This window comes from Dermacentor albipictus, chromosome 1, assembly GCF_038994185.2.
Source record: "Dermacentor albipictus isolate Rhodes 1998 colony chromosome 1, USDA_Dalb.pri_finalv2, whole genome shotgun sequence".
Lineage (NCBI taxonomy): Eukaryota > Metazoa > Arthropoda > Arachnida > Ixodida > Ixodidae > Dermacentor > Dermacentor albipictus.
In genome coordinates, this window is record NC_091821.1 from 340,580,334 (window position 1) to 340,724,512 (window position 144,179).

The following is a 144,179-nucleotide window of genomic DNA, read 5'->3' on the forward strand; positions in this document are numbered from 1 at the left end:
GCCTATCGGAGCAATACTGGGGCCACATTCACAAAAATGATTTTACGTTTAAACTGTTCGTAAGACAACGCGGCAGCCGATCGTGATGTCGAGCATACTACTAGAGAAGCGGCTGACCAATAGCAAAGAACACTTATAAAAGAAAAGCTTTGTGAATTCGGAGCTTGAAGCTTTTGCACAGCACAAACAAATTATAAGGATCGACACATGAAGAGAAATTACAAATCGCTCTAGATTACCGTCAACAGTCTTTCAATAGCATGAAGAAATAGACGGGCACCAAAGAGTGCTACTGAATCTATCGCGGATTCATGGTTCAATAATATTTTAGAAGCAAAAACTAATTACAAAGATGCTAAATACAGTACTGATTACGTCCAGACTAATGCATTCCATTCTGGAATGAGGACGCCTCTCCAAAGTTGCATTCACCCAATAAAAATGTTTATTCTCTCTCTCTTCCGGTTTCAACACTCTTTCTGTATTTATGCGCCAGAGAAAGTTTGTTTACGAGAACAGAAGACAAAAACCAAGCTTTCCTTCTAGAATTTTGAGACACCATCGCAGCCCCGATGGTGCCAGTGTGACGGCACGTATTGCACAGCTTTCTGCGTATTTCTGCGCTTTTAGAGCATACAGAAGCCCACTGCAGATCTCAGCTTTTCATTATTTAGTGAGAATTCAGTGTAACCTGAAGTATTTTATCAGATAATCGCTAGATAACCCCGTCCAACAGTTGCTAAATTAAACCAAGACTCTATAAGCGCGTTGTGGAAATTTCGAGCATACGCGGCTGACGTCGCCACCTGTCAGTTGTTTCATTTTGTTTTTGCTTTACTGCGACAGCAGTTAAGCGCCCGAGATCGGATTTCCCTTGTCCATTCCGCCCGTCTGTCTATATCCCATCGGTCCATTCCGTTCCGCTGACGACAACCGCTGTCGCCGTCGACAACACACAAAGGCGACTTCAGTCATCGTTAGGCCATCTCCTCATCAACGGCTCCGCCATTCACCCAGCCTTCTCCACAAAGGCCTCCACTGGGATTCGGACTCATGCCAGTGAAGTAACGTCGGAGCTGAGTGTGACAACCACTGACCCAACGGGCATCTTCTTTATTTCATAAATGGGATTTACTGTAACGAGTTATGGAAACCATCGCGCAACAGTTGTATAGGCGTTGCATAGCCCACGGCTTTGCGCTCTTCACAAACTCTGAGTCTCTGTGCTTGCACTTGAGAGGCCACAGAGATTGAGAGAGAGAGAAACGAAGAGGGAAAGGTAAGGAGGTTAACAAAGGACGTCCCCACTTGGTTGCCCTACGCATGGGGAGGGTAAAGGGGAAGAATAGGTAAGGAGAGATAAATAATCAGGAATACTGGGGTGGACGAGGATTACGTTGTGTCGCATCGCATAAAAAATTGTATTGACGAGATGGTGGTCTGTATGCCGGCAATTCTTCGTTGCCATGCTCGTGAAGACAGCGTCGGTGGCACATAGAAGGCGTACGTCACAACAATGATGATAAGCCTCAAACACGGCACCTATCCATAATAATGAATGCGCCGAAAATAAGGTAGTTGGTGGGTAACATCGTCGATGCCAACAGCAACGTCCCAGAGCCAATGCTAGGAAGATCTTAATTACACAACAGCGCACATAATTTAGAGCCGTCAAGTGCCCTCTGTATCAGCACTGCAAATGTACAGAAAAAAAAATGACATCGCTCAAATTTTGTACTCAAATCAGCATGTAAACCACGTCAGTTGTGGCAGAAATTTCGGCTTAGGAGTTCATTAATCCCCAGGCTGGTCCCTATACATGACTCATTGTCTCTGGAAGTCAAGAAGCCTTCAACTCAGCAACTGCCTTCTCACCTACGGCCGCAGATATTGATTTACACAGAAATTGAATTTAAAAAATTGTACTACGAGACTTTAAATGTGAAACTCATTTTAAATGTCAAGCTGCTGTTCCATCCGATAGGTATGTGCTTGGACGTTGTTCGATTGAATATCGGCAAAAAAATTCGACTGTTTTACACAAGTTCTCGAAGATCGTTACACTGGCCACAACGCCACCTCACATTGATAACGGACAACTTTTTTTAATTTAACAGAATGCATCAATGTTATCTGGACCAAATTTATTCGAGTATTAAAATGTTGAACCACCTTGAAAAAAAAAAGATTAGTATAAGGCTTGGGTCAAATAGCTGCCAATCAAATGTTCCATAAAACCAAATGTTTTTTGTTACAACTAAATTGATCTACTTCATACTTAGGCAGCGAAAGTCTGAAAGCCTGTGAGCAATCCACCACACGATGCCTGCTCGGTTCACCCATCCCCGCGACACAACGGCCCGAGTCTGCTAAACGTTACCGATCGCAATTTAAAACCGCCACACTTAGGCACTTCAGTGGAAGCCGGAACACTAGGCGCCTGAATAGCCAGTGTCAGCACGGATACAACCTGTCCTCTGCGTTAGCATGCGCGGCACCTAGAAGCTGAAGAATCACATTAAAAAGGGTCGATACGCCATTGTTTGAATCTTGTGGAACTACAGAAACGATTGAACACATCTTTTGGCTCTGTCCCCAGGACGACGTCGAGCGTGAAGCTCTTCGGACCGCATTGAACCGGCTGGGCAATAGACTATTTTCGGAAATGAAGATCCTTGGACCATGGCCGTACGCGTCGATGGCACAAAAAGCCACGAAGGCGTTGTTGCAGTAGCGCAAGTCGACACGTTTTGGCGACCCTCGCGAACCTTCAAAGGTGCGCGAAACTGTGGCCTCTCTATCTCCTTTCTCGCTCTCTCTTTTCATCCTTGTGCCCCTTGCCCCAGTGCATGGTAGCAAAACGGACATGCGTTTGGTTAACCTCTCTGCCTTTGCTCTCTCTCACTCTCTCTCTCTTTCTTTTTCTTTCTCGCGCGCTCTCTCTCTCACTCACTCTCTCTCTTTCTTTTTCTTTCTCTCTCTCTATCTCTCTATCTCTCTCTCTCTGTCGATGCTGTAGCGCTCCAAACAAGGAATTGCGTTCTGTAGTGAACCTAAGATATTGAAACGTGAACATTCATTTGAATATTGCATGCAGCAATTGCTTTTTAGCATTTTTTAAATGCTGGTGCGTCACCATTCTTGGCCAGCATCCTGTTGGGAAGAAGCGTATAGTGGCTCACCGGCATCGTATTTTCATCGTGCTTGTAATTGCGAGACGGCTTTTTTAAATATATGCAGTCAGCGTCAATAATTTCTGTTAGCACTGCATCGTATTACATGTTCCATAGAGACCTGCGATCCACATGCGACTGGAGTTTCTTAACCTTTTCAAACCACGTAGGTGAACGTGCTACGCTTGCGTAGCCTACCTACACAATGTTGGTAAAGAAGCCGACCGGGCACCTGAACGTCTACAGAAGCAGATATCTTTACCCTTCGTCAGCCCAGAAAAAGTCCTGCGTTACTGACGCTGCTAGAGGCAGCGTACCTGCGTGGCGAGGCGCACATGCCATATGCTAATTCAGTCTGTAGTGAGAGAGAGAGAGAGAGAAAAGTTTAATGATACGAAATGCCGAGAGGTGGGCCTGAGGTATATTCCTCTAGCCAGCTACCCGGCATTGGGGGAAGCGGAAGAGGGAAAGAAAGAGGGAAGAAAGAGGTGCATGATGGGAGTTATAATAGATCTCAGATATAGAGAGGTTTAAGAACATTCACTGCCGTCATGAACGCTGCTGACGTTCCCATTACACTTTTTGCGATTACCATTCGGCAGCCTCTGGTCATCCCGTAGCCTCACGCGCTGACACGTATTTGGTTTTTGAATATAGCATGCGTTGAATAATCCACAATTTCTCGCTACTTATAGAGCTACTGGCTGCGAAAATGGCGGAATACCTCCTTCCAATATTCTAAACGGCTTTTCTGAGCTATTACTTGGAGAAGTCGCCCGTTAATTGTGCGTATAAGCGGTGCGAAACCTGTCGAGTGCAGCGCGACCGGCCAGGCTAAATCGGCCGGCCAGCGCTGTACGCGGTGCAGGAATGCGTAATCACGGCGCCGCGCCGGTGGGCTGCGCGTTCTAGAAGCTACTGCGGCCCAATGCAGGCAGCGCTCACGCTGGCCGAGCCCCGGGTTCGCCAAATAGGGCCGGGAGACGGCGACACCAGCCACTAGCGCGCACAGCCGCCAGCAACGCTTTGTCGAAATTCCCCGGGCGGCCAGAATTCCTCGTGAGTGGGACTGCAATCTCTTCTCTTAAGCCTTTCCAACCTTCCTCATTGTATTCCTCCGTCTTTCTTTCTTTCTTTCTTTCTTTCTTTCTTTCTTTCTTTCTTTCTTTCTTCCTTCCTTTCTTTCTTTCTTTCTTTCTTTCCTTCTTTCTTTCTTTCTTTCCTTCTTTCCTTCTTTCTTTCTTTCCTTATTCGCTTATTTGTCACCCGCCTACGTCAGCGTGTCGTCTTTCTCCACAGAGCAGCCAGACGTGTGCGCACACCATGCCTTTTTGTTTCCTTTTTGTTTTCTTTTTCTTTAATTTCTTTTTTCTTGATTACTTCTTTCTTGCGTTTAGCTCTCTCTCTCTCTCTCTCTCCTTTTCCTCGCAGCACTCGAGCATAAGTGGGCAGGATTGCTGCAGAGGGCACATGGGATCTCATCCTCGCCTGTCACTCGCAAGGCACCCATTGAGCCCGTTTGTGAAAGGCTTCCCTTTCTTCAGAGAAGACAACGGCTAGGGGTCAAGACACGCTTTGCCTCTACATCTCGTTCTTTTGGTGTTTTTGAGAAAGCAAATGCGTACTCGCAGATAAGCACGCAAAGCGATCGCTTCAACGAAGTCCCCTGTGGTAAAGACGGGCACGACTGCAGGATTAGGCGCTGAATTGCTTAAGAATAATTCTTTCTCGTGTGGCTTCGAGTTCGCAATTGAGCAACCTATAGCTCTGGTCGGGGAGGGCGATTGGACTGAGTCGCGCCGTAGGCGACACGCAGAGCCTGGTGTTCATTATCGAAGAGGAGAGTTAGCTTCCGTACGAAAGCGAAAGACTTCATCAGATTCTGTTCGTGCTACGTTCGGCGGAAAGGCCTCGGGAAAGAGAATGCCGTCTAAAGCCCTACGACAGAATACGGCTGCGCAGATGGTACGACGGAGACGGCTGGGGTTTTAAGCAATGTTAGGCAGCTTCATCAAGCGACATCAGCTTCGGAGCTTGCGAGAATGAAGATCACAGAAGGAGAATTAGGGCGATTACTGTGAACGCGAGCACAGCAAGTTAAATGAAGGGCGGAGGTGCAATTGGAGCACCATAAAGTGGACATTCTGTAAGGTTGGCTCTCGTAGAGAGAGAGAGAAAATTATAAATGAAAGGTAGGGAGGTTAACCAGGACTGAGCCCGGTTGGCTACCCTAAACTGGGGAAAGGGTAGAAGTCCCGTGAATGTCTGGCTGCTTAAAACACGGGGAGGGGGGAGAGAGAAATACTAAAGAGAAACACTCAACTAGTTAAACTTATAAAGTATTATTTGAAAACTATATTTCATTTAACTTTGCAGTAGAAGCTAAGTACTAGAAGAAAGAATAAAAGCGAAACTTCAATATTTTTTTTTTTTCGTTTCACACCGAATCCGCAGCGCCAGTATATCGGCGTGACATCATGAATTTCACAACATTTTGTTGTGTTTGGGTCGTCGCCGCGCAGTGACAGTTCTCGCAAGTTAATAAATTCAGTCTTTTTCTCCTTTAGAATACAATGCAGTCCATCTTCACCAATGAATAATTTATAGAAAAATTTACCGTTAATACCTATGACGTCATGGTGAGCTGACGCGACAACTTAAAAACTACGCCACCTCCCGTCTTTCGTTTCTGCGTTTCTCTGGCTAATCTTCCTCTCATGCGCTACGGCATAAGTGGCTTTATTGGTATTGCGGAAGCGTAATTTTCTAACAAAGAGATCAACTTAAGTTTTCCCCTTCTATGTCCGCTTAAAGCGAGTAAAGAATTTTGCAGGAAGGTCATCGGCAGTGATACTCGGCGCGGGGATTAGAAAAGGCACCCGCCTCGATGGAGGCGAAATGCGAAAACACTCGTGGTCCTTATAGATTTACATGCACGTTAAAGAACCCCAGGTGGTCAAAATATCCGGAGTTCTCCACTACGGCGTGCCTCATAATCAGAAAGTGGTTTTGGCACGTGAAACCCCATAACTTAGAAAGGGGAGATTTGATGAACCCGTGTACGGTGCAATAACCAGAAACCGGTGATAAAGTGGGGGATGTGGCGCTGTTTAAAAGCGAGCGCTCTTCTTACACCCGAAACTTCCCGTCTCTTGACTCACGCCAGAGTCCTGACGGGCCTCAATAATTTGAAAGACATACCACAGCCAGCTTGTCGGTTTACGTAAATTGAATACCCGCATTGTGGGCCACATCAGGGCGGCTTCATCAGACGTTATATCTTCTCTAGCTTTCGCTAAAGGAGAGATTGTTTCTTCTTTCGGATTCGCTGCCTAGACGTTCGCCTATGCGCGTGAGGCTCCCGAGCTAAGCAGAAAACTAAGCAGGGTTTCCTAAGTGGTCTCTAAAAACTTGCTCGGCGCGGAGTTCGGCAGCTAAAACTCCTTTCCCCGTACTCTTAAACGAATTGCTCATTTCTGTCCGGCACGCAGTGCCCTTGCCTTTTACCGTGTCCGCTTTTGTTCAATCTTCCAAACTTCAAGATCATCGAAATGTGTTGTCACAAATTCCGCTTGTTTAATTTGTACCTTCAGTCCGTTCGGTGGTGGTCAGCGAAAAACAGGCAGTGGGTTCATAAAGAAGACAGCGAGGAAGTAATCCCTTTACCAAGCGCCTAAATTTCTGTTTATTTATTTCGCGCGCTAAGCAGAATGAATGCTGGAGTTAAGCAAGTTGTCGCTTATTGGGTTTTGGCAAGGCCAGACCCCTTGAGATTTGCGCAATAACTTTAAAGTGGCAAACAGGTCAACCTTTCTAATTATACCTCCCCCCCCCCCCTTACGAAAGAATGCACGTTTGAAATCTTGGTGAATATAAGCAAAATGGGGGAAATCCTGGCAGATCCTGCCATGCTGCTCCCACAGGACCATGTTATTTCATAACTCTGTTAGAATTATTTCTGTGGTTTTACGGGCCAAAACCACGATTTGATCATGAGGCACACCATAGTGCGAGACCACAGAATAGTTTTGACCACCTGGGCTTCTTAAATGTGCACCCGATGCACGGTACACGGGCGTTTTTGCATTTCACCCCCACCGAAATGCGGCCGCCGCTTCCGGGATTTGATCCGACGCATAACACAGTTGCGCGCACCGGTAAATATACAGGTCCACCTACGTCATATTCTGGTTTGCCCTTTACAACTGTCTGTACGAGCTTTGGCAAGTAATCGGTGCTTGCAGACTATCGCTTCTCTAACGGATTCTCATCCGGTATGCTTTTAACGACGTGCCTGGAAAGTGTAGGCAAATATTCGTCTCGTGAAAAGTACCATCAACGCTATAACTGCAGCAGAAATATGAACCCGTGAAAAGCCCTATTTCACATAGTGTGAATGTAGAGGAACTCCGCTCAACATATTACGTTTTAAGTACGCGAGTAGATGCGTCACGAAAAACTCGCAAGAATAGCTGTTTTAATACCGAAACTCAAAAAGAAATGAAAGGGAGAAAAGAACGTCCACCATTGCCGTTCGTCGGAAGTGACGCACGACGCCACCACCTCCACCACCAGGTACACGCGTGGCCTGATTGGGTGCCATTTAAATAAAATTGGCCATTTACCAGCCATGTCGTTTTGCCAAGATTATTTCGTTAGTACACATACTACTCATTTATAACTAACTTAACCAAACTGAACGAATCGAGCCAAGCCTTACGGCTGGCCGCTTTACTCTGTCGCTTTGACTGATTCCGTCCGAGTAAGAAAGCCGGCTCTTCCAGACCAGTAGGAAAACAACAACAGGAAGCACAAACAAGCGAATGAAGAAGCGAGAAAAGAAAGCACGCCCTCTCCTTTATTGCTCGGCGGCACATACGCGCAAGAGGGAAAACACGCGGCGACCAAGGTTATTGTGAGCGCCGCATCGACTGCCATTGTGGCCAGCTCGCTTTTGTGGCCATTCAGGGAAGCCCGCAGAAGAATGAAACTCGACTCGCACGAGGTCGGCACGCAATTTGCGGCCGCCGGACATGCGCGCCGTTGCGTGCTTCTTTAATGCGCACGCCTCCTGCGGGCGGGGAGCCACGTTTGATTGCTCGCGTGGCGAGAGAGAAATAAATGCTTTATACGAGAGGTACCGGCACGACATTTTCAACTTTCCTTCATTTGTTATTTCTTTAATTTTTCTTTTCTTTGCATTATATGAATGACTGTCTAAATCTTCTAAACCCCCCTCCCGCCCCCATAATGTACTGGCCATCGTCAGAGTGTCCTGATAAATTATTTGAGCGCCCTTCTAAAATAGTTCGATTTACTATAACACCTAATTGTGTGTGTGTGTGTGTGTGTGTGTGTGTGTGTGTGTGTGTGTGTGTGTGTGTGTGTGTGTGTGTGTGTGTGTGTGTGTGTGTGTGTGTGTGTGTGTGTGTGTGCGTGTGTGTGTGTGCGTGTGTGTGTGTGCGCGTGTTTGTTTGTTTGTGTGTGTGTGTTTGTGTGTGTGCCAGGATTAAAGCCTTTTCCGACGCTAATGACTATTCGCGCTTCGTCAGTAGACAGAGGGATGCTCTGCCCACGTTATCAACGGGACCAGCCGGCAGTAGCAATGGATGATAAGACTGGCGTTGAATCGCTACAATACAGCACCTGAGGAGATGCAGGCGTCATGACACCACAGTACACTGCATGGTGCCGTTCCAGCGATAGCTGCAGTTTCCACTGGTGAGCAAAGCCAGAAGAAAGGCGCGCAGTACTACTGTGCATATTTTATTATTGCGACAGCATTACAATGAGCTCTCACTTGAGTGAACTTCAAGAGACCCCAGGAAATAGTTCAATAACTGAAAGTTCACTAAGCTTCATTGATTCAGATATGCAACAGCATTGGGCCCAACAGACATCGATTCAAAACAAGGAAGTTCAATTTGTGGAGTTACGTACATTAATACACGTATACGAAGCGCAGAAGAGATACCTTGCTGCCTATCTCATCTTGAAAAAGCAAGATCTGTAATTTTCATTTGCACTGGTGCTCTTAAAGCGTAATTAACAAAGCTGTCCAAAGAGTCTATATTTTTGTGCACTTCCCTTGGCACAGCTTGTTGCTGGGACACGAAATCTCGCAAGGAGGAGGAAGGAAGGGAAAAGGAGAGAAGGAAAGGCAGGAAAATTAACCAGTTTAGCTTAACCGGTTTGCTACCCTACACATGGGAGCGAGATTGGGAGGATGAAAGATGGGGAGGAGAGAGAGAGAGCACATAACACAGCACACACATCGTGAGTTACAGTCCATCACTTTTGCGTGGTACGGGACATCACTGTCACAGCCGCTTGTCCAAGCCCGTCTCTTTCAAAAACCGAAGTAGTCCCTTCGTCGCCTACAGCTGCGATGTGTTCTGTCGGTGATATGTGAAAATAGTTGCAACTGGCAATAGTCTGTTGTCAAGGGGCGCTAGAACGGACGCCAGGGACTGTCTCTGAACATTATATTTAGGACAGTCGCACAGAATGTGTTCTAGCGTCTCCTCGCAAAGACAGGCATTGCAGAGAGCGTTGTCGGCCATTCCATTGCCTCGCCTAGAATCACAGGATTTGAATCTGCCTCTGCCATTGCATCTTCTCCGTCGCACTCTTGTTCTTCGGGACGAACACTGGAAACAACAATTTCAAGATCTGATTATTCAGCACAAGTAACCATCTCGCTGTCACACTGCATGTAGACGCCGCCAGAGGAGCGATTTGGGGCGGCATGCATCGGCTACGCCAGTGCCGCAGAGCGCAAAACTTCGTTGAACTGATTTAAAAAATGGGACCGGGTCCACTAATCAAGTTCGCTCAACTGAAATATCCGCTATTCATAAATTCGTTTAACTGAAAGTATATTGCATAGAATGCATAGAAAAACTGCTGAAGATATTTTAAAAGTTCGTTATTCTGAAATATTCGTTAAATCAACTTTCGTACAACTGAGAGTTTACTGAATGTGGGTCACGAGGCGGAGAATCCGTCGTTGGCGTGACGAAAGGATGGTCCAAAAGGCTACTAACCATCTACCTTTGGTGGGAGTCAAACCTACCACCTTCAGTGTTAGTGAAACCTACGACCTTCGTTGGAAGTTGAACCCCCGACCTTGGGTGTTAATTAGGGTAAGTTAATTAAGGCACCGTTAATTATGATATGGTTAATTAAGGCACTCGAACCCAGGATCTTTGTTGGGAGTGAAACCCTCGACCTTTGGTGGGAGTCGAGCCCACAAGTTATGGTATTAATTAAGGCGAAACTAAATTAAGACTACTGAAAGAGCATAGGCATCGCGAGGTGGTCGCAAAGCTTTCGCATTCATTCCACGTAGAGATAACTAAGTGGTGCTTCAATTCTTTGTTGTTTGTTTACGAGAAACACCGTCTTTAGTGCTACGCGACGTCAGCAAATTTTCCTGTTTGTCTGGACATCGCTATAATATTGATGACGCCAGGTCCTGCGTCTCATGACCAACCTTTTCATCCAATTAACATATCTCCCAAGTATTTCGCAGCCTTCATACTTGCTTTTTTTTTCTTGCGTGCAACAGCAGTGCGGGAGAGCTTCTACGAAGTCGAGAGTATGTCTCTATGCTCCATTGAAATCGAGAATGGAGTCCGTGGAGGCCCTCAGTGCATGGCGCCTCACAGGTCCAGTTCAATGAAGCGTCGACCAACTCCACCAGGCAGTTGTCTAACAGCAAAGAAGTATCTGTCAGCTACGGAGCTGACCGAGTGATGGAAAAGAGGAGTAAAGAAGTGAAAGGGGGATGAACACGTGGGGGTCTGTGCCACAGAATGTGTTGGGAGATGAGGCACCTTCACAGGGAGGACACGCAGGTGGATGTCCACATGCGAAAGGGCTGAGAAGATAGAGACGGGTTGGAAATATTAAAGGGGTCGAGTTATGTTTACTTTCATTGTTAATCATTGTGGTTGTAGAAGAGGTTGGCATCATGAGGTCTGCCCGCTATTCGTATACTCGCTTAGGTTTCAGAGCACCTTGCACACCTGAGCTTGCATCTGTAATGGCCGCGAGATGGGCTTAGAGGGAGCATCACCGTCGCAGTGTGATGGTGGTTGACGGCGCGCGCGGTGTTGTCAACGGAGTTTAGTACTGTACCCACCTACCCACCTGCTCTTTTTCGTTTCTTTTCTTTCCGATACTTTAGGCTGTGTGCTACTGTAGATACTTGACTTAGTGATTTAGGTGTGCATGCAGGCTAGCTGGCATTTATCTACAGAATGCATGTTGCCAACAGCGTCGAAAAGGGCACAAACGACGCGAAAAATCAGTCGAGAATATGAGCTGTCGCCTCCTGTTCTTGTTTGTCCCTTGAGTCCTCTTTAGCGCTGTTGCCGTCACGCACTGGCTTGGTGCCATACACCAAGCACAGTCGACGTCCCGGAGGAAGCGATAGAAATAGCGGCGAGATAGAAAAGAGCCAATAGGTGCAAACACTTTACGTACGCTACAGACATGGAACAGGGGCCCGTTGTATTATTTCAGCATAGCATTACCATCGCATAACGTTTCAGCTTTAACCAAACTGCGCAGGCATTGTAAGATCCGCGTATGCGTCATTGGCGACATATCGTATCGGTAATGGTCCAACAGTAACGCTGTGATGCTCCACAGATTGCTGAATCACCTGCAGCTCGAAGTGCATTTAACAATCTCTTAACCCTTCCGCAGTAGCCCGAGTGATACGCCTGCGAATGACTATTGAGGATGCCATGCCGGCCATCGAGCCCCAGCTTTGTCCCTTTGTCCTTGTCGCGACGTTCAGTGCGTGTATCCGCGGGCAGCGTTACAACGGATGATTTCCAGAACGTTTCCAAAGGCAAAAATTTTGCGTTCGTGAAAACGTTGCTCGCTAGCACGAAACGCAGTTCTAGTTACGTTGCAGTTCTTGAAATCTATGCCGGCCGGTAGTGAGGCCCGTGTACTCTTTAGTAAGCTTGTACACGTTGCTGATGAGACCGATTACAATTACTTCATTCAAAAATGTAATTGGTTACAAAGGCCAATTACTGCCCCGCAAAAGTAATTCAGCAGTCTCTAAAAATGAAGTCGATTACCTTTACCTCACTTCGCGCGCAACTTTCATTACCATTGAACAAATGTTTTAATGCCGCGAATAGAACAAGCTAGCCTGGCACCGAGTACTACGTATAGCGCTTCGCTCATTGTTAATCTTCACTAACAATTGCCTTCAAAATTTTGTTGATCATTTAGTCTCGTTTTCTTGTGAAGAGGTAAACAGCGACCCAGAAAACTCGTACGAAGTGCGGGCTTGGAAGTGTGGCCCTGCAAATTACGAACACCTTCCACACAAAATTGTGGTTACCAAATGCAGCAATGCTCCCGTCTGGGTCCTCTACGAAGCACAGCGCTTTATTGTTGCTGGGTATTGGAGAAGGCGCTCTCATCAAAGCCAGTGAGAAGCCGAAAATATTCTGTTTAGATGTTTTCCTGGACCCAACGTTCAAAGTGACCATCGCTATCGCGCCAATTAGTAGACCAACACTTGGTGGAGCGTTAAGTCGAGAAAACAAGTACTGGCGCCTTTGTTTGCTAAGTTCCTGTCAAATTCAAGTGCTCAAAGCCATGTCGTCTGTTACGTACAGCTTGTCTCGTCAATAAAGTAACTGTTTACATGCAATTGATTACTGAAATAATGGAATGGAATTACAGTGAGCCTTATACGGAGTAAAGAAAGATGCAGTCGACCAATTACAAGAGCACCAAACATGCAATTTACTTCAGGTAATTAGTTGCCTGTACTTCGTTACGTACAAGTCTGTTCTGTAGTCATGGGTATGCGTCATTTCGAACACGCTCATCGAAATAATTATGATGGTTTCTTCGTTTTCAGCCGTGCTCCTGAAATTACCCGGCATGAGAGGTCTACGAAGATGCCTAGGATGCTAACGTCCCGCGTAACACGGCCCACGTCCGTCCAATTTCGGCCGTCGCACGGGACCTTCTATAGCGTCGCAATCTCGCGGGTGTTGCGACTCCACGCAGAGATCTTAATCCCAGCCAGCTAATGGTGACCCGAATTCGCGAACCGAAAGCAAAAAAAAGAAAGAAAAACAAACCGGAACGTAGGATCACCTGTTGTCTCGAACCGAGTACCTCGCTCCCTAGCGCCTTCTGCAAACTAGCCTCAAGAGACAGGAGACGCTGGCATTAGCGCGAACGTATAAAGCCCGTCGCAACGAAGTTGCGTACGCCAAAACCAAGGAAACGTGCCGAGCCAAATACATGTCTATGGCGCAGCGTCAGAGGCTCAAGTATAAAACAAAGCAACGTCGAGCCAAAGCCAAGCCAAGTATACACATAGGGGCAGGAGGTTACGGAAAATGAAGCGGTGTCATTTGGCGGTTAGTGAGCGCAGAAACGGGGCAAGTAGGGGACGGTCGGGGCTTAAGCACGCGCGCGCGCGAGCGCACACACTTGCCTCCGAGTGAGAGAGAGAGCTTCGCGAGCCCGAACTTCGGGTCGCGTATCGGAGGCGCATAGCGTGACTGGCGGCGTGCGCGGGCTGTCCCCGAGGACCCACGCCTGCTGTAGATCCAAATTAGGCGCGCGAAAGGCCGCTGCTCTGACAAGAGCGACCGACCTGGGAGGATGCCTCCTGCGACGCCGCGTTGCCAACCGCCTGCGTGCGCTCTCTTTGTTGCCTCGGGATGGGAAGACGGCGGCAAGAAAGGGACGATGAGCTGCTACTGCATTGCAAAGGAAGGGCGAAAGCCGCGGTAAACGTTAGGCTATAGGAAATATAGATTACCAGAGCCGGATGTGCTTTAGCTAGACATACGACGATGTACTTAGATGTGAGGCGAAGAACTAAAGGTGCTACGTGTATTCAAAATTGTTGGTAGATTTTCTTTGACGTGTGTCGGAAGTTAAGCAGATACACGCGCACACGTTGTTGTGCGCGTGCGTGTGCGAATATAGAACTTGTTCGTTTCGCAAGCGGCAAAGTCAACGTTGCCCCATTTATGCGACGGTGCTGTTATCGCGCTCGCACCAGATCACATGCATACACTAAGCGCTCGTAATAGAGAATTATACGGACAAAATGTCCTTAAAACATAGCGGAACGCGTGTGTATTTCATCCCATCTGCTTAAGCATGAAGCTCCACGCACCCGAAGACGTTGTGCACGCACCCATGAGGAACTCGGTATGTAGCGGATATCGACGTTCAGTCGAGCAGGGTATACTGCTGCTGAGTACGCCGCAATGAATGTTACCTACAAACAAGGCCAGAACTTCTCCGGCAAGAACACAGTTCCGGAAAGCTGTATATATCGGTGAGGTTAAAGCTGCTGCATTGAAAAAGAAAGCAGAAAAATAAAGAAGGAAGGGAAAGTACTCTAAACAGCGAAATCCATGGACAAGTCCCTCCCTCCAGCAAGTAAGACGGGATTCTTGTACATGCGGGGGCGACAAAAGCAGCGTATGCAGCGGCTAGCCTAAATGTGTGCACGATAAGCTTCAGCACCCACGCACACCCCTATATGCATAGATTGCTATCGAGCGCTAAACTTTTCGCTAAACAAAGGGGGGTTCGTCCGGCAGTGGCGGCACTTCCGGCGGAAGAAAACCGGAAGTTAGGAAGCGCGAAGAAAACGGACCACGCCGGCGTGATCATGGTCGTCTTCCTCGGCGTCCCTCTTAAAAACCCACGGGAAATATCTGCACCACTTTTCAGCGTCTCCCTCATATGAGAGACAAAAAAAAAAAGGGCTCCGCAGCTGAAGCCAAGTTAGAAACGAAGGAGGGGGCGAGGTGGGAAGGGGTTGATGCGCCCAGGTGATTGCCGAGAGCCGGCCCTCTTGCTCATTATTATGCGCTGTGTCACTAGATTTATGTAAGTTGGCAGCCTGGGCGAAGACGAGGAAGTCAGTAAGGAAAGGCAAAAAAAAAACAAGAACATACAGAAAAAGAGAAACGCGGTAACGTGGGAGCGAACCAGAGAAGGTTAAAAAGAACAAGAAAGGACAGACAGATGCTTGCACAACTTGAGCCGTACGACTCGCTCGCCGCTACAATCCATCTTTTGATGCGAAAGAGCAGACGGAGAGAAAATGCCGAGATAAAAAAAATGGTAGCAAACTTCCTCCGAGAGCTTGAAGTAAGAAATCGAAGAGAAGCAAACGATTGAGAACGACAAACCGGCGTATGCGCTTTCCCACGCGTCTGTGTGCATAGCCAGGTGCGTGGCGCATTTTTATTTGGCTCGAGAACAAACGCGACCGCAGGTTCAAAGCTCCAGCATAACACAAGTGCACAAACGCGCCAGCAGGCAAAGCTTCGAGCTCCCTCGGGGTCCACCCATCCGCTAAGCCCCGCACAAGCCGCCTTGCCTGCTACTCGCGAGGGGTTTACTCAGAACGCCAACTGTTTTGCAATAAAACGGAATAAAACTTTTATCCCGCTTTGGCCTCTTTCGTTGTATTTCTTCCGCCTCTTCTTTCGCCTTTTTATATTCTTTCTTCGGGCTCGATTATTAGCCAGTTGCAGGCTTGATTGTTCTCGGACGAGGAACATGAAATGCTCCGAAATGCGCACGATGTTAGGTGGATGACTATATGTCCCTGCATTGCAGTGCTTTCAAGCGGAATAATCCGGGGCCAAGTTCGCAAAGCTTTTCGTTCGTAAGTGCTGTTTGCTATTGGCCGACCGCCTTCGCCAATAACAAGTCCACCATTGTGATTGGCTTGCATCCACTCTTAAAAACAGTTCTAGTGTAAGAACTTTTTTTGTGTGTGTGAATACGGGCCCTGAAGGAAAGGGCTGGGTATGTCCTTGCTGAAGCAGATCAGGCACATACGTACACCATCCCTATACGAAGACACATTATATATATATATATATATATATATATATATATATATATATATATATATATATATATATATATATATATATATATATATATATATATATATATATATATATATATATATATATGTATATGTGTGTGTGTGTGTGTGTGTGTGTGTGTGTGTGTGTGCGCGCGTGTGTGTGTGTGTGTGTGTGTTTGTGTTTTGAAAGAAATAATAATAATATATAGCACGCAGCATTCCTCGAGAACAATGATCCCAAGAAAAAAAGAAAAAGATAACGGCAGGCCTTAAATATCAGACTTCCGAAGATATACGCATCGCGCTCACGATCATTACATAATGCAGCCCGGGCCGCGAGCCAGTGCAGCGGCACCCGTTGTGTGTAGCGCGAAACGCGAAGGTCCGTGCGGCGTTCACGCTCGCACAAACAGCGAAATCTAATATACGCGCTTCCCGCTGACGCCTTCCGGGCAAATTGGTGCAGCGCGTGCGCATAATGCATGCTATGCGGCGGCGCATACTTCGCGCGGTTTGCGAACGAAAATTTCTCTGCCGTCTGTCCGTTCGAATCAGCGAGCCGCGTTGCGCGGCTGCATTTTGTTAAACACTCTTCCCGAAGTGTCTCCTGGCCCACACGGAAACGAAACGGAATTCAATACGACGCGGCGAAGGCAGGTGCTTGTCGGACAAGCGTTATAACGCGGGCGCGTGCGAACGAGCGTCCCTGTCTCCGCTGTGACAAGACGGCGCGTGGAGGCGAGTTGGATAGCGTCACGTACGCAGAATGTGAGACAGAGGCGGAAGAACGAAGGGAAGGGGAGTGCGTGCGGAGACAAAGAGCGTTAGTAACTCAATTCTCCAACGCTATACGGAAGCGCCACCGGAGCCCGGAAGCGGACGCGATACGCCCGAAGAGCCCAGGTACGTAGGCCGCTCTCTATGCCCCTCGAAAGATACAAGCTGTCGGCTTCCTCTCACATTCTCTACAAGCGGTCTCAGTAAAAAGAGCCTGCAACGTTGTGAAGGTTGAGCGGGAGTGGGCCCGACCCAACAGAGTCGTACTTTGGCGGTGTGTTCCTCCGCGGCTATCCACGCCACAACATTCCTGTAGCAGGCGTTGGCGTATATATGGCATCGTAAACGGAAAGCAGACGACGGAGCAAGGCGCGCAGCGTTACGTTCTATAAATGCCTCCGAGAGCAAGTGCCCGTTTGAAACGGTTAGTTTCAAACGGTTACAGCGAGAGAGAACGCAAGGAGAGGAAAGGCTGCCAGGTCAACCAGAAACGGGTAGAAATGTGTATTTACCTCAAGCGTTGTTGATAAACGCGTTAGTTTCTTTCACGCACTGCAAGGTGTTCGCCTCGGCATGCATCGAAAACAGCTTTCACGATCGTCTGCAGCAAAGCTGTCGTCCGTTATCCAGAGCGGCAAGCAGACGACGATGCAAGACGCATGGCTCGACAGTGTAAGCGCACCTTGATCCTATATTATGCTTCCAACGCTCAGAAATATTCAGTAAATGTAACTTCCAAACGGGGCAATAATTTCTTCGGCACATTATACAGGGTGTCCCACGTAACTTTTGCCAAACCTTAAAGATATGCGAACGGCACGTAGCTGGACAAAACCAGTGTAATGGTGCTTGCCGTCGCTTAGAGATACTCAAATTATTGTTTCATTCCGCCTAATTAGATAATTATTCTTAAATAATTAATCAACTTCTCAAATATTATTATTATTTTTTTAATGAAAAGTGCCAATGATAATATATTATCATAGCATTATTAATAATATTGGTATATTATTGGTGTTAATATTGTTATTATATTATTTAATATTATTAGAGGAAAAGTGTCAATGAGAAAATTGTAGAGCAACATGAAAAACTCCCGATGCAGCTTTCTGTTGCTCAATACGCGCTACATAAACGCGTTTTTCCGAGCGTGAAAGAAGCCCGCGAATACACGCAACAGTGCCTCGAACGGCTTGTCGCTCGACAATTTTTTGCTAACATTTGGGGGCTATACTTTCACGCTCGGAAGAACACGCTTATGTAGCGCGTATTGAGCAACAGCAAGCTGTATCGGGAGTTTCTTCTGTTTTTTTTTTATGTCGCTCTACAATTTTCTCATTGAGACTTTTCATAGAATTAAAGTAATTGAGAAGGTGATTATTTAATTAGGACTAATTACCTAATTAGGAGGAATGAAAAGTAATTTGAGCATTCTCAAAGCGACGGCAAACAACATTACCTTTGTTCTGTCCAGCTACGTGGCATATCGCATATTTTTAAACTGTGGCTAAGGTTAGCTGGGACGGCCTGTATGTAGCGACACTTGCAGCATACCCCGCAGCTTCCACGGCACAGCCCGGCTTTAGTGAGGTGGAATGTACGTGACATCTCTTCCAGTTGCCAACACGAGGAAGCGCCGCGGACAAAAACAAAGTAGGCGCTTTATTTTGATGGCTTTTTTCTTTCTGTCGTCGCTTCTGCGTATATAACTCTTTCCTTTACGAACGCCACGAGGGGCGACGAGGAAAATGGTTGTCAAAATTCGGACAGCGGCACCGCTACGACACTTTTCTTCGGGCGGCATTCGCGCACGCTTCGTACGCGCCTCCATTCGCTTCTGATGTCGCTGGTGTTTTTTCAGCGACGGCGGCGCCCGGAGCGGCGCGTGCGATGTGTACAAAGCGTACACACATCTCTCCCGACGCGCGGCGCTTCCTACGTCGCGCGCGCAGCATAGCACCTCGCTTTCCGGCGTAATCGGGAGTGGAGGCCGCCAGCGTGTCGGCATTCCTTATGCATAGAAGGACGCGGGACTCCTCTTTCGTCGCCTCCTGTTAGGTTCACACACACTAGCGATTCGCTGTGTGTGGCGTACGAAAACGCGCACGGTGACGGGCACGAGAGCCTCCACCGCGAAAAGTGCAACAGGGAGCGACGGCTATGCGGTGCTGCCGTTCGTTCTCGTGCGGAGAGTGCGGCCGAGGTTTCCCTACCGAAGTCAGTGTGTCCATCCTCTTGAAAAAAAAAAGAAATAAAAGACTGGCTCCAAATGCCGCTTACGCGGAAAGATGCAAAAGCTCTGCCCCCCAGCTGGGCAGGCTGAGTGACCTGCTGTATATTGCTTTTCTGTTGGTCTAGGGCGCGCGTTTGTGTGCTTGCGGGTGTGCGATGCTACAAGTGTCGTTTTTTCCTTTTTCTTTCCCTCTCTTCTGTGTCTTGTGTATACTTGTACCTTTCACAGCCCGTCCTTAGAGGCGGCCCCCCGCATACCGACGTGGTGAAAGCGTTCGAAAGCGCAGATAGCGTACCCGAACTGCACCCCTTACCTTAAGAGAGTAATAAAGAGCAACTCTAATGGAAAGTGAACAAGTCGTTTTTGCGCACGCAAAAAAGAAAATAGAAAACTTGACCGAAGGCAAGACACAGAAGACCGAAGCTGCAACCCTTGCGAATAAGTCAGCTCTTCTACTGCGAGCACTCGCTACTGCGAATGCTCGAAATGTCACCGAATCAAGAGCAAGAGATGCGTAGGAAAGCAGAATTGAAGTCGAAAACATTTGAAGAGTGCCCAATAGGCCGGGTATTAGGAAGCAGCAGGGATTCACGGGAGCGTGTTGTGCTGTCCATCGTTCAATAAAGAAACTGTAGGGTCTGAAATCCCGTAGCCAGCTATTGGGCAAATATCGGCGCCATACAGAAGAAATAAAATATTACGAGAGAGGCGTATTCATAAAAGCTAAAAACGTCCGTAAGATAAATAAGCTAACGACGCCTGCCGTTATATAAGAGAACACTATAGTCAACAACAGACGCGTATAGTATTATGGTACCACACAGAAATTTGCAACGCCGTAATATTTGTGCCCCGTGGTTCGTTTGTTCGGTTCTTAACGGAACTGGGATATGCATGGGCATACGGGCAGGTCGCAATTCTCTCTGATTCGAAACAAAACTTCGCTGTGTTGACACATGAAAAACGAAAAGGCGAATAAAATCACGTACACTTCGTATCGCTCTCATGTAGATTGTTGGAACGCACAGAACGCTCCAGTAGAACAAACCTCTTGAACGAAACAAAGCAATGATTGCGTAAATCACCCCGCAGCCAATCGTTTCCATAAAGGGTTTATTAAAGGCTAAAACTGACATCCACTCGTTTTGTAGCATGGAGTCACATGACAAACCTAAACGGGCTTTCTAGAGAGAAAGCTTCGCGATTGGATAAAAATGGGGAAGATCCCGGAACAGGCCGAATTTTTCTACAATTTGCCACAATTTGGTACAGGATGGGTGGATGTCAATTTTTCCCTGTCATAAGCATTCCCCCACGTCGCGGACTTCCGCAGTAGTGACTTGCCATACGGCGAACTTATATTCTTGTGTGTAATTCTTGTGTTGTTGCGTGTAAATAGCAAATTTGGAGTGGACAACACTTATCGGGCTAATTTATGCCAATTGATACTCCCATACGGAGGGATTATTTTTAAATTTTACGAAATTTATTACAAATCACCTGTGGCAGATAGCACAATTCTTGTCCCTGAGCTAGGAATATTCGAAGAGGCGGATATTACTAGCACTGTAATTCAAAACAAATTAATACCAATAATTAACACCAATACTACAATATTAACACCAATACCCATTAGTGCCAATATAAAACAATTAATTAAGAAAAACTCACAAATAATTCTTAATTAATAAGTTTACGGCACATATTGCAATTTACCAACTATAGCCAGCGAGTTTGCAAGACGTGTGCACCTGAAATTAATATCGAGGATGACACCAGCTTCGACATATTATTGCCCAATATGTAGGACAAAATACATGGGCGTCCCAGTTAATTTTATGCTTCAATAGATAAAAGATCGCTTGGTTAAAGCAAGTAAGGGAAACAACACTGCATCTTTATGGCAAGTTTGACGGCGCATATCTCCAGACTGGTGTCATTCTAGAGAGCGAGAGAGATATATAAGACATCTTTATTGAGAAGTCCCTGCTGGGTTCAAGAGGCGAGCGGAGAGGCCGGGAGGCTACAAAGCTCCCCCTTTCCGTCAGACGAAGGCCTGGCCTTAAACCGTAGCGGCGTCCCCGCCAGCCGGACAGCCCAAAGCTGGTCTTCTGGGCATTCGCTAAACAGCATAGCCTCCCAGTGCTCAGGGGTTTTTATTTTAGCATTGTGGTTCATGCAGTGTCTGATATTGTTTGGAACTGATAGACGTGCTCATATAATGTGATGGAGGTGTAGACGTGGTGTATTGCATGTCTTACAGTGTGGTGAGTATTCTTGTGTGTGTATTCGGTGCATGATTAGTGGTGAAGGGAAGGTGTTTGTTTGCAGAAGTCTCCACGTAGTTGCTTGGTGTTTGTTTAATGATTTGTCAGGAGGAAGGTACTTGTAGCGAGCATTTCGATTGTATTCCATGATTTCTCCGTAAGTAGTCATTCGATCTTGCATTTGTTTGTATTTGGAAACTGTTCCTTCTTGATCCGGTTCTGATTCTCGGGGGCGTAGTTCTGTTTGGGTCTCTTCGGGGATTTGTTGTCCACTTTGATCAGTAGGAGCTCAGATTTATTCGGCGAACAAGAGAGTGCCCTCGGCTCTATACGTATGCCGTGACTGTATTTATTGCTGCCTGCAGGGGTCTTCTGGATTTCACCATCGCTGCCACTCGTCACCCATCTGCGTATAAGCTGTGGTGTAGGCGCGGGATGTTCTAGAAGTTTATTTCATGTGGATCAAATCAAATCAAATCAAAACTTTGTTCCTTCCGAAAATTCGTTCTTTTTGTGAAGACAATCGAGGGCTCGAAATAAAGTGGATCTATCCACTTGAGAAGCTTCGCGCCCCCGTTTACGTGGCATACAGTAAGAGCGTGGAAATACAAAAATATTTGTGCACATTGTATAATAATAAATCCCTCACGTATAGATCACAGTAAATTCATCATTCCTTTATACGCCTTGCAAGCTCACCGGCTACAGTTCGTAAATTGCACTCTGTGCCCTAATGTAATTAGTTAAGAATGTGATAAGTGACTTTTTAATTTTCTGAATATATGTTTCGATGTCTTGTGCAAGTAATGGCCGCCTCTCTGATTAACCTAGCTCAATGACTAGAATTACGTTATCTGCAGCAGGCGATTCACAAACATTCCGGAAAAACTAAATATAATTACCCCGATAGAGAGGACAAATCTGGAAGCCATCGCAATCTGGGGTTCAACGGTAAGCTGGGTTTCATCACAAAGCAATCTATCGGTTCTAATGGAGAGAGCATACGTGATCTGGCACGGAATGTTCAGCGGCCCTAACTTTTATGATATGCGCTTAATCCTTCAGTGATTAAAAAACAAAAAAAAACAAAGGTGCATTTACTTGGGTAGGGCATCGGCAATAGGGCATCCGGTGGTCTATGGTTTTCCTCCACTCGATGCTCGCCGTTTATTTCATATTCAATGTAGTGCACTGTTACATGAACCAACAAAATATGGATGCGTATCGACAAACAAAAGTGACCTGGGCCCAACAGAGCAGGGAAGTAGCCCGGCAGCCTACACATTCCCGCGAACTTTGTTCTAAATTACCTCATACTAAAGGTCTCGACTTCTGTCTCATATTGTCCTGCTGGAGCAACGTGTGTTTTATCATGGAACTACATCTTAATTTAAACTTGTCGTTAAACAACAGTGATCACGTGTCGCATTCCAATTCCAGGCGATCGCACTTCTGTATTCAGCAGTTAAGCGATCTGTAAAAAAAAATATACACTTGTTGCAGTTGCGGCAAATTTTAAGGCACTGGACTTAATACCACACGTTTCCACTGAGCGTGCGGTTATTTCTACTCACAAACATTGAAATTAAAACCAAGCAGAAGTGCAAGCAAGAAATGCCGCGGATTATATACGAATTGATTAACACGGAAGTTGCTCGTCTGCACAAAAATAAAAGCAAAATGGAGTATAACATCTGGCCTTTGAGACAAGCCATTTTCGGCTCCTTCTACCTCCGCTGGTTCTCGGAAGGCGAAAAGAACGCAGGTAAGACATAATATTATTCTTACTGCCTGCGTGCATACATCAGTTCGTCTTCCTTAACGCTGTATAACCATTTTTCATAATGCACTGCGTAGTCATCACTCTTCTAAACACTCCGCTTGGTTTTCATGTTGTTTAGGCAATGGGGAAGATCAGCGATAGGAATAGCAGACAATGCAAGAAGAGAAAGCAGACTATGGCGAACAACGTCTCTTAAGCGGCTTAAGACATGCGATGTGAGGCTTACATGAGGGGTAATTAAAATGATGTCACTTACGTTTTTCACCTTGTCCATTCTGTGTTCCTTTCATCTTTTCCTCCTCTAGATTAGAAAGCACTAGCTAGCAGGCCTTTGTGAGCATGGCGCAAAAAAAATTTTTTTAGGCAGCGAAAATTGCACCATACTTGCGGCTTCAGTACTTCAAGTTATCACGACTTGAGTTGTGGTTGGCCTCTCTTACTGACCTGGGGTAACTGCGAAAATTTAACGAGCTTTAAGTCTATTTTCACGTTGTGAAGCGCATAAGATGCTGAGCGTACTAAGGTGACAGCAAGGCGGAAGCATTTGTGTTGCTTGAAATGTGCTCTTCCGACAGGGCAATGTCGCATCGCTTCCTCCCATGCATGTGGAACAAGCTGCGACATTTGTGTATTTAGCGGAGCTAGGGCAGGCCGTATGGCTTGGGCTGAACAAAGCTTATACAAAAGCCGCGTAGCGGGCAGCGTTCAGAGGGCGACCCGAAGAGTTGTTTGCTCGATTTTCTTGGACTGTCATGGTTACGGTCGACTGCGAGGCTGACTACGAGTAGTCAAGCTCGTTCCTACGGTTGTTGCTGTTGTTTTCTTTTATTTTATTTTTCTTTATTTCCACCCGGCTTCTATGTTTTCAAGCCAGTTTTGCAGACGGGCGCGATGTCAGCAAACCGTGCATTGTTCTTTTCTGCATTCTCTATGGCAGTGATATTTGCCTACCTGACTTCGAATGGCAGTCTTTAGTTTAAAGAAAAAAGAAAAGGCAGCAGACTTCAGCGATTCCTTCGTCTCTAAGGTCACTGTGAGGACTTCGTCTCTAAGGCCTCTGTGAGGACCATCATTTTATTTTTGTTTGCCTGCTTTTATTGCAAATATTTTCGCTCACTCGTTACGGGTAACCTGACAAGAACACATTGGTTATATATAGTGGTTGGCTGTGTGCGGGAAAGGGTGCGGCCTTATAGATACGTATTAATTTGAATTAAGAATAAAAAATGCAAATGATGTGTCATATTTAAGCAACATAAAGTATATGATATTAGATAAAGCAAAGTGAGTGTTAGAAAAATAAATAGCGACTTTATGTTCTTTTCGGTGCACGCAACTTCCTATCTACGGCTTAGTAGAGCAAGTTGTGGAGTTCGGAATGCGTACATTTGCCCTGTCGAACTCCCCTTATCTAAGTAGGCTAGATTAATTAAATCGAAATCTACACCTTAGTATGGAACATTTCATTCGCGGCTGCTTGGTCGGAGGCGTGTGCCGTTCAACGTATTACTATTTGAATATAGTTGATTCACTCAATCTTTCTGCATCGTGTGTATTTTCGTTTCTTTTGTGTGTTATTACAGTGAGGTTGCATTGGGCTTAGTGCAATAAGTTTGTGGAATTTGTGTGAAACCATCGTTTCTTTTTAGTCAGCGCACCGTCTTGTGCCTTCTTGCGTGGTCCCATATTTAGTGCTGTTTGTTTTTCAAGTCACGTACAAACTAGCTTACCAACGTGTGTTATCGCGGACATGATTTTTTGTTTCCGTAATTCAGGGGGACAACGTCGCACCTACCTGACCGAAGCATCAGCATCGTGTCATTTGAGGACCTTTGAATGTAAAGCTTCCATACAGTATTTCTTGAATTGTTAAGAACAATAAGATCAAACACTTGGGAGAAGCTCAAACTTCGTCTTTCAACAGTTAGAACGCGATAGCATTAAAGGGTCCCTGACGTCTTCTCACGCTTCCCGCCAACTGCTGCTTACGCAACCGTAACCTTTACCCGGAAACGCTTGCGGTGAACGATATGCCAGAAGGCGAGCTATCTGGTTCTTTTTTTTATTCGCCCCCTTTAATGAAGGAAGATCGCTTTAATGAAGGAAGATGACTTTAATGAAGGTAGATCAAATTTAGACGTCCGTACTATAAAATCAATTGCCTTCCATTTCCCGCAAGGAGTGTGTAGATTACCAAATACTTTGCAATCGTGTTGCTGAGCATATCTTTAGCTAAGGTGGCCGGCCAGTGGGAAATGGTATCAAAGGTCAACTCAGGCGTTTTCTTTCTTTAAGCATTTCAGGATAGTGTGATTTTCAGATGGCATTGACAGTCCTGTCACCGGTAACGTGGCTCAATTTGCTGAGACATTCGTCATTACTTTAACATAACCAATAAACGAAATACCGAAACCGAAACGGGTAGCTGCTTCATGTGACATGTAGATGACATCAGACCCTACACAACCATAGTGTAAACACGCAGTACACATGACGCTAACGCCAAGGAAGCGAAGCTGACGATGTCTTCTGACGACGCAGGGAGCTTTTGCAGATTTTCCGAACTAGACAGCGGCGATTTCAGCGACGATTTCAGCGACAGTGACGGTGTAAATTCTGACGTCACAAACACGCGGTGGCAAGTATAAATTCAGGAGTCGGGAACGCAACCAATCTTTAAAATTCATTTTCAGGAAAGCTAAATGACTTGCAGCCATATTGTTTGGCACAGACAATCAGAGTGCAAAAGAGAACGTATATTCAAAATTTTATTAAGTTCAGTGGACACTGAAAAATCGCCGGAGTTGTCCTTTAAGGAACGAAACCCTTTTGTGAATTCTTCCCTTGGCAATTTGCATCTCGACCGTTCGATTTCTATTTCTTTCTTTTCGACCATCGTTCACGGCCAGCCGATTCCGGCGATAAGGTAGGCGGAGCGACAATCAGACCTCTGATGATTCACAGAAATCAGCGGAACTGGAACCGAATCATCGCATCATCCCCGTCTAATCTGCGCGGTCGTGAGCAGAAACTGTTCAGCGTACACACCATATTATACGCGAAGTCACAGTCGACGAATAACGCCTAGAAATAGTTGCTGAAGAGCGACTGTTAAGAATTCCGGAGGTACAGCAAGTGGGGCCTTGCGCTGTGTGCTAGGCGTAGGCACCATATACGGTTGGCGTCAAGCGCGGAGTTCCTGTGACGGCTGGCGGACGTGGGGGTTCGTCTGGATACATCGGACATCCTAGTCGATCTTGGGCCAAACAGCGCGAAAAGCGGTAACGATCTCGGGAGGGACCCCAAGGGGACCTCGTCGCCTTCTCCTATATACACCGATCGAAGAGCCTTTCAGCATCACGGCCGGAGTGCAGTGCCACGACCTCTCAATCATGGCGTTTCCATCGAGCGGACGCGTAGTATAGCGCGACAGCCGAGGGCGCAGTCCAGAGTATGCCGGGAAAGCGGCATTCCAGTCAGTGCGCACAGCAAGAAGTTACGCTCTTAAATGGACGATATAAGAGAAACGCTAAATCAGTTGAGGTAAGCGAAGTATTCCTTCCGAAAGTTCCATTGGCGTTTTTATAACGTAAAGGCGTTGGGTGCGCTAGCGCAGGAAAAAAAAGACCAAGCTTCCCTGTCTCAAACTTTGGGCTAAAATGCAACGGCCGCGCTAAAAATGTGATGTCAAAGTGATTTCTCGCATTTTTTTGTCATTTTAGGGCTGAAGGACTTATCGATACTTGCTATTTTGAGTCCTTGATTATTTTGGAATGCGTTGTTATTGTATTTTGCCGATGAACATGTATCTGTCCTAATTGGTTCACTGATCCTTAGTTGTTAAATAATTTACTCCGCAAGAAAGTCAACAGTTGAACAATACACCCCGCATGACATTAGGAAAGCTCTGCTATCGAGAATTCAAATGCAGTGTGTTGTGCCATTACCAGAAGCCCTGATTCCGAATCTGAAAGATGCAGAATTTATCCTGCGAGCGCCCAAATTCTCCCTTGAAAAGTCAAGATGCTGAGCCGTCAGGCAGCGGTGTCCTGCGGGAGAAGCATCAGCAGGCAACGTGTTCAGACGTGTCCGCAAGTGCCAGACAGCCCGGCGCCGCACCTCCCTTTTCCTGGGGGTCACCGCGCGCGCGAACTTTGAACCGGGTGACCAGCGCGGTCGTTGGTTGGACCTCTCGGACGACCGCCGAGTGCTGACTTTGTATTGGGCCGTTTGAGTGACAATGGTTCCTCGGGGATTATAAAAGACGCGACACGCCGCCTGAAAAACAGGATCCGCCGACCCACCGGGAGACAGTGTCGTTCCGGAGTGGGGTGAGATGTGTCACGCGTTTTCGCCGGACGTCGCCGTGCGGGAACAGTCGCGTTTGTGTGAGCTCTCGGCCCCAGTGCCGATCCGATCTTGTCCTGTACAATGACCTGTATATAATGTATAAAATCCCTTTCGTTATTCTCATCGACGCCTGGCTCGGAGTCTTCGCTACCAACGCTCTGTCACGAAACGGGTGACGAGCGCTACGGGACCCCAAAGTCGTAATAGTGGTGCAGCGGTGCAAAGTCGTAACAAGTGTTGGTCTCGGGTGCTGTAACTTTTTTTTTAGGTTGTAGTTTGCGTATTGCAGTTCACGAATACTATGACTTGCGCTGTGTGAAACCACTTCATGTGCACTTTGCTTTGTTGTACATTTTTTGAAGTATCGTTATATACTATTCATATCTTGCTGAATTAATTTCAATATTCACAATGTCCGGTTAACTTGCCCTCTGTTTTTGTAGTGCCTTATGTATAAATGTGACTCGAGTTCCCTTCAAGTGACAAATGTCACTTTTTTTTCCTAAGCTTAACTTCATCCTTGCGATGAAAATTGGAGCTACTCGAAGTAGAGTTGTCGAAATTAGTGACGTCGAAGGAAGCTGGTACTGAAACTTCAAATGGGGCGTCACCACCAGTATTTCGATATTGCGTATTATCATGGCCATCAAGCCTCCCATCATGAAAAGTGTAAGCTTTTCCGCATTCTATAGAAACGTGGTTTATTAACGCCGCTTACCTTTTTAAGGCTTCGTCTGGCTCGTTTGTGGTTTCACCGAACGAATGGTATTGCGCTTCTCGGAGCTTGCGCGGCTGCTCTGTTGGAAATTGGCAAGGTGACTTCACTGTTCGCGCTTATTATCATTCATGAAAACGCACATAACAATGGACAGATAGGGAAATAAGGATGCAGTGGTCTGCCAACTGCCACCGAGAAGGCTACAACGTCTGCCTACTCTTTGGGAAGGATGTAATCTTAAGTTGAGGTTGGAAGAAGAGAAGTAAAGTATATCCAGCGTTCTACGTCAGTTGCTTCTTTTACTTCCCTGCATCTTAAGTACATGGCCCTTACTACCGTTTCCTATTCATGAAACTACTTGCATGAAACTTATCTGTTTGCGTATCTGTAATCGTTATCGTGCCTAAAGGCAGGCTTCTGAAAAAAAATTCTATAGCAAACAAAGAATAAGATGACAGATCACAATAACTAAAATAAAACAAGGACAGAGAAATAAGTTTGCTCTTTGTTTCAAATAAAATACTCGGGTACGTTAAACTAATAAACTTTTGTGCATTGTATACAATCTCAAAATTGGGCATGTGCTGACAGCTCGCACAAGGACGTGAAGAAATGTCTTTATTAAAGGAGCTCTACATTAAAAAGAAATTGCAGCGTTATAACGGCGGATTATTACTACGAGGCAGCGAATGTGTGACTCAAAAACTTACGTCGGCTTCAATGAATGAGAAAACGTGCGTATCTTCTAAACAGCTTCCGGTGTCAAAGTAGACGTCAGAGTTTGTTTTAATGGAGTGTCCGCTCGACGCCTCGTTTCGTGTGCGGTAATTCGCCAATAGACGCTGTAGTGTTGAGGAAAATAACTTTCGTATCTGTATCTTTTCTCATATTGCCTCTCACTTACTGCCTAACGCCCAACGTAGCAAATTCGTGACATACCAAGTATATGTTTAGTTGCATTACTTAATCGCGAGTCGAGGCTACGTAAGTTTTCAGCATTGGTCGAAGTAGGACCAAATGCCCAATGTTGCCAGTTCGCGACATGAAAATTCTGAGATATACAGCAGCGCAAACAAATTTTTCCTTTTAGTTTTTCAATATAGTGATAAAAGCGGGAGAAACCATGAAGTTATCTTCTTCTTTTTTGCGACCCCAAGAGAGAGAGAGAATGAAGAGGAAAGGCAGGGAGGTTAGCCAGATATGAGTCTCCGGTTTGCTACCCTACACTGGGGATGGGGGATAGGGGTTAGAAAGATGACAGAGAGGGAAACGCAAAAAAAAAAACGAACGTGCACACATGGAGACACACACACAAAAGGCGTTCCAGTTAAAGTCGTTCACACAGGCCGGTAGATCGCAAGAAGCGCAAAAGCGCTTGCACGGCCTTCTTCTGTGACGGTAGGTCCTTTCGATGTTGCAGAATTCTTTTTTCGGATAGCGGTTGGTCGTCCAGTTGGTCTAGTTCCTGGCTGAGGCATGCCCTCTGTGGACTGTACTGCGGGCAGGTGCACAAAATATGGCCAATTGATTCTTCATGGCCGCAGTGGTCACAGGTTGGGGTGTCGGTCATCCCTATGCGGAAGGCATAGGCTTTAGTAAAGGCAACGCCCAACCAAAGTCGATATAAAAGCCCAAATTAAATTTTACAGTAAGGAGGGGAGACGCTAAATAAACAAATGGCTATCCCATTAGTACGCCGAGAACAATAACAGTGCGGCTGTCTTTCGCTTGGTACTGTTTGTTCGTTTTTTGTTCATTGTCTCCACTTTCGACACCCGAGCCGTCGCAGATATCATGAGGGCGGTGTCACATATGTGTATCTTGCACGCCATGAATGAGCACCAGGCCTAGAAAACGATCAAATAGGAACTATGCTAGACTACCACCGGTATTAGCTTCAGCCGATTTACCTATTGAGATTTAACGTGGCATGCAAAACGTAATGGCACATTACAAAAGCGCCTTCGGCGATCGCGAAAACAAAAAGAAACAAAGAAACGAAAAGACATATTTCACATAATTCGCTGGGAGGGGCTGTCGTTTTCTCAAGGCAGTTCATTCTTCCTCGTCCAACGCCACCCCTATACGCGCGAACTGTCTGTCTATTTGAAGAAAGAGAGCGTGACGGTGCTTCTTCGCCAGAAACCTACGCGCCGACGAAAAGTTGTGCGCCTACGCAGGGATGCTTTTCCTTATGAGTGTCAAGAGGGGGGCGTGTTTCACCGTTCATATGCGAGCTCTAATCTTTCGAAAACACCAGAAGACGTGACGTCTGAAAGGGACGCGAAAAACAACGTCCTCGCGGGGAGACAGTCTCATTCGCCGGCTCCTTCCCCCGACACGCTGCTATCTTCGCTCCGGAGATATCATGGATGCAGGTCTCTTGTGAAACGTGACAGTGCTTCTGGATCCGGTCACGTTGCTTCCGCTACGTTTCAGTCCGGTGTTGTCTTCGCGCAGACGCTCGCCAGGAGACACTATGGCATACAGCAGTCGGAAGAAAATCACGCAGTGTAAAACGAGAAGAAAGCGCAGGAGAATGTCGAATAGGGCTGTGCTTGCTGTACTCGACAAACATCGTTTCTTTGGCGTAGGCTGACTCAAATGCCTTCATAGGCATACAAAGTGTTATGACGGACATGTTTCTCTTCACTTTTTTTTTCTCATGTACACGAGGAGCAGCAGAAATTTTCCTGTACGAGGCGTCAACGGTTGGCACGAAGGAAGAAAGAAGGAGAAGTTGCGAAAGTTTGCTACGCTAATTGCAGGGAGGAGAGAGTTAAGCGGTGAAAAGAAGGAAAACAGTGGCGATTCGGCGGTAAATGCGAGAGAGACGCGCTGGCATTGCGTCGCACTTCTTTGAGGTCCCTGATCCATGATTTAAACCGCGTTCGCCACACACACACCACACACACACACACACACACACACACACGTGTGTGTGTGTGTGTGTGTGTGTGTGTGTGTGTGTGTGTGTGTGTGTGTGTGTGTGTGTGTGTGTGTGTGTGTGTGTGTGTGTGTGTGTGTGTGTGTGTGTGTGTGTGTGTGTGTGTATACCTCTGCCACGTGACCGGCTTCCTCCACTTCACACACATACACTTTTTTTCCGCTTTGACAGTACTAATGCTAACGCATGAAGAAGATCAAAAGAAAGAAAGCCAGGTTGTTTCAGGAATAATGCTCGCGTTGCTTAATGAGTGAGCGACAGATGAGGCCATGGTTCAAGAATCTTTGTCCCTCAAAACGGTCTACAATGTAGCCGGTTTAAAACGGTCCGAAAGAAAGCGTCGTAAACTGTGTAAAAATTACCATCTTGTAAAACGACACTATACGAAACATAATTTCGTCGGTTTCATGCTAGTCAACAACTTTCGTGCACGCGCGCGCACTTGTGCCCGCGTGCACAATCGTTCCAGTTATTTTCTTAACAAAACTTCGTTTTATGCATTCAGACACAGAAGTAACTGGAACGCCAATGCATTTATCCGCAAAGTTCGGGAATTAATATCTCGAAACTGGTGGCTTCCTGAGAATTCGTTCTCAGTGGATCCGCCTTGCGAATTCCACGGCTAGAATTTCTAGCTTGCAATATGGGTCACAAGGTAATTATTTAAAAAGATAATTAACGAATGCTGTGTTAATTATTCTATTGTGCATTTCAGTTATTTGTGCAAGCAGTGTCCGCCGCATCGAATAGACCACCTCATCAACTAGAATGGTGCTATCAGCCACACGCAACCTTTAAGAAATTTCTGGGACTTTTCGCTGGAACTCGCTGTCGTTTAACAAAAGTTGGAAGCACCATTCCTGTTCCACGCAAGGCTTGCTGTTTTAGATAATAGTGATTAAGATTATATGGAAGGAACACGAAAAATATTTTCATGGATTAACGCACTGTTATGCACAGGGACAGAACTGGACGAAGCACAAACTACACATAGCACGATATATCATGTTGGTGCAAGCACGTTACTCCCGAACAATATTTTAAAAGAATGAATAACTTTGAACAGCTGAACCAGATCAAGTCTCATTATACGAAGATCAAAGAGTGCGCAAAAGTCCGAACTGCCCTAAGTAAAGGAACTTCTACAAATGCTTACGTTGGGGTCCAGTAGCTCCTCTAAGGAAACACAGTTGAAGTTCTCATTTATGAGCTAATACGAAATAGCTCATAAGTTATATAAAGACAATAAAGGGCCGACAACTATTCATGTGAAAGGTAAGACAGAATGCCCAAATGTTTCAAACCAAATTAGGTATGCATGTCGTGCCTCAAGGGAGTATACATCAGGCCCGCTTTTATTTAGCATTCTTAATAATGGTCTTCTAAGAGCAGGCAGTTCGGTAGAATATGTAATCTACGCGGATGATATAAGCTCATTTTTCTCGGGATCGAATTTAGAAAGCATCACAGTGTCCGCGAATGATATATTATGCAAAATATACCGTGTGACAGTAAAGAATGATTAACATAATATTTGTTCAAGAACAAAAGCAGCTTTTTTTTTTTGGGGGGGGGGGGGGGGCAAATCAACATTATACGACGCGTTTCACTCGCAAAATTTCTGACAACGTTAATTGAACTTCCTTCGTAGACAAGAACTCTTGTTGCTTTGTTTCGTGAACACATGTCATGGAAATAGCTGACTGAATATATTATTAGTAAAATTTGTGATGTCTTGGACATGTTGACAAAATGCTGGTATGTATTGCCCGTTCCACAAAAACTCGTCGCTCCTTCTCGCTTTCTTTCTGTCTCCTCATTGCCCTCTCTTTATCTTTTTACCCCCCTTAACGATTCCCCCATGCAGGGTAGCCAACCGGAACGACCTCTGGTTAACCTCCCTGCCTTTAGATGCATCCTTTTCTCTCTCTCTCTCTCTCTCTCTCTCTCTCTCTCTCTCTCTCTCTCTCTCTCTCTCTCTCTCTCTCATACTATACGATTCTCTTCTTTTCGCACCATTTACGGTACTGCTTTTTTTTTTTTGCTTGCGGGCTACTAGTTGGCACTATGAGCTCATTTAAAATAACAGAAGTCTTATATTATAAAGAAAGATGGCGTTCTGTTGCTGGTTTAGCGTAAAATGTGCACACATCTTACCTTTTCGAGAAATTCAAAGTGCTAAAAATTGCGGCTTTATAAGTGCCACCTTTTAACAGCTTTTAGATCCAAAGTTATTTAAAACTATATACACAGGGGTGTCCCAGTTAACTCGGACCAAGATTTTTAAAAACTCAAGAGCTCTGGAGAAATCGTACCGACTGCATAGTAGCGGCAATCGTATGTACTAACCGCCAGTATTTTTTCATTACCAAGTACTAATTAGTTAATTGCTTTTAATTAGTGCACTCTTTAATTATTGCTTGAATTGCAAGCATATTCATCGCAATGTTGTAGGGCACCTTAAATAACCTCTGAATCAAGCATTTATTTCGTGCTGAAGTGGTCCTGGTCGTTTTTTTTTCCTAGAAAAAACAAAAGCCCGCGAAATACGCGAAATACGAAATAGATGCCCACTCGCACGCCATCACACAAGCGCCTACAAGCAACCATTGAAGGAAATACGGCTGCATTCTCTTATCGCCGCATCGTACAAGGCTCCGCAACGCTTATCAATGCGTCAGCGGCGCGTTCTCTTGATGCCGCGACCATCACATAGCGTGAAGCTCTGTATCGAGCTGCCGCCGCTAGTAAAGCCGTGTATCCGTGGCTATTCGCTTGGGAGCGCTTGGGTAGCGGCGCGCGAGAGCGTATCTATTTCGTATTTTAGGTGTCTCGCGCGCTTTTGTTTTTTCTCGGAAAAACCAACGGGGCAAAGCCGAGCACTAAGCAAGTGCTTGATTCGGAGGGTATTTGAGGTTCCCTACAAGCTTGTAATTGACATGTCTGACATTTAAGCAATCATTAAAATGTTCCCTAATTAAAAGTAATTAGTTAAGCAATACTTCGTGATGAAAAAGAACTGGCCGTAAGTACCTACAACTACGGCTACTATGCAGTCGGTACGATTTATCTAGAGCTCTTGGGTATTTTTAAAACCTTGGAACAAGTTAACTGGGACACCCCATATATAAGCTTGGCGAATGTAAAACTAAATCTTACCTCTCGTGGAAGCGCATTAGCTATTGGCACATTCCCTGAACTCGAACGAATTACGGTTTCCAGCTACTGCAATCTGCAATATTCCCTACGTATTGCAACCCAGCGTAGGTAGGTAATATTGCCGATCGCAGTAGCGGGAAACCGTAATTCGTTCGAGGTCGGGGAAAGTGCCAATAGCTAATGCGCTTCTACGAGAGGTAGGATTTATCGGGCTTTATCAAGAAACGATATATTAAAAATACTGTGTCGAATGTACTGTTTAGTAACTTTCTTGTATGCACTAGAGTAACGGCTGTATGGAATGTGCCTTTCTAAAATTTCTAAAGATGTGTAGGCGTTTATATTGTAGATGTTTGCAGAACATTGTAAATGTGTAAATGTTAGATGCATATATTGTGTTTTATGCGAAGCATATTACGAGGGCTCAACCCAGCTCCTCAGGCGCGGCGGTGACCATGAAATCACGTGACACCGTGACGTCACGACAGAGGAGAAGTGGCTTTGGCTCAACTCTTGCAAGACGGGCTGGGTGGGAATCGAACCAGGGTCTCCGGAGTGTGGGACGGAGACGCTACCACTGAGCCACGAGTACAACGCTTCAAAGCGGTACAAAAGCGCCTCTAGTGAATGCGGTGTTGCCTTAGAAACGCGCTGTTTCTAAGGCGTGCGTCTCTTGCTCAGGCGCACATTTCGTTGCCGCGCCGAACGCTGCTTTGCTCGACGCTCACCGCGTCCAATGCGGGGCGCGTAGTCGCTGCCCTGTAGCCCATTGTCTTACACCCCTTGGCGGGTCGACGGGAACGCTGTCGCGTTCCACTCTTGAAGGCGAAGAAGTAATGCATGAGTTGTTTCTTCGTCTAGCCGAACCAAATATAGCCAAGCAACAGCAGTTCACCAGGCTAAACAGTGGTTCAACAACTAAAATAAAGGCTAGTATGCTTCGCATCCTGGGCTTAACCTTACCTAAGCCACAGCCATTTTTTTATGAAAGATGTTGCGTGTAAACTCCTGCAGCGTTTATTGTTGCTGTCCTTGTGCTTTCGAAGAGTGGTGGGCGAATAAAGCAGCCGTGACGCAGCATTTCCTCCGTCATTCTTACCACTCGTGTACAATTTTGGCCTGCCGACACTGTGGTAAACCAAAATAAACTTCAAACCCAGCTCTCGGGCTACTTCCAGTCAAACACCAGGAGCGAAATTGCCGACACTGAGGATGGCTGCAATTTAATTAATCGTGGGCCCGTATTCACAAACAAGGTACTTACGCTAGGCGTATTCGTACGAGCAGATTCTAACCAATCGTGTTGACGTATATACCGTTAGCGAAGGAAGCTGGCCAATGGGAAAGCAGCACTGACCAACAGAAAGTTTCAGAAATGTATTCAACCCGTGACCTCTTGAAACTTGTACTCGAATTAAATCCTGGCGTTCTGTATAGAAGTTCACCGGCCATAGAGTTCCTGCGTTCTCCTGCTTTGGTTTAGGACACTGATACGCAGGAAAAAATTAACGAAGACGTGCCATGTGATAGGCTCAATGTAAAAAGATGGGGCCGTATTCACAAAAACGTTCTCACGCTAAATCTCCTCGCAAGACAAAATTTACAAACCTTAATGTTGGACATAAGATTATCGAAGGGCGCCGGCCAATGGCAAATAGCACTTACAACGAACAACACTGTCAATTCAACCTATTGGCCCGTATTCACAAGAAGCTTTACGCTAGAGTTATTCGTAAGAAAAAAATTGCAGCCAATCGAAACGCTGGACATATAATTAGTGAAGGTGGTCAGCCAGTGGCATAGAGCACTTGCGAAAGAAAAACTCTGTGATCGCCTATGATTCTGTTGCTCTAAGCACCTTGTGCTCGCGAAAGTAAACTTAGGTAAATGGCGCACGGCGACAAGGAAATGCTTTGTCGCCATGACTTTAGATCGATTCTGACTATTTCGAAGGAAACATTTGGGCAACAGATGTTGCAAGGGGCTCAAACAACAACAACACATATAAACTGCGCAAGACAGCTCGCGCATAGGAAACAGGTGACCTCATGCGACGCTCAGCCATGGTTCAACGCCGCCGGCGCCTTTAGCAATACGATCGCCCCGTAGAACGACGCCATGTGGAGCGTTGCCAAGAAGGCAGCTTGCTTCAAGGGCCACACGGCTGAATGAATTGGATGCGTCAGTTATCGTGGAGAGTTTGCGCATGCTTCGACGCATTCACTTTTGCCCACAAATATTTCCGAAGCGCACAATCAGAGGAAAAAAGAAAAAGCTAGTATTGTTACAGCCTACGCATCAGCACCAAAATGCAGAAATGCCGTCGTATTAAAAAGTGCAGCGTACAAACTCCAGCGTGAGAGCTGGAGCTGCGAGGATATGCTACTTCTTCTTCTTTTGCGAGCATTCCATGCTCCTAAAATTCTTGTGGTCAAGGTGCGTTTATATTTACAAATTTACTGACCGCATTTATAGACAACTACGGCGTTCAGTTTGACTCCTTTTGCTAGAGTAACTGATTGTCTCATGTATTTCCCTCCTCTTCGTTTCTTTTTTTTTTTTTTTTAGGGAGAGCTATCGTGAAACATATAGCCCAACAGAGCACGTTCACTCTCCTAACGCTCAAGTGCATATAGACCAACCCAAGAATTCTTCAAAGTGAAGTTAAAGATACGAACAGAAAGCTCTTACGAACCGGAATCGCAAAGGGAGCTTGTTTTCAGAGTTCAACTCGTTTTCCGAGTTCAGATAATGCGCATCCACCATCGAACCGCTATTAAAAGCGTGTGTTGTGCAATTCTTTCCGTAGCTTCTGTTAAATGATAAGAGAAACATTACCGGATCGTTCGCAAATTTCAATGCCGGCCTTTTTCTTATCTCTCCATACGTTTCGATCCCTCACCACACTGCATTGATAACGATTGCCTATGTGCTCTTCATGTAGGTACATGCATGTTCAGTTCGTAAAAGTAGCATTTTATTTATTGTTTTTTCTTTTTCTTCTTCTTTTTCTTTTCTTTTTTTTTTTGCGGTGCGCCTTGCATGATTATCGTAAACAACCGAGAGTCCTTAAACCTCTGTTCGGGCCGTTCATGCGGGTTCATGCGCCGGTGGCTATTCATCGAGCGCCCATATGGTGTGCGAAATCATTGCTGCTATCGTTATCAATGTTTGCGATCCAGAACAAATATATTACCTCCCCAAAGAAAATACGATGCGAGAAACGCTTCGGTGCCCTTATCGGCTTCTCGTACAAGGCTGTGGAAAAGGGAATCGCTCCTCCAGAGACGCCTGTTTACATATGCAACACCCGGAAACGCCGGAAGCAAATCGCTCGAAACGCCGGCTTATCGCGAAATCTTACTTGCTTGTTCTAGCGCGCGCCCGCGTGCGCGGAGAAAGAAAACGCGAAAATTTCCCCTCCGTAAGGAACTGCGATAAAAGAAGTAAACAGATTACTCAGCTTCATTCTTCGTTTCAAGTGGATAGCTGCGACCAAACATCCTCGAGAAGTGTGCAACCGGCACCTGAGCATCTGAAGGCGTAGATTGCTCGATTCATTATACAGCGCTACCGAATTATTTGTTCATTCATTCTGCCTGCATCGAAGTTGCTTATTTTTATTTCTAGCGCCATACAATGACGCCGCATTGCTTATTTCTCAAGCGGTACATTTCTAGTGCGCTCAGGCTCGAAGTATACGAGCTTTATTTGGGCACTTGGCTTGCCTGAACACATTTTTGTTGTTAAACTTGTGGGAGGGCTTGAGGGGGCGAGGGGGGGCGAGCGCAGGCTTTTTTTTGCTCTTTCTGTCAAAAATAAACCAAAGTGTATAGCGATGCGGTAGTGCGAGCATGCTGCTCTGGCTCTAAACCCAACAGTTATACAAGTGCCCCAGCCAAAAAATTATTGATTCCTTTACGCTCGTGATGTGTACACAACCAACAACAAAATGTTTGAGAGCCAATTTCTTATAAACAATTTATTTTTGTCTATCCAAAGACGACTGCATGATTAGAGATAAGGGCTGCACAGAATATCTCTCAAAACGTGCTAAAAGAAACCCCCTCCCCCCCCTTATTTTTTTTTTTGGAGCTCGAACTTTATACTGTATTGGCGAAGTATAAGAAGTCAGACAAGAGCTTGTATACAAAGCGTTCATGTCACTATGATCATAAGGCTTTAGCCAAACTGCAAAAGTGTACCGAGCATACCTCTGGCAAAAAAAAAGAAGGAAAAAGTCAGCATACTTCTGGAAGTTTGCAGAATCCCAGTCCAATTTCGAGCGAAAATGTTTTAGAGCTGTTCCATTAAGAATTTCAGTTTCTTGAAGGTAAACCCCTTCAGCACGTTGTCCGCATATAACTCACCCATTTAACATGTTCGGCGCATATAACGCTTCGGAGCACTCGAATAAAAAAAAAATTCGATATTTAGCCACAGCCGCTCTTCACCCACACAAGTTTAACCGCCCATGCACATCAATCATGATGTCTCGCCCCCACTTTCGCCAAAGCTGATATAGTTCTTTCAGTATAGCTAGGTAAATTATACACAGTTTTCGAAACACACTTATAACGCTGTGGAGCACTTGCATACCTAATGTACTGCAAAGGCCGTAAATAACCCACAAATTTCGATCTTTGCCTACAAGTCGCACGAAATCTGCCATCTATTTCCACAAAACAAGGACGAGACAAGAGGGAAACCTACTACGATCCTCGAATAACGCATGAAAATGAGAGAGACATAGAAGTAAATAGTTATTTGTAAATCTCGAAATGCAGCCGGGAAGGTTGACGTTTCGGCACATGTTCCAAATTACATTCTCTCATTTTCAGCAAACGTGAACTCGGCGCCAACGTAAGGCTTTCTCGGGTCACTGAGAAGCATAGCGTATAACGGCCGCATAACGCTTTCAGGCAATTTACGAATTATATCTTTCTTTTTTTTTTTGAAGCTGCAATTCATCCGCACGTATTAAGCCGCAGGGTAGAAAGGTCTATTGGTTAGCCTGGCCTGTGTGCTAGATATCATACGTTCGAATCCCGCCTTCAAACAAATTTATTTATGTTTATTCATTTAGATAGATACCCCGAACGTCGTGGCAGCGCCGACGGCGAAAATTCTCCTGGAGTGTCCATATATCTGTAAAAGTTGAGATAAGGAAAGAAAGTCAAGTATTAATGTGAACTTCTATCGCCGACGTTATGGAACGGCAGTGTCACAGACGGTCGCTCAGTCAGGCTGCCTTTAGGAATAGCAGCGGCTATTTTCTGGCCTTCAGCAGCTGTGATACCAAAACCATGGATAATATTGATATGTCGTTTAATGATAAAGGTCATCCGTCTAGCTGGATTAGAGTCGTGCGGAGGGCAAGTGTCATTTTCGAAGGACGAGCTGTAGCATAGAAAGCATTCAACAGTTTCTTTGCAACCATAGGCATTGCGATCGGCGATATAGTTCATTCTTCTCAATAATGAGTATTACACTTTGGTGAATGCAACAAAGTAGTGTTTCTTCACTTCGCTATGACAATGTAACAAGCACTGTTGCATAGAGAGGTCGAATGAATGCACATGACGATTGGCATAGAGAGAGAGACATACAGAGGAAAGGGGAAAGGCAGGGAGGTTAACCAGAGGGGAAGATCCGGTTTGCTACCCTACGCTGGGGAAAGAGGGGAGGAGGAGGTAAAGTGATATCAAAGTAGAGATAAAGAAAGTTTGGCATACGCCTTCAGGTGGGCTACGGGGCTTATTGACCAGTTACCTTCTCTGAAGTTCACGTGCTACCTGACGCCTGCGGTATCAAGGATTTTCCACATCTCCCGCCATGGCCGTGAGTTGTGGCTCAAGCTAGCTCTCCCAGGCGTAGATCTAGTACACGTATAATACCCAAGCAAGTGTACGAGAAAAAAAGCGCCGCGGTAGCTCAATTGATAAAAGCATCGCACACTTAATGCGAAGACAGGGGTTCGAATCTCACCTAGGGCAACTTGTTTCTTCATTGGCTTTCATTTCCCATTTCTTTATCATTTCTATATTCCAGTTAAAGCAGCAAATAATTTCCTCTATGCATTCCTTGCCATCATTGCATGTTAGCTTCATATGATTATATGTCATTATAAACAATGATTCAGATGCTGGGTTCTAAGACTTTAATTATGTCTGGGTGCACACAATTACGGTATACAGAGGCATAAAAAAGCACCAACATGCCAAGCGCACGAGTTTGTGAAACTTAGTCCCGATTCATGGCTCAGCTGTGCCTTGGCAGAATCTCGCACTTCATTTGCACTTGGTACCGCTGACACTACGGCCCTTAACATCATTCATAAGTGTGGACTGTCACAAACTGCCTAAAGAAGGTAGTTCAGGCAGCATAATCAAGCACACGGTGCTTACCTGTTCAACTGCCAGCACTTCATGAGTGGTAACTGTTTGATAGCATGATCATCTAGCACGTGATACATTCAGCAACAGTATTTTCCATAGGTTCAGTAAGGCAAACATCACTTCAGCCGCTAATATAATTTGATATCTCACATTTAGCCTAAAAGATGGCCGCGATGAAAAGTGTTGCATGGTGTTATTTTACGTGCGGCCGGCAAGAATGAAAGCGAGAAATGCTCACTAAGATTGACGTGTACGACATAGAAGTGGTGAATATCTTCACTGTGTTCTTGACACTTGCCATCATAGAGTAATTGGGCTTCCAATTGAGAAAGCGGAAGCAGAGGGTCAAATGGATGGCATGAATGTTCACAGTTGCACAACAACACTACGCACCACATACTAAATGATGTTCATCTCTTTTTGCTTACGAACCTTTGCAGCCTTCTGTTCTTTGTCACAGTCAGAAAAAATAAATAGCACGAAATACACACGCACACGCATTCACGCCTCACGTAAGTGAGTTCGGAAAGGAAGCACGCTGATAAAGTGCAGAAGGGGGGGGGGGGGCTCACTTCGCTCTCTCGATGATGTCAAAACTGCGCTTCCGGTGGAGTTCGTGAACACTTCCGTTAGGGTCCCTCGCGACGCTGGCCGCCAGTACTGTGTTGCTGCTGGAGGCGCTGGTAGTCCGTTCCAGATCCTTCCGGAAAAGCCGCTTAGGCAGGAAGTGACGATAATCCCTGAATCCGACGAACAAGTACACGCCTTGTAGTCCCACCAAAACGATCACGATGATGTCCACGGCGACGATATCCACGAACGCTCCCACGAAACCCAGAAGCCACGTGGTACCCATGATCAACGCTAGCTTGATGAAGAGCCCCATGTGCGATCGCTGTCCACCTCCCTTGAAGTCGAAGCCCGCGGTCTGGCTCGACGTGTGGCGGATGTGAATCACGATGTGCGCGTAGAGGCACAAGTCCAGGAGAAGCAACAGCATCATGGGAAGCAAGAAGAACACTGCCTGCGCCCCTACGCTCCCGATCCAGCAGCCGAAGTGGCCGTAGCGCGGAGACAGCGGGAAACCGGACGGCACTGTCCAGTTGAGCACTGCGCAGACGCCGGCGATGACCGACGGTCCTCCCCACGCGATGAGACAGTAGGCGAAGAATCCGCATCCGTGGCGCCCTGACGGTAGGTGTACCACAGCGGCGACGTTCTTCCATATGTCGAACGATAGAACGCTTGTCCAGAAGAACGTGGAGAGGAAGCCATAGTGCAGGAACAGGGCCAGCACTGCGCAGAAGGGCGCGGGGACCTTGAAGCTGTTCGCTAAAAGGAAGATCAACTGGCTCCAGAACAAGGTCACCGAGAGACAAAGGGTGCATTTGGACGAGAACGACCGCGAGTGCCTGTAGATCACGTACGCGACACCCTTGAGGAACAGGCACGCGAGGGAGAGGCTGAGGCAGATGATCGTGAGGTAGTTTTGCACGCCGTACCATCGCCGGCGCGCTAGCGACGTCGCGTTGGTTTCCAAATGAGCCATTGTCTCGTTCTTGGTCGTCACGTTGGCGTAGCGGTAGTCGGGAGCTCTGATGTAACACTTGTCACCGTGCCAGGAGAAACAAGAATCGCTGGTGACCACCGGTTTGAAGAGGGACACCAGGTTTGGACCGAGGAAGGACCTCAACCGAGGTCTGTCTCGTAAGTCCGGCACAACTTCTGACGGCGCGCACTCCAGCAGCGATGGCTCGACGCCGTGGCAGAGCGCGCAGTAGATATTCTTGTACACGACATCCGACTCGTTGCCTTTGTGCTTCACAGGTGCGAAGTACGTCGCGCACTTGCGGCTGTGCTCTGAATCGGATGCGTCGGGACAAGTCTCTGTAAACTGGACACCACGTGCGCATGGCCTAAGCAAATGCTCGCCGCTTCTCTCAACCGACCTCGGTATGGCGTGCGTCACCGACCTCTGGCTCCATCCCGTCGAGTTCCAAAACGTAGCCGTGCTGTCCAAGTCGTAATTGCAGAGCGCGCAGAAGGCGTTCAAGTACGTCACGTTCCGCGCACTCGTCACGGGAATCGCGTAATACGTGTCGTTGTACGTGTCGACGTTCTCGCACGCATCTCGCACCTGGTCCCGGGGCCACTGGTGTTTGCATCCCGTTACCACGTAGATGTCCTTATCGTAGAGGCCTTTGACGTTTAGCGTCACGCATGCAGCTGCGCTAGGTCGAGCGAGGTTCGAACCCGCCTCCCAGCAGCAGTCGCCGTACGCTTCGCAGTTACTCGCGCACGAACACGTCACCGCGAAAAGGTTCAGCGCGCATTCGACGGGCGACGGAGCGCAGCCGTTGAGTCCGGCAGGGCAGCGAAGGAGCTCCTCGAATAGATCTTCGGGGACGTCATCGTGCTCTTCGGCCTTCGCGGTCCAGGGAAGCGTGACGTTGCAGTCTGCGTGAAAGGAAAACGCGCCGCCGCGCAGCACGGCCGTCCACAGAAGCAGCAGAAGAGTCAGCGGCGTCTTCATTGTTTGTGCCACGATCCGGAGAGCGGATTGGTTTGTCAGGTGACACTTCGCAGTTCCATTCCGAGGGCTGCGTAAACGTGGAAAAAGAGAGTCAGAGATAAAGCAGTGGTCAACTGTCGTTAGGCGGGCAGGCAGCAGACGCGCGCACACGCAGTCGCAATATACGCCCCACGTATATGCTATACCCCTGCAACCCTTCCACGCCGGGTTCCGCGTAATGAAGCCGCGGACTTTCCGCAGCGCAACCGTTCGCACTCGGGAAAGGGGGGCGATTGCGCGGCCAGGGTTTCTTCCACGGTGGGAACATCGTGAGTAAGTCGCTGTGTTGCATGTAAAGTCAGTGAAAACAGTCTAAAGTCAACCTCTGCACACACGGGAACCGGCGCTGCCATACTGGACTTTATTGCAGCTACCAAGCCGAGGCCGGTGACCGTATAGAGCTATTACGCTTCGGCCATGAAAGCGACGACGCCTCTTGCACTTTCAATAAAGTACGTGCGTTTCTACGTTCTTTCCCAAAAAGAAAACTTACGAGATTCCAAGAGCACGCACCTTGTTTGTCACGTAGACAACGAACAAAGGATGCCCCTTGAGACGCAATAAACTTACCGCTATCTTCTTACACGTAAGTGCTTACAAGAATAATTTGGAAAGTTTTAATCTTCTCAAGGCGAGGAACGTACTCCGACGTCATAAAGTCATAATGAACCAGTAGGTCGTTTTCATCGCTTAGGTTAGGCAGTAACATTCGTTCAATTCCTCGTTTGCGCCTCACGATTGGCAGAAAGGCTCGATTCTAGAGCGCGCATTCGATACAGAATTCCAAAGCTCGACATTTAGTGTATAAAGCATTTGTGCGTTGTGCAGTTAATATACTTCGCCCTCTCTGTCTCTCTTCTTTTTCCTGCGTATTTGCCATACAGCCGTGCACAATAAATGGAGGCTATACTTTTCCGGTGTGATTTCAACGTCAAGGTGAATCAATTAGCGGAATGTTTTGCACGTTGAATTAAAAAAAATACGTTCGTAATTGTCATGTTTTGTCTATATAATTTCAGATACGAACAAGCCAAAGCACGCTAGACCAAGTCGTTCGTTAGTTCGTTCATACGATAGTTTCTTTGTTTGTTTGTTTGTTTGTTTGTTTGTTTGTTTGTTTGTTTGTTTTTTGAGGACTATTGCGCATGACAAAAGAAAAAGAAAGCGATTTGTTCTACGGAGCGTAGTAAAATGTCCCGGACCGCAGAGACACAGAAAAGGCACAGCGGCATGCACTTACGTAATCGCTCGCAAAACGCGTTATAGTATAGTGTAACTTTCCCTGTTCGTGCTTCAGTTTATTTTGGTCACAAATGCCTAAACGTTGCGCCACTACAATATATTAAAAACACGGCACATAGTCTATATTAGGCCCCTCAGTTAACGCATCATCGACATTAGCCTTTCCTTCGTTACGCATAATAATTGTTCAACGTCACGGAATAAACCTCACCAGTTTCTCTGTTCTACGTGCATCCTTTTACGTTGCTGGCTGTTTACTCTTCAATACGACACACGTTCAAAGAACTCGAGATAAGGAAAAGGAAGGCAATCTTATGTAACCGCGCCAACGTCGAGAAACGTTCGAGGTTATCGAAGACGGACTAGCCGTCGAACGATCCCTTTTGGCTATTTACAAATTCAGGAGAGCGTACCCTTGCGTCAAGGCACACCTTTTCTTTTCTTTCTTAAATTTCTCGCTTTCTCGTTGGCTCCCTCCGCGGGGCTCGCTTCCAGTCAACAGACTTAATCACTTAAGCGATCGCTCCGAAGCAATATCGAACACAGTCACTCTACGTTCATGTGATCTCCCGTTATTCTTTTGCAGGCACAAACATTGTGCGTATTCAGGGTGGATGATGCCGCGTTCGCACTTAAGACGTAATGACCTAAATAATTACTCTCATTACGTACGCGATTAGTAGTCCATAAGCTATGAACGCAGCTCGAGAAGCTGTCGGAACGTTAATTGCGCCGCGCCCGTACAGACCATTTCTTAATGACTACAGAAAGGACAGACACAACAGAACCATCAGACACGCAAAAAAAAATAGTCATAGACGTAACAGTGGCGAGAAGGAGAAGCGGAATCGTGTAACCTAGAGCATTTGAGTATCTTGGTTGCTTCAAAAAGCAAACTTAGCAGCTGGAGAATATTAGAGACCTGGGAAACGAGCCCGCGACCACCAGCCTTACATGACAGTCTCCAGTTGTTCTCTCAGCTAACCAGTATGCTAGCAGAGTGGAGATGACGCGTGATTACCTTCCCAATCAAAGCTCCGGAAGGTCGAATAAATAAACTAACTAAATAACTACTGCGCGCACACCACATGGCGGTAGAGCCAAGGTAAAGTTTCTTTTTCTTCTTTCCGTTTGGATGCTCTGACAAATGTGCCACTCGATAGGCACTACAAACTGCTAGCGCAGCACTATAAATTAAATGATCCCCCTCCGCAGCCCCACTTCGGTCTCCTCTAAAAAAACAACTAAGCTGATAAAGAATCTCAAGAACAAGTTTTTCGTCAACTCCGAAATTTGTTCATCGGGTTGCCTTTAGTTATTTCTTTTGTAGGTTTTTGCTACAGCTAGGCCGGAAGGCAAATTTTCCTAGAGTGGAAAACTTTCACCACTTCGCGGGTTTTCATGGTGCTCACTTGCTTATAGCAGTGAACGCACAATCTTGTCTCGGTTGTCGTTAACTTTATGCCCGCGAGCTATAACATCACAGTAAACTATTGCGCCATTCTGTCCTCACAGTATGCTACCACTCAAAACTGATCTTCGGGGTTTCCCCTTACGTGTCGTAGAGGCGTTGCTGAAAGTTGTGTTTACCATCAGCCTAAATTGAAAGCAGAACAGGATAGGAGCAAATAAATATCGTAATAAAATTTCTTTAACTTGATTATGCGGGCGTGTGCTATAGGTCACCGCTGACTGGTGCTTAGTTAAACGAGGTGTGACCTAGAAGAAGCTAAGTGCCATAACCTGTACTACACCCTTGTCAAAACATCAACTTGCGAGTGATGGAGCTCGAAAATGCGTTGTTATTCATCTTATTTCGCTCGCGATGCAGCCTATGCGGATATCACATGCTCCCTTACAGCTATGTCAATTTCGTGGAAATTTCCAGTCGAGCAGGCTGCCGTCATGTAGCCGGTCGTCATGCCAACAGTTTGCTCGACCACATTTTACACGACATCAAAGCAGCCGAGTACAGGCATGCGTAGTAGGGGGGTTAGCCGGGCAAGTACAAATTTATGAGCAAAACATATATTGCTGCCAGGTTAGAAAGAGAGAGAGAGGGGGAGGGAGGGGTTAAGGAAAGCTGCAGAGGTTTACCTGGCGGGAAGCCTAGCGTAATATAACTCCAGGTAAATGCGGTGATAAGTTAAATGATACACATAGGACATGTCTCTCGCAGAAAAGTTAAACGCGCCTTCGTAGCGCCATACTTCTCCACCCACCCACCTTTCCTTCCCTCACGCCGTATATCTGTAGGCAAATACTGAGTCTTGCGCTATACGGTACTCTCTTTACAGTGCGTGCAGGCTGTCGAGCTATGCATACCCGAAAAATTCAGTTATTGGCTTACAACTTCATATCTCACGGTACAGCCACCGTGCTTGATCTATCATAGCATGTTTGTAACGGTCACCGCGAACGGTCGCGCGGTGGCACCAGGCTCACAATCGCGCACGCTTCTGCCGCGAAAGAAGCTCGATCTCATCTGGCCGATGGTTAATTTAGCATGATAACCCGTTGAAAAGAATGCATTAAGAAAGAAAGAAAGAAAGAAAGAAAGAAAGAAAGAAAGAAAGAAAGAAAGAAAGAAAGAAAGAAAGAAAGAAAGAAAGAAAGAAAGAAAGAAAGGGGGGGAGGGAGGTTAACGAAAACGGAAAATCCGGTTTACTACCCTACACTGGATAAAGGGGGAGGGAAAGTAGAAAGATACGGAGTTGAGACAGAGGGAGACAGCACAGGCACGCGATCGCAGTCGGTCGCGATCACCACACGTCATCGCGGCACAGCATCACGTGCAGTACAATCGACACCAACTCAGGCTACAAGAGGTAAGTAATGGTAATGGGTCAGTAGTTAAAGAGAGTTCGCGCTAAGAGGTCAAGTGCAGGATAAGACGCATGCCTTCTCACCTCGCGCTGAGAGCGACGTCTCGCGTGACGAACGATCGGCCTCGCAGAGTCAAACCACGGACGACGGCTGCTCGACGGCGATCCCAAAAATACGAGCGTGCGCTTTCGATGACAGGGGATGTGTTCGCGTTTTTTTCCGTTTCTCGGCCGACGCGCTTGCATTCGAAGGAAAGGAAGAGCGCGTATAGGCGCCTAACGCGCGGCTCCTTCTTCTCCGGGGCGCCTGGCCTTCTACTCCCCCCCGCACCCGAGCCAAATGTACGAAAAAGCGAGATTTGCCGGCTGATGTGACGCGGGCGACACCCCCTCGCAGCACTCTTCTCTCCCGAGGCCCCCGTCGGTAAAAGGGAAAGCGAGCCGTCTCGGAGAACGACACAATCCTTCGCTCGAATAGCCCCCTCGGGGACCGGTTTTTCAACCGTCTGCGTGTGGCTCGCCACCGCTGCGCATACTTCGAAATATTTATCTCTCTCCTTGGCTCCTCCTTTCCCTCTTTGTTTCGGCTTGTTTTGAGCTCGGCCAGGACCGGGGGTGACCCTGGATAGCACAAGGGAAAATGGTCACTCGCAACACGTACTTACTTAACGCTTTTATAAGACCTCCCTCCACCCCCCTCTCCCTCCCCTTTTCCATACAACTTCTCTCCTCTGCTGCATGTTATAGGCTTTCTGCCAGGCAAACTCCTATATCCAGTTTCCATTAAAGGGTCCCTCTCCCGCGTGACGCTCGTACTGCCGTAATTTCCTGCGTGCGCTATAAGTTCGCGCATATTTCGGCGAGGTCCGCGTAAGAGTGCGCGTGAAAAGGAAACAAAAAAAAAGCGCGCACTTTCGCGCGCCGCTCTCAGTGAAGGCCGATCGCGCGTCCTCTCTCGCTCGCACTACCGGACGGATGTCACAGCGTGCCCTGTTTTGTGAGCACTGTTCCACGTGAGCGCTCTGGCGAGAGCGGCGTCGGTCACGCGAGCTCTCCATCGGCGCGTCATTCACCGATGTCCGCAGCCGCCACCTCGAGCAACGCGCTTCTTTTTTGTCGCCTCAGCTGCTGGACATGTTGGCAACACCGGATGCCCGCCTTTCGTGCCTCCTTTTTGTAGTACTCTGCCTCTTTTTAGTGCGGACAAACCGAAAAAACTTTTTTTTTAACTGAAGCCTCTCCGGATCGTGTCGCAACAAGGTACGACGGTGTGAATACTACGGTGGGAATGTGTCGTAGGTGCGCACCAGCCAAGAAGAGTCTCGCGTATGAAAATACCTGCGCGCACGTTCTTTTCTCTGTGAATATGCCGCGACACTTCCAAATACTAGACCATGGTTCAGATGCTAAAAAAAAAGAGAGAGAGAGAGAGAGAGAATTACTTTCTGGGGTTGTACGTGCCGAAACCACGATCTGATTATGAGACACGCCGCAGCGGGGGAACTGAGGATGGATTTTGGCCACCCGGGGTTGTGTAACGTGCCCCGTATGCACGGGACACGGGCGTTCTTGCGCATCGCCCCCATTGAAATGCGTCCGCCGCTACCGCGATTTGATCCCGCGACCTCGAGCTGCCGCGGTGGGCCATGCTTCGGATGATGGTACCCATGATGACGGTATAACTGTGTGCTAGTGACTTGTGTCACTCTTTGTTGTGTTGTTATATTTATTTTTATTTATTATTTTTGTTTATTTCCTGGGTAGTCTGAGAATTTGGCGCTACCGGCTCTAAAGAGAGGTACTTTCCCTTTTTTCATTATGAAAAAGACAATAATAATAAAAGCGAAGAAGACTTACTTAAACCGTACCACATAAAACGCGTTTCTTCGTTCGCGAATGGGTTTGATAAGTTCGCAGGAAGTAACTATTATACGCACGTCACAGCGGAAGTCAGCCGCTGCCTCCTAGCGGTCGCATTACGGTCGTCCTGATCCTTCACACGAGTGCATACAGCGGAGTGTTAATGCTCGCTGATGGGTTTCTGACGTCCTGTGAGTCCGTGAAAAATATCGCTTAAAGTGGTCATACGCGTCAATGTCTCGCGCGCTCTTCAATGCGAGGCGTTAGTCAAGCGCATTCCTGTTGTTGCGCGTTGCAGCGTCAGGGGACCTTGGGTCTGCTGCCGTAGAGGTCCGCGCGCGGCGTTCCGATGCGTAGAGCGGCGCCCCTTGTTAAGGTTTAGCTGACCTTTTCTTCTCTGCGTCGTTCGCCAGACCAGTCAGCTATATAAAGGAGATATTTCCTTTCGGCGCACGTCCGTTATTGACGTCGCTGACGTCCGACTCTTGTCCGAAGTCGACGCACGAAGACAGCCGGAAACGCACGGTTTCGCGCAGTATTGGCTTTCACCACAGTGCGCTGGTAGAGTGGACGACTGTGGGACTGAAATATTTGCGGCCAAATTACGTCGGTAGCACTTGAGTCGCGGGGAAAAGGACGCCGTTGGAAGGAGCTCTGGAGAGGACAAGTCGCACTGATACCGCAACATGGTGGCCATGGTTCTTGCAATTCACGTTTGCGCTGACGTCAATGTCCACGCTGATTTTGCTCGAAACAAGAAAAAGAAGCAGACCAAAAAGAAAGTGATATGATGCCTGCGTTACCATGGGAGAGAGCTTTCCGCATACAGTCGCAACTAGCCGTACCGATCTAAAGAAGAAAGAAAGAACCGCCTCACCATATTCCGGCCCTGCGGAAGTGGATGTTCAGCGAAGTTGTTGGAAACCACCACTACAACTGCCGAAGGAGGGGGGGAGGGGGATGCAATGCTTTATTGCTTTAGAATAATGGTAGTAATGGGAGTAATGGTAATTTTGACAGGACGCCGGCGCTGATAGCGGTGCTGCAACAACATTAATATCAGTTACAAGGCTAGTTATTTCATATGCGGAAGGCTAGAAACGCTACTCCCCACGTCACAATCTGCGTAATCTTTACCGTAATCACAGTGATCTTTACCGGGAAACGCATTCGGGGAGCGCTACGTGCGTCGCATTGTTATCAGGGGCGCCGTATCATCAAATATGTGGTTCGGATGCCCGTTTTGTGCTTGTTATTTATGGAAACGTATGCTTTCCTGTGCGTTGCATACGTCATTCCAAATAATGTGTGCACACTTCGCTTCACTTTGCTGAGTGCTTGAAGCATCTGCTTTACGGGGATACGAGCCCCTGCTCCTGCTGGTCTGCACTGCCGCCGGTATCGGCCACATATTTGCTGACGCAAGCGCACAAGGAAAATGTCGACCATCGAAAGGCTAGCAGCTTCGCTTTAAAAGGTAATATTGATCAGCCCTTCCACACTGTGAAGATGGACAAGCAGTGAAGGTATAGCGTGTTTTACCTATATATATGTGTGTGTGTGTGTGTGTGTGTGTGTGTGTGTGTGTGTGTGTGTGTGTGTGTGTGTGTGTGTGTGTGTGTGTGTGTGTGTGTGCGTGTGTGTGCGTGTGCGTGTGTGCGTGCGTGCGTGCGTGCGTGCGTGCGTGCGTGCGTGCGTGTGTGTGTGTGTGTGTGTGAGGGGGGGGGGAGGCAGCAGAGCCTCCTATTGTGGTAAGGGTGGCTGAAAATGTCCTTTACTAAACACAGCTCAGCTTATATTTATCCTAAGTATTCCTTTAACGTGCACCTAAATCTATAGCGGCTCATTTGACCGGTCACTTTCGGGCGTTCTCGCGGTGCTGTTTGCATTCGGCTGGTCGCAATATAGCGCCCAGAACACGTTAGTCTGGTTCATTCAAAGCGCCCCCCCCTCCCCCCTCCAAAATAGAAACCCGACCGCGATCCGACAGAAACCGGATCACGTGGCTCCTCCGATTACTCTATAGAACAGCTAGCACGTTCGTCTGGGGCTCCAATCTCGATAGGGCTCCACATCGCTGCAAGCAGAGTCGGAGCAGCGGTAGGAACCAGTCTAAAATGCAGCAGCATAGGTGCACGAGCGTTTTCGCATTGGAAACCTCGGCCCGAAATGGGTCCCGAGATTACGTGCTCGGCAGCTGAAAGCCATTGCCACTGAGTCACAACGGGCTGGTGCGCGGTTTTAGCGATGAATGGTTTGTTCGCGCTGAAAATTATGAAGCGACCACAACGTTATCCCTCTTGGCCCAACCGAACTCGATTGGGATGACGCAGCTCGTCTTGCAATATTCCAGCAGATGCAAAAAGGTGCAGTGGTTTAGCAGCCGTTCAACTGCTTCGCGCTGGCCAATTATGTTCAAGGAAAAACAAGCAGTCGTCGAGCTGGTCGACATGTATATTTAGCTCCGCTGGTCAGCGCGCGCGACCGATGTTTTGCATAAAGTTCGCGGCCTTGATAAAGTTCAAAAGCCACTTTTATAGCTTACATATAAGTCAGAAGGTCGTCAAATTAATGTCTCCTGCAGCACGAAGCCATTACGCTCGCATTCGAATCGAACTGCCATCACACGCGGAATCGGTAACGAAGGCCGCTTCGCTTTAAACCTTTTTTGGCGAAAGAACACTTCGAATGAGCTGCGTTATTTGTTTAAAACGAGTCCACAGGCTCTTTAGTGCAAACCAAAGCAGAATAATTAAGGGTCATTAACTTTCTTGTAAGAGAAGCGAACAGATTAAAGGGTAGAATGTTAAAGGGACAGTAACTAATATAATAAATTAATTTACACTGACAAAATACTATTTGGAAACTCATATCCTAATTAATACCGGAGCTATACGTTGAAAAAAAGCGAGCAGCCTAGTTTTTTTTTTTTCGAAACCCTAGCGCCGGTACTTCAATGTGACGGCAAAAATTGTCGGAAATTGTCAAAAATGTCGGAATTATTTTTTCGGATTCGGATCTTTGTAATGGCTTCCCAGTAAAGGTTACCAAAATTTTCCAAGTCTATGGTTCCTTTAGAATACAATGCTATCAGTAATATTATGAAAGAAAAATAGAGAGAGAGAGAGAGAGATCAAATGAAGGCAGAGATACTAACAAGTCAAGAGTCCGGTTGGCTACTATGCGCTGGGGGAAGGGAGCAGGGGAATAAAGAGGGGAGAGAGTATTCAGGGAGAGAGGGGTTGGCAAAAAAATGGGCCTGAGCGGACGCCATTAAAATTTATGACGTCGTGGCAAGCTGGTGCGGGAATTTCAAGGCGGAGTCGCCACCAATCTGTCATCTTTGCTTCTCTTCCGGCTTGTCAAGCCACCTATCACAGTAAGAGCGGTAGTTTTGCGATCCCTGAATTGTGATTTACTAATACAATTTAACTTAATATTGTTTCTTTTTATTTTCTCTTAAAACAGGAGCGTCTAGTTGGCTGCCCTGCATTAGAGAGGAGAAACAAAAAAAAAATGACATCGACTAACAACATGGTAAATATTGGAGATGTGCGAATATACAAAATTTCGAATACGCGTCGAATAGTTTCTTGATATTCGATTCATATTCGTTTCTGTTTGAATATGATGGATCACAAGAGAGAGAGAGATAGAGAGATGAAGAGAAAAGGTAGGGAGGTTAACCAGATATTAGTCTCCGGTTTGCTACCCTACACTGGGGTTGGGAGATAGGGTTTAGAAAGAGGACAAATAGTAAAGGGTTTAAAAAATGCAGACACAGATACACACACGAAGCGCGTTCCAGTTAGAGATGTTCACAAAGGCCGGTAGATAACAAGAAGCGCAGTAGAGCTTGCATGGTTATTCTTCTGTGACCTTAGGTCCTGTCGATGGTGTAGAATTCTTTCTGCCGATAGTGGTCAGACTTATTAGAGTCTATACAGGGCGGGAGAACAAGGCGAGGGCTGTTCCAATTGATTTCTGCTGCAGGAGAGTCGTGGTTATTGCGCAGGGAAAGAGCGATATATATATATATATATATATATATATATATATATATATATATATATATATATATATATATATATATATATATATATATATATATATATATATTGTGGAGAGGACGAGCTGGTATCGTCAGTTCCTGAGCAAAGCGAACGAAAAGGGAAGATCACTTCCACTCTATAATTTCCAGCCACTCAATAAACGGTCTCTCTCTTTATCTGTCTCTCGCTTAGGCAAAGCAATTTATTATTTTAAAAGATCTCACCATATTTGCACTCGTTTAAAGCAACGTGTGGTGCTGTAGTATCACGCTTCTCCCCTTCACCGAAGACAACACTCTGCGTGTATGTCTAGGCATGAGCTGGCCCCTTCTTTTATTGCTGCCACTGTCATGCTGGACCAGATAATTCGAAGCAGCTAAACATCCACACACTCATCAGTTGACCGCACGTCGTCGAGTATTTTTACTTGATTCGATTCAGAAAGTTCGCCATGCTAAAGCACCTCCGGTAAATATACACAAGTGAAAAAGCAGCGTCCCGCAGCCACATGGGCTCGCCCGAGCTAGTCGCCATTGTATAGGTCGACGAACGGCGAGGTCAGCGTTTCGGAAAATTCTGGACAGTCGGTGGTCCCCATGGGATGGGAGAGCGATGCTTCATATGTAAGTTTAAGCTGGAAACGGCCGCACAATGGCTGGCCGGTGGTCTCCTCGCAAACACGCATCGCCTGTAGCAGTGACAGCCACTTCGACGAGCAATGAACACGCTTTGGCGAAGGCAGCACCAAGCGAGACCCTATCGCAGAAGGGTTGTGTCTCACGTCCGAGCCCTCCGGATGTCGAGGGCACTCCGGATAAAGTCGAGAAATGCAATCAGCAGGGGCGCGTTGCACGCGAAGTGTTACACTCGCTAATGAGATTGTGTGTGCCAGAAGGCGAAGCCACCTCGACGTGTCTGTTCCTGAAAGTGGAACAGGATCGCACTGCGTTCTTTCCTCTCTTTCTTTCGTTCTTTGCCTCCTTCCTTTAGGTTTTTTTTTTTTTTCGTACGATAATCGAATGAGGTACGGCGCTAGATATTCTACGTTGTCTAATTGCGCTAGCTTTATATCTTTTGGGAACCAATGCACTTGTCGGTTCTTCAAGATCGAAGATGTTTCGGAGTAGAACTGCTGTCGTCAGAAGCATTCTTGAAATGACATGCGGACGCAGTGGAACAGCAACTGTATATAACAGAAACTGTGCACATTTAATAATGTATTTATCTGCCACTCTAAGGTATCGCAAGATCAAAACATTCTCGTACCTTACAATAGGTATTGGCCTCGAGCTCCACCACTGGAAAAGCTGGCGCCAGCGTCGGCGTGACGTGCTAGGAGGGATCACGTGGACAAAGCGGCCGCGTCGGCTGCTTCGGGCGCGCCGAAGCGAGCTGAAAACGAGTGTAAATTCCCTCGTACGCTGCGGTCCTCATTTAGTGGCGAAATTTTCCCGCTTCGAGTGTCTCCTTTACAACGCTTGAAAGCACTACAATAGGTAGTGGCTGCCTTTGAAGGCGCGCAACATGGTAGGCTACTGCTCGGTGCCGCAGGGCCGGACGCACGTAACGGAGGCCGGTGTCAGGCTTATTCACACGTAGCCACAGGACAAGAAGCTGCGTGAAGCTTGGCTCGCGAAACATAAAACCAGCAAACAGTCATCGGCTACAACTCGGGTATGCAGCAAGCACAGACGCGAGGAAGCTTTCTGCTACGGTGCCCGGTCTGCGATGTTCTGAAAACGCGCACTGAGACGCTCGCCCGAGTCCGCTGCCCGACTAATGTCATGACGGTTTGGTCTATGAACTTGTCGATGCTATAGATACTGGCAAGCTGAATGGAGTGGAAAGGCAACGGTAAGAAGCACATTTTAAAAAAGCATGGCATATGGTAATGCTTGTGTTATGAATTAATGCACTGGATTACAAAAAAGGAGCAGCGGGAAATGGCACGCTGAGAACACCGATAAACATACAGTGCGACGCAACTCGAGAAATAATATTGAAAGGTCAAAGAATTTAGAAGAAAAAAAAGATTGAATCGTCGCGACGGCACATCACAGTCCCCGTAGGCGTCGAAGTCTCTACAGTGAAGTTATTTTTGACCAGCTCTGATAGCACCCACGCAACAGTGGTTGCTTGCATACTGTCAAATGCTCATATTCTGCGGCCTAAAACTCATGGCACGGTGCGAAAACGCGTGCACGGAGAAAGCGACACAGTGCGCGGACAAGCATGCAGACGCGCAGTCGGTCGCTGCGAATCTGCGCGATCGCTGCGTTGAGGCTTCGTTCTATTACACTCCATTTAGTTATACAAACACTATAAGAACATATTTCACATAGTGTGCTGCCAGCGTTTACCTACCTTTCACGCAAGAAGCCGGTTCGGGAGACTCCATCGCGGCGACCGCGCGCAGTGGCGTTCGCTGTACGTATTCGGTAAAGAGATAGCGTCTGTAAACGATTCTGTGCTTTCAGTTTACCCAAGATTATTATTTAGACAGTAAGAAACTTCTATCGTTTCGACAATACTTACAGAAATGTCCGGGAGAACTCGCGCGTGGTGTTTTCAGTGAGCGCTGACAGCAAAACCTATGAGGCGGGCGCCACGTGATCCCTCATACTACGCCAGCGAGGCGCTTCCGATAGAGGGCGACTCCGTAACTCCTCGCCGCCAATATTATAAAAGCGGGGGGGGGGGGGGGGGGGGGGCTTTTTATTTTTTAAGAGAAGAGTTGCTGCCATAGCCCTAAAATAATAAGTTAGCATCAGCTTTCTTTGCTCTTTGTGAACTTAGGACCACTTGTGCTAAGAAGCCTGCAGTTCTGCAGAAACCGCTCTCTTGACGAACGGATGTAGAAAAGAGATGGACTGAGAAATGTTGAGTCTATGCTATAGAGTGAAGGCCTTGCTCAATTCCTTTTGTAAGAGCGTACGAATTCCACGAAGACAAGGGCGTCCGGGGTGAACATTTAAAAATGAAATGAAAACAAGACTGCCATCGTTAGTAAAAGAGGGCCTTCGGATGTTCACGACAAAAACTGAGGGCAGGCACAAGGCACATATTGTTTGTCTTCCGAGACGCCTTCAGGCTAGCGAATTTCTTTTTCATAATAAATTTATTTATTTTTCTTCGGACACTAGCACTGAGGCGTAAACTGGGAAATATGATTCTTTCATTGTGTTTACGCAGGTCCTTTTCCATCTCGCAAGAACTTCGTGAAGACGAGAAATGGTAATTGCATCACGCCACTTCCTTTCTTCGAACGCGCCTTTCGGGGGACAAAAATGAAAAAAAAAAAACAAGTGCTAACGCGTTACAACAAAAGCTTCGCTCCTTTAGTTTTTCGTGGAACAGCCTCTGATGGAATGTTGCGTAATTCACAATTCATTGTTCGTTGTAACTCAGCGTGGCTTTTCTTCTTTTCTTTAGGAGTCACTGTTATTTTGTTCTCGAGCCAAGTGTCCTTCTTTCCCATGTCTCTCTCCTTTATTTTTTTTTTTTATTTTGAGCCTCCTTTCGTTCATTTCAGGCCTTCTTCTCGCCTCAAGACTTCAACGCGATCTTGAAATCGACACCAACGCCGCGGAGACTCGAATCTTAGTTGCTTTCAGACGTGTAGCGTTCGATTTTAACGACACACGATGAACAGCGAAAAATACCAGTAAATGTTCTGTGTGACCTTGCTGCTGCAATTCCCTGAAGCGCAATATACATCAGTTAGTTTAACTTCGCATCGCTCTTAAGTACCCCTTCGTCTACACTGCAGATTACATTTTTTCGCCTGTGAAAAAAAAACAGCTCATGAAAGGAAATTTTGTCATCCACCTAACTCTAGCACGCACCTACCAAGGAATCCAAATAAGGACTTCTAAGAAAGAAACCTTCACAATTGAAGAAATATTTATACTGGTTCGGGTTTCGAATCCGGGACCAATGCCTTACCTGGGCGATCGCTCTGCCACGTGAGCAAGCCAGGAGGCCAGCAGGTCGCGAAGCAAGGCTGAATTATTCAACAACATTAAGCACACGGGCACAGAATGAAGCAAATACGTTCTCCGGAAGTCCACAAGGTGTATAGTTACAGCGCATGCCCAAGGGAGCCAGATAGCGTAACTCTAGCAAGGCAGAGGAACTTCCTCCACCTTGCCGGTTACGGCAGGACAGATCTTCCAAGACAGAGTTAAGCCGGAAAAGGGACACTTGAAGTGAAAAAAATATCAAGTTGGTCGCTTTAAGTTCAATGAGTTCAATTGTTCAATGAGTGATCCCAGAATAGACCTTGTTCCATCACGGTTGATCGTATTCGGAAAGCGCCGACAAAACAATTGCAAAACAAATACAGGAGTCTTAATTGTCGCCGTTTGCTGTCGGTGAAAATTTATTTTCACTGATTTGTTAATTTTAAATATAGTGCAAAAAATATAGTTAACTTTCGCACGAACTAAAAACTCTAAACAATAATCTCGCGACCCAAATGCTGATCTTCTCCCATAAAAAAGAGAAAAAAAGTTGCATTCGAAACATAGGCCACAGACGTCGAAAGCACATACGGAAATGTACAGGTTGTCGTATTGCCAATGAAACTACAGCAACGGCGGAGGGTGCGGCGCGAAATCGCCTCCATACCATAATGGGATCGAGTAAATCTACCCAGAAAACCCGTTGTGACATGGCCGCCATTCGTCACTTGAATACATGATAGCGGGATCCCGGATGAATGTCCTTCAAGGATTTTCACGGGAGACGCTAACCCTGTCACCACCAGAGAAAATGCGGAGAAGCCTCTATACTGAGCATCGTGCTGATACCACCTAGATGCCTCAGCCTGACATTCCCATTTCTATCCCTTTCCAGCGAAGTACGAACAGTCCAGAGCGAGAGTATCCAGCTAAAGAACAAAAGTATATGATAAAAGCATTTTCAAGCAAACAAACAAGACTTGTCCGCTTTTTGTCAACTCCTCCCGAAGGACCCTATACGAGCTTCGCGTACCGCGCTCCAATTACCATACTTTGCGGACAAGATAAAAAAAACAGAGGCTTCCCACACGTAGTAACTCGACCCATCTCGTAGGTTAGCCAACAGCACTCACGTCACGTTTGTCCTCATGTCCTCTACGTTTACTTTTCCTTTACCTCGCACTAACGCACGAGCCCCGGATAAGTAGTGCACGACCAAACTTCCTAACCGCGTTTATGTTCCTTTGTCCATCTTAGTGTACACGAAAAAAAAAAAACCTAACGGGAAATGTTATAACCAATCGAATTCGTCAGCACGCGCAGGCAGAATCAACAAAGAGATGGCTGCAGCGCTTGCAGAATCGAGCGCGAACCAGTTCGCTCACCGTTTCGCATGCGTGCATTGCTGGTGCCCGCGCGCCTGTAGCTCCTGACCTTTTCAGTTCTCCTCCGCGATATTAAGTCCAGCCATGGTACCGAGAAGCAGCGACACGAAGTCTTTTACCGGTAGCCCATCTCTCACATAGTGTCTCGTTGAGTACTGCGAAAAATGATGGAACAGAAAGCTATGCGCGAGGCGCACGCAAACGCATACTAACGGGGGCGCACATGCACGCCCACACGCATTTGCAGTCCCCAAACCCAATAGACCACATCGCCGGATGTGAGTTGACCTGACACCGCAAAACTCAAAGCGGGGCCTACATTATTTCCTCAGCCACCCGCAGTCCCACGGCTACAATTCTCGGCACGTTGGACTAAAGGAGCAGGAAAACGCAAGGTTTCTTCAGCGCGTGCGTTCAGTAAAAAGCGCCCATCTTTGCCCCAACTGTGCTTCACCGCGCCTAAAGGAGGAGTATATTGTAATGAAGAGAAAGGAGGAGAAGTCGGCCTGGAGAGCGTGTCTCTAGCCTGCTACTCCTCACTGGAAAAAAGGGAAGTGGGAAATAAAATCGTGCATATAGCTTATAGGCTTGTTTAATTGGTGCATTTACTTCTCCTTCCTCCACCTTGGAAAGAAACAGGTATGGAAGGGAGTATACCACTCGACTGATTACGAAGGCTTGTATAAGGTGGCGGAGATCGCGTTCCCAGAGCCCTCGGTGGCGGTTCGCAATTCGTCGGATCAGTCTCAAGGTCTGGTGGCCTGTGTTGGTGAGCTTAGTAATGGTGGCAGTACACTTGCCGCTCTTCTGAATAGTGATGCCCAGTATACGTACTTCATCAACCTCGGGAACATGTTGATTCTCGACATTTACTCAAATATTGGGCGGAGGACCCGTGTCTGTGCGGGTAACGATTCTGTCTCCATCTCTTCCTGCACCAACACACTGAAAGCGTCTTGCTCATCTCCACCGCTGACCAGTTTACGCTCTTCTTAGCTTTGAATCCCATGTTTTCTGGAAGAGTCTTAGTTGGCAGAAGTGACGCCTACAGTGTTCGGTGTAATGCGCGTACAGCTGGTGCGACGAGGTCCATCATCATCCAACCGGATGCCGAGTTCACGGATCTATATAGTCACGCCTGACGATTCTTGATCAACCGCCTGGTCCCACATATATCAGCCACGGCCAAACAATCAGAAAGTATCACAAAATGTGAACATCATTTGGGACTTCGGCCGCTGATTAGCTGATGCTTGTCATACGCTTCGTTGTAAGCGCTGTTCAGGGAAAAAAAGTTACAGTTTCGCCCTAGAGGCGTGAAGCACCGATTGCGATAGCAATGCAGTAGATAGCTATAGGAAGTAAGGAGAGTAGTTTTAGCGGCCGGGTAAACTGGTGAACATTCTCTTACTAAGAAACAGACACACAGAGACAGCGCTGTCTCTGTATGTCTGTTTCTTTCTATGTCCTCGTTCAGTCGCGCTTACGCATTCTATCATGGATTCAAACCAACCAGCCCACCAACGTGTTTTAACTAAGTTAACAAAGATGGCGTCACGCTCGCACAGGTGAATATAAAAACCTCTCGCTCTAGGAGAGCGGAAACTCGCTGCCAAGTGCTGGAGCGAGGAATTGCTGCAGCAACAACGAGCGAACTGACCTTCATGCATCTCTCGCTTCAGCGAAAACAAAACGTCGAAAGCACAGTGCATACGAAGCTACCGGCACTAAGCGCGCTCTGCAAACATCGCAGATCGCTTTCAAGATGAGGCCTGCGCGGGCACGCACTTTGACCCCACGTCGCAAATCGCTTTCAAGATACGGCGCCCGCAGGGCCGCGCCGTAAGCAGCAGCCGCCATAGAAAAACGACCCCCCCCCCCCCCCCCGCGCCTAGCCGGTCCAACTGCATGGTCCAACTAAAAGCAGGGCTCTATTTTTTTTTTATTTCTCTTTATAGTGGTTTGACAGAATGCATGACGTGCCGGGCGTCGTGAGCCCTAAAGGCGCACGTTACGCAAGCTGCGTAGGTAACGCCGCAGCTGCTCTAAAAGTTTCTCGCAGAAGGGAAAGAAATAAGATGCTGTCCAACCTGAGCGAGAAGGCGCCTCTGTAGAATGCCAACTCGGCGGCGGACCTATTATTTCGTTTCTTTAAACGTAGTCTTATTACGCTTGGGGGTGCGAGGTCAAACGGTATGGTTGCGAAACGTAAAACATCGCCGCGTCCTCTGCGTAAACCTCGGAGGCATTTTTTTTCTCTTTGCCTATGCATATCCACTCGTGCCCACAGAAGCATTTCTTGCCCCCAACAGCTGGCGCAACGTTCGATGTCTATTCCTTTCTTTCTTTCGTAACCCCAGCGGCGCGAGTGGACGGTCCGGATTTCATCCTCGATCTGGCGTCTCGGCAAAATCTGGACGCCTTTCTGCGCGTACAGTGAAATCTGACTGGAGTGAAAGCGGGTACATAAATGGAACGTTCGTGAATTGAAATCAAGCGAATAACAAGAAAAGCGGCAAAAACATGCACCGATACTTCCTTGTACAGCGCTGCTGTTATTGCGGGCATACTTCGGTGAATTGGAAATCATGTCGGGTTATGCTAACCTGCGTTCATTTTTTTTTTGTCTGCCAGTAAGCTTCGAATACAACAATTAGCTCGGTAATCTCCCAATCATTCTCTCTTTCGCCCATCCGCCGGTTGAGAAAAAGTGCGTTGTTACGAACTTCAACCGGTGCCACCAGTGTTACGACATCCAACCGGTGCCGCCAGTGTTAGGAACTTCAACCGCTGCACCACGATTACGGCTTTGTGGTCCCGTAGCGCTCGTCACCCGTTTCGTGACAGAGCGTTGGTAGCGAAGACTCCGAGCCTGGCGTCGATGAGAATAACAAAAGGGACTTTATACATTATATACAGGTTATCATACAGGACATGAACGGATCGGCACTGGGGCCGAGAGCTCACACAAACGCGACTGTTCTCGCACGACGGCGTCCGGCGAAAACGCGTGACACATCTCACCCCAGTCGGGAGCGACCCTCTCTCCAGGTGGGGTCGGCGGATCCTGTTTTTCAGGCGGCTTGTCACTGCTTTTATAATCCCCGAGGCCCATTGTCACTCAACCGGCCCAATACAAAGTCAGCACACGACGGTCGTCCGAGGGGTCCAACCAGCGACCGCGCTGGCCACTCGGTTCAAAGTTCGCGCGCGCGGTGACCTCCAGGCAAGGGAGGTGCGGCGCCGGGCCGTCGGGCACACGCGGGCACGTCAAAACACGCTGCTCCGCCGAGGCTTCTCCCGCACGAAGGCGCAGCATCTTGACTTGTGAAGGGAGAATTATGGCGCTCGCAGGATAGATTCCGCATCCTGCAGATTCGGAATCCGGGCTTGTGGTAATGGCACAACAGCATCCCCGCCCTCAGATAAGGCGCCGGGAAGACGAGCTGCCTCCACGTGGCTCGGATGCCAGGCGCGCACGTTCGTCAGGCTCGTCCAAGTTCACGTCCAGTGTCGGGACGCCAGGTAACATCACGTGCCCAGGTCCGACTCGCCAGGACAGGAGCTCTGCTCACCACGTCGTCGCCAAGGCACCTTGACCAGTTCCGCTCGGGTCGTTCCTAAGACCTTGCTTCTCGCCACTGGTCCCGCTTGGTCGTTCTGCAGCTTGCAAAACCGACCGGCAAAAGGCAACACCCAACACGAACAAGTGCCCTCTGTCTCCCGTCAAACACCAGACAAGGCCATAATTCAAATCAACCTAACTAAATTGTTTTCCCCCTTTTTTTTTTCTCCCGCTGCAACAAGAGGCAGGTGTACGATCTAGCACACAAGGCTTAAACAATCAGTTTTCAAATCATCAACACAACAAAATAGAAACAATTATTAATCAGCAATAATAATGACAAATAGAATGGTCCCCTTGAAATCGCTTTGGACCGAAAACATACTTCTGAGGAAGCAAATGAGGTCATTCATTTTTCCCGGCGATATTTTCGCGGAATCCGAAGCTGCTTATATTTGCGACCCTGCTTATCCGTGTAGCGGCGGTACGATAAGCCAGATTCCTTGCCAAATGAAACCCCCTTTTTTTCCACTCCCCGTTTGACGCTCTTCCTCAGATCGGCTAGTGAACAATCTTCCTGTTGCTCGCGAATCCGACTTTCTCTTTCAACTGCAGCCTGCTCCTGCCGGCTGGCGGAAACCGGAGTGAGTGCGGAGCCCGCGTCGCCTAATTGCGGCGTCGAGTCTCTATCGCGGCTAGCACTGCCCGCGTCACTCCCACTCACTTCCAGGACCCGCTCGTCGAGGCCAGCCTCCGAGCTCTGCCTCTCCCGTGACTGCTCGCCACTCAAGTTACCGTGATCGGTCCTTGTGCCGCACCGCCTTTCGCTCACCGACGCTAAGTCAAGTTCCCTCGACAGCGGGCGCGCTTTGGATCGCGTGGGGGCCATGTACGCCACGTCGGCAAAGAATGATTTGCCCTGATCCCTCAGCAGCTGCTCCGAGCTATTTGAGAAGAGGTAGGAAAATTGCTCCGGGAGGGCGGCTGACACAGCGGCTTCGGTGTTAAGTTTCCCAAATTCTCCTTCAATGCTAACCGTTGCGATCGGTAAACAGACACTCTCCTTCTCGGCCACTTGCCGTATCCTAACGCACTCTCCCGTAAAATCCCTCGAGGAGACGAAAGACGGGTGAACAACGTCCATAGTTGCTGCAGAGTCCCGCAGTGCTCGGCACTTCTTGCCGTTTACCTTAATTTCCTGCACATAGGGCTCCAATAGACGTATGTTTTTGTGAGTTTCCTGTATCGTTGCAAAAGCAATTCTCTCTGGGCAGCTTGCAGCGATGTGCCCTTGCTTTTTGCAATTGTAGCAGGTTAACGGTCTCCGTTTCTCAAAAGAACGCGTCATTTCGTTTCGCTGTTTCGGACCATCGTCATCATTCTGAGATGCATTCTGTCCATCCCTTACAGTTTCTTTGGGAAGGGACTCGTCGTCCCGAAACTCGCGACGCGTGATTTCCTTCCGTTCGTCGGGCTTCCCGTAAAACCCATCTCTTCTATCTGCTTTTTCTATGCGCACTGCCTTGCTGTGCAAGCTGCGGCGGGTGTAATACTCTTCCGCTAACTCTGCTGCCTTGTTTAGCTTAACCTCCTTTAGCCTATCTTGCAGCCAGAGCCGGACATCCTCATCAATGCAACGGTAGAACTGCTCCAACGCGATGCATTCGACAATTTTGTCGCGGTCGTCGTACACCTCTTCGCCCTTCAGCCATTCCACCAGGTCGGCTTTTAGACGAAACGCGAAGTCAACATTCGACTCCTTACCCTTTTTTGCATACCGGAACCTCTGCCGGAAAGCTTCGGGCGACAATTTGTACTTCCGCAGTAGCGCTTCCTTCACATCACTGTAGCTCTCAAACGCCTCTTTCGATAAGCAAGTTATTACGTCTGATGCCTCCCCAGGAAGCAAGGCTAACAGATTCTGTGCCCAAAGGGATCGCTCAATGCTATTCCGTTCGCAGACGTGCTCAAATTTCACGAGGTATTTGGCCATATCCTCTCCGACGACAAAGGGTGGAAGTTGATCGCGTATTCTTGGAACATTAGAAGTGAGACTAGGCGCTGGCGAGCTATTTCGGGTCTCCAACTCTTTCATTTTAAGCTCGTGCTCACGAATCTCTCTCCTTTCCTCCTTTTCCTCCTCGCGACGTTGCTGCTCTCTCCTTTCCTCTTCGCGACGTTCCTGTTCTCTCCTTTCCTCCCTTTCCCGACGTTCATTGATATTCGCCAAGGCCTCAGCGGCTTCCTCAGCCGTTACGTCCCCAGTCCTCATGACCTCAAGGATCGCATTCTTTCTTTTGGTTGAGCCCAACTCAATGCCCAACTCCTCACAAATTTCGAGAAGTTCCTTCACCTTGTACTTCTCCATCGTTCACACTGTCCTCCTGCTGTTTACCCTTTTTGAATATACCTGCCGTACGCTACTATAACACTACTAGTAAGACATATGCAAGTATTTCACACACTGCCCTGTTTACCCCCTCAGCATCCCCTGGTTTCCAAAACACTCTTACTAGGCTTGAAACACTCAAGGTTATCACAATGCAACACCAAACCCTTCCCTAAGCTACTATAACCTGTGTCAAAGAAAGTCTGGTGTTTGAGGTAAACTTCAGGCACTCACCGCGCCGAGGTAGCTGATGCCGGTCAATCCCGTAGCTGCCATCCAGTGTTACGAACTTCAACCGGTGCCACCAGTGTTACGACATCCAACCGGTGCCGCCAGTGTTAGGAACTTCAACCGCTGCACCACGATTACGGCTTTGTGGTCCCGTAGCGCTCGTCACCCGTTTCGTGACAGAGCGTTGGTAGCGAAGACTCCGAGCCTGGCGTCGATGAGAATAACAAAAGGGACTTTATACATTATATACAGGTTATCATACAGGACATGAACGGATCGGCACTGGGGCCGAGAGCTCACACAAACGCGACTGTTCTCGCACGACGGCGTCCGGCGAAAACGCGTGACACATCTCACCCCAGTCGGGAGCGACCCTCTCTCCAGGTGGGGTCGGCGGATCCTGTTTTTCAGGCGGCTTGTCACTGCTTTTATAATCCCCGAGGCCCATTGTCACTCAACCGGCCCAATACAAAGTCAGCACACGACGGTCGTCCGAGGGGTCCAACCAGCGACCGCGCTGGCCACTCGGTTCAAAGTTCGCGCGCGCGGTGACCTCCAGGCAAGGGAGGTGCGGCGCCGGGCCGTCGGGCACACGCGGGCACGTCAAAACACGCTGCTCCGCCGAGGCTTCTCCCGCACGAAGGCGCAGCATCTTGACTTGTGAAGGGAGAATTATGGCGCTCGCAGGATAGATTCCGCATCCTGCAGATTCGGAATCCGGGCTTGTGGTAATGGCACAACAGCGTGGCAAAAAGGTGTGTGCGAATATAAGGGTAGAGAGTCCAGTGTTCGTTCCTTGAGGGGGCATGTAAATGGTTCCAAGATAACAAGTGCGAGCTTAGAATGTCTTACGACGAGGACTGCGCTAGGAAGCTGATACTAACTACAATAAGTGTGGCTGTAAGAACAATGTCCCAGGAACCTTGTACTGTAGGGAAAGAAAGCATTCCACAAAACAAGAACTGAGAAATTTTGCACATTGCCCGCAAACTCAAAGGGCAAATGTTCAGGGTGCGCTTCGTATAGGCTGCTTTTATGTACGCTTCACGAAGTTTAACTAAGGCGAGTGTGTAAGCACTTTACGCCGATTAATGATGAAATCACGGATAAATAATTGTTTAGTGTACCATAATATTACTCCTTAGCGGTTCGACCGCGTTTAATTACAGCTTTTTTTAATAAAATGAAAATAAAAGAAACAGACGTGGTCAATTATAAAGACGTGGTCACCTTATAATGGTGATGGCTACTCCTTTTCGCGTAGCGGAAACAACAATATAAAAATATATATTCAAGAAAATGAAACAAAACCACGTCATAGAGTCAGAAATCCAGAGCACACAGTCTTATAACACATATGAACATATAAATATAAAAGGCAAGTGCAAGTTGCACCACAATGAGCTTGCGTACAAAGTCACTAACACGCACAAGCGGCCATGACGTAGGCTGCGATGAACATATAAACAGCTTCATTTTTAAAGGTACCTGCGGCCAGTCCAACTTCAAAGGCGCGGCGATGAAGTGACGACACACGTAAGCGTGCAAAAAAACAGCTTTACGTCGCGTATATTCTCGTGGAATCCTTCATGTGAATCGATACCAGGCGAGAACCCATGTGACGCGCGACCGTGCACAAACGCCTCGTCGAACCCCGAGACAGGCCTTGCACCACAGGCAAACCAATCGCGGTGCTCAAGGGACGAATACGAAGGATTCCGTTATCCCAGGCCAATGAAATTAAAAACGGTCGCGGCAATGTTTGTCAGGACTGAAACTGGTCACCACAAATAACGTCAAAAATCGACCGAGTTTCACATCGCCACCGCTGCCGCGGAGCATGGCGGTAGTGGTAGCCATTCATGCTTTAGAAGTTATTCGTAGAAAACGAGGACGGAAGAGCCACCAGACACGATACGGACAACTTGACGCGATACGATACGATACGATACCCCCTTTGATGCGATACGGACGGCAAACACACCGTTCCATGCTTTCTATACGCCTAACTTCTCAAATCGTGAACCCTTACCAACTTGCTCACCTTTCTCTCGTTCTTAGAGGCAGTCGTTAGCCGGTTGAAGGGCAACTACAACATTTGGAGACACCCGACTTCCTCGTATGACTCTCTCATTTCCTGATGTTTTCCTTGCCCCCACGCGATGGTTTGTGTCGGCGTCGGTGACATCGGGTAATATTATTCGCTCGGTAACTTTGCGTGGTGAGTCGAACCTCCTCGATCCCTCAGCGTGTCCCATTCCTTTTATTTCGGCTAGCTGACCCTCCTGTATAAAAGGAGCAATAGATGACTTTTTGTGTTAGTGCTCCTATGTTGTCGCTTCCTTTGTCAACAAGAACCCTTGAGACGCCGCAGTTAAAAAGATAGTCAAGTAAAAATTTAACAATAGAAGCATGATTGTGAAGACGCCCACCCTTTCGTCCCCTCTCAGCCATCTTCCGATAATTTGCTCCAGCAAATTTACAGCGACACTCTCCGCGCCCTCGGCGATTGCTTTCATACTGTCTTGAACAGAACTACACTGAACATCAAAATCTTCTGGAGCGCGGGGTCTGAGAGTAAGCTGAATACCATTTCCGCCTCCTGAGCACGCAGCCTGGTATTCTCATTTACAGCTTGTACTAACATTAATGAACGATATATATTATTGGAGGGTTTTACAAGGTCACAAACTGCTAAAAAAAAACGTCAACGTTTTGTCATGACTCGCAGTTCGCAAACTTCTGGCGCCGACTATAGATCGCGAACCGCCGAGGTCTCATGGCATGGTGGCTAACGCACTGGGCGGACACGCAAGCGCTCTGAACGTGGTGAGGTCGATCTGTTGATACCGAGTCGTCTCATGCAAGTAACTTCAGAATTATTTGCGCTACTCCTGATTGGATGAGTGGACAAGCTGATTATTCATGACCGTGAGTGTACAACGTCAAGATTAAAAGTGCGGTGCGCTGGCTGCCGCACTTGTCCTTGTCGCTGGTACTGTGCGCTTTTAACGTTCACCCTGTACACTCACGGTCCTGATTGAACAAAGAGACAAACAGAAAAATTAAAGGCAAGGATGTTAACCAGAGACTCGGGCGGTTATCCACCTTGAACTGCGGTAAGAGCGACAGAATGAAAAGTATAACATAGAAAGTACTACGCGCACTACTCACGTAAGTATTCAATACACAGCTTGAAACGGTCGAAGAATTCTGGCAAACACATGAAAAAGAGTAGACAAAGGCAGAAAGGAACTCGGACAGTTTGGGTGCTTCTCTGCAACCCCCTTCCGCCCTAACACTCTGACAGAGAGAAAAAAAAAGGGGGGGGGGGAATACATAAATGTAGTATCGTGTCAAAGAAACTGAGAAGACCATATCGCAAGAATGGTGCAACATGGATCGGCGGCGCGTTTCACCAAGCTTCCTATCACGCGCGCCGACATGCCCTGCAAAGTGAAGACACTCCTGTTGCGCCGGCCGCCTCTCCTAAACAACGAGGCCGGCTTGCACCGACGGAAGCACGGTTGCTCGGGCATAGGGTCGTTACCCGCGAGGGCCACTGGGCAGGACCTGGCCAGCCTCAGCACGAACAGAATTTGACAGGAACCACGCGCACACAACGAAGAGCTGCTTTTTCCTTTGGTCTCAACCCTCGCACAAGCGTACAAAGCTGGCAGCGTCGGCTAGTTTGCGAGTCGTCTTAAGTGCGGCCCTCTGCGGGTGTTCCACCCCGTACAACGTTTTCTTCTTCTCCTGGCATAATGAGTCTGCTGCGCTGCCTTTCTCTTTTAGTGCTCAATCTTTCACCACACCACGCTCGCTGGCGTAAGCGTGTCGGCGAGTGGGCTGTAAGTTTCGCCCTCAAAAGCAGCAGCTCAGACAAGGTGAGGGAAGGGAGGAACCGGCGCAAGGTGGTTAACAGGGCAGCGGCGCTGAAAACGCGAAGAGATACGGTACTAACTAGAACGTACGTGCAACCCTTGCGCAAAGCCAAACTATACCTCTCTCAGCTAAACGGTTAACGAAGACACAATGTCTGACATTAGGAGCGAGAGAGAAAAGGAGAAGAGTGCAAAAGTAGGGAGGCTAATCATACGGACGTTAAGTTCCCCCCGTTCATCGTCATCCCCACAGTCACCATCTTTGCAAGACTATTTCAATCTACTGCAAGACAAAGATCACCCACCCCTCCCTCCCCCTTCCAAGAAGGTCTACACTTAAGTCATGCTTCAGCTGGCTATCAACCCCATGCACGCACATCCCCTAACCTCATCTCGCCACTTCATCTTTTGCCGTCCTCGACCGAGTTTCAGTTTGCTTCGTGCTCGTACTGCTGCTCTAATGAAACACCGGTTATCTGTTCTGCGTGCTCTTCGCGCTTTCAGTGGAATAAGTCAACGGGGCAAGCTTTGACGTTCATTAAAGATAAAATAATAACAACTATTGAAAACAGAAAATTGCATTCTCATGAAATATTGCTTGATAAATTACCAAGGTACAGTATATATAAGTGGGACAGCGTTAAAACTAGTCGAGAATTACTTATAAGATCGTTTTCAAGTAGTGAAAGTTAACAATATATTTTCTTCCAAACAAATGTTAACACAAAGCGCCCCACAGGGATCCAGTCTAAGGCCACTTTTGTTTTTGATTTATGTGAATGATCCAATAAATATTCCCGATTCCCCTGAAATAATCACGTATGCATACGACACAAACGTGTTCTTCGCAGCAAAAGAGCTGCAAACACTTGAAACAAATGTAACTCATTATCTGTCAGCTTTTTTATGCTGGCTAAGTGTTAATCGAATGCCATGAAATACAAAAAAGACCAAAAGAAAAAAGAATAAAGGTGTCAATGGGAAAATTATAGAGCAACGTGAAAAACTCCCGATACAGCCTTCTGTTGCTCAATACGTGCTACGTAAAAGTAATTTTCCGAGCGTGAAAGAAGCCCGCAAATACATGCAAATTGCACTCTCGAGGCACTTTGCGTGTATTCGCGTTCTCTTTTCCCGCTCGGAAAAACACTTTTATGTAGTACGTATTGAGCAACAGAAGGCTGTATCGGGAGTTTTTCACGTCGCTCTACAATTTTCCCATTGACACCTTTATTCTAACTATAATATTTTGGAAGTTGATTAACTTATTAATTCTAATTACATAATTAGGCGGAATGCAAAGAATAATCTGAGCATCTCCAAGCGACGGTAAACAACATTACTTTTGTTCTGTCCAGCTACGTGGCATTACCGTATTTTTAAATATTGGTGCATGATATTTGGGGCGCCCTGTATACGGACGTCCACTCAGGCCATTAGGCTTTAGGAACTGCAAGAGATATCGAATTTCTTTCTTTGCTATCGAAAAGTGCGGCTACGGTGCCAAAATCCTTGACCCCTCCCGCAGGCGAAGGATCCCTCCAAGTATCAAAAAGAAAAAGAAGAAAAAAAATAAGTCATGAATACTGCGAGCTGTAGATGGTACTTGAATGACTCCAGGAAACGACGAAAGCCCTGAATATACATAAAACATTTTGTTAAAAAATGCTCATTTAACAACTGAGAAACGGTGGACGTATTCAAGTGGCCACAATGTTCGATAATTGTGCGCTCTGTGCGTTACCGGAAGCAATCACTCTTATTTTGAACTGACGCTGTCACTTGCGCCTGCAGGAAGCACTGCCAGGCAGAGACAAAAAAAAAACATTATCAACGAAGTCGACTGCACGCACCGAGGGAGAAAGAAACGTTCATCCCGGGACCGCTGCATGACGGGCGATGCAGCGTTCGCCTCTGCACGATGTCATTAACAGCTCATTAGCGGGACACAATGGCCGCGCGCGGCGCATTCGTTTTCACCACAATGCAACCTCTAACCACAAGCTCCGCTTGCGCGGTATTGAATACAACGCAAAAAAAGCTGTCCTGCACATCCTGCAAGACGCTTCTACTGCTAAGCGCGCCGAAATGTCACGAGTCATGAGTGGATCCAGTGTGGCTTCCATACAGCCAGTGTTGAAAACAACGAAAACGTTTCGTCTCGTGTTCGCATCTCGGTGTAGAGTGGCAGCAGCCTGGAAACAAGGGATAATTTCCGGGAATTGGGGAGTGAAATTGAGAACGTTTGTTGCAAGCGCGGTAAGTTCGGGGCGCCACACAGATTGAAGGCACATTAGCTGCACCATTGTTCGCTCCACGTTGCTGCTGCCGACGCATCGCAAGAGGCAATGGCACAGAAATGATGAAGCGGTGATTTTTTTTCTTATTTCTCTTTTTTTTTCTTTAGCTGTTCCAGCGTGTGCTGCCGCAGCCGACCAGCGTCGAACTTGACGTTTGTGAGCCTCCATTGAGCTTGCGATGGATGGACACGTGGCACAGGCAGTGTCAAATGGGCTGGACAAACAAAGTAAGCAACAGATCGTGTTGTTTTTGTTGTTGTTGTTGTTGGTGGTGGTGGTGGTGGTGGCGGTGATGATGATGATGATGATGATGATGATGATTCTAAGTTTATTTATTTATTTGTTCATTTATTTATTCATTTATTCATTCATTCATTTATTTACAGTGTTGCTACTCATTCGAGAGTACGTCATTTAGGTATAAAGGCTAACTAAAGAAAATCTGGACAAAGCAGTTACCAGGCAAGTAAAAGGAAAAGAACAATCCTCCAAGAACGCGAATAGAAAAGGTTAAACGCCGAGTTTAAGCACGTAAACTACGGTATGTTTCGACGTGACGACCAACATGGTGCTCAAAAATGAGGGGAAGAAAACTAAAACTAACATTGAAACACATGCTGTAGATAATCCACTGTGGTATAATAATAATAAGTGTAATAAAAACATTGAACACGTTAAAAAATTACAAATTTCAGAATACAATAGTATTAATAGGCGTACTGATAACATATAACACGCGACTAATGATAATTATTACGGTAAAAGGATAATGCAATACAATCTTATCTGTATCTGATTAGTAATGATTTCAGTTGTTTTTATCATGTAGTTTGTGTGTGCTTTAAGTCACACTGTCATATGACGTGGCATTATATCGTTACATATAGAATAAAGCTTACCATATATAAATTACCATCTATATAGCATATATATGGTAAACTCTATTCAGAATGTAACGATATAACGCCACGTCATATGACAGTGTGACTTAAAACACATAAACATACACAAACTACATGATAAATAACAATTGAAATCATTACTAGTACATAATATATAACAGCGTGGCTTAGAAAAAAAGGAAGCGCATACACTGCATGACAAAAAACAGGTGATCGCACTAGGAATCACTGAATGTGATATATAATGTTGTATAAACATTCACGGCTAATCACATACATGATAAAAGAAATATTGCATTATCCTTTTACCATCACCATCACCATAATAATAATCATCATCATCATTAACGTATTCTACGTCATCAGTCCGCCTATTCATACTTTCCAAAAGGGCACGGTCTGCGCACAGGCTCTCAGAATTGTTTCAAAGAAAGAGATTAAGAACCACTTCATATACTGGTTCCCGGCACACTTAGGACCAAAGATCGGCGACGTCCCCGACCTTAACGAGGCGGCACACGAGGCTGCGCGCGCGCTTACAGACCGCGTCGGTTTCGTATGGACGGATGAATGATGTGACCCTCCCCTTTGAAACGGGGCAGTGAGTGGCGCTACCAAGATCTTGTTCGGTAGAAGCACCGCAGCGCCGCGTCGCGGCCGAGTTTCAATGCAAACACCGCGTGCTGAATTGTACACTGTTTTAACACGTTAAGTGTTACCATTGCGCTTCCTCTCAATATTGTACTACTATGTATTAGGCCCAAAAAATGTCAAGCTACGATGACATGTCAAGCTTTCCAATTTGCATTTTTAGACAGTTTCTTGACACTTGTAAATAATAATCAGTACACTGTAATACTGGGTAGGCGTTTCAATATGAACATGGTGTGTGACGGCAAGAAAGGTGTCACTTTGAAACTGTTATTGCGTTCAACGGTTGCGAAAATATTATAAATCGGTCTACTATAGAATTACTCGGTCTTCGGTGATCACCATGGACTTAACACAAACTGTAGTCTGTCGTGTGCGGCCTCTTCTGTCTTTACGTATCCTATCAGTGATCACATAGTCATATGCTGTTCTGCAAAAACAGGTGGAGCTAAGCGAATGGGGAATGACATTCCTTATAGTTATCAGCATGTTTCGCCAGCTGTGTTAGAGGCCTTCCGTTCAGACATGGGCAGCTTGCATTGAGACAATGTTTTTCACTCAACTGATACGAATGCAGCCTACGACACTCTTTTTGACTCCTTTCTTTGTATATGCAAAAAAAAAGAAACACTTCCCATATAAACAACAGGATAAACGCAAAAGTCGGAAACGTTGTATGACGCGCGAAATCCTACGTAAAATTGACAGAATATGCCGATTATTTGAGAAATTCATGCATTGTTACGAACGGCCTGCAGAGGTACCGACCAACAAAATTCTCCCAGCCCACCGCAGCTGCGGGGCTGGCGATCTACAGAGAAGCGACCGCCAAGTGAACAGAACATCGGCGCCACCATGGCTGCGGCGGTGACTCGTCTTGAAACGACGCCGCGTCCCCAGCCCAGCGGCGCCACCATGTCTAGGGGCGGGCGGCGGAGCGCGTATTGCTATTGTGTACGCCTTCACCCACACGGTCTGTTTGGAGCAGGGCAGCTCCTGGAAGATCTTTCGCGGTGCCGTCTCACACAGCTTAGAAGTCCTCAGTCAACGGACAGACGCGGCGGCCATTGTCTGCGCAGTCGACTCTCGGATAAAGAGGTGCCTGCTCGGGGCAGCACCTTGTCTGCGATAACCCCCTCACCTCGGCGTGGTCAGGGCAACCTGTGCGGAAGTAAGTGCGTAAACCCTCCCCCTCAAAGGCGGGTCGGCTACGATGACTTTGGACGCTCCGTTTGGTCGAACGGCCGTTTTCCCTCACCTAGGAATCTAGGGAGGACAGAGTGTTTATAAGCAGCCGCGCCACGGCTGCTGACAGTGCATACCTCTTTCAGTCATGTTAGACTGATAAACTGCAACATTCTCATGTAGATACTGTAAATAAATCCCATATTCCTCGTTCTCGATGAGAACAAGTCTCTCCCTTCAACAACGTCCTCAGCGTGGATAAGTTGGACGACGGCATGGGCCAGCTACCATCTATTTCAAGCTCGACTCCAACCATTACAACGTACGCGCGACGAGGTGGACCTAATGGCTTTTAAGTAGTTCTGGAATGCTATAAATAAAGAAATGAAGAAATCAAAGGAGCTGTATCATACACAATTATATTACTTTATGTTCAAAACGAGCATACGCTTTATGGAAGAAAATAAACTCTTTCGTGGGCCGCAATCCGAGAACAGAACAAATTAAGGAGGTACTCCATGATGGAAACTTTGTCAATGGAGAAGCTATGACCAACATTTTTAATGATCTCTTCGTTTATAGAGACTTTAAACACATATCACCGGTTCCTTGCCGAACTCTGGGTCCAGAAACTACAAACACGTGTTTCCTTTTTTTTTTCTTAGCAGGTACTATTGAACCAGAAGTCCGCACAGTATTCATTGAATTAAGAAGCTGCCGCAGCTGCGACGTCGATGGCACGCAAATAAATCAAGTTAAATATGTTATTGATCAGATAAGCCCCCGCCCAAACACACATATTCAATCTCTATATTTCGACAAGAACTTTCCTATGGATGCAAACGGCACGCGTAATACTCTCTACAAAAAGGGAAACGAGCACGACATTGCAAATTATCGACTGGAATCTATTATCCCCGTATATTCTAAAGGTTTGGCAAGAAATTAATTTTAGTCACTTATGCTGTTTTGGAGCAAATATGGCCTGACAAGAACCGCAATATGGCTTCCAAAAAGAAAACAAGGTCTACAGATCTCGCCTTACTGGATCAAAAATAATATATACTGCAACAGTTCGAAAAAAAATTAAGCTGCCCAAATTTTTGTGTATTTCACTCAAGTATTTCACTACATTCATCATGTCATTTTATTTTAAAACTTAAACCATTATGGCATTCGCGGACTCCGACTCAAGCTACTTAAACGCCATCTGGCACACAGATGTCAATCTGTTTCTATAAATGGTTTAGTATCAGGTAAGAGGAAAATAATTTGAGGTGTACCAAAAGGAATCATTCCTAATCCTTTGTTGTTCCCTTGATATGTCACTGACATAGTCTATACGTCCCCAGAAGTTAACTTCATTATTCATGCAGATGGCACGAATATATTTGTCACCTCAACGTCAGCTGTTATTCTTTCTAATAAAGCTATTGACGTCTTACAGAAGTTAGACATGCAATGGGAAGATAATGTGAATAATAATCTAATAAAATTAGGCCGGATGACTGGAATATTAAATCGCTTACGGTACCATATCCCCAACTCGGTGAGGTAATTCATTCACAAAATGCTGTTTAGTTCGTATCTTAACTACTGTTATTTGTTTGGGGAACAACTACAGAAGCAAATTTTAAGAAATTATTCAGAATACAGAAGAATATACTGAGGCCGATGGACAACGCTACCGTTTAGCACCTAGTGACCCACCATTCGTAAGATATAGGATAATCAGAGTGGTCGCTCTCTATCAATATAGACTATTACAAGAGTACTGTCTTAGCTGCAAACGCTCAAACTTTCTGTTCATGAAGATGGCGAATATGTGCTTAAAGAAAAAGGGCTATAAAGCAAGAAAAATAGAAATGTGTAAAGTTCCCTACTTTCGTACTAATTATGGCTATCAAATTCTTTTGTGTGCAAAGGCATAGATATGTGCCATTTAAGTGTAGCAGATTTAGCGGCTCTTTCTTGTATAGACTAGGTAGTGTTTTATTTAAATGGTAGGAGATTACAGCGGCGTTCTTTGTTTTATAAGCTACGTTTTCGAACTTTCTTGTTATGGCTTGATCATTTCTAAAACAAAGTGTAAGCTTTAAAAAAAATCATAGTTCCGTGATATTGCGCTGTCTTTCAGCTGCTGTCATTCTGTTGGCAAAGTCGGCGAAGGACCCCTCAACCCTTCACTTCAGCGGCGTTTTCCCTCCACCTCCTGTTAGACTGCACTGTGAGGAAGTAAATAAAAAAATCAAACTAATTTTACGCCGTTTTAGGGCCTGTTCAAAACGACAACGTGCTTCTCAACAGTTGCTGGTCGTCCAGCGTGAAATGGCCGTTGACAAAGGAGTTCTCGTGCGGTTTTCGATATTGCTGGCGAATTCCTTACCCCACGAGAATGTGCCGTTACTTTTGCGAAAACTCGGCGGACGTGTTTCGCATAAACCGTCATAAGTGTGGGTTGCTTTTGGGAGGAAATAGTTGTGTGGAACCTCAGTAAGACATTTTAGGGCCGGATATGTCAAAGCAAACGACATGTCTGATAAGAAAAAAAAAAACAATTCGCCATACTGTGCGAGACCGGCGGCCAAATTCGGACTCAGTTCTCTGAGCATATTGCAACGTGTCTGACACATTGTTATGTTCTTAGTAATGGACACTTTTGGTTGGACGTGCGTAACAAGCCTGCGTGCGCCGCAGGGCTGTTGGATAGAAGTGCGCATGCGCACAACAAAATGCATCTGTTTCACGAATGCGTGCGTACGCGTGTAACAAGATGCTGCGTGCGTAACGCGCATCTTGCTGCCTGACACACAAGCAAGACGCGAACAATGCATACAGCAAACGCCGCGGCTTGACTATAGGACGCCATAGTGGCCGTCACCATGGCTTCCACGACCGTAAGCCGCGCCAATCGCAGGGGCCACGTCGTTAGTGAAACTTAGTATACTTCTGACGCTTCGTGGCATTGAGACGTATTCAAAAACGCTTACACCTCGCGTATGACATGTATATAGTTGAGCAAAATCTGTCACAGCACGTTAAACTATAAGTGTTGCGGCACGCTTCCTTTGCAGCGTATACGCAACGTACTGTGTACTACGAACGCCTGCGCTGCGTACGCCCAACTAAAAGTGTCAAATGTTAGCTATTAACTGTCGACTTGAGCCGTATCTTCCGTCAACGCAGTGATGCTTTAAAGAATATATCACGCGTGTATCAACTCTTCACTCAGCCTCATCACTGGTTTGGTGATATCCACGCCGCTTACCTCATCGCTTCGCCCGCCTATATTTCAGCCATGAACTGTTCATTAGACTGAGCCTTATGCACCCAAGTTCTTTGTTTCTGCCTGTTAGGTTTGCTAGCGCTCTGTCATAGTTTTGATACTTATCGTGGTGTTGACTGGTTTAAGTGCACTTTAGCTACTTCTCTTTTCTTGTGTGCATTAAATGCGTCTTCTTTGCCAGTGTTAATAAAAGACTTTGTTCTTGCTCGGAGGTTCTGCCTCGGCGACCCACAGCAAAAAGAAAAAAAGAAATGAAAAAAAACTGCAATCACAATGCCATTAGTTAGACGGTGCTCGTGCGATAAAACAATTTTGAGGCGAAAATTCCGGAATGCGGATCCTAGCGGTTTTTGAGCAAATTAGAAAACACAAACGTCTCCGCAAGTTGTACGAACAGCCGCCTTTTATCACCAGTTTCCTTTAAATATGTGTCTTTCGCTGCGACCTCCCCGGTTATGGTTATTCCCGTCATCCGGACTTTCTGGAACGTAATACCTTAACCACATCAGCAAGTGGTTGACGGTATAGCGCCAGCAAAAGGAATTCCTTTCATGCACGTGGTTTAAAATTCAATAAAAGTTAGGTTCACGGTGTGCCTCCGCATATTTTGATACTTATTTTCATCTTTTATTTTTCATTTATGTCTTCTTTTTCTTGGGGGAGGGGGTCTTTGCATGCAGAACACCAAGAGCAAGAACATATTATAATCTGCATAGGTAGATATGTTGCCTTCACAGACGATGGGGATGGCTATAGGTGCTTCCGGGACGGAATTCGAATCAACACTCTCGACGTGAAAAGGCCCCAGCAAAGCCTCGCCAGTGGGACCAAGAAACATGAGACAGGCAACAGTACATAGAATATAAAGAAAAAATAACGGATGTACCGGAATAAAAAATGCAGCGGAAGTCAACACGGCAAACGCGGTCGAGTCATGCGTGAGGAGAGAGCGCGCGCGCGGTAGGTGTTCGCCCCTCGGCACGATGTATAATCGAATCCCATCAAACCGCTCCCGCACTACGCGCCCGCAATACGACGCGGAGGCCAGACGTCGGGATCGATGCAAGTGCTGCTCTCGCGTGTAGCCAGTCTCATCATTTTGCTGCCCGGGGAGCAGCCGAAAGCCGGTCCGAATCCTTTGGACAGCATCGCGGGCACGTTGCACAGCGAACGCTCCGAAGCGCGGTTTTCGTCCGTGCGGGATCCGCGGTCGGCGGCTTGAGCACCGGACGCGCACGACTGAAAGCAGGATCCGATGTAGAACAGCTGGGCGGGCGAAAATTCTGCCACGTCATCGTTGTCCCCGTGGCCAGTGACGTTTTCGCGGCTGCGGCGGTAGGCGGCGTGCGCAGTTTTCAGGCCAACGATGCTCGGCAGGTGCGCAGACAGAAGGTCACCTCCGGTCGACGACGGGTCCAGCTCGTCCTGTCTCGATGCGTGTCGGCGGCAGACGTCCGCGAGGGCCAGCGCCTTGCCGCGAGCGACGTTCTTTTTGGACGAGTCGAGGATTAGTTGCCAGAGTCCGCGGCTCAGGAACTGGCCCAGGGCTCCGAGAGTGAAAGGATCGTTGTCGAGGGCCAGGAAAGGTTCGAAGAGCGCGGCCGTCGGGACGAAGACGCTCTCGTCCGACGCTGCGTCGTCGCATCTCGACGGCGCATTGCGCAGCGTCAGAAGACCCGTCCGTTCCCTGACTCTACGTGCAAGTGTTAATGACCCGGTCGACTCGTTTCGCTGTCTGCTCCTGAGCGCTGAGACGGCGCGCAAGTACAGCTCGACGAACGGTCGGTTGACGTTCAACGGCGTCAGGTCACTTTCTCTGACGTCCGGGGCGCCGACCAATCCGTTCTGCCAGACGACCGATATGTTCAATAGTGGGAGCCTTTCTCCGCCTTGCTTTTTCGTCCGCTTCACGTTCGCTCCGAGCAGAAGTTTCGTCGTCAGGTTCCATATTCGCGAGAGATGATTCAGTGCACGCGCTTGGCGCTTTGCCGCGGCGGCCGGTTGATGGAACACTAGATTAATCAAAGAGCGGCCCGGGACGAGGCGGGAAACTGCCGAGATGCACTCGCTAACGACGTACGCCCACGCTGCGGCGCTCGTTCCGCGGGCAGGATCGCCCACGAGAGCGTCGACAAAGCGGTACGAGGCGAACGGCGCTAATTGTCGGACGACGTGCAGCGCAACAAAGTCTCGCAAGAGATCGCGCGTCGCCGAGTGCGCGTTCACGACGTCGTCGACGGCGGCGAATAGGTGCTCGCTCGTTAAGACGTCGTCTCCCGCGAGCAGAGCGCCCAGTCCAGCTCTGTTGATGGCCCCGAGCCACTCGTCCCCGCCCTCGACTCCGCGTCGAAGCTGCTTCACCGCGAAGCGACGCAGACGGCGGCGTCCCCTCAGCAAGACGGAAACCCACTGGAGCGTAATTCGCTCGTCCAGGCGAAGCAACGCCGACGTGCGGCGATCGTCAGTACCGTTTTGTGCCGCGAGGCTTGAATTGAGGTACTCCGCGATCACCAGAGCCGTTGCTTCGGGAGTCAATGTCTTTCTCTTGTGATTCATCCAGTGCAGTAAGGTTAGGCTGTAGTCCACCACAAGTATGGTTTTGTTTTGCAGTGTGGGATGCGGTGAAAAGTCGGCTTGGAAGAAGAGGGGCACGTTCCATTTCATAGCCAGTGTCGTCAATGCCTCCTTGACAGCGCTGGACAGGTTCTTCGTATGAGGCGTCGAGTGAATAAACAGTAGCAGCTTGTCGAAGACCAAGTCTTTTATCGCCGAGGAAAAGTCAGTTTTGTTTCGATAAGAGTCAGTGCAGATCAAGTACGCTAGCGACACTTGTTCAGCCATTGTCGGGGCCTCCTTCGCGTGATCCCTGGCGCTAAGTCCGACGTTTTTCATCTTCTCGGCCACCAGGCCTTGTGTCCTGACCTGCGATTGTAAATCCAGTGTACGTATACGCTGTTATAAAAACTTTCTATACATAAACATCACACGCACTACCTAACTTCCTAACACCGCTCAAAGGAAAGCGCCAGAAATGAATCTCAATGGCAGTGCCCAAGCACCCCCGAAATGTCAAACATGATTATGATTTAGAGTTAGCTCTAAACTGCAGTTTAGACTTGTGTAACGAGTACCTCAGCACCAATGCGTTTGAACATCAGACTGCTTTCAAAACGTCGCTGTGATATTACTGATAAAACAGGTGCATAAAACCTTCTGAAGAAGACCCGCCCGTTCTACCACAGCCGCCATCACAAGTGGTTTTCGCGATACCACAAACTTCCTGTTTTCATAACACTGACAGTAAAGCATACATACACAAAAAGAGTAAAGATTCTAATTGAATTTCACGAGAAATTTATTCGAGTTTGCAGTTATAGTTTTAGGGGGAAAGCGAAAGGCAGCAGTTAATGACTTGGCACAGTTACCCTTCGGAAACAGTTTGACGTTAAGCTGAGGCACACGTCGACAATTGTCGAAAGAAGTGACGGTCGTGTAAATGCTATGACGAAAAGTGGACTCATGCTTCCGGTGGAGGGTGCCCTCCTACCAATAATGTATTACAATACAGGGTAATTGAAAGTGTAAATAGGGAACCAGGTGTCATCAAAAACAGAGTGGGAGAAACAGAGACGGGTGCAATTGGATGCAAATAATGAAAACAAAAAAAGTCCGTGGAGATTTACAAGAATAGGAAGAAAGAAATTAGAAGGGTAAAATTTGTACGATAACAGAAAGGGCAGTGCCTCGCTATATGAGGCTCGAGCTGGTTGCCTAAGGAGAAAAAGATACCGGAGCAAATACTCGCAACTATATAAGACGTGTCTGCTACAGCAAAAAAATTTCGCTGACGATTACGATACTCCCTAACGCGAATTTCGAGTGCAGCTGTTCAGGTGTTTAGAATTCGCGATATACTTTCGCAAAGAATTTCATTCTGAACGACAATGCACTCTCGGCGGTGGCGCTGAGCCTCTGCTCGGGCAGCTCGTTTAGCAGCAGTGACCATGGCAGTGACAAACAAAGCATTTCCACCAGCTGCGTCGCTCATTGTTCAGGAAGAAAGCGTGAACACGGGAACGCGTGTCTCGCGCGGAGCGCATTCTCTGGTGGCGGCGGCACCGCAGGTGAACTAGCGCATGCGCAGTAGGTCCGTAGCCCACGTCAGCGATTTGTTTCGGCGCTGGCCGTAAGTCTGGTCGTGCCGGTATACCGCTTTCCTCCTCACCCCTTCGCCATACCCTCCTCCGCTTTCCACCTCCTGGTTGCGCTGCGACCTCCTCTCCGCTTTCCTTCTCGCGTCTTTCATCCCCCCGCTGCGCTACGCGTTCGCTCTTTCATCATTCGCTGTTGTGCTGGTTCGCTCGGTTACGCCGATGCCGACGCCGACGTTCGCCGCAGGAACGGGCGCCTAAGAACTGCGGTCTAAAATCTAGAGACCACTCAGCAGATTCTAATGGAATACGAAGAGATTCATCCAGTGAGACTTGTAGGTAACGCACACCTTCCAGAAGATTTAGAGTGGGCAACAGCATCAACTGGTCAGCAGTCGAGATGAGCAAGAGACGTTTAGAGTATTAGTGAAAAAATGGCTGTGGCTTAGGTAAGGTTAAGCCCAGGATGCGAAGCATACTAGCCTTTATTTTAGTTGTTGAACCACTGTTTAGACTGGTGAACTGCTGTTGCTTGGCTATATTTGGTTCGGCTAGACGAAGAAACAACTCATGCATTACTGCTTCGCCTTCAAGAGTGGAACGCGATAGCGTTCCCGTCGACCCGCCAAGGGGTGTAAGACAATGGGCTACAGGGCAGCGACTACGCGCCCCGCATTGGACGCGGTGAGCGTCGAGCAAAGCAGCGGTCGGCGCGGCAACGAAATGTGCGCCTGAGCAAGAGACGCACGCCTTAGAAACAGCTCGTTTCTAAGGCAACACCGCATTCACTAGAGGCGCTTTTGTACCGCTTTGAAGCATCGTACTCGTGGCTCAGTGGTAGCGTCTCCGTCCCACACTCCGGAGACCCTGGTTCGATTCCCACCCAGCCCGTCTTGCAAGAGTTGAGCCAAAGCCACTTCTCCTCTGTCGTGACGTCACGGTGTCACGTGGTTTCATGGCGACACCGCCGCGCCTGAGGAGCTGGGTTGAGCTCTCGTAATATGCTTCGCATAAAAGAAAGCAAGCAAGAGATTTATACCACCGGATCCGTCATAGGCATAGGTAGCGGTACATTGTAGAAAGAGGTAGCACTCGCCTTCTCTCTTCCTCTCCTTATGGTTGTGTCGATTTGCGCTTAGTGGCCATAGTTCTTATGATCCTTAAAACACTAGATAGAGAAGTTTTGAGGAAGATAATAAATATTGAGATGTATAGAAAAAATGCTAGAATGAAAAGCATGTATAGTATACCTGATTAACTCAAGCAGGCGAGGTGACTATTTGTTACAGTCTCGTTTCAAAGGGGATGCCAATAAATCATCATCATCATCTATAATATTCCTGAATTGGTTTCAGCGGAAACTGCGACATACTACTTTACTCTCACATCGGGTAAAGATACCTGACCTCCTGCAATGAAGCCGTCAAGAAGCAACGCCTTGCTAAATAGGTCTTTAGTGCTGTCTTATCTAAATATGAAAAACAGTTGTGGAAATCCTAAGCGTTCAAAATGTCAAAAGTAAAAAAAACTGTCATCCGCCCGTAAGCGTACCACGAAGCTGCGAAGGAAACCCACACTGGTTTCTCAATAAAAACCTTCGTACAGCTGAAGAAAAATTCGTTTTCGGTCCAGGCATCGAGCTGCAGCAGCGCCTTTCCGAGGAGGTCGCTCTACCATCTAAGCTAACTAGATGGCTGACGCATCGCAGAGCGAGGTCCAATTGAACGAGTCGTAGAGCAGAGACATTATATAGGGCAAATTAGTTCAACGGAAAGGCGGAAGGTCGAGGAAGTTTATTAAAAATGTAAACAGTAGGACCATCTTTTCTTTTTTCGTCCACAAGGTTTTCCTTGAAAACTGCCCGTTCTTCCTTTGCATACCCCCTTCGTTCATACTGCCGGGTGCTTGTGAAGATTCCTCCCTTTCAATTGCATTTCATAATTCAAACAGCTTAAACGAAACGAAAGGCAATGGAGCAAAGAAATACGCAGGACAAGCACTGTACTGTGCTTATTTTCTCGTCTTTCGTATCGTTTGAGCTGTCTCAAACATAAACGCTAACGAACTTGCCCAACTGTCCACTATGACAATAACATTTCCTCCACTTCGCGGGTTTCCGCGGAAGCCAAGCGAAGCCAGCGCAACGTTTCCGCTACCTCGAGGTAGTGCAGCTGGTCCCTGTAGCCAGGGTGGCTGGCGGGCCACAGGCCGCACACGTATTCGTAGAAGTCTTCGCACGGGTCTCGGGACAGGTCCATGGAACCGAGCAGCTCGTGGCGGAAGCCGAAGCATCTGCCCGGGTCGCCGCCAGCACAGCCGTCGACGTCGCCGCCCGGTCGCCCAGCCGCGGGGCCATCCAGTCTGCTCGGCAGAGTGAGCAGGTAGATGGCGACGCCGACGACAACGATGGTTTTGAAGTTGAACAGGAAGTCCAGTCCAGCTGTGTACACTATGCCTTCTGCGCTCGCTACCACCGACCCGGTTGAGCGGCCGACCTGCCAACAAGCGGGAGCACGAGAGAATCTCGTGTGTTACGGTAAACAACAGTGGTCGAAGAGGGGACGACTCAGGCGTTAGCCAATGCTTCATCTTGTCTTCGTCGGGGCCCTGACGAAGACAAGTTCTCGTGTCGAAACTTTTCCGCACCCTTCTCCCTGCCACGCGAGCTACTTGGATACGGCCACCAGTGATGGATTCGCTTTAACATCATGTAGGCCCCCCCCCGCACTGTAGGAGTCGCTCTAGGCGAAACTATTGTACGCCTGCAAGATGAAACCGCGCATTTTGAAGAGGCACGAGCAGCGGACTTCGACTACGAACGCGCCCAGCAGCCGTCAGCGCAGGCGGCGGAGAAGAGCAACACGTCGTTACCACGCATCGACCACGACACGTGACCCTTCAGGTGCAACAAAGCCCTCGCGCAGCAGCACGTGCCTCTCAAAGAGTTAGTAAAGGTTTGACGACGAACCTGCCATTCGCATCGGTAGAGAAGGTGCACGGCCGCCGACCACGAAAGCTATAGCGAAAAATCCAAACAAATGTGTTTTCTTTAAAGGTACAAAAATTATGGGGCGAGGGCATTGCAGGCGGCGGTAGCTTTTATACCTTGCTTAAGTACTTTCCAACCGCTGATAAAGCTGAGAAAACCACAAGGTAGTTAGCACTCTCTTCTAAGTTCGCAATAACCTCCTGATACTATACAAAGAGATGTTAAGACTTAGAACGCGCAACGTACCATACGGTGCTGACAAAACAAAAACTTCACGCAAGGTCTTCCTCACATCACTTTGGGACATGAAACGCAGAGCCCCATGCGGCGTCGACAAAGTTGGTAAAACTTCAACCCTGTCAGTGCACCCTTTTGTATGCAGCTTAGGAGCGTTTCCATGCTTCTCAGAGACATTATCCTTACAATGAACGAGAAGCCGTGTCACGTTCAATTAGTGCTCCATAGAAGGAAACGCGGTGCCATGGAGGAAGAGGTCGATGCTCGAGAATAACTTACAAGACGTGCCATGCACTTCGGGCTATGATCGTTATGCTCTCTTCGTACAAGAAAGAAGAATAAAAGCACCTCTTGCGAAATGCGACTTGCTTATATTCTGCACCCCGTTATGCACTTCTAAAGCGCTGTTCGACACTCGGTACACGCGCGAAGGTTTCGACATAAGTTCGTGCGCCAAGTTCTGCCGTTCCAACCTTTTTTTTTTTTTCTTTGGCCACTTTTTTTTTTTCCGGGACGCACGGGGCACAGAGCCTCGTATTAAGGATATGGTCTCCACATGCCCGTAGAGTGCGTTACACCGAGTTAGCGTCATCATCGCGTCGCCAAACGATGAGGCTCCCTAAAGCCTCGCTAATTGAATCACGCGCCACTCTACCATTAGCCGCCGTGGGTCTCTCGACAAGCACGCTAATGGGGCACGGCAAATAGCGTGCTGTCGTACGTACGCGCACCTTGTCTATCTCTGGATCATCTTCGTCGAAGGTGCGCTCAGAGGCATTCCCGGCGGGTTCGAAGGAGCCGCGAACGCCAGCACGACCTGGTGGGGCCAGAGAGATCGCCATGTTTGTTTGTTCTCTCATATCATGGCTCACACCCACTATGGGGGACTGGCCGAGGAATCAGGTGAATAAAGCTAACGACCGTAAAAGACGCTGAAGACTTGCAACATGTTCTGTGCGACTGCTACCGCTACGCGTCAGAGAGAGAGACAAATTCTTTGAAGCCGTGACTACACCTGCAACGGGACTCGAGCTTGGAACTGCGGCACATTCTCGGCCTGTGGGAAAGCACCATCTGCGCGTTTCGCGCCACAACAGCGCCGCTAATGTTTTAGCGGGCCGCAAGCCTTAACAGAGAGAGAGAGAAAGAGAGATATATTTTATTGATAGGAAAGACAGCGAGGTCGACCTCAACTAGTACACTCTTGTCTGCTGCTCTGCACTGAGCAAAAGGGAAGGGAAGCACTGGGATGGATGATGATGAAAAATGGTGAATGCTTATGTACACATACATTAGGCAGTGGCCCTACTGGAGCCGCTCGTCCAGTTTCGTGTCAGGCAGGAACTTCAACAGCACTTTAGTTATCCGCATTGAAGTTGCCGTGTCAGGCCGTCGGCCAGACACGGCATGCTCCCACGGTGGTTGCCTGTCAACGATGACTATATAGGGAATTATCCAACCTCCTTTGCTCCAGCATATATGCTGGGCGAACGCATGTGTGTTCCAGTGTTTTAGGCGTCTGAAAGCGTTCGCAATCAGGGCTGTTAGACTGAGGTGTGCGTAGCGGCGGGTGATAGCAACGCCAAGCCGAATCCTGCGTAGCAATGACGCGTTGCTCCGAGTAATCTTCGAGGGCAAACAGAATTTACCCGTCTGGGTCGATCAGATGTAGTCATCCGTGAATGTCGTCAGCGTGGGCTCTGTATGTATTTGTAAGGTCCTGCATGACTGCCTTGATCACTGAGTCAGTGTCAGGCCGCGAGTAGGCTATCCGCAGCCGTAGATGTCGATTTGTGGTCCAGTTGAAATCCCCTGGTAATGCTAAGTTGCTAAGTAACCTAACGAAACGAGGGTGCATGCAGGCGCACACACGCGCGCGCACGCATTCTATATATATATATATATATATATATATATATATATATATATATATATATATATATATATATATATATATATATATATATATATATATATATATATATATATATATATATAATCCTGGATGGTGGCGCAAAAACATTCGCCATCGTTTATCCCAGTAATGTTGTCCCGGCAATGGCACTTACCTACTAATAAGGCCTGGCCAAGAAGCAGACGACTTTAAAACTATCTTAAAGTGATTTCTTGCGAATTAAATTAACACTTTCAATATTATGAAGGGTAGCCGATAAGTACTGAGCCTTACCGCCCTCTCTCCACCCCAAAAAGAAAAGTTCAGCTAGGAAGCTGAAGCTGCCCCACTAGTCTCCTTATCTCCCCAGGAAGTCAATGCCCTTGCAACATCTGTCCAGCCACTTCTTAAGTCCCCTATAGATAACATAAAAAGATCCAGGTCACGCGAATATGGTGAATGTGGCAATAGTTGAAAAGCTAAGGAAGTCTGTTTTGACGTTGTTACACCTGCATTGTGTGACGAGGCATTGTAATGCAACAGTATCACAGCTTCAGACAGCCTTCCTCGACATTTTTCCTTGGTTTATTGCCTCTATTTCTTCAATAAAGAACATTATTAGTGCTTGAACCCTGTTGGAGGTAGTCCACCAACGGAACTCCTTTCTTATGCAAGAAAACTGTTGCCTGCTCCTGCACCGACCTTTGTTTACAAATCTTCTTTGGACTCGGAAAACCAACGCGTCTCCCTTCCTTAGATTGCTACGTTAGCTCAGATTATAATAGAGGACCAATGTCTCATGACCAGTTGTCCGGGAAATTTACATCTTCTCTTTCTTTTTTTTTATTTGCAAAATGTCCCCGTTCAGCGAGCCGAAGAAGCCGCCAAGGGCCAACAACTCTTGGCCGAAACCTAGGCGGGGTTCAGGCCCCCCGCACCAAATCGCTGGGCACTCAATAAAGTTACCTGAATGAACAAAGATGTTCCAAAAAAGTCACCGATGTCTTCGCACGCTTCCTCTTCGGTTCAGTTGTCAAAAGCTCTGGGATTCCCTTTTCTGCAAGCGTTCTCAATTTCAAGTGTGTTCGTGGATAATGGCAGAAACTCTCTCACGAGATATTCCCAGATATGTAGCAATACCTTTTTATCATGTAAGGCGGTCCTCCATGATCATGTCACGGATGAATTTCGCATTTGCAGACACAGAGACAGAAACAGGCCACCCACAATGTTTCTTACTTTCAGAATCGGAAGGGCCAGTTATAAGATTCAGTTAAACATTTAACGGTAGCACATGAAGGGCCACTGTCGCGCATAGTTGGTCACATTTCATCGTGGAGATAATCGATTTACACTTTTCCCTTGGAGAAACAGATGCATGATTTATGGTTATATGCTATTCCACGCGGAACTATTTTGGAGGTGCTGCCATGTTCGTTTTGGACCTCAAACTTAAAAAGAAAGATAAGCTGAAGAAACAGGAGTAACGCGCATGAGTGATTTGTGGGGTGGACACTTGGGGCCTAAAGAGACAAAGCTCCGGATAAAGTACATTTTCTTCTGGCCAGTAATGGAGAAGGAAATCGCTGGGCATTGTCAGACGTGTCACCAGTGTTAAACGCAATCAGATAGTTGTCGGAGCGACAAAGTCCCCATCACGCCGCTTACGCGACCGGAGCATCCTTTTTAGGTGGACAATTTTATACCACTGAACATAAACCAATTGATCGATACACCCTGCAATGCACCTAGCTCTTTTTTTTCTGAATAAGGCTCAATATATATCGGCAACCCCTCGTGAAGTATGGGCTGCTAGTGAGACATTACAGAAATTGCAAACATTAAAGGAGAGAGTTTACTTTATTTCCCAAAGATAAGAAGGATCGTAACCTAATTATAAAATTGTGAAAAATGATTCTTTACAAGGAGCGAGGGACACCAAGCCTCCGTCTTCAGAGTCATCGTCACCACCTATCTCAGAATCAAGTAGGTAAATATTTTATCCATATTAACGCACGTTTTATTTATTTATTTATTTACTGGCGATCAAACATGGCATGGTAGAGCTATCTATGAGAGAGAGTTGTTCAAGAGAACAGTATTGTTCAAGAGGCACGTATAAACACTTCTTGTGTAAAGAGGCTGTCGCATGTAAATCGAAAGAAGTGAGTAGGGGCATGCGGATATTCAAAACCTTCGAATAACTAATCGAGCATTGTCGTATTTCATTAGGTACTCCTATCGAATAGTCATGCACTATATGTAAATGGGTAAATCCGAATATTTTCCGTATAATTCCCGAATAATCACTTCGTCGATTGTGCATGGCCAAACATAAGAATGAAATGGGTAAATCCGAATATTTTCCGTATAATTCTCGAATATATCACTTTGTCGATTCTACACGGCCAAACTTAAGAATGATACAAAATCCCGTACCTGCCTTCCAATTCACCGCTGACATAACGTACCATAGCACACTGTGTTGCTCCTAGAGCCGGATTTTTTCCGCATGCACCACTATCGCTCGCAGTCAAATATTGTGTGGACATAACATTCGGTAGTGGGTATTGTTTGATGCTATCTACAGATGCGGTACCCGTTTCCTCTCATTGTATTAAATATGAAGACATTTCAATGCGGCATACTTAACACAATAGTAGCCCTTATTTCCGCGAGAATTCGAGCTAATAACTTGTGTTTTTTTTTCGTTCTGCCAATGCCGCAGACGACACGCATTTCCGATTTGGCCACGAAGGTGCACACATATGTTAATTAGCCTCCAAAACTGTCTTTTAGCTTTAAATGATAATGCATGGCCGCTGTGCTCTGAGGAACTTTGAGTTTGCGAACAAACTCCTCACTTGTCCTCTTTGTGCTTTTAATAAAGCATGTGACATAAACTGTCTAATGCTTAATTAGAAAATTGTTTGAGAATAATGGTGCGAAGGCTGTACATCATTCGCAATTGACTATACGAAAAAAAATTATTCAAAATTCGATTAGATCTGCCTCTGGCACTATACGATCCTCATTCGGTGTGGGCTCTAAATCTACTTTCGTACGCCCTATAACACAGGCTTCTCCCCACGACAAGTAGTACTGTGGAGAAGCTAGCTCTGACGAAAGCTTTCTAACAAACTACTCATGCATACACACAAAAAGTGAGAGGTTTGGGCACTTGTCGCAAGCACCATATGCAGAGTGTCTTCACGCGAAAACTAGCGTTTATAATTCCCTCATTTCTCATCTTACCAATCACAGCGCACCCGCATGCCTTTGGAGAAGGGGCAATGAAAATGTTTTCCCGATTAATCAAGAGCTGAAATATTTTACCTCTTTCGCTATGATGATGTGCCTGAGGGTGCTCTATATGATTCCGTTTCGTCTTATTAGTAATTACTACAGCCAGCTTTGCTTGGCTAGGACACTGTAACAGCGATACCTACACGATTAGATTATGCCTAATTATCGTAACAAAGTGTTGTTTTTTTTTCACGTAAAGATTCAAGTTTAAAGAGAATAAACATACCGCATACGTATATACCTGTACGAAAAGAGAGAACTGCTAGCTGATACCTCTGGATATCAAGCATGATACCCGTTCTGCAACTGTCATATACGTTTGAGTCAGACGGCGTGTAGCATATCTAAGCACCCCACGTAAACTAGTAAAGTAAATTTGTCGCGCTTACAACTTGAACGCAGGTCTGCAATAACTAGAAGTTGCATTCGTGCGAAGTTCCGTTAATCACGTTTATTGGTCCTTTGCCCAATTACGAACAATCAAGCAAAAATGTTTTTTATGAACTATACATTTACGTTCCCATGTAGACTGCGACGAAATCACTTACTACTATTCCACAGGCACTGGAACAATTACAACTTTCCCGTGGCTTCATCCAAAATATTAAACAGGTTTTTTGCGTAAGTGCTTATTACGTGGACCAGAAACCTATGCCGGGGATATCTGTAACACAAAGAAACTGTGACATACAAAAGAGGTAACTGGCCCTTTTCGAAAGCCAATGCGACACAAATAAATACGACACAAAGTTCTAGACAGTTAGTGCGCGCTGTAGTTGATACATTGTGTTGCCCTGTCGGGAACCAAACACTTGACACAAGTAAGCTAGTTTTATCGCTCATGTCTCGTCGGCCACTTTTCACTACGTCGATCTTTATGAAATTTAGGTCACAGATCCGCGCCTTGCTTTTTAACGAAACCCTCCGGCGAAAGCAAGCTAAATTCGATCACAGGCACTTTGAAGGATAGCGTTGGGAATAGCGGATGAAGGTAGGCCCGCAGCGCCATACTGAACCACCTGGGTGAGCATCGGAACTACGTTAAGCAATGCTATCCCTTGCATTCATCTAGCGTTTCATGTCGAAACAGCGTTAAAGCTCGATCCAAGTGCGCTTTGTGTACTCCGACCCTGGTTAGCTGGAAGCTCGCACTACGCCACTGCACGCTACTGGGCCGCGTAAGCGACGCGTGAATTCGCTGAACTGCACTTTCCCTTAGCCAAGCGGGAACCTTTGCCCAGGGCAGAATCAGGAGTGTGGCAATACGTTATCCTGCGAGCGAGTGTGGAGGAGCTATTCGTCTTCGGAGCGAAGAGCGATGCTTCCCAACTGATTTGAACCCCGGAGCGCTGGCGTGGCGAAGATTCCATGAACGAGGTGTCTGACACTCTCTTACTGCTCGCTGTCGTCGCGTCGTCTCCTTCAGTCGCCCCTGGGGAGGAGAGGGCGAGTGCGTTGGCCGCGTCGCGTTTCTTTCCTCGGATGCACTACAGAGCATCCTTGTAACCCTGCATAATAGAAACGTCGTGCGTTGACGTCCCGTGGTCTGAGCTTGAAGCTAACAATCTCTCTAGTTAGGCAAGCAAGTATATAGGACAACAGCGAAGCGTTACGCAAGAAGCAAAACATGCAACCTAGGCACACGTTCAACGTTGTCTTACGACGTTGTAATGAAAACGAAAACGACAAGTAATTGTTAAAGAACGCTTTCTTTCTTTCATTCGTTTTTTTTTTCCTTTTCCCTTGGCAAAGTGGCAAAGCGGAACCTGCGGGGAATAAAAAAGCGCGATGAATTTCCGTCCGTTGATAAAGCATCCGGAACACCAAAGGAACTCGAAGGTCGAAACAGCGCGGACAAAAAGAAAAGGTAGGATTTTTTTTTTGTTTACTACGAATGGCGAATCAAGAAACCTTTTTGCTATACGCGTAGATGTAAGAAGAGTTAACCAGTTAGAGGAAGTCCCTGATGCTGGACGCAACGATATTCCTTAGGAAGTACGAAACTTCTTGGGTGACAACAAAATGAATAAATTTGATACAGGAATGTGCGGCTTAGTGAGGCCTATGCGGTGATAAGACGCGAAAAAGCAGTGGCGAATCCCCCAAGGAAATATGACGACGGAAGGATAACTGTTTTATTAATTTCTGAAACTGAGCGTTGGTCTTGGTTGCCCCGTGCAGGGCGGCTCCCGTCACGTACAACAGGTAGTGCTATCTTGGACCAATATTGCGCATTCGCGTTCCACAAAGACGTGACACTACACCGACAGCTACATGTAGTTTGGGGGTAGCCAACCAGTAGCGCGAACAAACGCGTTCCTCCACATCACTGCGCCGTCTGTTCAGCCTCAAGCACAGACTTGAGTTCCCAGAGCAGGCCTTGAAGCTTCTACACCAGCAACAGGTTATTTCTGAAAAGGAATGCCCTTCAAGATAACGTCTCGAAATGGACAATACCCAACCGCGGTCCCTTCACACGGCGCGCAAAGTTTGGTTTGGTGCCGAATGGTATGTCTCAACTCACTACGGGCGACCGGCCATGAATCGGGCAGTAGTATGTAGCTAAGAAAGGCAAGAAAATGTAAGGCCGATTTACGCCCGAGCCGCACCAGCTCAGCAAGCTTCACCGCACGCGTGCGGTAGCTCAAAAAAATTGCACATGCCGTAAACTAATGCACAAATTTCGGTTTACAATGCATGTGCGCACCCACTGCAAACCAATATGTGTACCAGTGTGCCTGTGTGTGACGTGTGTTTGTGTGCCAGTGTGTGTGTCAGTGTGCCAGTGTGTGACGTGCAGTTTTTCGCACGACCGCGCGCGTGCGGCAGGCGGGCGGTGCGCCATACAGCTCGAGCGTAAATCGGCCTATAACGAGAATGTTGTAAATTAAGGAGACGGTATTAAATGAATAATAATCATCAATATCAACTTCAGGGCTATATTATAGAATAGGTGCTGTTAATGTTCTTGCTATATATGGGGAAGGAAAAAAACCAAAAAGAATTAATATGGTAGTCTTTTTGTCTCGCTTACAAAATTAAATATGGACTCACATCCGTTCTTATTGCAGTATCCTAGTGCCGACGCCCCAGGTCATAATAATAACATTGAGAGAAAGGAGCCAAACCAGACCTGTGGGCACAAAAATGAAGCATTGGTATTCGGTAATGCATTCTCGTAAAGGAAACTTCAAATTTTCTGGTGAAGCGCCAACTGCTGTGCCAAGGGAAACTATGATGCCGAAAATCAGTGTCGTTTAATGCAGATGATTCGGCATATTCCCCATAAGCACAATTTGTTTGTTAATCTTGCAGCACTGATGTATGCCGAATGTTATAGGATCCTCAGTACTGGACTCTTAAAGAGGTGCAGCAGCAAGTGCCTCTGCCCCAAGCCCCAAGTTAGCCCCATGTTAGCCCCAAGTGGTACCATAGTGGTAACCATAGTGAATGTTGGGTGATAGATGAATAAGATTCTCGGAGAATGGTAGATGAATTTGGCGCTTATAGAGTATAACAACCGGACAACCGGTCAGATTTACAACTGAAGAAATAGACGTGGGGAGTTTTCGTAGTTGTAGAACGATAACCAGCAAATCTGCCTTCGATTGTGGTGTAAGGTCGGGCAGTCGAAGAAAAAGAATACCAATTTAATGATGGTGACAAAATGCCTACTGGTGCCCTCTTTTCACCGACAGAAGACTCTGTGGCTATTAGTGTACTTATTTTCAAGTGTGCAAGGTGGTCACCTAACAAGCCGGATAAAGCACCTCCACATATGACGACGACGTCGATGATGGTGATGATGATCTCAAAGACATACCCACCAAGAGGGATTGGGCAAAAGTTAGGCGCCGCAGGCAAAACGTATTGTTGAATTTCCAAAGACTTCCAAAGCTCAGTTAATGAACCAAAAAGAAAATAACATTAAGAGTCTGCCCCAGCACGGATGCTGCAAAGGGACAGCAGGAAACGAGGCTTCGTTTTCGTCTGGTCGCACTGTGTGTATATATGTGCAATGTCCAACCGGGCCTTCCATTCCGCCCCCACCCCGCCCCCCAAAGCACACACACGCTTCCGCCGTGGCAAGTGAATTGATGATGACATTTTAGCTCCCACGCAGGTTGCAGATGACACCTGAAAGAAAAGTTGCGCCCTATACATTTGGCTGATCTCTAAATACTGAAAATGCTTCTCTACGCCAAGCCTCACAAGCTACCCTCGTCGCCCTTCTGGCCACTCTGCGAGCACAACCAAAGCTGCTGTAAAGGGTCAGACACCCACGCGCCCCGGCGCCGTCAACACATATTTCGCAGAATACGAAGGTGAAGACGTCGCCGTCTGTGGGAGCCGCAGTCAGAACTGCCCCACTGTAGCCAATAAGTTCTCTATCTCCTGTGGTGCCGGGGAAGTAAAAAAATTCATGAGCCACTCCAATCTGTGAAGGTGGATGACCAGCGAAGCTGTTTGGCGCACGACGCAGCGGTGACACAGAATTTTGAACAAAGGTAGGAACATATTTATTGTCCTGATATGTGGTCATCGTGACGATAAAGGTACGAACACACATTCGCGTACCACCATAAACCCCGTACCTCGTACCCCCGCAATTGCGGCCTCCCCATTACGACGACAGAAGAGAAGTGAAATTCTACGATGGGATGATGAGCGGCAACGGAGCCAGCTGTGGAAGAAGACGACGACGACGACGACGACGAACGCGTGAGCAGTGGCACGAGCGCCTTCGCGCAATTGCGCCAAGAAGCGCCAACGAGCCAATTCTGTGGAAGAAGACGGCGACGCTCGAGCCATTGCTGATGATGATAGTTTCGGTCCCAGGTGTGACAAGCGACTGCAAAAACATGGATATGTGCCGTTGAGCTTGGACCCTTTCTGCACTATCACCAGGATCGGCCCCATGATGATAGCTTCTGCACACAGACGCCACGAAACCCCGGACCTTAGCCCTATACAGTTTCGTTGTAATATAACGGCAGAACAATCTGGTCTGGAAGTGGAACTGATGAGAAAATCGTTCGCATATTACATGAGTCCTGCGGGAAAGAAGTGCGAAGATGCAAGTTTTAGCTAACACCGCGACGACGTCAGGCTATAGACAGATATTATGAATTTGACGTCAACCAACTGGCAGACCCGACACGGCCTACTGAGATAACTCAAGGAACATAAAGCGTTAAGCGAGCTTATTAGCCAAGGCCGCCTTTGTCGTTTCTCCAGCGCGATCGAAAAGCGAGGAGAGGCTTCAAGCACTTGGCAGCGACGTGCCGCCGCACAAAATGGGCGGATTGCGTGCACTGCCAATAGTAGGAATCTACGGATAGACGCCTTCATTCAGCCAGCAGTGTGTGCGTCTAGTGCGTGTGAGTGAGTGAGTGAGTGAGTGAGTGAGTGAGTGAGTGAGTGAGTGAGTGAGTGAGTGAGTGAGTGAGTGAGTGAGTGAGTGAGTGAGTGAGTGAGTGAGTGAGTGAGTGAGTGAGTGAGTGAGTGAGTGAGTGAGTGAGTGAGTGAGTGAGTGAGTGAGTGAGTGAGTGAGTGAGTGAGCTAAAGCTTATTGTTATTCTTTGCACGTACAAAAATGGACATATTTATTGACTCGTTAAGTGTTATCTTCCGTTCGTTTCTATTGCATGCATGACTGGTTATCCGCGTGTTCTTCTTCCTTTTTTCTTTTTTTTTTCTTTAAGTATCATGTTAGTTAACTGTCATGTTGAAACGTGCATTTGTATTTCTAGACTCGGCGTCCTTTTTATATTACTCTCATTAGACTTTTTTTTTGTTTAGCTCTGCTGCCTCCATGTTCTTTAACCATATTTTATACTTAAATCCTGCCTACTGATATACATGAATATTTACTGTATTGCCCAGCTGCCACGCTCTAGAATAAGAGTAGCAGTATTGCTAATAAATAAAAATAAATAAAATAAATATTTTATGGAACATCAGAAGGCCCCAAAGTAGAAACAGTCAGGCAGACTTCTTGTTATTTATCGCATACAAGCAGCAAGCAGTAACGTTACGAACATGGAATGACAAAAAATGCAACCTAGATGCAAAAAAAGAAGGAAGAAGATATCAAATAAGTGTTAAATACAGCGATATGAATAGTACGTTATACTGTCACAGAAACAATATAACAATCAATACTAAGAACACAAAGAACAAAGAACAAAAGAAAACTTACATTGTGCTACACATTCACAACAGCAAAAAGATTTAGTGTGAATCATACATAACAAATGTAAACATGGGATACTGAATTTGCAGTAAAGGTGTCGTCCGCTGAGCGGTGGCTTTGCTGCGGTCGCCACTGGAGCTTTTGTTTTCTCCGTGGCTCGTAGTCGAATGCGGTAACGTTTCTAGACCGCTTACAGGATGTGACATGTGAAACTGCTACCACATTGTTTCTTTTTTTTTTCATTTTTACAGGACTAAAACGCCTAATTACAGGCTCAAATGGGAGCGTTGCCCTTTTAAATTATTTCACATTCACTGTACAAAATGTTCGATAAGAAACGGGATGTAGAGTGGCAAGAGAAAAGGAAAAGCGGAGGGGAGGGGGGGAGGGGGGGAGGGGGTTGACACACCAAACAGCCGCACCAGATACCGGGAAGCCGAGTGACGCCACTGGACAGATGCATCATCGAAGTTTTGTTACCTCCCTTCACTTGGACAGCAGCCGCATGAGCTTTAAATTTTAAACTTGGCGGGTTTGCCAGAGGGTAACCAATGTGGCGGCATCTAGATACAGCACGAAGAACTATAAGCACACACAAGTGGCGGGAGTATTCGAAAGCAAGGTGCAGCTGGGAAGTTTATTCATGTATGCACGGGAACGCACTTCGAGCGACCTTATAGATACCGTTAGCTCACGAGATACTCAAGCCGGGTACCTTAGCAGTGCAGCTCAGTTGGCTCGACGCAGATTACCAGGCTTTTGTCTCTTTCTTTGAGAGCTGGATACAACGCGCCATGTACGACCGCCCAACAAGCACATTTTGATTGCGGTGTTCAACTTCGCAGAGCAGGCACTCGAGTTATGAGAAACGCCGAAGTGGGGTGCTCGGGACAAATCTTGGACACCAGCGTTGTCTAAAGTGCACCAAACGATCGGTATAAAAGCAAGCAGCTACCGCTCAATAACTATCTCACCGAAATTACCACACTGCAGCATGTCAGAGTACTAGTACTTGCCACGGCCTATTTGCGTTTTACATCGCTTTTCCACACCTTTAGTTTTCGCTGCTCAAATCAACGGGAATCGCTCGCTTTGAAAAGTTAAGATCTATAGTTTACTTGTCACCATCCCTACGTACGAGTTAAGACACAGAGGGCACTTATCGCTTTTATGCCCTATCCATCTATCTATCTATCTATCTATCTATCTATCTATCTATCTATCTATCTATCTATCTATCTATCTATCTATCTATCTATCTATCTATCTATCTATCTATCTATCTATCTATCTATCTATCTATCTATCTATCTATCTATCTATCTATCTATCTATCTATTGTCTGTCTGTCTGTCTGTCTGTCTGTCTGTCTGTCTGTCTGTCTGTCTGTCTGTCTGTCTATCTATCTATCTATCTATCTATCTATCTATCTATCTATCTATCTATCTATCTATCTATCTATCTATCTATCTATCTATCAAGCAAGGCTGTCTCATATAGAGGTTCTTTTCTCTTCTTTTTTCTTCGTTTTTTCGAATACGCAGATATGAAAAAACGTTTTCGACAGCTGACAAGTTTACGACATCACAGAATATGCCAAGGCTCAAGAAAAAGATTAGTGACATAACAACCCGTAGACTTTCATCAGGTAACATAGTATGCGTACAGTCATATGCTACAATGACCAGCTTGATTCATCGAGGAGCCCAAGGGGCAGTTTAAGGCCGCGTGAAAGTCCCGGTAGCTGCGAAGAACGACGTTCCACGTTGCACCGGCCTTAGTTGCCAGCTGGCGGTCACCGGTTCTTTCACAAGCCTGCATGACTAGAAATACGAAAAATAGTTGATCATTGGTCAGATATCTGCCATTGGGAAGCCGCAGGTCCCATGCTTTTCTAGAGCTCGCGGTAGCTGTTCGGAAGGTGTTGAAAGCGAACTTCATGGCCAGGGCGTCCGTCAGCTTCGGAAAACCCAGCGGGCGCAGCGGAACCTCATCCGGCGATCCACCGAAGCAGCGCTCGGCGTCTTCAAATCTGCGTCGCGTCTCGAGGTCCAGCCACGACTCGTCAGCAGACGTCGAATTCGCATCGGCGAACAGCATGTCCAGGATACACTTGACCACGCGGTACGCAGCCCGAGGAACTTGAGCATAGTCGCCCGCAGCGTCCACTCCGGCCGTGATGTTGAACACCAGCAGGGGCACGAAGACGGTACGCACGCTGCCGTCGTAGTAGCAGTTCGTGCTGAAGGCAGAGTGGCTCCACTGCTCCGAAAAGTCGCGCGATGCGGTATGCGCGAAAACACGCTCGAAGGTTGCCACGTAGGATCCAAAGGCTGTGTCCGTCGGCTTTATGGTGGGCAGGCTTTGGTAGTAGGATCTCAGAAGTACGTCGTCGTGAATCCACGGTGGAGCCAGCACCTTGAAACGGGTCTTGACGAACATTTTCTGGATGGCAGCTTTCGAGAAGGCGTTGAAGAGCGGCGACGTCTTCACGCCGTGAAGGAGCTCTCTCGCAGCACTGCTGACCGCGTCGGGGAACTTGAGGGGCGATGCGTGAGCGCTGAGGTTAGTCAGGAACGACACGTAGGCGAGGGGAAACAAGGTCTTCTCAACAACGCGAAGGCAGAGCTTCCACCGCGGAAGCGAATGTTGATACTTACCGTGGACAAGCGTGCCGTAGAAGTCTGTCAGGTCGTTTTGCGGTATGAACGGTGACGTCTGGATCATCAACCTGAGCGAGATGTAATTGAAAACGGTGTGCAGTTCCGCGTTTTCGACGAGCTTGACAATTTCGTAGACGAGGTGCGGCGCCTGGATCAAGACATCTGCTCGTACTCGCGGAGCGAGAGATTCCCTACTTCGGAGTACTTCGGTAACAAATGTGAAGAGGTGCGATGACGTGTTAGCTCTGGCAATTTTATAGGACTGTCTTTCGCGAGACTTTGATTCGCAAAGCTTTTCGAGATTGCCCGCGAACTTGACAATGTCCAAGGTATAAGGCGCAGGAATAAATTCCTTTCGCAGCGCCTTGGCGGCTGAGAACACAGCGTCTGTATAGAGACGCACGGCCTCGTTGACATCGATGTTCCTGTTGTCGGTGAGCATTTCGGGCGGCGCGATCAGTACAATGTCATCGTTCGGAACGCGCGGATTTGCGGCGATGCCAACGCTGAGCAACGCGGAGGTGCCAGTTCTTCGAAGCACGTGACCAGCTGTCTTCCACGCGGATAACGAAAGTCGTGTAGGCGGTGTCATAGGAAAGGTCACCATTGAAGCTTCGGACATAAACGCCAGCAGCGGGTCCCAACCGTCCAACTGAATATGCTCGACGTCCATGCACTTGTCCATTAGATCACGGAGAGGCTGGAGTACGCTCGAGCCTTGACTCCGGTCTTCGAGAATGGCGTACATTTTTCCTTCGGCATTCGCAACGTAATCGTCGTCCGCTGAAACGGAACCGGCCAGCGGCGTCGCGGCGAACTGATTTCTCCACTGGCGACAAACGAACATGTAGAAATTGTCGCAAGGCCATACGACGTTCCAAGAGAGCAGCTGGTCCAGGAACACGGCGTCTCTGAGACAAGCGTCCGAAAAGCACGCCCGCGAAGCCTTGAAGGGCGCTCCGACGTCGCGGATGGAGGTGAACAGGTACAGGAGGATGGCAAGAACCGAAGTCACGGCAGCAACGAACATCGCAGCGGCAAGCACGTCCCCCCTGCAGGTGCGCCCGGTTGAACGAACGATGTCGGTACTGTCAGCGAGGCTCGTGGAGCGCACCTCCTGTGGCGAGCTGTGGGTCGCCCTCGGCAGGTCTAATGTGGGACGAATTTTGGTTCGTCTGCCCGTTAAAGACATTCGTCTCCTACCGAAGGGTTCTGGCATGTCATCCCTGGAGAGCTGACTGGGCTTGTGGCGTCGAATCTTCAGAGCCACAATTGTGAGTTCTTCTGGACAGCCAGGACGTACTCGAGGCGTTTCGGCTTCACGGGTCCCTCGTCCACGTCTCAACGTGTCCCTGTGAACGACAGTACGAGTTGCCTTGTGCTCCACGGCTTCTGCCCGTACAGACTCCTTGTATGAGGTAGCAGAAAGCCCGGTGTCTGGCGATGCCTCGGCCTCGCGCGGTAGTTCTAGCAGCGATCGCCCTTCACTGGTGGTCTCAAAGACAAGATGCTGTGGGTCGCTCGAAGTATAGGCGTGTTCCTCGCAAGACTCGAAAGGAGTGGCCTCTGTCGACGACGACGCTTTTGTACGCTCCGCGTCGCCCCTGCTGACGAACCTGCAGCGAAATGGTTGTCCGTGACGTTCTCGTAGCGAGAATCCTTCGAGTCCCATATCCGTGAGGGAGCCGAGTGACGTCGTCGAAATATCGCTTTCTGTTTTCTCGCGAGGATTGTGCCTTCGCTCATCAGCATGCATGGTTCTTCTTCTTCTTCTTCTTCTACTCCAAACGAGGCAGGTATAGATAGGTGGTCGGTAAAGAGTGGTGGTTAATGAAACAGGCCAAACTGACACGGCGCAGCAGCGCAGGCAGGGTAAGTCACGCTAATGAATATGCAAAGCATGTGGACAGTGAGAATGAAAGGTGACGGATTAAAATGGCAGGCTATTTGCCAGGTTGTTGTCGTTGTTGTTGCGTATATAATAGAAATGACACGGACCCAGCAGGGAGAATAGGTCACGGTTCGCCAGTAAAACATCAGAAAAAGATGTTAGGATTACGAACTTATAGTAATTATTACCAACGTATATAAAAACAACCTAAAGCTATGGAAAAGCGATAAGGTCAGGTACACGATAATGCTGACCTCCCCTTTCGCCGCGAATAGCGCACATCCTTGCGTTGCCGAGTCCTTTCATTCAACTTTTACCCACGCAGATCTGGCCTTGCCCTGTCCTCTTTGCCAACCCTCTAATGACAGTGAATTTCGAAAACATTTCGAAAGTTTGACCTGAACGTGACTTTTCTGGTAATACTCTGTCGTAACCGCTCTGGGTACTGCCACATTTGTGAAGTAATTTTCGATTTCCTGGGCCAGACAGGAACAGCATGCTAGATTTTTTTCTCCCTCCAATTCTCCTTTTTCTTTAAAGTAATATTTCCTTAGTTATTGTTCACTGCACATCTGCATCGTGTAACCATTCACTACAAATCTTTCTTATATTTTTGTTTCTCGTAGAACATTTGGGTATCATTTTTGTTCTCATCACTGAGTAATTTCGTAGAAAGGAAGGCCAGCAGCCTGGACACCTCTGAGGGTAGTAAAGATGGTAGCGCTGTTCAGCATGCCAACTACATGGCAAGACAGAAGCAGCAGAAGCAGCATCGTCCACCCAACCACGCTCGGTAAAGTTCGGGAACGTGTGCAAGGAAAGCTGCGCTTTAATACAGAAGGAGCGTGAGCTATTTATAGTGAACCATATACGAGCATGAAAGTAAAATGCAATAAAAAACCGTTTTTGTGAAAACATTCAGGCGCAACTGAGGGTGAAACAGAAGGAAAGGCACCAACTGCACGTAAGCCACATGGCTTACTGTGGCGTACTAGCTATTTCAAGAATTGGGGGTGGAGACAAATCACCGATCTGTCTGTCTGTCTCTCTCTCTCTATATATATATATATATATATTGCGTATTACTAGTACAGCAAGTGAAATAGCCTGAAAATGCTTCTGTCATTTATATTTAACAGACAGGGACCCATCTATCAATCACACAAGGTGAACCATGGGGGCCCGAAAAACGAACTGAATTTGCATTTATCTCTTGCAACTGTATAAAATCTCAAGCTGACACAGGGACAAAACGCAATGAGTGCCCCACAGAGTGGTCCCGCCCGGATCCCGCCCAGTAGACGCATTACGGCGCACATAAAAAATGCACATTTGCTGCAAAGAATATGAATAATTCAACAAAAAATTGTACTTGCTGTTTAAGTCCACAGCATAAATGAATACTTGGTTTAGGTAATAGTATTGTCAAGGTTATACGCAACGACGTACAATCAACATAAATTACTTGCAATATAAAAAAAAAGAACTGACTCGCCATCCCGGCTCTGCGACTAAGGATGTCCAGCGAAACTACTGAAAACCATCACTACAACTGCTGAGGGGGGTATGCAACGCTTTTTTGTTTTATAACGCAACCCCCAATCCATTTCCCCCACATTTGATATTTGTTGAGTTCACACTTCTTCCAGGGCAACCGGATAAACTCTTTGTTCGCAAAACACATTCATAAAGCTCCGGATAGCTTACATGCGTAATTTACTACAAATACCATAATTATTCCCCTATCTTTGAAGTTAACCTACATATTGCCCCTAACGTGACCTTAATTTTTGCCAAATATAAACAAAATGGTTTGTTTAGCTCACCGAGGGCCTCGCTGAAACTAAGACGGAATGCGTTATGACGCCTGAAAGTCGGCTAAGAAAAATTCATGAGCCATTCCACTCTGTGAAGGTGGATGACCAGCGAAGCTGTGTAGCGCACGACACACAGGTGACCCATAATATTGAACGAAGGTACGAACATATTTACTGTCCTAATCTGTGGTCATCGTGGCGATATAGGTACGCACACATTCGCGTATCACCTCTGTTATTAAATGCGTCCGTCATGTAGGACAATGAATGGCTCATACACCCGTAAACGCGGCTTCCCCATTACGACGATAGAAGTGAAACTCTACGCTGGAATGATGAGCGGCAACGGAGCCAGCTGTGGAATGAATGTAACCACGTTTATTCCACATTAATATGCGCCAAAGACGCTGCGGTGGAAAGGGGAGGGGTGTTATGGCAAAAGGGTAAGGGTAAGGCTGCCTCCGTTTTATTAACGAACGTCCTGGAGGCAGCTAAGTGGGGGCCGCATGACGCTTGTGGCTGTCGCGGAGCCGATCGCCGACGGGTGGTGCCGCAGGGTCCTGGAGGAACAGCAGCAGTGCTCGCCAGAGCTCGATGGCATGGTCCGGAGACGTGGTATCCGGGCAAGCCCAAGTCCGGAGAGAAGAAGGCGCGAGTAGTGGCACTAGCGCGTTTGTGCGGTTGGCGCCGAGAATTCTTACGGTGGAGCTGTTAGAAGCATGAAACTCTACGTAGAAGCTCGCTGGGTTTCTCTTGACGTGTGCAACTTAGCCGAGCTGGGGAAGAGAGCCGAGAGCATCGCGCAGCATAGAGAGGCGGAGAGAGTGGCTGGAGCCTAGCGGGGTGAAGGAGCGGTGCTCGCGAGCGAAGAACGCGGCCCGGTTGCGCGCCCTCTCCTGTGGCGCGCGAGGCAGGGTTGTCAGGCGAGGGATGATGGGCGCTCCGGCGGCTGCTAGAGTGCCTCGATGACCTCCTCGCCCGCCGCTCCGTACAAAGTGGAGACAACGGCGGCGCCTACTACGGCGTTGGCCATGCGAATAACGGACGCCATAGTGAACGCCTTTGGCGGACGCCGATGGGACGCATCGCCGGCGTTCGTGTGCGGTTTGGCTCGGCATTTACCGGCCTTCCCCCAGCTCCACTGGTCTTGGTGCTTGCGATAGCAGAGTCACGCATAATGTTTAGCAGTCCTTTTTCAAAAAGTTGTACAAAACACTTTTTTTCAAGAACATCTGTTCTTACCCTTGTGCCTGGGACCTATTTGGGTCCCACGTGTGACAAAGGTAGTTCAAGGGAGCGTTACAGGTCCCCGAGCCCACAGGCGTGTGTGCCATTGAGCTTGGACCCTTTCTGCACTATCACCAAGATTGCCCCACATTATGATTTGTTTTTGTCAAAATCTCGGAGGGACAAATTTTTTCCAGATCCTAGCCACAGACAGCTTCGCTGTAAAACAATGGCTCACTAATTTGCAACACTTCTAACTGGGCCAGAGGAACGTAAAAAATTTGTGACACACTGCAGTTACCATGTCCCCCCTCGCCTTTCCCCAATATATAAACCTGTTGTAAACTGTAGCTATGATGGGACACTGGGAAGCATAGCTGACAGCGGCCATAACACGCACTCTAACACTTGAATAAGATTTTTTTTACAAAGGCTGTGTTTGATCCAACCGCATCTAACTTCGCTCAGAGAGTTTCCATAGTGTACCACAAATTTTCGCTAAATTTAGTCTTGGCGGCTTTTATGTTTCTGCCAGGGCAGCAGGCTCAATTCTTCCCCGCTTGTTAGACACACTCAAACACTCTGGACTGCTTGCATACGTAATTTATTGCGAAGCCTTAATTATATCAGGCGAATCATATTTTTCAATAATCCCTTTAGAGCATGTGTCGTAATGGCATAATTGGAGGCTGTCAACGTGCAGGACCTATTCAATCGGAACCAATTTTGTAACTATAGCACCAATTTCGCAATACAGTAATTCCTCGTTGTAACGAAATCGCTTTACTCGAAATACCACTTTATTCGAAATTTCTTCCGGTCCCGACCCAAACGCGTGAATTTGAAGCCCCGTTACTTGAAGCGCTCGCCACCCGCTTAGAGCGAAGTGGCGAGCAGAGGCATCGCCGCCGTCGAGCGGCGGCGACCCTTTAGGGCATGCAGTGTCAAATTAATACCGACGACGAATTAGTCTCATGCAGGCACAGAACAGGCCACAAAAGTACCAAATCCATGACCAGCAACCGCCTAGTAACGGGTACCAAGCGAATGCCGAGTGCTCCCAGGTGTTTACTGCGGAGTGAACCGAAGCTGTCAAAGTCCATGGTGCAGCACGCCCGAACCATCAATCTCAGTCGCAGTCGCATCGCTGGTGTCCCCCGTGATAGAATCCACATGAAAATAAAGTTTTCCTGACGCTTTGCGATACCAGAAAAGCGCGGTCTCTTAGATGCCAAAAAGTGGCCAAACAACCACGGACAGACTTGCGCCGTAAGATTCCATGGGGTGCGCTCGATGAGCAAAGTTTGACCACTCGAGCCTATCTGGTGCTCAAACGTGCCGAAAAGCACAAAAGAAGTGTCCCTCCGAGTATAAGTGTCATGTTTGACGCGAGGAACTACGTTAACAAGTCGAGAAGACGACTTCGGGGAAGCCGGTCTAGAAATTCGCTCGCCATAATCGGCCTGCAGCGCAATAAAGCACCGCCCCTAGCTTAGTTGCACTTTTGACGGTGCAAATCGACCAATAACTTGCCGAAAACACGAAAAATTCGAGCATTGTCAGCGGCGAGTCGGGCTGTCAACATGGCGGGCCAATGCAAGTTGGTGTTTCTCCGGTAATTTTGTCGAGCCGGTCATGCTCGATTCGCGCCATCCGACTTTGGACAAATTGTCTAAATTCATGGTAGGGTCATTGAATTTTGTTTCAATGACCGTTGAAAAATTCATTTCAATTTGAACTTAATTTCAATTTCAGTGATGGGTCAAGGCTATATAAGCGACAGTTAGAATTCTGTAGTGTATGCCAGTAACTGAACGTGATGGTATGAGCGAGACTGCGAAGCTATCTTGCAGCGTCTACTCTTGATAAAGGTTTAAAGAGTGTCGGCACTCCAGCCTGGGCAAGTTGGGCAGCATCATCAGCGAGGCGATTACCAACGATGCCACAATGTCCTGGCAGCCACTGAAAAATTATACCATGTCCTCGTTCAGAAGTGCAATGGCAAATTTCGATTTGAGAATATGTAGAGCTGCTTTGATGGCCAAGGACGTTCTCAAAAACACACCTGCATTACAAAAGTGCTTTCTAAATATGCTAAATACATGTGCAGCAAAAACTTTTAAGGACATTAGTGATTCAGCTTTGAAAACACATTTCGAACTATATTTTATACAAATTAGGACTAACTGCACTTTAGTATAACAGCTAGCTGGGCTCATTAGGTTGTTTTACAACACATTAGCATATCGCAGTAATGGTTCACTTAAACGGCAGACTGTTTTAATTTAACCCCTGCTGTCCTATGATGTCTGAACAAAATTAGTGCAGTAAGGGATTAGCTAAATGCACGCACAACACACACTCGTGCACACAATATCGTGCACACACACACACACACACACACACACACACACACACACACACACACACACACACACACACACACATATATATAGAGAGAGAGACAGGTACTGGGATCGATACCCTGCACCTCCACCAAAATGTTACGCGAACGAAGGACTGGAGACTATTTACTAAGTATATTTACAAAGGCTAATGCAGTAGTGGCCAGTTCTGCCAACAGGTCGAGAGCCTTCGTCGTCTTCGTCGGGGCGCCCACATGCATCGACCACAAGAAACATGGTTGGGTATCATTATTTTTTTTTAACTGCACCTCATGAGATTTCACCACAATGCATCATCAGGCAGATATGTATAGATTACATAAAAGCAAGAAGCTGTGATATTTTGCTGTAGATTACTAATAGAGAATGAACAACTTGAACAATACCAGATTTAAATGAAAAAGTTTTATTTGCCAACACACTACAACCCACCAGAAGTAAAATCCTTGCTGCCTAAGGCATAAGGTAGAGCATGCCTGCATGTCTAATAAATTGAAAACTTGCATATATTTCATCAGGCACTTAAAGCCGCAATGCTCCTGCAACAGGCACTGGATTTAGCTGTGGCAAGGAGAATATATTTGCTAGTTGTTCAGCAAAACTCCCATCTTATGCATAATGTAAGATGATAAAGAAATTGAACAATAACTATACTAAATTGTCAAACTATAGAAAGCTACAGAGTGAATTTGATTGATGTAAAAAAAAAATCCAGCTCTCAAGTAACAACCTCCACTAAGGTATAAAAAAAAACACGAACTATGAGAGATGACGGGCACCACAGTGTAAATTTAGAAATTTAACTGGTAAATATTTGAGTAATATGAATGCCTCACTTAAAGGGAAGCTGAAACGGTTTTCAATTTCCATGAATTGCTGGGATTGGGAAGAACATAATTTACGGTTCCGAAATTTTTTTCTTCGTTTTGTTAATATACGGGGTGGAAATCGCTTTCTAAATCACCCCCGCGGACACGCCCCCATCGCTTCCCGGAGCGCCGGGTGAGGTGGTTGCCAGAGGAGAGAACCGGCGAGAGTGACGTCACTGGCGGGGACCGAGCTGCCGGACCGGCGTGCTGGCATGCGCTGGCATGCCTCTTTCCGTCCTGCGCTTTACTGAACGACGCTACGAGAGATTTGCCGCCGCCGCCGCCGCTCACGTTTGTTTTGCGATTTTCGTAAACTGTTCTTTCCTTCTGTGCTGCGGGAGTGCCTACAGCCAAGGGCGCCCAACATGCCCTCGTTCTGTGCAGCATTCGGCTGCGCGAGCACACGCGGGCGAGACGATGTGGTGTTTCACAGGTTCCCGAAGGACAAGAAGCTTGCAGCGCAGTGCGGTGAGGAGAGATAAGTTCGTGCCAACGAAATCAACTGTGCTGTGCTCGGACCATTTCCGCGATAGCCGGATAGCCTTACAACAAATGCGGAAACGCGTCGTTGCTAGCGTTGCTATACTCCGTTTCATACATCAGGTGCAACGCTGTGGAGGCTTGAGATACTTCTTGCAGTGGCTGCGTTCGCACTTTGAAAAAGTTCGGTGTTTCTTGACCGGATTTTTGAGAAACATTTTCATATATAAGCTCAGTTCTGAATGAAAAAAAAAGAATTTACCCATAGAAACAATCCGTGTACTTATACGGCTGCTAACACGTTCTTTTAAATCAATTTTCTTTTCAGCATTCTTTGATTGCAGCTCGTCGCGGCAGCTTCACGTTCATGCTCGCGCGAGCAAATGCCGCTGGCACGCTGCGAACCATAGACGGAAACGCGCGCAGTAATAAATTTTGGTAACCGGACTTCGTGCGTAGCTTCCACAGCGTTGCACCTGAGGTATGAAATGGAGTATAGGCTTGCCTAGAGACATTCTACGTACGGTTGCAGTTATCATGTTTACCAAAGGGCGGTGCTAAAACTGCCTAATATCTTTATGTCAACACTAGCATGGAGCGCGAATACCGATTCTTGATCGAGCCATAATCGCAAAGTCGTCGAACCATATTCTGAATATTGCACATATAATCCCCCTGACCATCTCGATCTGGATGTGTATGATAAGCAACTTCCATGACTATACCTCGCAGCACTGCACGTGCGCGCTTTGAAACGCGGCACTTATGTTCGTGATCGTGTATCAACGCTCAGAAAACCACGGGACTTTAGACAAGCAGCGGCGGTGCTTGACATCGCGGAATTGTACCCGTGTTTACAACTTAATGAGAAGTTAGTGCTTCGACATTCTTCCAGCAGCAAGTTCCCAGTGACACTTTAGCGCATTTTTTCCGCCGTCATTAGAACGTGCAGCTACATGAAAAAAAAAGCATACGTAACAGCTAAGATTTCCAACGCGCGAGAAGGTGCACACATTGCTCTCGCTTTTGGCACACTCAACATCATCGTTGCCGCCATCGTTTTCCGTATCGGCTGTCGGTTCGAACATGTACGGCGAAAATACAAGCTGTGCGAGACAGCGAGAACGTTCCATAATAATTACAACTCAGCTATGAAGCCGCAACAGAACAGCGTGCTACGCTCTGAAACGGCGGCGCCGACCGGCGACTGCCGCCATTGACGTCACAGCGGCTTCGACCAATCACGGGCAACAGCGGCGTTCGCGCGGTACCCTGAGGCGCTGGTGCGCGTTTTCATGAAAAAAGGGCCGCTTGCGCTTGTTTCCGCCCTTTTTGAACGAGATATTCGTGTTCAGGGGACTCAAAACTGTAGAATGCCGCAGAGAACTCATTTTTTTCGAAAAGTGTTTCAGCTTCCCTTTAAACCTTAAAGGGCCCCTCAGCAGGCCCCATAGCAAATTTTGGTTATACGCTGGAAGTTGTTACATGTCCTCTAGGGAGCGTTCTGCCACAAAACTCTTTCAAATCGGCTCATTAATAGCCGAGATAGAAATATTTCAGTGCCGCAAATCCACGATTTCAGCAGGCAGGCTCCGCTGCCAAGCAAGGCGCTCTCTCCACTAGCCCCATCTAGCCTCCGCAAGCGAAATTCCTTCCCTGCGTTCTACCATACCGGACCTCCGAGGATCACATAAACATGACTAGCGGTATAATTCAGTGCTATGCAAATACTGAGGCACACACAAGCAAATCCAGTGCATGATCACGTGCTGGAACACGGTAGAAAGTGGCATTTTCGGTACCTGCGCAGGTGACCGCACGGCCGTGGGAACAAGCAGACGAAGCAGAAGTACATCTTTCTTGCTTTGGTGCGAAGTAAAACAAACATGCAGACATTCCATTTGTGTGTTTTATTATTTCTCTAAACTTTGATTCGTCAATTCAAGCAGCAGATCAAACAGATGACAGATGCTGTCTTGAATAATTTTCGAAGTCACGTGTCACCATGAGCAACGTCACACTGCGGACACACCAGTACGTAGGCGCAGGCGCACAAGTACGTCAACCTCCAGCTTGGAGCGTGGTGGCTGTGAGGAGAAGGAAAATCGGCGTTTCGTTTGAAATCTCAGGCCTTTGCACGTCACGTAGCGATGTAATACTTTGCAGATATGATCGTTATTGCACAATGTATGTTCTGCGCTTGTCAGCTCAACATGGCCAGACCTGGTAAGGGGCCCTTTAAAGGGCCATTCACCAGCAGGAAAGAGAAAGAGCAAGCAAGAGACCATCCACAAATTGAACATGTAACTGCTACACATGCGGGCATAAGCACATAAAAACATGACCACTGAAAGTGTGCCGAACAGTAGCTTAAGCACCAGGCTTAACTGCAAAGCATGGAACAGTCGTGTCACAAACATTGCTCCAGAAATGAAATATATGAATAACTATGACCAGAAGCAAATTTCAGGTTGGCTGTAACTGAGGTGAACATTTACACTTATGTGTGCATCAGTAACAAACGCTCCCTTCAATATTGGCCTTAATATTTGCATCAGCTGCAAAGATGGCATCGTTGATTATACTTGAGACATTCTCCAGGCATATGACTGCACCTTAACTGTTCCTTCAACCAACACCTAATCGCAACTTGGAAAGTGCTGGGGGGTCAGCTACCTTTGTACATGCTTTCACACTTATGTAACAAGTGAGAATAATAATGGAATCTGACTCGCTCAATTTTTAGTTATACATATATGATGAAAATGGATAATTGTCTGTTTTCTTCATATGGCTGTAAGTTTATGTTATGCAATAGCACCTAGGGTGCCTCTTCACCCCTCCTCTTTTTCTTGGTGAGAAATTACCCAATTTCCATTTGTTTAATTCTCAGTCAAAGCAGTGAGGTTACTACTGTTGTCCCAGTGAAAAAAACCTGGGGACTGGAAAGAAGGAAGGGAGGGTGGAGCATAAAGACATTAGAGCTAGATACACCACTGTTAAAGGTAGCTACACACACTCAGAACACCAAAGCTTGGGACAAACTTGAATGCAACAATCTTCTAACAAGAAGAAAGGGGGTTATAACCAAGGGTCCCGATTTTATTAGTCATATTATAAGAAGCCAACAAACATTGACACCAAGGACACCCCTATGTTGTCCTTGGTGTCAACGTTTGTTGGCTTCTTATAATCTTCTAACAAGTAATTTGTTTATTAGCAGAGTACCAGAGAGTAACAATAAAGAAAGGCTATCCTCCATCATTCACTGCTTTCAGACACTGCACACATGCACACATTAAAGAAATCAGAAAAAGAAAAAAAGATTTTTGCTTCTACACTTTCATACAAATGAATGTTTGGAAGTCGACAGTCAAATCTGTCAAGGTAGCACACGTTATTACAAGTATTTTATTTGTTCATCTGGAAATGATTGGTAAACAAGCAAAACACATGCCTTTTACAAAGCTGAGTAGGTAACTGGCAATGTGTATAACCCCCTTAGGAATCGGTACTTTGACTCTTCGCCCAACAACCTGCCCACTGGCAGGCAATAGCAAGCATATGGACACACAGCTCAACATGCTGTGACCTGCATCTGGACCTTGCCTTTCACCCCCTGTGAACATCATGAGAAGCTGGATGTAAGCTGGATGGCTGTAAGGACGTGAGCGAATAGCGATGGTCATCCAACACCATTTAATTGAACTGTCTACCACCCGGAACAAGATTTTGGAAGAATTTGGAACGCCCCCTGAGCGGCTTGAAAACCCTCGTGAGGACCCCGCTTGTGCGGGTGTGCCCGGCAACGCATCGGCTCACAGTTTGGCTCGAGATCTTGTCCGCGGATGCGGACGGCGTGACTGAGGAGGAGAGACACGAGGAACCTTGCGCGACTTATTATGAAATAGCCCATCGGTATCGCTTGAGGCGTCGCGCACTCCCACCACTGGCCAAGCAACTCGACAAAACGCAAGCGGTCGCGTTTCGGCGACTTCAGACAAACACATACCCACACCCAAAATACATTAACAAAATCACAGGGGGCAAGGAAAGCGACAAATGTAGGCCCTGTTCAGAAACAGGAACACTCCCACACATAATGTGGGAATGCACCTCGCTCTCGTTCTCTCATCTCCCCGTCAGCAGCGAGACTGACTGGACAGCCTGGCTCAGTTCCGGGGACGTTGATCGACAACTTGAACTGGTGGACTGCGCAGAAAAGGCCAAGCAGGCCCAGGGCCTTACTTGAGCCCAAACCCTCAGCCACGTCCCTCTTTACCCTTCCCCCTTTCAATAAAGTTTATCACCCACCCCTGGTGGGAACGAGAAGATTGTGTGTCACATTGATGTAAACAAGAATGCTTTTATGCTATATAGAAAATATGTTTCCAAATTGGGCCTGAAAGTGGTGCAACAATGACATGGAGCAAAAATAGTGCAAGAAAAGAAACAGTGTAAACCGAACAGTGTACCATCACGTGACCTGAAGCCCATGCAGGAAGAACTATTCTGCTATGATACATTAATGCATTGCTTAATGTTGTATTTTATGCCCTTCTGGTACTTTTCTTTGCATCAGAGAGTAATTGCTTTCCTATTTCCAGTTGGCACGTGTTGGAAAGTGGCATTGTATTCGTGCAGATGAATGTAGTGGTGCACAAGGGAGTCCTCAAGTGTGCCCTCTTCACATGGTGATGTGCAAAAGTCTAAGTAGTGTTCTGGAAGTGGCGCGAGGGTCGCTGTGTTTTTCAGGTTGTCTAAAATGTGTGGTACTTTAAAGGCGTGCTGACATCACCACAACACCAGCATAGGCATGCCTTACCACAATGCACCTGCTAGACCATTGCGCAAGAGGCTTCCATTTCGGCAGCAGTGCCAAATGAAGACAGATTACAGAGCCAGGGCCTGTAGAAAACGGATGACTCGAAAACAAACAACAACCAATGACTTATTGACATGCGTACTTGTTTACCTTTCTCCAGTGAATGCTTTTCATTGGCTAACAAATGTTAATCGCAATTGCTCGGCGCAAGACACACCTATATGTATCAGAAGTTTCTCGAATGTTATCAGTAATTCTACCCATTGTCTGTTGTCACCTAATCTTGTGCAATCTGATTGTATGTGCCGTGCGAATTATGTAGTACTTTTTGGAAGGCACATGGCCAGCAGTGATCGTGCTGGAACCTTGGACGAGTCATGTATAAAAGCTGATGTACTTGACCTGTTGATCATATTTTCGATGATTGCCGACTGTACTCACCGCTACAGTTGTGCTACAAGTGTAACCCGCTTTTCTGGGCACAGGTTCGACCTATAAAGAGTTACTTTCATAATTCACAGTTTTTGGTATTGTTTTTCAACGTCACTACAACGTGACATGCAGCCGATTATGAGCCAAGGATGGAAATTAGGGTCATAATTTGTGTGTTTAACACAAATAAGCAATTCGTTATTTGATATAGAAGTGATGCTTCTTCTCGATAAAATCGCTTGGTCTTGCAGGACACATGTAGAAACCAAAGCGACTGAAAGTGAGTACGGACGTCAGATTTTGCACTTTGATTACACTTTGGGGCTTTGACTTTAGAAGGATTAAAAAACATGAACTGTGCAAGAGCATAAGCTTTTTCATTGCCAGCAATACCAATGTGGGAAGGAATCCATTGCAACTTCAGCAATGATAAGCATACCTTATATCAATGCAGTGCATCACACATGCTTACAATGTGTCATGTCAATGATGTTTGCATCGCGGTGGGCACTTATTCCAGCATCGATGCATGTGGCTTCCATTGTAAGCACATTATTATTGCCTTTTTATTCATCACAGGGAACTTCTCTGAAATGTTTTGCTTTTGCAGTGTGCGGCGCTTGAGGCACAGTTGCATGAATTAGTCACGTAATGCAGTTACAAACCTTCTACAGAGGTGCTGTCTCTGACCTTCCTTTCTCTTGGCTTTTCTAGCTTCAGTTCGGCAATATGAAACTAATCTGTAACCTTCAACATGAATGTTCTTTTACACCTGTGTTTAAAACTTTAATCGAATTAATGTTAGCCTTTGACGGTTTTCTTTCCTTTTACTTGCACTTATTCAGTGTGTTGTGCCTGAATATTGTTTTGGAAAACTACCATTTTGTGAATGTAGGAGCTTTACACTGATTGGATTGCACGAGGTTTAGTTTCTTTTTCAACAATTTCCTTAATACCTCCTTTGTGGACCTGCTTGTCTCTGTTGGGTACTTGTATCTTTTTTTAATTAAAGCTGATGTAGCCACTCCTGTCATGGCTGCCAAAATGCAGCTGACAGTATCCGACAAATAAATAATGTAAACGGCATACCAGGTTTCCAGTGAATGCAGGATTAGACTATTTTACAGCTCTAGGTATATATACAAGTGCTTAGAAGTTCTGTGCACACGCACCATGACAGCATGTGGCTTTGGCATGGGGAAGCCTCACCTACCACAGAAAGCCTTGCGTTGGGCAACCAGGTGCATGCCATCATGGCCATTCCTCACACAGGCTGCACACGAGAAGCAAAGGTGCTAACAGCACCACTGGGTGTCATGTGATACCCCACGAACTTGCCCCAACTCTCTTTTGGTCCCAAGCAAGCAGGGAGAGGGAGCATCTTTTATGCCACTCACTCCTTTTTCCCGCACATGGTTGGCCATATTTTGCTACTGCAGATACTGTGGCTCCTTGTACTCTAGTTCATAAGTTGGAACCCCTCTTTACCTAATCCATTCTCTCCGAGGAGTTCCTCAGTGATGTCATTTACAGATAGGTGGCCTATTCAAAGTATCAGTTGCAAATGTAATAAATGCATTCCAAGTACACACATTGTTGTCATCCATTGTTTACTCAAGCTTGAAATAAGGCCGCAGCTATCAAGCAGGCATGTGGCAGCCATGGTGTGTAGAGTGCCAAGGCATCAGGCACCCCTCCCACATATTTCCCTTGGGAATAACAGCAAGAGACAGGATGTAAGACTGCTCTGTGAAGACCTTGCTGATAGAAGACAACTACTATCAGGTCATGAGCACTAGCAGCATTGTTGGACGTGGTTTTCATATCCAGTAGAATACCTGACTATACTGTATCAATTGAGAATGGTTTGTCAGATCATAAGATGGTTTGCTTGAATGTACCGCTGCACACAAGAATCTGTAAGCAAGCATATGTCGTGATGCATGTTAACGATTATGGCAGTGCGAATGACACGTCTATCCTAGACGTTTTGGAAGAAAAGTTTAATGAATTTGAAATAGTATCCAACCGCGAAAGTGTAGAAGAACTATGGGACCGACTTAAAGGCATAACCAAATACTGCATAGATCATTTTATCCCCTCACGTATAAAGAAATCAAAGCAAAGTGATCCATGGATTACTAGGAACATCATACATCTTAAGCGTAAGATAAAAAGATTAAGGAAGAAAAAAAGCAGGGCAACAGAACTTTCAATAACCAAACAAATGCTGAAATCTGCATTGGTGGAGTCTATGAAAACATTCTTCAATAAAACGCTTACAAAGTTCCTCAAATGCTCGCCACAAAAGTTTTGGCAATATTTCACAGACAGAAAGGATGAAATAGAACAGATAGCGGATGGCGACGTAGTCGTGACAGAAAAAAAAGATATTGCAAACGTACTTATTCAGCTCTTCCAATCAGTTTTCACCAAGGATAGATGTGATAGTGACGATGATCCTTTAGTCTGCGCAATACAATACCCAATGGAAGACCTACGCATTACAAGGGAGGGCGTGTTCCAACATTTGCTTACGTTGGACGAAAAAAAATCATGTGGCCAGGATGAAATACCAACGGCATTTCTTCAACGGTACGCTGAATGGATGTCATATTATTTGCAGCTTTTATTCGAAAAATCTTTGCGGGATCATTCAGTACCTCAAGACTGGCGCGATGCCACCATCATTCCGATATTTAAAGGTGGCAATAGGCATGTTCAAACAAATAATGACCAGTCTCGCTCACTTCTGTGTGCTGTAAAGTCCTAGAGCATGCAATAGCTAGACATATTCTGTATTTTCTAGAAAAAAAACTCTTTATTATGCCCAGTTCAGCACAGTTTCCGATCTGGCCTTTCGACAGTGACACAGTAATCGAAACTGTACATGATCTTTGTAAAGCTATAGATGAATGCCAACAGATAGATGCTGTATGTATAGACTTTGCGAAGGCATTTGATAAAGTTGGACATCATAAACTGCTTTCCAAATTGAGAAGCCTAGGAATTAGTGAAAATATAGTATTGTGGATTCAGGCATATATAACAAACCGTTATCAAAGGCTCAGAATTGGGAAAAGTGAATCGGGGAAGTGTGAAGTTGTGTCTGGAGTACCGCAAGGGTCTGTTTTAGGTCTGCTATTGTTTTTATTGTATATTAATGATATTCCTTCTAATGTTGATCTGCCTGTAAACATTAAACTATTTGCCAATGATTGTTTAATTTACACGCGTGTAACCTGCGTGGAAGATCAGATTAAACTAAACAGATGCCTGCAATCATTAAACTCGTGGTGCCAAAGTTGGGGCATGGTAATTAATTTTAAAAAATCTACATACACTCACATAAGTAAAAAACAGAACTTTATCAGATTTGAATATAATATAGGAGAAAATGCCTTGGTCGAGGTACAGAGTTTCCGATATTTAGGGGTGACAGTGACGCATAATCTAGACTGGCGTATTCACATTGAGAATATCTGTTCGAAGGCTTACCAAAAGCTCTGCTTTCTCAGGAGAAAGCTTCCAGATGCGACTAAAGAAATTGAATTGGTCGCCTACAAAACGTTTATATGACCAGTTCTAGAATATGCGAATGCTGTGTGGAGCCCTCACCAAAAATGCTTAAAAAAGAAGGTGCAAAGGATTCAGCAGATTTCAGCACGCTTTATATGCTCCAAGTATCGTACTGACTCGGTTACAGAGATGATACAGCAGCGTGAATTAGAAACGCTGGAAATGAGAAGAATAAAACATTGACTCAAACTTTTTTTTAGATAATGCAAGGGGCATTCAAAATAAATAAAGAACATTATGTGAAAGCGCCTCTAAAACGTGGTTCACGAAAAAAAACCACAGCAGGGTACTACAACCTATGAACACACGTACGGATGCATATCGGTATTCCTTTTTCCTGATGCAATTGAACTATGGAACAAACTGCCAAGTGATGTTGTGGAGAGTGAATGTGCAACAGTTTGAGTTGGAGTTGGATGTCGATATGTTTTTGAGAAATGGTGTACAAATTTTGAATTCTGATTCATGATTGCTCATTGAAGTGCTTATGAAATGTATATGTTCTTCTTCCCTCCCTGTAACGACCCTCATTGGAGGGTTAACAGTATGACCAAATAAATAAATAAATAAAATAAAGTCTCCGTGTGTATGCTCCCCCTCCAGATGCCACTGTGCAAGGCATCATGTTTCATAGTGGCAGACCTCCAAGTCAGCAACCCCGACATGCCTATTGTAAGCAGCATATGCATGGGCCAGACAAGGCACCTGGTAGTCACGCTTACAAGTAATTATCTCCTGAAATGGATATTCTATCACGGCACCGACACCATACTCTACCCGTTCTACAACCAGGTGGAGTCATGCTAGAACTGCCACCAGGTTGACCACCACACGGACATCTGTCCCTTGCCACAAAAGCAGCGATGCTGCTGTTGCGGCAGGGAGCACTCCGAACCCAAGGAGGGCGAAGCTCCAACATGCGCGCCATACTGCATCGTCTGCGGCGGGGCACAAAACACCAGCAGTTCAACCTGCAAATACTGTTTCGTCAGGAAGCCCACCCCACAAACGAAGCAAGCGCAAGAACCTGCCTGGGCCACCCGGTGCAGCGTGTCCCACTGCGGCACCTCCAGCAGCCGCTCTACGTGCCTCCGAGCTGGTCGACGTCATTCCTGCCGCTCGACTCCAATGACCAACCTAAACACCGAGCCAGCAGGTCCCGGTCCTGCACCTGCCGCCCCAGATCTCGCTCAGCCCAACGATCTACCTCGGCAAGCTGGTGCCAGTCGTCCAGCCGAGGTCCCAGAGATCCACTCAAGATGGTGGCCTCGCAACAGGGACCCCCAGCACTGCTGGCATCCAGCTCACAGGTGAGGGAGATGGCAAAGGATAATTCCGCCTTGAGAGCACATATTTTGGTCCAGCTAGCCCAAATCTCCGCTCAGCAGTCCCAGATAGCTAAATTAACTAGCTATATCCAATCCCTTGAAGCTAAGGTAGACAGGGCCCTTGCCTCGCACACATGCACCCCAACATCCACACCCGTATACCAAACATGGGACTACTCCCTCCCCCGCCTCCACTAGCACGACATCACAGCCACAAACCTGAAACAAACGCAAGGCAGCCATATCCATTGCCTCGCTCCCTACCGAAGCTGACATTGCCACTGATGTTACGGTGGCCATCTCTGCCCTAGAAGCTAAGCTGGAGGGGCGCTTTAACATGATCTCCCCCAATCAACTCATAAACACGGATCTTCAAGGAATTTCATGCGTTCCACATGGATACAATAAACATATACACTACACTCAAGAGCTCTGTGGAGGCAACACTGGCTAAACACAGCACACAGCTTGCCGCACTACAAGAAACAATGGACACCAGCCAAAACTACATCCTAAAAGATATCGGTAAGAAGCCAGCCACACACCAACAGCCGCCCACTAGGCAGGCCCCCACACCGTCACCAATGCAACATGGCTCCACGAACAACCCTGACAATATGGCAGTGGAACTGCAGGAGCTACCGCACTAAGCAAGAGCACTTGCAGCTTCACATCCAACACAACACACAAGACATCGTAGCTCTCCAAGAGATGAACAGTCCTGTAAAACTACTAAGTTACACTCCATACAATCAGCTAGGACGAGCTGACAGGCCTCATCCCAACTTGGCCATCCTTGTACACCGCAACCTTACAGCCACACAACATGAATTTGAGGGCACAGACATCCAGCACACACTCCTGGAAATACTGCCGAGGAGAAGGGAAGACAGCCCTCTCTTCGTCCTCAGCATTTAGAACTCACCACGAGACAAGGGCACTGACATTCCACTAGTCCTCTGCAAAGCGTTCCTGCTGGCCAGAGGAGTGCAACTACTGATTTTGGGCGACTTCAACGTCAAGCAACCAGAGTGGGGGTTACCCAAAACCGGACTGCAAGGGCATCCGTTTATGGGAGGCCACGCAAGAACTATCCTCTTACTATCCTTAAGGACCCACAACAACCCACACAGTCAATAACAGTGTGTGCAGAGACACCACACCAGATCTCTCCTTTTGCAAGAACATACCGGGCACCCGCTGGCAGAACACAGGCCACACGATCAGCACCAATCATTACATTTTGTTGCTGGCTTTTGAAACGGCCGCTAGCAGGGCGAAGACGGCCACAGTCCGCACTACGAAGTGGAACAAATTCCGTCAGCTACGCGAAGAAACAGCACCCGACTCCATAACAAATAGATCAGGTTGCTGAGCTGCGACGTGACTTCCACGACATATTAAATGGCAGCGCCTCAAGAGCAGCCATCGGCAGATTTCCGCCTCCTGCACATGTGGGAAGCCTGCGAAAGCCTCACACGCAGATGGCAGCGCCAATGTCACAACAGCAAGCTGCGACGGCACATAGCGAACCTCAAACGGGAGATAGAGGCTCCCACCTCTACATCGGAATGTTAGCAGTGGGGCCAAATCTGCAACAGCCTGAACAGCAAGCTGGACTGCAAGAAGACATGGCACCTGCTGCAATACGTACTGGATCCCGGCAACACCAAGTCAGTGGCATGCAAGCTGATGCAACTAATAAGCCAATACCCTGGCATTGATGAGGAACTGCTGGTGGAGCTTGCCAGCTGGTACATTAACACTTCGTGATAGAGCGACACGCACACGCCAAACTACGTTGGAGCTCCTAATGAACAGCTGGATGCTGATATTTCAGAGGCAGAGGTCTGCGCTGCACTGCACAAGCTGCGCATGACCTCAGCTCTGGGCCCCAATGGGGTTAAGAACAAGGCAACCTCAACCTGAGGTCGGTGGGAGCAATAACCGAATACGTGAATGAGTTCTGGCACTCTAGCCGTTTACCTCTCGAGTGGTAATATGCACAGGTGGTGTTTATACCAAAACCGGGTAACAAACTGAACCTAGAGAATCTTCGCCCCATTTCACTCACCTCCTGCCTAGGCAAGCTCATGGAGCATTTAATACTCTGCCGCTCACAGATGTTTGCCGATGAACATGATCTCCTACCACTAACGATGCTCGGTTTTCAAGCACACTTGTCTGCCCAGGACGTCCTCCTTGAATTACACCATGACCTCTTGTATCCAGATGGTGGTTCAAGTCCAAAAGCTATACTAAGTCTGGACGTCCATAAGGCTTTTGACAACATACTCCAAGCAGCTCTGCTCGAGAGCTTAGCCGACTTGCAAACCGGTGAACAAACCTACAACTATATCAGGTCGTTCCTCACAGGCAGGACGGTTGGGGACCTGCGTTCGCCTGTAATCCGGCTCGGGGACAGAGGCATGCCGCAAGGCGCAATCTTTTCACCATTCCTGTTCAACCTAGCAATGCGCACCCTGCTTCCAAAACTGAATGAAATCCCGGGACTGAGACACACGCTATGTGCCGACAACATCACATTCTGGACGTGTGAAGGGTCGGATGACACAGTTGAGGAAACGCTCCAACATGCCACTGACATTGTTGTACAACACGTGAACGCAGCAGGACTAGAGTGCTCTCAGCCCAAGTCAGAACTCCTCCTGATCCGGATACACAACCGAAGCAAGCACTAGTCACCCCAATCTCCCATCACGATACGCATAAACCGGCTGCCAGTCACCCCCGTTGAGCACATGCGAGTGCTGGGCATGATACTATAGCAGAACCGGCAGAATGGCGTCACCATTGACCAGCTACAGATGACGGTGAACCAGACCACGAGATTCCTACACAGAGTGAGAGTGCGTAAGCAAGGCATCAAGGAGAAGGACCTGCTCCAACTAGCCCAGGCCTGTGTATTCAGCTGTGTCACCTATGCACTACCATACCTAGTTACAGAAGAGAGAACGAGCTTGCCTCGACTGCATTATACAACACGCATACAAGGTAGCCCTCGGCTTACCAGGACACACACCCATCGAGAAACTTCGACTGGGAGTTCACCACACTATCGAGGAACTCATTGAAGCACACCGCACATCACAGGTTCACCATCTCCAAGGTAGCAAGACCGGCTGCTGGATCCTCACTAGAACGGGCCTCAGAGTGTGCCCGATGGGCAGTGACCCCACCACCATCCCACCACACATAAGGGGCATGTTCGTCATCAAACTGCTGCCCAAAACAACGCTTGCCTGCCATCATGATGGCAGAAGAAGAGCGAGGGCCCAGGCCCTGCACAAGATGTACGGGAACAACTCTGGCGTGGTGTAGGTCGACGCAGTCTAGTACTCTGACCGACCCTACACCTGCGCCATTTGCACTGTTCCAGGCCCAGGACTGGAAGTATAGACAGCTTCGAGCTCTCTACATGCTGCCACCCCCACTGAAGCAGAAGAAGCCACCATTGCGCCATTGCTCAACAGACACCTGTATAGTTATGAGCAACTCCAAAAAGCCACCATAACAAACTTTGCGTGAGGAATAGTGGCACAGACCTCACTAAAGCTCCTACAGTCACTACACAACAGAGAAGAACCACTATCAATAAAGTTGACATCGGTCCCGGTTGATGTGGGGAATCCAGGGAACGAAGTGGCCCACCAACATGCTCGAGGATTTGTCAGCCGAGCAGAGGGCCTGCCGGAATCAGAGACCTCAATGAAGTCCTGCACTCATATCAAGGCATAACCCAATACTACCGTCTTACACGACACACTAGGCCCGCACCATACAGTAAACTAAACAAGCATCAGGAGATCACCTGGCACAGGTTACAGACACACTCACACTCGAACGCCTATATACACCCCTGCATTTAGCCCGACAAAGTAGGTCCGTACTGTCCCCTGTGCGGCAAGCTAGCTACACTCAGTCACATCCTCTGGGACTGTGAGGAGGACCCCTCCCCCAATCTCCTGGCCTCTCCCTCACCGTTATTGTGGGAGGAAGTGCTGCTTAACTCCAGCCCGGACGAACTCCGAGCCGTGGAGCGAGCGGAAGAGGTCGCCGTCACGCATTGCCTGGCGGCCACTTGGCCTTCCTGACGAGCCCATGAATTAGCTCCCCACTCTGACGAATAAAGTTGTCTTTCTCTCTCTCAGCCACATCTTTAATGCATTCTTAGAACTCCTGTAAAGATGGACACTGGCGATCACATAGGTTGTCTGGCCTTCACAGCATCACAGCAGTCAGGGTAGCAGGCGCAGGGTCGCTTAGTAAAGTAGCAGTAGACTGCAGTGATACTTTCGGCTCTGAACTCATTTACTGTGAAAGCAGCATTTTCCCACTGTGAAGACCACCATTTTATTTTCCCTTGCCGGCTTCTTCCACAAATAATTGTGTTCATCCACTATGGGGAACTCGATAAGAACCCAGCAGTTATAGGGCAGTTTGTTAGGAAAGAGGGGTGAGCTCGTATTAAAATGCATTAATGTAAAGCAAGAATTTGTAAAAAATATGTCTGCCCAACATAATTGCAGCATGGCATTTGACATGACCTTCAAACTTGGAAGTTTCCTTGCATCATATTTAAATTCAGTTTTTGAGTAAATCAATATATGGGCTGCAGGGGAGGAGCCAGTTGCATGTTAAATGCTTCTTAAAGGCTGAAGGTCCTGCCTGAGAATTATTCAACTCTGAGACAAAAGCTACTACAGCTGATGTCATGTGCAAAATGACACAGTGCCACCTACACGATTTTGGCAACATAATTTTCCCTTTGCACTTGCAAGGCTGTCTTATAGAAAACTGGAGCCCTGGGCTTGTTGGTGAAACAGTACAAAAATAAAGCACAAAAGCACAAGCAAGAACGGGGACCACACCATGGTGTTATATTTCTTTGGTCCCCGTTCCTGCTTGTGTGCTGATTTGTTTTTGTAATTCCTGCTATATAGCACACTTGGAGCTGCTGTGTAAACTAGGTGACGTTGCTGCAACATTGCTGTTGGCATCAACATTGTTTCCAACTGACATCCATACTTGCAGCTTGTCCTCTATAGTGAATATTGCCACAAATACTTATTCATCTTTCCTGCTGGCCATTTTTCACCAGCTAACAAATGTGCAAAATCATCACCTAGTGCAGACTTGCCTTTCGGTACACGAAGTTTCTCAAATGTTATCAATGGTTCTATCTGTTGTTTAAGTTGTTGCCAAGCCTTGTGTAGTCAAATTCTGTATGTGAATAGTGGTGCACGTTCTAGAACTTAAATGAGCCCCAGCGAAAACGCTGTATGTATAAATGTATATACGTAAATAAAAGTCATGTATGATAAACAGCTGGCGCATCTCATCTGCGCACCAGATTTTGACGACCGACGATTGTGCTTGCCAGTATCATTGTGCTGAGTGTTACTTGTCTTGTTGGGCACACGTTCGCACAATAAACAGTAAGCTTCATGACTTGCGTTGTACTACTGTGGCTCTTCACCAACAATAAAACATGGCAATACGTACACTTATAACCATCACTGTCATGTACACTACACCTCCGTTGTACCACTGACGCTGTTTTCACGAACATGACAATGAAGAATTACATATAAACATACCCCCATGTTGTCAAGAACAATTTCTATACAATGCACATTCTTGTCCACTGCATTATTATTTTTTTTCTTCCACATTCTTACTTTAAATAATACATATTTATATGACCTCACCCCTTTCCTCCAAACAAACCACCCTATAACCACTGGGTTTTTGTCCAGTTTCTTGTAATGGGTGAATGCAATCAAACAGTAGTTGGCCCACGATGCACACTCTAGCAACCATTGTCATCCTTCTCGGCCACCTTTTACATATGGCGTGCTCCAGCATGTGTGTCTCGTGCATTGTGCTGTGAGGCACGAGGTCAGAAAAAAAAAGAAAGAGAAAGAAAAACAACTTCGGCTACTGCCATCGGTCCGAACAGTTCTCAGGCTTTTCACTCGCTGACTCACATATTGTTGTAGTGGACTCAACCTCAGTCCCTATAATGTGGTGACCCAGACGCGATTGTACGGTAAGCACAACGTCATGAATGAGGCCACAAACGAGAGACTGACAACCAGCGCAGAGGGCCTCACCACGGTGCACATTCACCTGCCGACCTTTTTGGCCCCAAAATCCTGCAGCCTGGTTTACTCAGGTGGAGGCCATCTTTGACCTTTGGCGCATTACCTCGCAGCGTGCGAGGTCCTTCACGCTGTCTCGGCACTCCCTCCAGAGGTGGTTGGGGAGTTCCAAGACATTACAGACACACCCTATTACACAACCCCCTACGATGACTCCAAAATGACGGTGCTGCAACGCAAGCCTGTGCCCTATAGCAACCATCGTCATCTTTCTCGGCCACTTTCTAATATGGCAAGCTCCGGCGCGTGTGTCTCATGCCTCATACAGTGAGCCGCGAGGTCAGAAGAAGAATAATTAAAAAATGAGCTTCTTCAGCTCCTGCCATCAGTCCGCATGGTTCCCAGGCCTTTCGCTCGCCGACTCACACATTGTTGTAGTGGACCTAACCTCAGTCCCTATGCACATAAATGTAATTTTCATCCACTGCAGTATTGCTCGTTTTCGCCTCCGAAATACATGTACAGACACCACTGCTCTCAGAGTCAGCGTGGAGCACAAAGTTAGCTTACCGTTTTGGATGAGCCCTGCTTGTTCAAGCCCTTTTGTCCCCAAAGTACAAGTGCAGCTCTTCCGCAGCTTAACTGGTGTTTTGGTTGGCAGAGGACACTATAAAGGCATAGCGACTTCTTTCTTCTGCCTCTGGAGCGCATTTTTTATGTGGCCACTGGCGGTTTCAAAATGGCATCTGATGGAAGCTATGCGTGTATTGCCGGCTCATCTTCTGGAAAAGAGGAATTTCTTCGTCTGCTTCGTCTTACAGTTGTGGTTCATGCACCGAGGTGTACATCGTTTCCAGAAGTGAAAGAAAATATGACAATGACTGAGCTCAGTAGCTGCTCGGATGAAAAAGACAAAGAGGGAAGCTCACAGGGCGACACTGCAAATGGAATAAAATTTATGTCAACAGCGTTCCGCTGAAGCCGCTAATGTTTCTTTAAGCACCCTATAAGGAGTTCAATGTAAGCTCACCGGCTGAGTTGTTTGAATATATGTTTTTTAGGAGACAAGCTGGTTTTGAAGACAGTCAATGGAATAAGTTGGAAAGCAACTCTGCGTAATCTTTTTTTTTTTTTTTTTGCTGCACCACATGCTGCCAAAGCTTCTTTAGTCAAATAACATGCTGTTAACTCGCGCAGCTAATGTGAAAAAGACTAAAAATTTCTCTATATATTTTCTTCCATAATTGTTGATTACTAGCTGAAGGTTGGTGCATTTATACTATGGGATACAATAAACTTCAGTAACCTACATTTATTTATTCTATGAGTCAGTTAATATTTTTGCCTCAATAACCTGCTTTTTGCAACAAGGATCTTCATCAATGGGAATAAGAAAGGCATTCTGGGTAAGAATATTCTTAACAAAACAATATGGCTAAGGGATTAAGCAGGTATGGCTTCATGGCAGCTTACACTATGCTGTTTCAAATTGCCTTCCTAGGGAAATAAAAGGCTCATTCTAAATATAAAATCAAACAGACTGAACAGACTGCAATAACATGATAATTGGCCATGACATTGGACTGTCAATAGAAATCGGGACAAGGAAAAGTGCCATTCTGTTTGATGAATAAGAAAATATTTCTGTATTCATACATCACCCACAGCATGTTGCATATGTTGATATCAGTTGACTCGTATGCTGCTGTGCACTTCTTGGCTTTTCAATGCAATGACAGAATTATTCTGAAAAAAAAAAAAAAAGAATGAACGCTTGTGAAGGCACACCCTAAAATAATACAGCAGGCAAATTTTTATCGGCAATACACAAATACAAGATGCAGAAATAAAAAAAAAACTGTCAAACAGCTTGTGTCACCATCCTGTACAAGCTATTTGAAGGTTAATAATTTCTGTGGTTTGGTAAAGAGCAGAAAGTGTTCCTCGATCTTATGATTTGAGAACCCCGGAGCTTTTGAATAGTTTGAAAGGTTTAGTGAACTGGAGACCTTGCAGTGACAAGAATTCTTATAGAAACAGCAAGTGAAACATTTGGAAGGGCATTTCCATCTACTTGAATGAAGCCACATTCTTAAGTTTGACATGGGTCAAACTGAACACAAGAAGTGGTACTGTATTGACAATGATTGCAAATTGGGACTTGGGCTGTTTTCAATAAAACTTGAGTCCTCTAAAACCCTTAAGAAGCCACATTTCGCATTGACTTTAGAGTGTGAATGATGTGAAAAGCACGTAAAACATAACCCTGGCAGATTGAAATGTGACATGCCTTTTCTTGCCAAGGTCTCAGCACGACATCTTGTTTTAAATTCACAATGAAAAAATGGCTGTGGCTTAGGTAAGGTTAAGCCCAGGATGCGAAGCATACTAGCCTTTATTTTAGTTGTTGAACCACTGTTTAGCCTGGTGAACTGCTGTTGCTTGGCTATATTTGGTTCGGCTAGACGAAGAAACAACTCATGCATTACTTCTTCGCCTTCAAGAGTGGAACGCGACAGCGTTCCCGTCGACCCGCCAAGGGGTGTAAGACAATGGGCTACAGGGCAGCGACTACGCGCCCCGCATTGGACGCGGTGAGCGTCGAGCAAAGCAGCGTTCGGCGCGGCAACGAAATGTGCGCCTGAGCAAGAGACGCACGCCTTAGAAACAGCGCGTTTCTAAGGCAACACCGCATTCACTAGAGGCGCTTTTGTACCGCTTTGAAGCGTTGTACTCGTGGCTCAGTGGTAGCGTCTCCGTCCCACACTCCGGAGACCCTGGTTCGATTCCCACCCAGCCCGTCTTGCAAGAGTTGAGCCAAAGCCACTTCTCCTCTGTCGTGACGTCACGGTGTCACGTGATTTCATGGTCACCGCCGCGCCTGAGGAGCTGGGTTGAGCCCTCGTAATATGCTTCGCATAAAATTTTTCCTTCAATAAAAGAAATATAAACTCACCCAAAGGTGTGCCCGATAACCTGCAAGCTGGTCTGTGATGGCCAATGCTTCAAGACCTGCTGCTGCTAAGTGAAGCAATCATTACAATGATAATTATTCTCTTCACATGCTGTTCCCACTCAACATAACGTCTTTGTATCTCTCCATGTAATCAGGTCACTTATTTAATGCTTAGCAGTTATCTGTGCTTAGACAACTCACACATTTATTGCAACAGCCCAATTTCACTGTTGTAGAAATACTGCTGTAAGCAGGCACACGCAAACACGCACGTACCCGACAGGAATGAACAACACAAGAAACTCCAATGGCAGATCAGTGCGTTGGACAAAGTCCACGTTTTCGAAGTGGTCTTGCCCTCCCTGCAAGGAAGCACTTCCTCCGCCGTCACACGAATCTTATCTCTAGAGGCCGAGCGGGAAAAACGAACACTTCCAGGCGGCTGCAGAAAATCTCTGTGGCTCATCACAAAGCCCCGATGCTCGTGCAGAGATAAGAGATCTCGCAGGACCATGATAGCCACGCTGTCTCTGTGCGGTCGGCAACAGTGGCACGGAAAGTTTGCACCTCGAGCTGAGAGCTGGCAGAAAAACAGGTCTGTGCTGAGGGGACACTTCTCCTGCAGTGGTAAAAACAGTGACCCCAAGACAAGCAGTAAAATGTAATGTGACCACGCCAATGTGACAGCACTACTATTGCAGCAAACATGTCATACCTCATAAGCCGAGCAATGACGGGAGGCAACAAAGGGTTGAACGAACACCAATGGAAAGGACAAAGGCTCACAGCAAGATGAAGACGATGTGTTTAGCTGTGGTTGGGATACTGCCGGAGGGTTGTCTTCATCAAGGCAAAAAGTGCTTTCCTTGGCAGCATTTATATATAGTTCACCTTCCCCAGCCTACAATAATGGGAAAGGGTAATAAGGGTTGTGTAGGGTCTGGGAAGTTGAAATATTCAAAAATAAGGGGTGTTTATTTTGTGACAGCGAAAGAACGACAGAAGAAGAGGGGTTCTGGTGCCAGTTCTGCCAAAAAGTAGGGGTGACAATAGGAAATAGGTGCCAAGGAGAGATATTATAGTACCGATAAAGAGAGGTCCCCTTGTTATTTCATGTTGGCTCCAGCAGCAAACATCTACCGAGAGTTTTGCGTGCAGGGACATGCTTGAGGTCGTAAAGCCCTACTGCCTATCATGTGCGCCTGTCGAGTGGGTGACTGAAAAAGTTATTCCATTTTTCTTCGCAAACTTTATCAGTAACACTTCATCCAGTTGAATTCACATTTTTCAATTACTGCTTACTGACATGGTCTCGAAAGCTCAGTAGTGTCATCCTGTTTACAAGTGTGCATATAAGTCAGAATATCCCATTTCTACACCAAATCCAGTCACTTTACGACTCTGTGCTTTTCTTCAATAACCAAGCGCTGCGCCACAAATCTGAAGTACGAGCTAAGACACGCAGTGCCCAATAAGAATGATGTTGAGCAATTAACAACAAATGTATTGTACTGGTCCCTGGCGTGCCTCCACCTTATTTTACTCCTCACAATTGACTACCACTTCATTCAATAAATGAGCTGAAAAGGTTCTCAATTAGTCATGAAATGGTCATCTAAAAAAAACAGAGCATGACATGACCCTGTGATTAAAATGCTGGCTGTCTGGTGTGATACAAGGGCAATTGCACAAGTGATACACTTCTAGTGGTTGACAAACTATAAGAGAAATGAGGAAAAAGAATGATCGAAGAGGAAACGCTGAAGAATAAACAGAAGACACTACTCAAGATCCGTGCAGCATGTTCTTACTACACAGATTTGCATGGCCACTGCGTGGTCACTGCGTTTACATCCCTTATATTATGAGGCATGGTGTGGTCACTGCAAGTTTGGGCAGAAAGGTGAACTTTAACTCTAAAGAACTTCACAGGTCATTTTATGTAAATTTATCAGGTACAAGTAAACATGTCCCCAGTTATACTTTGCCAGTGTTCAACTAAGGTTTCACATCGGTAAGAATTTCCCTTTCAGAGGTTCTTCTTCTTTTTCTCCTTTTTTTTTTGCAGGTGCCTACTTGATAGGAAAAAATGCATCTCTAAAGACTGAACACTGCATAGCTGTCCTGATTCACACACTGCGAAACAACCTTAATTCTGTCCTCCGAACAGGTCACTATGGGCGAGCACTAAATTTGTTCTTGGTTGGCATGTTACTCTTTTGGAATCGTGCCAGTGATTCTGCACTATCATATGGATGTGACTTATTAGCAATGAAAATGAGAGCTGAAGGCCGAACTTGCCTTCAGCCATAATTACAGTATAGCATCACAGATTTTATTCTCAGCACCCCTACAATGAAATGACCTGAATAACGAATGACTGACTGTGTCCTGGCCAAATTCCTACCTTTCATATTTATTGTGATTGCCTCTACAACAAAGACCACTGCAACAAATTTGCCTGTACATTGGAGGAATTAAGCTGTTCCCAGCAGCTGATTTGTTGCTTTACAACAAATCGCTGCGTAACGGTGCCACCACTGCCTTCCACATACGCCATTGAGTTGTGGTCTGTGGTAGACCTAACGGCAATGCTAGTGACACACTTGACGAGTGTGCAAATGTCAGTGAGTATTACAGTCGTGCTGCACTGCTCCAGAATCAACTTGTACGCTGCTGGTAACACAGCAGCTGGTGTGATCGCTGACAAATCATTACTCGCTGACATAATTACTGGCAAATTTTCAAAGCCATCTAGAGTAGAAAGGATGCGAACATCAACGAAAGCAACAGCAATGCAGAGCCAGCAAATGAACCAAGAATTCTGACTTCAGGGGGGCAATAGCAAGACTTGACAATGTGCAGCTTTATCTTGCATCACTCCCCCTTTTTTTTGTGGAGTATGCAGTGAACTTTGGTGCAAAATAAGGTTGACTGCACTTGCATATTCTATCAGATGAAGTGTCATGAATTATTAGCGAATTATTTCACAGTCTCCCTTGAACTCATGTTAAATAAAGGTTTTTTCTTGTTGAACATGACAAGAGATGGTGCACTTTCTACCTGCTTTTGTCTCTTTCGCACGGGTGAGTTTGAGCCGCGATCATCGGCTTCCCTCGCATGACTTCACTTGCCCATACAGCGGAGGGCGCACGGCAACGGTGTTATCGCCCTTGGACTTTATACAGAACCTCATGGCGACGGCAATGCCGACAGCGGAAGTGCACTAAGAGTGGTCATATAATTACTATCACAATAAAATGAAAACTGTTCTTAAAGAAAAAAAAAAGAAAAGAAAAGAAAACTTGGGTGGCTGCTCATGCCGCACTTGAGCGATGTAACTGGTAGCATGGGTGAGTTTGGCTCGCTCTTTACCTTTATGGTAGTACCCCTATGCTATTCTCCTGCTGACACTGCCACCTTGTCTCCACATCGAGACACAATAGCAAGCCGCACCCTTTTGTATGTTGGGCCCTCTTTGCATTGACACTTCACTCCCTTAATTGTTTCCAAACATGTGGCACATTGCCCAGGCATTTCAACAGTGCATCACTGTCTATTCACCTTCTTGCAGCTATGTCTTTCGGCAGAAGGGTCGACGCTACCCTCTCCACATGTCCACCTTGCGGTGCCCTTTCCATTTCTCACAGCAGCTGCGGTGGTGATGAATGTCAGCGCTCACTCCGCCTAATCACAGTGAACCTCTTCTCAGGAATGTCCCACCGTCTCTCCTCTTCTTCCTTCCCTCGGAGTGGTCTAGGCCAAAAACTAAATGGCATACCCCTGCCACTGAAAGTCCGTAATAATCAGCGGAATGCAATAAAAATAAGGAATCAACTTAATGGTGCTTTATGTGGAAAATACTGCTGTCTCAACAAGTACCAGGACTTCCACAGTACAAAGGAAGTTTCCTTTCATGTCAGGAGCCTGTCACTGTGTAGAAACACCAGGTGAAATTGCATTCTAGTACTACAGAAATGGACTTCTACAATAAAGATTAACACAGAGAACCCTAATGTATAATACGTCTTGTCGTGAAGTCAAGCACCAGGCTCAATAATGTACCTTGTGGTGTACGCATGGCAGTTATAGACTAACAAGTTTTGAGGCATTAGCCTCAAACACATGTTTGCACCTCTGTTCCTCATACACTTAAGGGACATTTGAATGGGGCACTTACTCAGGTGGACAGGTTATTGTGATAGTGTTTCTGAAAAACTCCCGCTCCATACCTCTGTGAACCACAACATCACGTGCCACTATTGAGAAGAAGCATCTGAAAGGCTCAGAAGTTAACCTCTGCCTAGCTGTCAGACTCCTTTGCGGCACCTGAACAAGGAGTCCTGTCTTACAGGGGAGTTTCATTCAGCCAAACACTTTACAAACGCATAGCATCGTCAAGTGTTGCACTCCTCATGCAGTGAAGAGAGATGTCGCTCCCCTGTGTGGACACTTCCCTAGCAGGGTTTATTTGGCAACTAAAGTCTGCAAAAAACACACACAAGCCTGTAAACAAAGTGGACACTTTACACTTGTGTGAGAGGCTTACACAGTGCACCTTCTTAAAAGATGCTTAAGATATTTTTTTCTTTTTCACCACATCTATACAAAATGAAATAGATCTCAGTGGTGAGAATAATGGGGAAATGGCTGCATTTAAAATGCTTGACTAGCCCTGTAATCTCCAGGAAACAAAGGCAACATGATGAATATTAAGTAAAGCCATATTCCTAAACTACCCTTCTGCAATAGCAAAATGGCCACTCTTGGCCAGGGAGGAGGCTTGCCAAGCCAAAGAACATCAAAAAACAAGACATGTTGGAACGCTGTCCTCAAGTTCCTGCCCCAGCTTGCCAAAATGTCATGTGCTTTGACAGCGTCTACTTGGAGGCTAGTAAAATGTTAATCGGCAAAGGACTTTGCATTCTACAGGAATTAAAGATTTAAACGAGCAAGTTCCAAAAACATTTCCTGCGCCAAAATGGCCAGATTATGATAAGTTACTTCAAAATTTGTGAGTAGCACAGACACATTGGGGCTGCGGTTTCAGCGCAAAATTCAAGGGAAGCTTTTTTTTATCCAGTAATAATCAATCCTTTTACATCAGGCAAATCAAATGATAGTTTTGAAGAGATATTTCACTACTGCAAGCCGATTTGCTGTCTCTAACTCTAGGCTGATTAGTTATGTTGCCAAGTACTTACACATTTTCAGACTTCAAACACATTCTTGGGCAGGTATACTTCGGAGAAAAAAATAATGACTTAAAATATAGCTTTCATTCTTTTTTTTAGCAAACATTATGTGTTCAAACCAGTACTTAACTTCCTGATATGAGATTCAATGCCAAGTCCGGAAACACGGTACACACCTCAGATGCAGGTTTCCAGAGTACCACAGATACGCCTAGTCTCTCAATTTCACTTTCACCTAGGTTGCACAAACCTAATTACAGGAACGAGCAAATGAGAGAATGAGAAGAAAAAAAAAACATGTAAAAAAATACATTTTTTTTTCTTTTCGTAGTGGAGTGAGGAAATCACGGGATTTAACATGCCAGAACAATACCGGGTTTATGATCATATGCATGACCTCATGCTCATCAGCAGAATGCCACAGCCACTGAGCTAACACAGTACGTGAGTGCGGTTGATAAGATACACCCTCGAACGCCCCCCTAGATTCCCTAGAGAAATATGCAATGGCATTCTCCTCGCCATTCCGCTCATTGCTGCCCTGAAGCAGTGGCAGGGCCAATACTCATGTGCCATGAACATACCGATCTTGGTCTTAGTAAACCTCCACAAAATCCCAAAGTCAGTCCCAGCTATATGCATAATGATGCGTATGAATCATGCAAAGGTTATAGAGGTATCACTCAAGCTCGTGTGTGTGAAATCGACCCTTCTCTGGATCGCACCACACCGGAGAAGCGGCATTTGCTTGCTAGCACTTTCGCAGCAGCCCTAGCAGTCGAGAGCTGTGAACCCTAACCTACGTTTCTTGGTGAGTCGCGACTGCAGTGGGTTCAGGCCAGTGAGGACAGGGATAAATCTTTGACTGACAGCATTTATTCGCCTCAATTACACACTAACGACAAGAAAAGCAGGCAACAACAAAACCACAGTGCCAGACTGTTCTGCGCAGCTGTGGTTAGAACCACAAAATAGGGGAAGCACACAAGGGGCTTATAATGGTTCAGCTCACCTAGTGTGGATCCCCACTCTTGGTCCTGGGGTGCTGCAGAGGGGATGGCGCCGGCAGCCTCCACGGCTGAGTTGAGATGTGGCCAGTCACAGACTCTTTAGCCGAAAGACAAAAGAGCCTCGAAGGAATTATGTTTGACCTCTAGCTGTGAGGAGAGGGAGTGTTACCAGTTACCAGAAGAGGGAAGTAGGGAAAGGGCCCACGAAAGTTAACGAAAGCAGAAGTGCCCTCTTTACACAACTTTCCGTTAGCGCATGTGTAATCGTCACGTAAATGTCACTTCTGGGATATTGTGGTGTGCGTGCATTCCCACAAGATACAGTATCAGAATTTAGTAGCGATATAAATATGTGCCAAAATGTATTCACCACATCAACGTAATCAAATATTTAGCTCTTGTTGGCCAGGATATTGTAAAACTATTATTACTTCATTTTCATTCCAAATCTGGCATAAGGCCTCTGTAATACGCCAAAATAGCTCTGGCCCTGCACGAGATATTTTGATCTATCATGGAGGGCTAATGGGAGATTTGGAATAAAAACAGAGTGGAATAGCTCTTGCGTAATCCCAGCCATACTGTCTGTCATACAACTGCAACTGAAGCATCTGACAAGTTAACCAATTTTACCGGACACATTAACTAAAATACACCACGACACCAAGTTTCAGAACCTGAACTGTACGTTGCACTAATCTGTATGCATCCCACAGCAAGCAGGCAAAATTTGAACACATTCAGTAACACACATAACTTATCAGTGAATTTTTTTTATATCACACTAGAATGGTACGCCAGTCTGGCAACACTAATGTTTGATGTCCCGAGTCGCATTCCATGTTGTTCTAGCATGATCTCATTCTCGCATGTGTGTCTCAGCTTTTGGCAACCAGCCAGAGATCATTTCTGCAGGCATCTCCTGCAACTGCTCTTTGTGAGTGACATAAATGCTGGCACAATGCATTGGTGGTGCCCTTACTGACAATGCACTCTTTTAGCCCACCGTGTTAGTGGTTTCAGAGTTTTTGAGCAGACGACACAGCAGCAATCTTGCAACTTGTGACGTCACGTAACTGACACATACCATGCCAAAATGGCAGTTGCTGTTGATGGGAGGGTCTTTGAGTCAACGATTTCGAACAGAAATTTTGCGTTAGAATCTGTTCCGAGACCCTAGCTTATTTGTGTGCATAACCATACTGGTTGGTTTACTCTCATTTACAATACAAAACTGAGAACAGTTGGATGTCGTAGCTCTTTCACAGGAGCAGTGCTGACAGAATTTTGGACTCACTTGTCCTTTATTTCAGCAGATAGCTGTCAACTACATAATCATGGTTCGAGGCCTCGATTTCTCAAGCATGAAGCAAATGATGACTTATACTATACTTTTAAGCAATCGATTCAATCGATTCATGTGGAGGTGCCTGAATGTGTTGAGCATGGCCATGATATGTTTTTATTCCATTTGTCTTTCTCATCGGACATGGATGGATGGAAAAACTTTATTTTCTCCGTGCTAGATGGCCATCAGCTCATGGCTGACGGCGACCTGGGTCAGCCATGACCCAGGCCATTCACATGCACATATTCTTGTCTTGGAATATGGGAGGTTTGCCACATTTCTCATGTACCTGAACCTTTGCCTACTCTATCACTGTTGTTTGTTTGAACGAAGGCTGTCGCCTTTCTCACAATGAGTGGACAAAATTCTGCATGTGTGTGCTGATGGAAAAGGCAAAGGACCACCATATAACAGAAATATGGGAAAGCCTTCCGTATTGCCCAAAGAAAAGGAAATATTCATGATCATTCCATTTATCATGTTAGTAAGACCTTAGTGAAAGTAATTAATAAACATAATTTTTAACTTCGCATTTTCAGTATTAGTGAATTTTTTGTCTTGCACATTCTCACAGCTCTTGAGTGTTCCTGTCAATGTATCTGCGATTAATTCATTGTTTACGCTACTACAGTTCTCCAATAATATTAGCTTTCTACTTTATATACATTTTAACTCCATTATAACGAAGTTGTATCCAATACAAAAATACCTTCACTGCATCCAACATTCATCATAAGCATACACTCATCAAAAGCCGATATCGGTGAGAAATATTTTAGATTTTCTTGCTTTCTTTAATCATAAGTCACATGCTCGCAAGCTATATCAAAGTTGGAGTGTATTACTTGCTGCAGCTATGCCTCAGCTTGTGTAAATCAAGTAAAAAGGGTAGTCAAGGAGGTCCTTCACAAGGCCCTGAAGCTCAGAGACCATTACCATCTCTTGACTTCAGGACCTCCTCCTGCATTTCCCTGTACTGAAACGCTTCAGCCTACTGATAAACTTGATTCTGATAGGTAATTAATTCCCTTTGTTTATGGCAGGTACATAGTCAAAATTTTTATCATTTTTCAGAGATCTAAGCCCCCAGTGGTTTGACAATCTGTTTCCCCCAATATATATATATATATATATTAATTTATGTATTACAACGCTGTACTAGAATACCTCACACACAGAACAAGAACTGTCTGATGGAAATTAACACTCATTCACATGCATCTAATGCCCAAGTAATTCAAACTATGTAGTCAAGGTGGCACAATGTTCTCTACGCCTCATAGTGGAACACTTAATCCAATATAGGCATTAACTAAAGCGTCATGCTTTCCTCTTTGTGTGTTTGATGTGCTTTCATATATTATGACATAAATGGCATCTAGATGATTATATATAGGCAAGCAAACTTGGGAAGGAGCATCAATCATGGATTACATAAATATATGCAGCTGTGGTCTGTCTTTCTTTTTTTATTAGATTTGTTTTAACGCACCCAACAAACACAAAATGTTTAACATGGTGGCAGCGCTGCAACAATGTATACGCTTGCAGATTTAGGAGGCACACAATTATTGAGAAGACATGATGATTCTACTATGCCAAGTCATCTCCTACATATGAGATTTTAACAGTATGACCGTAATAATGGTCCTGCCTTTAATACAGTTCCCTTTTCTTTTAAACAATGTAGTTATATGTGCCTTGTCCGAATACTTGCTTCATATTGGAATTTTCATACGCTGAAGCTCCTCCATAAACATGGAGATAACTTCGTTGACGCTATCTAGCCCCCCCGTGAATGGACAAGAGATCCAGCCGGTTAACCTGCTCTTCAGCTGTCATGTTTTGCAAATATTTCTTTACTCTCTTCAGTGCTGACCCTTATGAATCATTTGAGGAGTGTGTGACAGGTCTCTATGACATTCAACTAGAGTGTCCATTGCACAGCCTGGAAGCTTTCCTTCCTGCATGGCTTGCCATTTTGCCTACCAAATCTCTAACTCCCCATTAGGCATAGTGACATGGCCATTCTCACAGCTCTGTATAGTGTTGTTGTCCGATGTCTCGAGTGGCGCTTGAGAGAGGTTGTCGATATAGGAAATGTACAAAACTTCAATGTAGTGCTTGTCTTAGCAAGTAGAAGAATAATTACCCTGATATTTCTGTATGCCGAATGTGTACCTGTAGCACTTTGCACTTCACTTCAAACTCGGTTACTTTGTGTGGATCCAATATGAAATTTCCCTGCTTGTCTTGCGGGGAAAAAGAAACCAAGAAACTGACACTAGGCTCTCTTGCCCAAGTCAGCACACTGACATTAGGAATAATGTTTATGCCAGCCTATGACAATATGTTGGGGAAATTAGTTTCTTTGTATGCAAGCAAGTACGTATCTCTTCTGCGAGAGAAATGGGTGCATCACCGCTTGCACTTGCATTTCTTTTTCGTTTGCGAAAATGGACAAAGAGTTTCATTTTGGGATGGGAGGGGGCAGTCCCCCGAGCCACCTTGGGCACTCCCTTGAATACATGCCTGGTTTATGGATACAAATTAGGCAAGTTCACGAATACAGTCCAAGCAACAAAGCTTTTGTTTTATTGTTTTTAGTTATAAATAAAACCAAGTACATATACATATCTAACCTCTTCTAGCTGGTTGCTACAGTCTTGCAACATATTGGTCCTAAGCTGCTGAGTTGAAACTCGATGCTTAAGTGAGAGAAAGCCTCATACTGATGTCGTGTGTAGTTATCCAACAAAAATGTGTCAGCATGCCAACATCTGTAGAATAGAAAAACTGCTTTGCACATGAAGATTCTAGCAAGGCTGGACATGTCAAGAAAATTTATGGCTGCACCTATCCAGGTGCACAAATTGTGCTTGTCATCTCTGCAGTACTAACCACTTTGCAGCTGCCATATGGTGTGGGACAGTCTTGCCTTCCAAATTAATGGATGCACAGCAATAAAAGTAGTTAATATAAATGCGTTATTCAACACTACGTAACCGTAACGGTTTTCTGCAATAGCTCTTATTGTAGGGCATTAAATGGTTAGAAACTAATTTAAGGGTGTTCTAACCATGCACATAAGTACTCTTAAGTGATTAAAAAGTTTTTCAAATGCAAAAATAAATAAATAAATAAATAAATAAATAAATAAATAAATAAATAAATAAATAAAAATTAAGCAATAGGACGTTACATGCTGAAATAGCCCTTCAACTTCATAGTGCTAATGGGCTGCATTATGCTAGTGATTCAGTAACATTTGCAGTACAGAAACAGTTACAGGGGACAACCCTGGCATTACAAGACATGACATAAAAGATAAAAAACTGATCTGCTTCCTTTGGTTGTCTATATCCTAACCTCAAATATTACTCAATTAAGGCTAGAAACATACAATAATATTCAATAAATTTAAACATGAGGAATTCCAGTGTGTCTTATGAACAAATACTTTGTACAGCAACAAACACTGAACACGAAGTGTGGTACTGAAGGTAGAAATTTTAACAAGTGAAAAGAAAAGTTACACACTTAGAGGCCATAGCCGCCCCATTTCTTGTATTTGACATTAAGACAGTGTAAATTTACTCACCAGCTGTGTAGTAGGAAACAGCGCAAATCTTCATCTCACGATAGGTATGCCTGCAATAAAGACAAATATAAGCTCAACCGTCTGCATAAATAAAAGCTAGCAAACGGTGCTGCTACGTTTAGAATGGCAGAAGAGAAGCGACCATTTATTTATTTGTTTGTTTATTTATTTATTATACATACTTTCACAACAGAAAGGAGTGATGAAAATATACAATATTTGCAGTACAGGGAAAGAATAGAAAATCAAACTATAAGGTACTTTGAACGGCGATGTTAAAGTTAGTGGTGTCACAAATTGAGGCTGTGGAGGCGGGAAGGCAGTTCCATTCAATGGCTGTTCTTGGAAAAAGGGAAGAATTGCATAAATTAGTTCGACAAGATAGCACTTCAATTTTGTGTTGATGGTCAATGCGAGACGAGATGTAACTTGGTGTGGTGAAAAGATTTTCTTTAAGAGCAGGGTTAAAGTAATATATTCTATGAAAAAGACAGAGACGAACGTACCTCCGACGTGACCAAAGGTTAGGTAGATCTACTGTTCTTTTCATGGACATGACGCTAGAATGAGATGAATAATTTGAGAGAATAAAACAGGCCGCGCGGTTCTGAAATGACACACTGTACTCAGTTGTAAGCCGTCACCAAGACAAATGAGCAGAAAAACTTCCAAATGCCAAACGAGTTTTCATTTCGTAGTAGACGACCTTTCCAGGCATGTGTTAACAAGACCTGCAGTTTGGACAAGCTCTATAACATAGACAAAGGACACGGGTTTCTAACACAAATCGTCCCCTGCATTCGCTAGCAGATATCAGCGCATTTACAACATGTGGTTCGCGAAGATCGGAATTAATGCAGTACGCCCCTCTTGCAAAACACGCGAAGGAATGTCATCAATCACTTTCGAATCCCTGCAAGAACGAGCACAGTGTTTTAGATACTAGCTTGTCACTTTTGTCTGAAACATTGTTTCTATCGCGGTACAAAGATGCGCGTTTCTCCACTGTCACGGGTAAAGGCCGACAAGAACGCGTGAGGTGCGGCACATTAACGCCGAAATAATGTAAACAGGATGCATAGGGACGTCGCATTATTACAAGTAAAGCTCCCCCCCCCCCCCCCTTTTTTTTTATGTAAGCATACTGACACTGACAACTTTAAGCACGTACCGTGAACTTTGGTAGCATTTAGTTGCAAGTCTCATAACATGTCCCATATTGTTTATTTCGCATAGTTTTGGCAAACGAATGTGACACGGCCGCCTGTGTTTCACAGTCAAAGCTGCTGCTCACGTACATTATCAGTTCTTCTTACACCGGTGTTTATACCGGCGTTACCATAAAGTTACATCACACTACGCTACCTGAGCACTTGCTGTAGATCAAGTAAGCTCAAATCTTGGCGACCAACCTGTTAGTTACGCGAAGTTTTCTTCTGTCGCATCAAAGAGCACAAACGTTACGTTAGCTAAAAAAAAAATAAAAAATCTGCGTCAGAAAAACGGGAACTAACAAACGTGACGACAATGAATGTCCACCAACATGAAAAAGAGATTTGTGGCGCATTGCATGGTGTCATGTGAATAGTTTTAAAATCGAGTGACAACAAATAACAAACGAACCGCCTCTCTCACGCCTTTTGCAAAGGATTTTTTCCATTGGTCTTGCGCACCATCACGACTAATAAATATTTCTAAAACATATAAAACTTGCTAAATCACATTCTTGAGACTATTGCGCCGAGAGGACAAGAATAACGCACTGTAATACGCAGGAACATCAGTAAAAGTCGACAAAGAAACGCGCAGCGCCGGCAGTTTCGATTTTGATTTCGCCAGCAGCGGCGCAGTCGCGTTACCCTCGTCTGGCAACGGCAGCGGTTGTTTACATCTTTGCGAGACCATTCCCGATTCCCCCTACGCGGTCGCCTTTCCCCCCCCTCCCACTCGTGATACTTGGACTCAACCTCTCTCTCGGGCCAATCAACGACTCCTGTTATTTGGTCTAAAGTGCTATGTACGGAAATGATTGATCAAGTGGCATGAATGTGGTGGCCGTGCGTTTTTGTAACCCAAAGTGGTAAAGAGATTGTTCACCCTTCCCCCACTCCGGGTGCCCCGCTACCGACGCAGCGAGCTGCCGCCGTCGGCCCGCATTGACCAAGGTGTATATACACACAGCAGTGGTCCAAGAAAGAGACGCCGACGCCGCTGGTCTCGGAATATGCTACAACGCCGCGTCGGTGAAGCCAGTGCTGCCACACCGCCGGATTGTCTACCCGTCATGAGCTACACTCTTGTGTGCTGTGTTGTGTGTGATCGTGCTTGACGCCGCCAAAGGAGTTCTGATATTTTCCGCTCCGGGCCTCCTTGTTTTCCTTCGACGCTTGCATCCATGTGGGCCGCGATCTTGTTTGGGTGCCCCGGTCCGTGCCAGCGTGCCTCGCGATCGGATTGCTGAGTTTCATCGCGGCAAACAGGTGAGTCGGGTATTTACCCCACACCAGATCTGAGGGTTATTTAGATTTGCAACCCGCAAGACAGCTTTCGACGCCGATCGGCGTTCGCGACGCGAGGGTTAGCGGCTCGTTCGGTCGGTTTCTCTTCCAAAAATAACAAAAGGAGCGAAACATTCTGGACTACGCATTTGTGACCCCGGGCGATTGTGCCGCTTTTGCGCTCGTTATTGAGCGTTGTCGCTGTTAACGACGAGTTTTGCCGGTGGTGAAGCCGACCGAAAGAAGCCGCGCTTGAAGTGCGGCTGCCCTCCGGCTGCCTGGGTTGTTTGCGTTCGCATCGCAGGAACTTGCGCACGAGGCGGCGCTGCTCATTTTGTATTTTTACTTGTTTCATTTGTGTTGTTTTCGTGCCCACGCTTCGGTCCGTGCAGCGCCTCGCGGCGTAGCCGGAGCTCAGGATCCCGAAAACCTTCTTTACGGAGAGTTTGGCGACAAGGAGGAGCCTGAGGCAGCTGACGTTTGGGGTGACGTCGCGAGGAAGGAAATCGTCATGTGGCGTCACAGCATTTGTCCGCGCCGCCATATTTACGCACAATTCAACGTCATCGCAAATGACTGTGCCGCCATGTTATACGCACAATTGCTAACATTGCAAACTTTACGGAAGCAAACATGGCGGCGCCCTTCCAACCGAATGGGTCGTCACGAGCTAACGCCGGCCGTGGAACAACGTTTTCCTAGCGGGCCAGTATGAGCGTATGCTGACGCTGACGCAGGGTCACCGCTCTATTTGATAGCAATCGGCTTTCTGAGGCTGCGGTAGCCTATTAATGGGGATTTATTTCGAATATAACTTTAATGTTGGCATTTGTTTGTTGAAGCTGAAGAAAACTTTGTTCTGTCACGTCTCGCGACAATCTTTCATGAACGCTGCCACGCACGCGCTCCGCGTTCCTTGTTCTTGGCTCGACCACCGCACCGTTGCTAGCCGCGTTGCTACGTTTTGATGTCGCGCTGTGACATCATCGCAGAGTGCTTAGTGTGGGCGGAGCTACGGTGTCGTACTAAATGATGTGGTCCAGATCGTATCAAGTGATCGTTTTGCCACTATTGTAGTTTGCAGAAACTAAATTTTGTAAATATAAAGTCGCACGGAGATAACATTTAGGCTATGCTATGAATTCTGAAGGCGCTACTACTAATTTCATGTGAGACAGCACTGGCGGACAACTTTCTGTCCGAGTGCTGGGACTTGTGTGAAATGCCACAGTTTCTGACTACAAGCACAGGTAGCCTCGGCTGTGTCATTTCCTTTTCCTTTCTTTCTTTTACAATTCGAAGAAAGACATCGAAATACTTTATTGCATCTACAGTGGCAACTGCCGACAGCAGGTGAACTCGGTGTGACCTGAACTTTCTGTGGTTTCTAAACATAACACCGCGTCGCACTGTTTACCGGGAAACGTCGTAACCTTACTTCGTAGCGGTAATGGGTTGTTTATTTGACTTTAACATGAGGGAAAGGCCAGTAAGGAAATTACTGCTGACCGCTCTGTAACCGCCTGGCTACGTCTGCCGACACCTGAACTGCTTGAAGCAGTGGGGTTAAAGTTAAGGGGGAGGACAGGAAAATAGAATACACGGATCACCATGAACATAACTTGCGGATAATTGCGTGAATTCTACCTCGAGCAGGGCACACGTCTTGAATAGTTGATCGTGAGAGCCCCCTGTTCTGTGTCAAAAAAGCATGAGCGCGCCCCGATCGGTTCAGCCGTGCGCTCGTCTCCACTGACTGCTTCGGAGAGGCTTCGGAGAGGCAACGTGATGACGGCGTTGTTTCGGCCGTGTGCCGAGAACTAAGCGATGTTGTATTCGCTATTGAAGCCGATCCGTGCATTTTGTTCTCGGCTATCTGTACCTTGGTCGCGTTCGAAAGAAATGGAGGGAGGTTGCGCGCGGGGTCGACCGTCGAGGGTAGAAATTGGAGCGGCATTGTCGGTATCTCGTTCTCGTCCTTCGAGGACGGCCTTTCCGAAAGCCACCGGGAGCCGCCGCTGCTGAAAGGCGCGTTCTTTTTTTTTTTTCCTCCTTTCTGCCGTGTGTGTGTGTGCCGGCGGCGACCGCGTCAACGCGCGCTGTGCGGGAGGAAATAAAGACCGGCCAGGGCCTACAGGGAGGCCGACCGGCCGGCGCGTCTTTTGCTTTTTCCTGGGAACATTGGGACGTCGAGGTGCCTGGCTCGCTTGCCGGTCGTGTCTTGTGTACTACCATTGTTGGGAAGCCCGAAGCGAGCGGCCTTTTTTTTTCTCTCTTTGGCGCTCGTTGTCGTCTCGGGGGAAGCGGAGAGGGAAGGGAGCCGTAAAGCCGTGCGCGTGCAAGCCGGAGAGCTCTGTCGGCGGCGCCGTTCAGATGATGCCGGCGCCAAGCACAACAACAACAACAGCAGCAGCAGCGAGTGTGTTTCACAGCAGCCGTCGCCGTCTCTGTTTTGTGAGCGCCTGCCCCAGCCGCCGCTACGGCGCGCGTTGGGGCTAGACTTGAAGCGCGAGCGATGCGGCCACGCGGTTCTTGTTCTTATTTTTCTGTTTGTTTTGCGGGGTCGGCGGGGTGGGGAATGGTGGGGGACGCGCAGCGAGAGGGGGGTTGTGGCTACGTACGCGACTGCGCCGTCGCTCGCCGTGTGTCTATGTTGGGGGGCATTCTGCTACGGTTACCAGTTCGACGTCCTGTTGGGGAGGGTCCCCGGGTTCGTTCATTCGTTCGTTTCTCGGCAGCCGCCTCAGCCTCCTGCCCTCACGTGCTCCCCCTTCTCGACTCGCCTGCTGCCCCCCGTCCGTCTGTCCGTTCGGCGGGTTTCTTTTATTTGCGTCTTGTGCGCGTTTCGCTGGTGCCCCCCGTTTCTTCCCCACCCCGGTTTACGTGCGTTGAGGCTTCGTCGGGGCCGCACGGAAGCTGACGCAGACGTTGCTTATGCCGCGCAGAGCATGGTCCTTGTTTGTGCAGTAAGCTCCACCGCCGCCGCCGGGTTGTTTACGTCTCGAGCGCCGTGGACACGCACGGGATCGGCAAATCGGATACTTCCCGCCGCCACCTCCTCACCTTCCTTTCCCAGCGTTAAATGTGTTTTCTCCGTATCGATTTGTCTTGCTTTTTTTTTCCCTCCCCTCCTCTCTGCAAATTCGGTGTGCGCGGTGGTGTTCGTGCGTGCACGCATTATCGATGTTTCCTTGTCATTTTGCGGTTAGTGGCCATGGAGTTCGGTCTTCCGCTTCTCTGCGTTGTGTTATTACGACAGATATCCCCACACCGGGACAACCGGTGCATGAAAAAAGGGAGCGTAGCTGACGTTTCTCGTTCGCACTGTCTCCGTCTACCGAGGGCCTTCTGTCTATTTATTATGCAGAATCGGTGTTTCGTCACTGCTCGATATATTATTATTTCACTCTATATATTAGTACTGCGTACCAATTTGTCGAGCGGAAACTAGATGCCGTATTTTATATCGTTACCCTTACATAAGCGAGACTTTCATGGTATGAACAGGCCGAATGTAATGATAACTGCTTGGTAGCGGGAGTGAGGAACTGTACAGGTGAACACGCACTTTGAAGTTGGCTTCGCTTCCTTCTTGCCATTTCGGTTGCCGTTTTTTATTGGCCCTTCAGCACATATTAACTCACGGCTTCCTTATTTTCATATCGTCCACATGTTGTGTCCAAACTTATTATTCGAACACCCTTTTTTTTAAATTCATTATTCTCCGTGCGTTAATGCGGCTTCATAACGCTGTATAAGTCATACCCTCCCCCCCCTCACAAATAAATAATGAAAAAAGGAAGCATCATGGCCGCTCGCTAGGAAACACGTGTGTGTGTGTGTGCTAGTCATGGTTTAAAAACGGTTCAGGTGCGAGTCGGAGCTGTCTCGGCAATTACCCGTCACATATGCCGCGCGAAGTTGGCCATTCAGCCGTGTGTGCCGCAAAGCACCGAGAAAGGCGAGAGAGAGAGAGAAAGCGGAACTAAACACGGCACGATGCAGGCACTGGTGCTGGTTTCGACCAGTTAAGCTGATTCGCCCTTCTTTCCGAGAGAGAGAAAAACATGACCTGCTTCCGTTGATATATTCCTGCCGCCGTGCTGGCGCATTGAGGAACAGAACAGCTTCATGACGCTCTGCTGCGATGGTTACTTACT

General features: G+C 46.7%; 4 protein-coding genes and 2 long non-coding RNA genes across 25 annotated transcripts in view; 2 read left to right on the forward strand and 4 right to left on the reverse strand.

The window, feature by feature from the left end:
• Positions 1 to 16,683: 16,683 nt before the first annotated feature.
• On the forward strand, positions 16,684 to 88,258 carry LOC135903793 (uncharacterized). 2 transcript variants are annotated; one of them, XR_010564992.1, is made up of 3 exons: positions 16,684 to 16,977; positions 71,081 to 71,200; positions 88,195 to 88,258. It is a non-coding gene; the product is annotated as an uncharacterized lncRNA (long non-coding RNA). The 2 variants fall into 2 exon arrangements; XR_011512761.1 differs by lacking the exons at positions 71,081 to 71,200; positions 88,195 to 88,258 and adding exons at positions 56,450 to 56,491; positions 56,790 to 56,892.
• Positions 40,454 to 50,106, reverse strand: LOC135905463 (uncharacterized). The gene is made up of 3 exons (XM_065436448.2): positions 50,083 to 50,106; positions 47,430 to 47,966; positions 40,454 to 43,306 (listed from the first exon to the last, which is right to left on the reverse strand). The coding sequence occupies exon 3, from the start codon at positions 43,237 to 43,239 to the stop codon at positions 41,275 to 41,277; it is 1,965 nt and encodes a 654-aa protein (XP_065292520.1). The 5' UTR covers positions 43,240 to 43,306; positions 47,430 to 47,966; positions 50,083 to 50,106; the 3' UTR covers positions 40,454 to 41,274.
• LOC135905553 (uncharacterized) lies at positions 77,845 to 85,223 on the reverse strand. Its single transcript, XM_065436535.1, has 3 exons — positions 85,106 to 85,223; positions 83,305 to 83,643; positions 77,845 to 79,919 (listed from the first exon to the last, which is right to left on the reverse strand). The coding sequence occupies exons 1-3, from the start codon at positions 85,214 to 85,216 to the stop codon at positions 78,015 to 78,017; spliced, it is 2,355 nt and encodes a 784-aa protein (XP_065292607.1). The 5' UTR covers positions 85,217 to 85,223; the 3' UTR covers positions 77,845 to 78,014.
• Positions 88,259 to 97,438: 9,180 nt separating the features above from the next.
• LOC135897264 (phosphate-regulating neutral endopeptidase PHEX-like) lies at positions 97,439 to 100,105 on the reverse strand. The gene has a single exon (XM_065425898.1). It carries the CDS (start codon positions 100,103 to 100,105, stop codon positions 97,439 to 97,441), a length of 2,667 nt encoding a protein of 888 aa, XP_065281970.1.
• Positions 100,106 to 109,027: 8,922 nt separating this feature from the next.
• On the reverse strand, positions 109,028 to 139,274 carry LOC135905650 (uncharacterized). 17 transcript variants are annotated; one of them, XR_010565473.1, is made up of 10 exons: positions 138,934 to 139,138; positions 138,028 to 138,081; positions 137,522 to 137,571; positions 132,575 to 132,719; positions 129,932 to 131,812; positions 126,644 to 126,986; positions 126,368 to 126,429; positions 125,068 to 125,157; positions 123,982 to 124,193; positions 109,028 to 109,209 (listed from the first exon to the last, which is right to left on the reverse strand). It is a non-coding gene; the product is annotated as an uncharacterized lncRNA (long non-coding RNA). The 17 variants fall into 17 exon arrangements; XR_010565459.1 differs by having other exon boundaries at positions 126,368 to 126,432; XR_010565506.1 differs by lacking the exon at positions 138,934 to 139,138 and adding an exon at positions 139,145 to 139,274 and having other exon boundaries at positions 126,368 to 126,986.
• Positions 139,275 to 139,447: 173 nt separating this feature from the next.
• LOC135906095 (insulin-like growth factor 1 receptor) overlaps positions 139,448 to 144,179 on the forward strand; it is a 228,010-nt gene continuing 223,278 nt past the window's right edge. For all 3 annotated transcript variants that reach the window (XM_065437388.2, XM_065437318.2, XM_065437459.2), the window contains exon 1: positions 139,448 to 140,001. The gene's annotated coding sequence lies outside the window, so the exon portion shown is untranslated. The remainder of the gene's footprint in view (positions 140,002 to 144,179) is intronic.

What these genes read in the sequence shown, in the direction of transcription:
- LOC135905463 (XM_065436448.2), bottom strand. Translation starts at nt 43,239, where the DNA reads ATGAAGACGCCGCTGACTCTTCTGCTGCTTCTGTGGACGGCCGTGCTG.
- LOC135905553 (XM_065436535.1), bottom strand. Translation starts at nt 85,216, where the DNA reads ATGGCGATCTCTCTGGCCCCACCAGGTCGTGCTGGCGTTCGCGGCTCC. An exon ending in ATGATCCAGAGATAGACAAG is followed by an intron (nt 83,644 to 85,105) that starts GTGCGCGTACGT and finishes GCTTGTTGGCAG; the next exon opens with GTCGGCCGCTCAACCGGGTC. An exon ending in ACCAGCTGCACTACCTCGAG is followed by an intron (nt 79,920 to 83,304) that starts GTAGCGGAAACG and finishes TTACAATCGCAG; the next exon opens with GTCAGGACACAAGGCCTGGT.
- LOC135897264 (XM_065425898.1), bottom strand. Translation starts at nt 100,105, where the DNA reads ATGGGACTCGAAGGATTCTCGCTACGAGAACGTCACGGACAACCATTT.